Source organism: Lepisma saccharinum, chromosome 11, assembly GCF_977018435.1.
Source record: "Lepisma saccharinum chromosome 11, izLepSacc3.1, whole genome shotgun sequence".
NCBI lineage: Eukaryota > Metazoa > Arthropoda > Insecta > Zygentoma > Lepismatidae > Lepisma > Lepisma saccharinum.
In genome coordinates, this window is record NC_139239.1 from 50,758,404 (window position 1) to 50,881,823 (window position 123,420).

At 38.4% G+C, this 123,420-nt stretch overlaps 4 protein-coding genes across 4 annotated transcripts; 1 reads left to right on the forward strand and 3 right to left on the reverse strand.

Annotated features, from left to right (window-relative positions):
• Nucleotides 1-7,630: 7,630 nt before the first annotated feature.
• Nucleotides 7,631-8,224, reverse strand: LOC145995025 (uncharacterized). The gene has a single exon (XM_083131558.1). The coding sequence runs from the start codon at nt 8,222-8,224 to the stop codon at nt 7,631-7,633; it is 594 nt and encodes a 197-aa protein (XP_082987684.1).
• Nucleotides 8,225-8,662: 438 nt separating this feature from the next.
• On the reverse strand, nt 8,663-9,256 carry LOC145995026 (uncharacterized). The gene has a single exon (XM_083131559.1). The coding sequence runs from the start codon at nt 9,254-9,256 to the stop codon at nt 8,663-8,665; it is 594 nt and encodes a 197-aa protein (XP_082987685.1).
• A 46,086-nt stretch (nt 9,257-55,342) lies between these two features.
• On the forward strand, nt 55,343-91,312 carry LOC145994795 (glutathione S-transferase-like). The gene is made up of 5 exons (XM_083131086.1): nt 55,343-55,449; nt 70,260-70,420; nt 77,834-78,001; nt 82,727-82,869; nt 90,933-91,312. The coding sequence occupies exons 2-5, from the start codon at nt 70,285-70,287 to the stop codon at nt 91,098-91,100; spliced, it is 615 nt and encodes a 204-aa protein (XP_082987212.1). The 5' UTR covers nt 55,343-55,449; nt 70,260-70,284; the 3' UTR covers nt 91,101-91,312.
• A 5,735-nt stretch (nt 91,313-97,047) lies between these two features.
• LOC145995238 (armadillo-like helical domain containing protein 1) lies at nt 97,048-117,245 on the reverse strand. Its single transcript, XM_083131803.1, has 7 exons — nt 117,084-117,245; nt 112,521-112,765; nt 111,152-111,236; nt 106,387-106,509; nt 105,252-105,327; nt 101,595-101,796; nt 97,048-97,462 (listed from the first exon to the last, which is right to left on the reverse strand). The coding sequence occupies exons 1-7, from the start codon at nt 117,229-117,231 to the stop codon at nt 97,112-97,114; spliced, it is 1,230 nt and encodes a 409-aa protein (XP_082987929.1). The 5' UTR covers nt 117,232-117,245; the 3' UTR covers nt 97,048-97,111.
• Nucleotides 117,246-123,420: the final 6,175 nt, after the last annotated feature.

The following is a 123,420-nucleotide window of genomic DNA, read 5'->3' on the forward strand; positions in this document are numbered from 1 at the left end:
TACTCTGTCGTTTGGACTCGGGATCATAGTGGTGGAGCCATGTCTCATCCACTGTCACAAATCTATCACAGAACTGCTTCAGGTCTGCCCCCATCAGCTCCAAACCAGCCCTTGAACATTGAACTCTGCCTTTGTGTTGTTCACGGGATAACATTTTGGGGACCCATCGCGCTGACACTTTTCTGAATCCCAAGTGTTCATGCACAATGGTTTCCACTGAGCCTACAGAGATGTGCATGATGTCTGCTAACTGTTGCACCGTGATTCTTCTGTCAGCCATAATCATGTCATGCACAGCATCAGTGTTTTCTGGGATGGATGCTGTTGTTGGAGGACCAGCACCAGGAGCCTGTTGACAGCTTTCCCTGCTGCAACGGAAATCGCGGCACCAGTTTTTTACCACCTGATAGGTAGGAGCTCCATCACCCAACACACTGACCATGTCCTCATGAATCTCCTTTGGGCTTAGCCCCTTTTCTGGAGGTACTTGATGACAGCTCGTTGTTCGGTTTTCTCCATTTTTCAAACTAATTGCCACCTCTCACACTTAAAACGAGAAAAAACAAATTTACTATAGCACCTACGGTTCTGAAATTTTGCATATAGGCATCTAAGACATTAGGCTACAATATCCCCATCATTCATTGCAATTTATATACTTTAAGTATGCCGGGGACAATAATTATTGAATCACCCTCGTAAAATCAGTGATGGGACACTCGCAAAGAATGCCCACATTCAAGCGAGGATTCAAACACTTGACCCTTGACATCGTAGCACCCCTGCTAACCTGTGAGACTTTATTAATGTGACATTTATTATATTTTGTATTTCAAGTTATTGCTCTAATAATCATTAAGCTTGCAGGAATTTGTATGGAAAGAATAAATAAATACTAAATCAAGGTTTACTATACTCCATGTAATAGTTTTTCTTGTATGTACGCATTGCTTGCATTGTAGAATTATTTATCTTGTAGTTTACGGTTATTACAAGCATAAGAACACAGTTTTTCGTTGACACATTTCAGGAGAACACATGCTCCCTTCATCAGACATTTATTTTTAGTTTGACTAAAGATACATTTATAACAATGGTTAACAATGTATTAAACAAAAAGAATCTGTTATTCAATGGATGTTGTCAATGTTACATTGTTTTAATGTAACAACTTAATTGTGAAAACAAGCAGTCTGTTTTATTTTAATTTTAGATAAAAACATTTTTGATCACATTATTTTTTATTTAAAAATTATGAATCCCAAATATCATCAGGTAATTCAAAGTCATCATTGCTTTCACAAAGTTTCTTGATGTTTTCTGTTACATTAAATGTTAAAGATGGTGGCTTACTCCATTTGTGAAAAAGAAAACTTCGCTGTGGAAAAAAAAAAATAAAAAGGCCAATTTATCACAGTCAAAGATCTGTGACAATAATAATAATAATAATAATAAACATGCGCAATCTGGACACCAGTTATATGGACACTGAAGCACTGATGCATCCAGTGCCAAGGTCAGCGTACAGCTGTGGGTCTAAATGCTGCCAGATGTGTTCCCACTGCCCGACATGCTAGCTACCGCTCCACTGGCAACTCAACCGTGAAAAGCTCTGTAGCAATTTTATCTGTTTTTCTGCATTTCATCTGACATTTCTCTGTGGATCTTGAGGTCGTATTTCATTTGCTGTTCACATTAATTGTATTATGGGTTCCAAATAAACTGCATTATGGTGCTATGTGGCTTTATGTATAGTGAATGAATGGATTACCAGAATCTTAAGTGACCTTGATGTTAAGCTAATTTCAATAATACCCCTAGGTAGAGACTACTATGAATTATAGCTACATTATATTTTTTTCAGCAGTCTACAATGTTACTCTCCTGAATATGGACCACAATGAGGGAGGAAGAAAGATATCTGCATTGAATATCTGTGCCTACTGAAGATGGAGCAGCACTCCAGTATTACAGCTGTTTAGATATTGAATAGCATGACACTATAATTTTATGTAAATTCTGTGAGAATTTCTTGATTTGATTTAATTTTTGTTATTTTGTCACTTTTATGCCACTTTTGGCTAATATTGACGATGAGGATGACTGGTGATATAAAATCAGTGATGGGACACTCGCAAAGAATGCCCACATTCAAGCGAGGATTCAAACACTTGACCCTTGACATCGTAGCACCCCTGCTAACCTGTGAGACTTTATTAATGTGACATTTATTATATTTTGTATTTCAAGTTATTGCTCTAATAATCATTAAGCTTGCAGGAATTTGTATGGAAAGAATAAATAAATACTAAATCAAGGTTTACTATACTCCATGTAATAGTTTTTCTTGTATGTACGCATTGCTTGCATTGTAGAATTATTTATCTTGTAGTTTACGGTTATTACAAGCATAAGAACACAGTTTTTCGTTGACACATTTCAGGAGAACACATGCTCCCTTCATCAGACATTTATTTTTAGTTTGACTAAAGATACAGTTATAACAATGGTTAACAATGTATTAAACAAAAAGAATCTGTTATTCAATGGATGTTGTCAATGTTACATTGTTTTAATGTAACAACTTAATTGTGAAAACAAGCAGTCTGTTTTATTTTAATTTTAGATAAAAACATTTTTGATCACATTATTTTTTATTTAAAAATTATGAATCCCAAATATCATCAGGTAATTCAAAGTCATCATTGCTTTCACAAAGTTTCTTGATGTTTTCTGTTACATTAAATGTTAAAGATGGTGGCTTACTCCATTTGTGAAAAAGAAAACTTCGCTGTGGAAAAAATAATAATAAAAAGGCCAATTTATCACAGTCAAAGATCTGTGACAATAATAATAATAATAATAATAATATTATTATTTGAATTATTATTCCCATGCAGCATGAAGAAAAGCACTACATTCCAAACACATGCATCTTTAAGAGTTAATGCCTTGAAAACAAACACGAATTATTGAAAATAGAATATGAGGGTGCCTATGATTTAAAAGAGAAGAGAGTTGTTTTGTATTTCAGCCACAACAATGTTCAACGAACATATATTTTTTTGTGTGAACAATGAGCATTAACTAAAAAAAGTTCTTGCTTCTTTGTAAGCGGCTAATGTATAGACAATGGCTAGGCCGACAAGAATACAGTCACCAGTCTGCCTTCCCATTGTTTACCGCGGCCCGTTTGAATTTCTGAATTCGAACTACAGTACGCTTAACTATTATGAAATGTTTTGTTGGTGAACAGCGAGACGATGTGAATTATCGTGCATGTGCATAGTAGATTTTGAGAGCGGTATTGGTGCATTTCTTGTAAATCTTTATAGTGTGTGTAAACAATCTAAGGGACCGCAAAGTTCAATTTTGAAATTATTTTGCAAAAAGTCGTGCAGTGACTCTTGCGAGAATTGTGAAAATTCCTTGCCTTGTCACATTGTGTCGGCGTTATTGCAAACATTCATCCCGGTACTGATTTCGCATCCTCTTGTGGACTCTCAAGTGATGTTGAAGAAGTGCATTGTGAATTACCTAGAAGTAAAAAAATGTGTTGAAATGTCTTTAACTTACTTTTGAATGCAAAAATAGACTCAGTGGAATTTAGCAACATGTTTTCTACATCTCATCTCATCATCATCCTGGGTGAGTTCCATAGGTAGAGGCATGCAAATTTCTTTTTGACAATATATGAAATAACAAGCTGTAGTGTTCATTTTTCATGTTTCTGAAAGGTGTGAGGTGCATTTTTCTACCCTGTTTTGTCACGAAATAATGCGAAATGAACCGCAAATTGCGAAATATACTCTTAAACACGAAATTTACCGTTTATATACCGATGCGACACTTTCTGAAGTCTGAAGTATCCTGTGAGTTATGCAATTCACGGAAAATTGATTAATTCTGCTGTAAATATTTGAGAAGCAAAAATGGACCCCTTTACACAGGAATAAAATTAATACTCTGGTAACTACATAAATGTGCCATTAGAAGGGATATGTTTATTTTGTGTAATAAGTGCAGTTTTTAAATCAAATTTAGGATTATATTCACAATTTTAAAACCAAAATGTCATTTTATATAGCACTTTTGATGTGATTATTCACCGCTATAACACCGAAATGTTTATTTTTTTTTACCGCTTTTGAACCTGAAAGAGACTTTTTGTACCGAAATTTTGCTTTTCTATTTACCAAAAATATGTGCCTCTATCCATAGGTAAAGGTAATGTAAATTTCCCCGTGCTTATAGCACTGTTCATGATTCGATCCCGGGGCCCCCAGCATTGCAGCATGCTGTGCTAACCACTCTGCCACGGAGGTCGACTTCCAATATGCCTCCACCGGGTATCGAACCCGGAATCCCTTGCTTACAAGGTGACGACATTACCACTACGCCATCAGGAAGGCCTGGACCACCGCGGCTCCTTGGATGAGTTCCATACTTTGATTACTTCTATTTAGTTTAATATATTTGATGTTATTGTGGATTTTCTTGACACTTAAAATGTGTCACCTATCATATATAACCGTTGACAAGACAATTATTTTGTAACAAAGTTGACATGCTCCTAGAATTTGTTAAAAATAGAATAACTAGAAAGTAATTTTGGTCTATTGCTTTCATATACTGTACCTAGGTATATATTTATGTAGATCTCTACTACTTAATAGGAGTAATTAAACGAGTATTATTATAAGTATTTTTAATTAATTAATTAAAGTATAATAAAACACTGGTAATGTGAATTTGGAGAAAGTTTTAGAAATACCCCCCCCCCCCCCTTCTTGATGAAATCCTGCATACGCTACTGGGGACATGTAGTGCCCTTCCTCCAATTTTTAGAAACAAATACCCGAAAATATGCAAGATATTAAGAACTAATTTTTGGGTAATTTTGAAAAAAACTGGACATTTCTTACTGGACCAGTAATTGCCACACGTGACCAAGTTCTTGTGTTTTAAATATTACATATGAAAGTTAGACAGTGGCGTATATTGGGTTAAAAACCTGTGCTTTCTCACCATTTCATAGTGTTCAAATGGACAAAAATTTGCTGGTGGGGATGTTGGTTTTTTTAAACTCATTTGGGGTGGCAGGTTGAAGAAGTGATGTGACACTGTGATTAAAAATATATACCTCGTAAATAAAATATGGAAATGTACACTGTCAGTAAGGAAAGGATTTCAAGAATTTCATTCTTATTTGCATAAACAAGAAACCCATATTGTGAAATATTATGTAGGCCTGTATATGAGAATAAATAAAACTTCTAACTACCTATTTTCATGATTTGAAGTTCGGGGCCTCCTTGTTGGAACAGTGGTAACGCCCTTGCCTTGAAACTAAAGGGTCCCGGGTTCAATACATAGTGGTTCGGATACTACTTGAACTGTAGGTCCGATCCCCATTAGTTTGTCTGTGCATAAAGTGGACATAAAAGAAACGTCCACAATGATTTGTAGCTAATCGTCAAAATAAAGCTGAATACACAGCTTGTTAATTATGTCCCTCATTTCAGTTCACTACACAACACAGCACATATCATTCACAAAAATACAATCCACTCCCTACCATGACCACTCGATGCGATCTAGACTAGAACTGTTGCTTGTCATTTCTGTAATTTTTTAGATTCACTCATATACCATTCCCGGTCAGCCAACAATTTTCTCCTCCCCACTGTATCTCTAGTTGTTTGAAGGTCAACGACCTCTTTTTCAACTCTTCTGCAAGCGTTCAATGATGTTCTTGTCCCTGCAATATGCCACACTTTCCCATTGCCTGCGATAATTTGGCTTCAAAATTTCCCGTTCCTTGGAATATTACATGCTGGGAAAAATTGGTTTGCAACATTGAGCCAGACTGTCGAAGTTCAGAGGGAATTTCCCAGCCATATGCAACCCTGTTTCCTCTCCTGTAACAGTTTGGCTCCACAATTTCCCATTCTGGGGAAATTACATGCTGGGAAAAATTGGTTTGCAACATTGATTGGGTGATCCTTAAGGTAGCCCTGTCATGATTGCCCATCACCCCCCCTCCCCCCCCCCCCTTGTAGTAGGCAGCCGGCACCAGCCACCTCGTGAATTCAAAGAAAGCAGCAAATATTTCCAACTCCTAAGAAATCAGGTTCATCTTCTTATTGAAATTAAAAATTTTCGGATACATTTTTTTCTGTATTTTGGTCACTGAGTCAGGGCTTTGCACATAGCCTGGAAAATCAATATTTTCAAACAGAGTTTGTTAATACAATGGATTTTTTAAAATTCAATCAGAAGTTTATTCTGAACTATTGAAACCAATGTTAAAAATTATATATAATTTGAATTGTCCTATCTTATATTTGGATAATTCGAAGGCAGAGACAGCTGCAAGGAAAAGAAAGTTTGTTTGCTGGTATGCTTTCTCCACCCTCTCCTCAATAACATGCAATTGCCCACCCCTTATATGTGCACCTGTTCATCTTTAATCCCCAGTAGCCACTGATATGTGAAAGTCTTCTTATCTGCCCCCAGTTGTCAGTTGTGATTAGTCAGGATACATTGTTCACCATGTCGAAGTGTAGCACATTGAACCTGAAGCATTAGTGATGACTTGTTCCATGCAATAAACTAAATTGAAAAATTTGTATACCATGTAAAATAAACAAACAAAATCAGACAGAAATCTCAAACAAAACCGGTAGTTAATGTTGTTACACGTGTGTGTGATTTTGTGTTAATTTGGTGTAAAGGTAACTGCTGACGAGATGGCCTCTGTGGGTTTTTGCTGACGTATTACGGGTTGTTCTACTATTTGGTGCGGGGGAGAGTGCTAGTGCTGCGGCAGGCAGGCAACGTACGAATCAAGTTTGGTGCCGTTTTGTTTTGTTTAAATCATGTTCAGAAAGCAAATGACAGTTTGGTAATCTAATACAATATATTCACAAAGAAAATATTGTATAGTATAGAGCGGAAATATACAACTTGCAACAAGTTCAGTTATAATAAATGGTAGAGTACAAAACTGTTGCCAAACTTACCATGATTAGATCAGTAGTTCTGCAAGGTCATTATCGTGAATAGATTCTCTCGGGCTATCGAACAGGTGAGTTGTGGAAAAGGTTCCAAGCTCTCGAGAGCTAATGTCACTCTCATCTTCAGGGTTGAAGTGCAGATCTGAGCGTCAACCCGGTGTATATACGTTCATGGAGGGAGGATTCCGGTGAAGATGGCGGACCAATGGGGTGGCCTGTCTGGTGCGTGCACGCTTCTGGTTAACTAACACTAACCATGCTGGGTCTAGTTCGAGCCCTGTGTTGCGATTAAGATTATCTTTTTCTTTATGAATGGCTATTGCTAACTTGATGATGCGGTCCCAGTAGTTTGAAGTTTTAGCTATGCTCTCTGTAGTGCTGAAATCTGGTCGATGTCCCTCATTTATTGAATGTTCTGCTAGACCCGACTTTTCAGGATGGAAATACTTGATGTTGCTTTGGTGTTCTTTACAGCGCTGTTCTATTGTCCTACCCATCTGCCCAATGTATGCTTTCCCGCATTTGGAGATAATACGGTAGACTCCTGGTGTTTTGAGTCCTAACTCATCCTTGGGGTAACTCCGGAGAGATTTCCGGTGTAGGCAGGATGGCTATCTTCTGGTCAGCTTTGTCCAGGACCCTGGAGTGTCCTTGATCCCTGATGTGTCCGGATTCCCCGATGTGTCCAGATTCTTTGATGTGCTGGTCTTCTTGGACAGTACTCGTTTTAATGTTTTGTTGATGTGTTCCGAGTACCCGTTCTGTTTGAAAGCCGTGCGAAGATGCTGTATTTCTTTTGATAGATGCTCTGCGTCACTGATGGAGATTGCCCGGTGAAATAAAGTAGAGAGTACTGTAGCTCGTTGAGACGGGAGGTGAAAACTGTTGGCATTGAGATATAGATCTGTATGAGTCTGTTTCCGGTATACATGGTGTTTCAAGGATCCGTCTGGCTTGCGTTTGATGAGAATATCCAGAAACGGCAGGCTGTTTTTCTTCTCAGTCTCCATGGTGAACTTTATATTTGGGTGTTGATTGTTGAGGTGGTCTAAGAATAGCTGAAGTGTTTCTTTACTGTGCAGCCAGACGATGAAGGTGTTGTATCTGTAGAAGGTGGCGGGTTTCAATGGAGCTGTGCGCAGCACTTCATGCTCAAAGTTTTCCATGAAAAAATTAGCTATGGCAGGCGAGAGAGGGGAGCCCATTGCCACACTGTCGGTTTTTTCGTAGTACTGTCCACCATAGCTGAAGTAGATAGAGGTCAGTGTGTGTTTGAACAGACTGATGATTTCTGGTGTGAAGTGGCATTCTAGTAATTGCAGTGAATCTTGAATTGGCACTTTGGTGAAGAGTGACACTACGTCGAAGCTGACTAAGATGTCATCTGGTGATGTTCTGATCTGCTGCAGCGTCTTGATGAATTCCGCGGAGTTTTTTACATGGTGTTCACATTTCCCTATGAGTGGTTGGAGCTGGGCTGTCAGGAATTTGGCGAGTCTATACGTTGGGCATCCAATGGCGCTGACGATCGGTCTTAATGGCACTGCAGTCTTTATGTATTTTGGGGAGTCCGTACAGTCGTGGCGGTATTGTTTCGTCCGGTGTCAATTTGCCCAGAATCAGTTTCGGAAAAGAAGTTTTCTTCAGAAGTGCTCTGGTCTTCCTTTCACCTGCTGCTGTGGGATCTCGGGGAGTTTTCTGTATGTGGAGTCTGCTAGAAGTTCTGAAATTGTCTTGTTGTAGTCTGCAGTCTGGAGAATTACTGATGCGTTCCCTTTGTCTGCTGGTGAAATGATGGGTCTTGGTTGAACGGCCCTTTTTAGGGCCACATATGTTTCTCGACGTATGTCTTGAGCGGTCTCGTCGGGAAGATCTTTTACAGTCTGTTCGAGACTGATAATTATGTCCCCGAGGGGGATACTTCTTGGTGCTGCAGCGAAGTTTAAACCTTTCGAAAGGATAGATATTGTGGCCTCGTCAAATGTCCTGACCGTTAGGTTGACCACGGTCAGGTTTGTGTTCAGGCTGGCTGCTTCTAGATTGCTGAACTTTCTTGTTTGTTTTGCTGTAGTCTGGTTCGTTTGTAGCTCCATACGGGCTCTGGTTATGGAGTCTATCCATTCCCAGTCCATCGGAGATACAGAAGATGCAATTTCCAGGTGGATGCCTAATAGATTCCTGTCGGCGTGCTCTAGTTCCCGGTGTGTGAAGTGTATCCTTTCCCTTATCAGCGCCATGCTGGTGCATCTTAAAATCCTACTGGTAGAGATGTTCTTGATGGGGTATTTTAATATAGCGAAGATCGGGATGATGTTCTTGTCTCTGCATCGAAGTAAGAAAGCTAAGCTTGAGAGTAGTTTAGCTTTCTTGATCCGCAGGTCCTCGAATCTACGGATGTGATGTAGCATTTCCTCCCCGTAGAGGTACTTGAAGTAAGACTTGAAGCGTTCCTGGCGACGAATGATGAATAGATATTCTCGGGCTATCGACCAGGTGAGTTGTGGAAAATGTTCCAAGCTCTCGAGAGCTAACGTCACTCTCATCTTCAGGTTTGAAGTTCAGATCAGAGCATCAACCCGGTCGGTGTATATACGTTCGTGGAGGGGGGATCCCGGTGAAGATGGTGGACCAATCGGGTGGCGTGTCTGTTACATGCGAGCTTCTGGTTAACTAACACTTACCATGCTGGGTCTAGTTCGAGTCCTGTGTCGCGATTAAGATTATGTTTTTCTTCATGAATGGCTATTGCTTCTTTGATGATGCGGTCCCAGTCGTTTGAAGTTTTAGCTATGATTTCTGTATTGCTGAAATGTGGTCGATGTCCGTCGTTTAATTATTGTATGTTCTGCTAGACCCAACTTTTCAGGATGAAAATACTTGATGTTGATTTGGTGTTCTTTACAGTGCTGTTCTATTGTCCTACCCGTTTACCCAAAGTATGCTTTCCCGCATTTGGAGACTCCTGGTGTTTTGAGTCCTAACTCGTCCTTGGGGTTGCGTAGTCTGTTTCTGATCTTCGGAGATGGTTTGTGAATGGTTTTTATGTTATGTTTCTTGAGAATCCGGTTTATAACTCCACAACTCAACTGGTCAATAGCCTGAAAGAATCTATTCATTATTCGTCGCCAGGAAAGTTTCAAGCCTTACTTCAAGGTCATTATCGCCTTCTTCATCATCCTCCTCTTCCTTGCATTCACTTGATGATTCTCCGCTTTCACTATCTTCGGTACCCCCAAAAGAAATAACAATTCTTTCAAGTTCATTTTCTACCAAGCTATCTTTTTCCTAGTATTATTTTTCAAGCCTTTCAACATGCTCACAATATCCCTTCCAAACTTATGTCCTGCAAGATGCAATGCCCGGGGCTGTACAGTCCGGCCAAGGAAGACAAAACTACTTGGAAAGGACGATTCCAAACTTGAGAGGGGAAGCAGGGAGAAGCACTCGCCAAACTACCCTGTGGTATTTTGCTTGCGTAGATTCGCTTGTTGTATTACAGCTTTCTGTGTTGTGTTTGTGATGGCTCTTACAATTCGCAACAAACAGTTTCGAAGTGGAATGAGGAAAATGGGACGTTTTGGCCCCTGTTGCACATTCTACAAAACACACTCGTTATGCTAGAAAATGTCTCAAGCCATTCAGTTACTACATTTATATTTATAATACTATATACAACAATATTATTATTATTATTATTGAATACTATCCTGATTAATGTTGTGTACATTTGTGCTAATTATAATATTTACTAAGAAGATCAATTTAATTAAATGATCTAAAATAAAGCTACTGGTTTACAAACAAGTTTATCTACTAATGTGACGATATGAATACTTTCCTGATATGTTATGTTTGCTGATATAGTATATGACTGGGTTACATAACCCTTACATAATTCGTAAACATCTCTGTATGTATTTTGGTGGCGATGTTACTACGTTGAAACTTCATTGCTGTTTCTACAGCAGACGATTTTCAAGAAACCCGCTTCCTGTTCAAAGCTCCGTCACCCCTATTTAGCCACCGAACGCGTCTGGTTGGCGCATGCGCACTTCCGTCCATGGTTCTGGCTAAGGCAGCCAGACATGTCAGACATTGTCGACAGGAAGCGGGTTCCTTGAAAATCGTCTGCTGTAGAAACAGCAATGAAGTTTCAAAGTAGTAACATCGCCGCCAAAATACATACAGAGATGTTTACGAATTATGTAAGGGTTAGGTAAGCCAGTCATATACTATATCAGCAAACATAACATATCAGGAAAGTATTCATATCGTCACATTAGTAGATAAACTTGTTTGTAAAGCAGTAGCTTTATTTTAGATCATTCAATTAAATTGATCTTCTTAGTAAATATTATAATTAGCACAAATGCAGTGGCGGAGCGTGACCTTTCCAACAGTGTAAGCCTAGCATGGTGAAGGCTTGTGTTTGTTTTTGGGCTGGGTCAGTGATTTAACCACAATCATCAATCCCTCCCCCATTTTTTCAGAACACTTTCCTGAAATTTTTCACAAAACCCTAATTTTGGCACTAAATTTAACCTTACACTCTTTAAAAACGAAGTTACACTAAATCAGATTAAATATTCTGGATAAATCCCTGAGCCTGGTGTTTTCTTTGCTAGGCTGTATATCTCCTACATTTCAACTGATAATTACGTCAGTTTTATTCCTATCACAATGAGTAACGTAACCATAAAAAAATGCAATGTTAGATAAAATGAAGAATAATGATAATAAAGAAAGGAAAACAGAAAGAAACAGAAAAGTGCTGAATACTTTTTACAACCGCTGCATAACCAAGTATCAGCTCGTACCATGAATCACAAAATCGGGGCACTTTATTTTTCGTTTCTGTAACCGTGCCTGTTAGAGAAGTGGTGGGTGGGCCTACCTACATCCACAAGTTTCTTCTTGGCAGCAAAATCTTTGCTGGACAACGGCGTCTTCAACAAGTTCTCCACCCCACCGCACAATCATACTCGTTTTCTTTCATAATGCAGTTGTTGTTGTTCACTATAACACTACAGCAGAGGAATGACAGCCCCCTTTTCAATGGATGGAAGTCGCAAAGAAATACCGCGAGACTTTAACCATGCACACAACACATGAAAGGGGAAACAAAAACAAATCACATCCAAAAGCGGTCACTGCTCAATGCACTGATGTTTCGGACTCAGAGGGGAATATTCCTCTCTTGCCTTAAAATTCCTTTATATTTTGTAAAAAAAAGAAAGACAAAATAAAATATGAAAGAAATGCTCGCTAATTCTGAGGATTTTTCCAGAAATTTCTGTGAAAGGAGATGTAAGTGCTATCTAAGGGTAGTGTAAAAGAAAATCCTGCACCATAAAGACCATAAACAGCCATTTCGTACGTTGTTCGAAGAGTGTTTAAACCACGGACTATGTAATTAATAATTTTTTGTTCACATTTGATATGAGATTTGTAAAACTGGTTCAATATTCAGTTTTAATTAAACATTTTAATTTTTGAAAAAGTTATTGCACTTATTAGCTCAATTACTACCTGCTGAGTTCAAATATAAACGAAAAACAGAAATCTTAATATTTCCAATGTTTGTACTCTCCTACAAGCGAAAAACAGAAACAAGCGTTTGTATATCTAATTTTCCCGTTTCTCGCTCATTTTTGGATGTTTCTCCTTTTTCCCTTTCCTGTTAGTTTTTTGCTTCAGAATTCCCTGTTCCTGGAAAAAACCTCCTTGAAACACCGCTGGCTCAAATTTCCTTTGCAGCCAACCATTCATTCATACCCGACAACGCTGGAGAACCCTCCTCTTGTAGGACCTTGGTCTCGCTCGCGCGTGTTCACGGTTAGCCAGTGAAGCCAACCCAAGCATAATGATGCTAAATCTCGCACAAGTTTCAAAAGTCGTTTGGAAGTTGGGGATATAAATTAAACAAGAGGGCCGCTGTTCGTGGTAGTTGAATTTTCTCAAACTTTTCACGTATGACGTCGAACTCATCCCGTTGGTTGAACCATTTATTTCTTGTTACAAATAAATATTAATAATATGTAGATCGCAGAACAATTTAGTAGTATGTAGCATAATTATGGAGTTTAAACGAGACCATGGATTTCCAGAAGGGGCAAGGGGAGGAAGCTCTTCCTGGAAAATGAATGTCAACCATAAAAGAATATATTTCACACATACCATTTCATTTCAGTCACATCAAATTATGTTAATTATTGTAAGGGCGTTTCAGAAAAATGTTAACTTCAAATTGAATTTGTATCTTTTGAGGAGGCAACTTTATTATGGGGGAAATATACCTAGTTTACCCCCACCCCTGAAAAAAATACTATGCTTAATCCTCCCTGCTGGAAAGAAATACTGCGGACATCCATGAACAACACTTTTTGTAAACATAAGGTTTGCAACGCTGTTGTAAGCCTCTGGCCGGAAGGTTTACACACGTGGGTTTTGGCCCGCTCTTCTCCATCCAGAGAACGGGCCTTGCACCCAGATAGGGTAGGCACTGCTCGTTCGCGGTCAGAAATTTGTAAGGTAAAATTCAGAAGGCTTACAGCTTTCCACAAGCAGAAGGCGGGAGATCCCATGTGCCGCCTGGCGCTGAAGTGTTGCAATCTAACAAACATGATCTCGAACACTGGTGTCGACCCGATTTGAACTTGGAAGTTGTTTACGAATTTTTGCCAGATAATTACATACATTTTACTAGAACTAATGAAGTGTAAGCCTGGCTTACATGGCTTACATGGACGCTCCGCGCCTGCACAAATGTACACAACATTACTCAGGATAGTATTCAATAATAATAATAATATTGTTGTATATAGTATTATAAATATAAATGTAGTAACTGAATGGCTTGTGTGACATTTTCTAGCATAACGAGGGTGTTTTGTAGAATGTGCAACAGGGGCCAAAACGTCCCAATTTTCCTCATGCCACTTCGAAACGGTTTGTTGCGAATTGTAAGAGCCATCACAAACACAACACAGAAAGCGGCAATAAACACAACAAGCAAAATACCACAGGGTAGTTTGGCGAGTGCTTCTCCCTGCTTCCCCTCTCGCGTTTGGAATCGTCCTTTCCAGGTAGTTTCGTCTTCCTTGGCCGGACTAGTAAGTTCTTGTAGTACGGACATGGACAGGGAACTCGTCACATTATGGTCCTGAACATGTTTTTTTAACTTTGGACCATGGTAGTTTTATTGCATTAAGGCGAGGAGATACAATTACGAACCAATTGTGCATTTATTTCAGTATCGCCCGAATGGGCACTGTTACTAAAACAAACCCTGGGTGTATCCAAGAGTATGAATTTCTCTACATTTTGCAAGTGCAAACATTTTGTTATGTTGATTATTAAGCTGGACACGATGTTTGAAAAATATGATGAATAATAATGTTCGGAATCCCATGTATTCCTTATGGGGAATCAACTTCAACATCAAGTTACGGCTAATCAAATGGAAGTTTCGACTTTTCCGCTGGTGAAATTCATCTTCAAACTGCCCTCTTCCCGTTGACATCTCTTTCTATTCCATTGCAAGTTTTATATTCACAAGAGAGTGAATCAAATCATACTCTTATATGATCAATGCTTTTTTCCTTGCCTCCTGGCAGTGTTGCCAAACCTGATGGGCATAAAAGAACTAAATTTCACCTTAAATGGAGTTAAAACTGACTCTCGTGGAGCTATATTTACGATGGCTGGATAAAGTGCCTTCTAAGATAATGTTAGTTGTCAAAGGGGTGGGGCACTGCTATTATCGTTAACTCTGACAATTTATTCTTAGTTTTCAACATCTAGATCCGGCAGCATTGCCCACCTCAATAATCCACCGATGGTGGTATGAAATCGAAAGTAAAGAATTCCCTGACGACAATATTATGTCAATTTCACGTCTAAACATTGCGCTATAAAGAAGTAGCTGGGGAGATAAGAGAGAGAGTGGGGCGACGCAGCCAATATAATAATATCTCGTCACGTGCAAAATGTATAATTATGACGAAAGGTGGTCTATGTGGGTCGGAACCAGATATGGCATCATAGTGGGGCACGGGGGGTGGGCATCCCAGTTCACAGCCGAACGAGTGCACGAAAGATTGATTGATTGATTGATTTAGTTTATTTTACTTCGCGTTTTGTGCCTCTTGGCTAATTTGTGAAGATGGGGATGAGTGATGAAATTGATGAATGGACATTCGCAAACAACCAAGCCTGAGCGGGATTCGAACCCGGGACCCTTGGCGTCGCAGTGCGATGTGCTAACCACTCGGCCACAGGGTCCGGCTAGAGTGCACGAAAGAGCCAGATCTGGCTCCAAGAGAGCTAAGTTGGCACACTGCCATGGACGGAAGGGCTTGGGAAGACTCCCGTGGAAATTGTATCGCATGCCCTTAAGATTGCATGCATATGGTGGCAAACAAAGCACAGTATGGTCATGTTCTCGCAGAATTCTGTCCACACGAAGAGACTTTTCTCGTGGTTTGTTAGCCTGAATTAGGCTGTATAATTCAGCCTTCCTCATAGACTAATCACAAGGAATATTTCTAGCTGAGAGGCATGATATCATGTCAGCTTTCAGGCTATAGCCTGAAGAAACTATCCGACTGCACCGTATGGTAAGATGCATTGTCCATTATGACAACAGATCGAGGTGGAATATTTGGAAGTAATTTTTTGTGTATCCACTCCTCAAAATTAGTACTGTTCATTTGCCCATGGTAATTAATCACCTGTGCTGCAGCCCGCTTTTTATGTAAGGCAAGCGTTCGGAACAAACCCATTCCTACTTCCTGCATGCACAACTATCAAGACGGTGTGCGGAACTCTGATTAGAAATCACACCTGAAATGTCATTTGATTGCCAACATTGTTTCGATATGATATTGCTGTCCACGGCTGTATACAAGTTCACGTTTTTCTTCCCGAAACCTTTTAATGGCTCTGAGGTATTTATTTTGCCAAGTTACAATGTCAGGCCTTTCCATTAACACTCTTCGCTTATTTCTGCATGTCTTCCACTTCAATCCGGCTGTTTTCATTACCCTGCGTAAGGAATCCTTCTTCTATGGAAAATGGATCTTTTGCCTAATAACAGGCAAAAGTTTTTTCACAAGTTGGCACAGCATGGTCCCTCATATATTTCACGAATGGTGTTACTAATAACATTAATGTCGAAATAGTCCACAGTAACGTTTCTGTAAGATGGCCTTTTTCTGTGTTTCCCTGGGGATACAAGTTTCCTCATCGGTGAACATCGTTGCGCTCGTGGGATTCCCTTTGAATTCCCTTTATTGTCCTCTCCGACACACCTGTTGCCGAAGACGCATGTTTTGTGCTTTGATTAATTGGAACCAAATATTGCTTTGCTGCTGATTCCCGGTCACAAAATTCAATCACTTTACTTACGATTTCATGCGCCTCACTGTGTATGGTAGAATCTTTCTTTCTTTCGCTCGCCGTAGCACATCACCCGCCAATTATAAATGATCACTAAACACACAAGAAACCACTTTTACCCACATCTGAAAGACACTCCCTGTTCATGTTTATATGTTTTTGAGCAACACTGACATAACAACGAGACGCACATCGAAACTTGCATTCAGGAAGTTCTTTTTCTCTCCTGTGCACACAGCAGACTCGCTGGGGCAGTAAGAAACTGTTTCTTTCTTCCCATCACCCCCTCACATCCCAAAATAGACCTGACTCCCTCCTTCCCCATCCCTCCGTCTCCCTTCATCCGGGGGCCTACTCCTGAGCATTCACCTTTACTTACTTAAGTAGCTTAATTACTTTCGTGAAGGGAATTGTTTGGGGCTTTCACTATTGAACCGCACACAAAATATGGAACTTTTTACTGTAAGGTCCACTGCATCAATTTTGTTTATGCTTTAGTACAGTAGTTTTGTTTCATGGGTTTTCTTTAATAATGCATGTTTTTGTTAAATCGTATTTTTTTGTGCCCCCTTCGAGTTCGAATTCAAGAGAGTCCACTGTAATAGTAACAATGCATATATTGTTTTGTGATTCGACACTGTCATACCTTCCTATGCATACAAATGAACAAAAAAGACAACTGAAATATCATTTGTAGTTTTGAATAAATATCTCTTTAATTGCAGCAATAACACCACCTTTAACAACTGTTTCCTCCACTCTGACATGTCTTTCCACAGGCGATGGGAAAGGGCCTATATATCATGCATGTACGCAACTATACCCCCTGGATTCAACCTAGCCAACCAATAGCCCTTTCCCCACCTCCCAGAAACTACCCACCCACAATGCAGTAAACACTGGTGAAAGTACATTTGTTTTCCATCGACTGTTTCTGGCTTGTTGGGGAAGATATTTCTGGTGTCAGGATCACTGTGCAGGATGGGAAGGAGGGAACATAGAGTGTTTCTGATTTTGTGCAGGGGGATTGGTGGCAAGTTTCTTGGTGGGAGTGTATGAAGCAGCTCGGGATATTTGTTTGGTAACCAGGGTGGAAGGATATCCACGGTTGGTCAAGGCTTGGTGCAGGCGGAGGTTATAGTTCTGTCGGGAGGTGGGTGAGGTGTTGACCTCTGAGGGCCAGGAAGAATGGGATGGCTTTCTCGGTGTGGAACAGATGGGAGCTGGAGAAGTGTAGGTATTGCACATGGTTGGTAGGCTTGATGTGGATAGAGGTTTCCAGATGTCCTTCCTTCATGTGCACATCCACATCCAGGAAGGTGATTTGGTTGGTGGAGTGGGCCCAAGTGAAATTGATGGAGCTGAAGTGGTTTAGTAGGTCTAGGAAAGTGGTCAGGGAAGGTTCTCCATGTGTCCAGAGCATGAAGATGTCATCGATGAAACGGAGCCAGAGGAGAGATTTGAGGGATTGGGTCTCCAGGAACTCTTTTTCAATTTTGCCCATGAAAAGGTTGGCATAGGACGGGGCCATTCTGGTACCCATGACCCGTTAGGTGATTAGCAGGGCCTATAAAAGGAAGGGAAGGGAGCAGTCGGCCTCAGATGTTTTGGTGCAATACGGCGAGGTAAAGAGGTGTCTTTTCTCTATGGGGCAAAACGAATAATTTTTCTTAATACTATGAATCGGCGGAGACTTTAACTTTCTTTCTTTCATATAATACACACACTTGACCTTTTTTCACATTTAATTCAATAGTACATCTCATGTGGGAAACCAGGTACATATGTACACATACCTTCAGCCACCTTTTTTGGTACTGAGAGTTATATTTTTTTTTACTCGTGGAGCCAGTGGCTACGCGAGTTTACACACACTCTCTTTGGGAAGGGGGGACAAGGTATATCAAAATGTAATTTTGCAATAACGGCCAAGAATTAACTTATGTAAATATAATATGAATAAACCTATATATATCTAAAAGGAAATGGGCGTTAAGTTATAATTTGAAGAATTACGTGTCTATTGCCTATACTAGCATCCACAGAACTTCAGGTACTGCAAGTTTTGAACCTAGGGACAAGGATTCAAAAATGTATGGTTGTGTATGTTGCTGAGAATCAGCTTAAAAGCACAAACTAGACCTTCACAATATATATATATATAGCCAACACACACACACACACACACACATATACAGGGGATGGACAAAATATGGAAACACACACACATACATACATATATGGATAAAAGCAAAAGGGCTAAATAAAAATCAAAGAAGGAGAAAGGAAACACTCACCAGACAGTGAAAAAAATTTGAATTTTCGCTAACTATATTGTAGCATCTTCAGAGTAAGAAGAAAGACGGAACTGGAAGTTGGGGCCCTGCAGAGTTGCCAGGTCCCGATCGAAGAAGAAGCGGTGCATAGAATGGAAAAAACACTGTTTCGTCACCAGGCTCATCGAAAACTGTGAGTGGGTGGGGAAGTTACTCGGTGGCCTTGTTCAGGCCGGGGGGGGGGGGGGGGGGGGTTGCACTCATGGCTGATATATAGACCCTCTCCCATCTTTTGCGAACAGAGGTGTTGGCTGGTTGGTGTAAGAGATGGATGATTGCTACCTGGAAGCAGTCGTTGAAAGGAATATTGTGGTGGTTGGTATGGACGGCGACAGTGAAGTCCAGGTTATGGGTGGAGGAGCGGTGTTTATTGATGCGGAGGTTGAGGGCAGTTGATGTTTCCCTCAGGTAAAAATCACCACAGATGTTGCAGGTGAGGATGTAGATCAGGTTTGAGGCATGGCAGGTCCCTTTGGGGTGGAGGGTAAATTTGCCAGTGGCCGTGTGTACCTGGATGGTGTAAGAGGTAATGAGGATAGGGTAGGTTTTGCACCTAGGGCGGTTGCATTTATGGGCAGGGGGGTGTTGGTTGTGTGGTGAAGGAGTGTTGTGGATCAGGATGTTTTGGAGGTTGGGGGGCTGTTGGAAAACCACTCTGAGCTAAGTCGGGAAATATGTTTTTGGTTTCAGGATCACTGTGGACAATGAAGAGAAGATAGTGTAGTGTGTGCCTGATTTTGTTGAGGTGGGGATGATATTGGGTGATGATTGCAGGTGGGTTGGTGGCAGCAGGTTTCTTGTGGTAGTGGTGTGTAAGGCAGCTCGCGATATTTGTTTGGTGACCAGGATGGAGGGATATCCCCGATTGACCAGGGCTTGGTGTAGGTGGAGGTTATAATTCTGGCGGGAGGTGGGTGAAGTGTTGAGATGCTGTCCCCTGAAGGCCAGGGAGAATGGAATGGCTTTTTTGGTGTGGAACGGGTGGGAACTAGAGAAGTGTAGGTATTGCATGTGGTTGGTGAGTTTTATGTGGACAGAGGTTGTCAGATGTCCACCCTCAATGTGCATGTCCACATCCAAGAAGGTGATCTGGTTGGGGGAGTGCATCCAGGTAACGGAAGTGATTGAGTTGGTCCAGGAAAGCTGATAAGGATGGCTTTCCATGTGTTCAGAGCATGAAGATGTTGTTGATGAAGTGGAGCCAGAGGAGGGGTTGGGTATCCAGAAACTCTTGCTCAAGTTTGCCCATGAAGAGGTTTGCGTAGGCTGGGGTCATTCTGTTACCCGAGGTGTACCTCGGATCTGTAGGAAATGTTGGTTTTCAAAGGTGAAATTGTTACATTTGAGGACAAGGTGGGCTAGTTGGGTCAGGAAGTTGGTGCTGGGTTTGTGAGATTTGGGTCTGCTATTGAGGTAGAATTCTATGGAGCAGAGGCAATGGGAGTGGGGTATGTTGGTGTAGAGGGAAGTGACGTCGATGGTGGCAAGGATGATGTTTGGGGACAATGGTGGAAGGGTGCTGATTTTCTGGAGGAAGTGGTTGGTGTCACGGAGGTTGGAGGGCAGAGCTTTCACAAGAGGCTGTAGATGGAAATCAACAAAGGCTGAGTTATAGCTGGACACAATGGGTCTACCAGGGTTGCCAGGTTTGTGAATTTTGGGCAATAGATAGAAGGTGGGGGTGTGGAGATTGTCAGGAATTAACATGGCTGTGGTAGGAGCTGTCAGGCCTTCAGTGGAACCGCCTGTGTGGATGAAGTCCTGGATTTTGTTGAGGTGTGCGGAGGATAGGTCAACTGTGGTGGGTTTGTAGGTGGAGAGGTCAGCCAGCTGGTGAGTGGCTTCCGCCAGGTAATCTTGAGAGTTCAAGACCACCGTGGTGGACCCCTTGTCAGCTTGATGTTATGGTTGTTGTGGAGATCTAGGAGAGCTTTCTGTTGGGAGGAGTTTAGGTTTGGTTGGTTGTGGAAGTCATTTAAGAATGAGCTGTCAGAGGTGGTGGAAATGATGGCAGTGATGTACCTATCCAAGGGGTGGTTGGTAGGCAGGGTGATCTTGGGAGGAGGGGGGGCTAAACTGCAAGAGGCTTGGGTGGGTTTCATTGGTAGTAGTTTGGAGTGAGGGGTTTTTGGCCCAGAAATGTTGCCATCGGAGGTTGCGAGCAAAGGTGTGTGTGTCAAAAAGCAGGTGGAATTGGTTGGGGGGAGTTTTGGGGAGAAGGTAAGGCCTTTGGATAAAACAGCTATTTCATCAGTGCTAAGTTTATGGCTGGATAAATTGGCACTTGTGTTGCTATCAATAATTTATGTCATGGGGCTGGTAAGAAAGGAAGATGAGGAGAAGCTTGTAGTTTTTATATTAAATAATTTCCAAGGTCAACTAACTTTGCAGATTTAGGCAACACACATGATGCCTTAATAGGGAAGCGAGTATTTCAGGATTTATATGTCCCATTTTTGTTGCCTATGACTACGTTCCTTCCACGCCCCTTTTTACAAAAAGACTATGGATTATTGGGAAGAGACGGATGTGTCCTCTCTGTCCCCATGTTCGATGAGCTGCAATAACTATTTATGTTTATGTGGCAGAAGACTTAATTTGCATTTGCACTATTTCCTATGTTTATCTTGACACTAGTACATACCATATTTCACCGAATAATCGTCGCACCCTGTTTTTTTTAAGTCCAATAATTGGTTTATAACTTTTCATCACATAACTGTCGCATCGGCACGTCAGATAACAAAACCAATGAAAGCGGCACAGAATCTTCGGACACAGAAGATTAAATTTTGTAAGTCTATACTTTGCAACACTGTAGTAAATTTTCTCAAGTGTCATATTTTGACAAAAATGCACAAATCAGTAACAACTAGTGTGATTGATTGATTGAGTTGGTGTTTTAAGTCCACTTTATGCACAGTAAGGCTAATTGGGACTGGTCCTACAGTTTAAAGTGGGATCCAAAGCACTATGTGCCTCCACCGGGAATCGATTCCGGGAATGTGTGTGTATACCTAGGCAAATGTAAATTGAGAAAAAATAGTGGTAAAAATGTCATAACCGGGAAATGGATTTCTTCAAATTTACAGGAGAAAGTACTTACGGAATTGAGTTTGTGTAATTTCGGAAGGTCGTAGAAGTATTTTCTCGCATTTTTCACTGTATTTGGCTGCTAAATCATATATTTTTCTGTAATAATGTCTGTCCGATACACGAAAGCTGTTGCTTGCATTTCCATCCATGTACTTGAACCGGATTTTGCGAGCATCTGATGACATAATCCCTGGCAAGTGTTTCCAAATGCACAGTTTTTTCACTATATTGCTCAACCTAAAGCAACCTAACCTAACCTTACCGTGATGGTTCGTGGGGCTATCGTGAATGGTTTTTGCGGCTATTCGTGGATGGTTATACGATCCAGAATTGTTTTTGGGGCTATGCGGGGATGGTTTTTGGGGCTATTCGTGGATGGTCATACTACCCCAAATTGTTTTTTGGTGCTATGCGGGAATTTTCCGGTTAAGAAGGTTGAAACACTGCTTTGCAGTTTGAAACACAACGCAATACAAGATTTGCCCGCCATTTTGCGTGTTCAGGAAGCGAGAAAAGAACGAACAATTATTACTCGATATGTCGACAATAGATACTAATTTCGTTAAAAAAATAAAGAGAAATCCCTTGTTAAACAATGTTTCGCAATGCAGAATAGGTAAGTACGAATGTAAAAAAGTAGAGAATGAACGAGTTAGACCGATTTCCCGCATATGATAGTTTTACCAAAATAGTTCTAAATTCTCTTCTACCTCGAATATGCATTTTTGTATGATATTTGTTGGTATAATGGATGTGACCGCCGCCCTCAATTTCTGAGGGGCTGTCACTGGTAGTAAATAGTACAGTGGGATCCATGAGTATTGCAGTGCAAATTGCCCATCACCATGTTCGTGCACTTTAAATGACCCAATAAAAGCTTCAAACATTAAAATAAATCTCAATACAAGCTGTTGACAACTTCTGAACCAGCATACATAAAAATCCATAGCTTAAAAACACACAGGATGTAAAAGAAAAATTAATGAAAATAGTCATGGACAATTTGCACGGTAATACTCATGGATCCCACTGTACAAGGCTGCACACTATTGTAGAAATTATGTTCTCATAGTTTCACAGACGTACAACTTCCTAATCTACATATCAAGATACATTTACGAACTGATTTACGGTTTAAGCTTTAAGGAGATCTGAGCGAACCTGACATTTGAAAGTAACGGGTGTCCCACTAGCTTTCGAACCCGAAAAAAACGTTATAATTTCCGAACAAACATACATAGGAAAAACTAAATATGCTGACCAAGGCAGTAATTTATTTTATTAAAAACATAAACTAACGTAACGTTTCAACCTTCTAGCAAGGCAGGGACGGCGACAGGGGTGGGCACGGGTGGGCAAGCGCCCACCCAAAAAATCCTGTGCCCACCCGATTGCCCACCCAATAAAATTCACTAAGTACATATGAGGCGTTGCAGATACGAAGGGCTAACTCAACAAACTTACCTTGTGCGGGAAATGCGTTTCAAGTTGTCAGGCACAGTGCGAACTCCACAAAAACGTGGTAAGAGTAGATCGGAAAGTTTCCTGAATGATTTCCAAAGTTTTTTGTTGAGTTTGCCCCTCGCATCACAACTTGAAACGCATTTTCCTCTAAATATACTTTTGTTGAGTTCGCCCTTCGTATCCGCAACGCCTCATATACTTGGGGATATGAGAATGTTGCAATAAATAAGTGTATTCTGGTGTTCATTACATATATATTTTACTAATGAATATTATCTATACTAGAAATGTTCACATACACATTGCGGCAATTTGAAATCGATACTGATTTTTTTCTCGGTAGGTGGCGCTGCTGTGCAAGCGATTTGGTGCGAATAAGTAACGGGTATCTCACGAACAATCGACGCAGAGCTCGTTGACCTTGAGCGACATTGCCGCTTGTGGCGTTGTTGAATGTGGGCACGTGTCGTGAAAGTATGTCGTGATTTCAACATGGAACAAAGAGCAAACATCAAGTTTTGTGCATTCTTGGGTAAAACTGCTGCGGAAACGTTACACATGTTGTAGCAAGTCTATAGGGACAATTGTTTATCCTGTACACAAGTATTTGAATGGCTCAGGCGTTTCAGTGAAGGACGGGAGCCAATTGAACACGACGAGCATCCAGGTGTAGCAGGGACGGTGAGAACACCAAAATTGGTTGAGAAAGTGAAGACTAAAATTTCAGACAGACTGTTACCGCTTATCTTGAGGTACTGAAACGTTTGATGCAAGGAATAACACGTGTGAGGCCCGAGTATCGAGATGATGGCAGCTGGCGTCTTCTTCATGACAGTGCCCCAAGTCGCAAGACGTGATTGCGAAGAACATTTTGGCCCTAAATCGACTCTGTGTTGTCACATCCTGCCTACTCACCGGATCTGGCTCCGTGTGATTATTTTTTATTTCCTAAACCAAAATCTACACTGAAAGGTTCCTACTCTTATGATGTACCAACAATCAAGATGGGTTTAAAAAGCGTTACACAAAACTAATTCCAGCAATCCTTCCATGCACTGGTAGGCATTGCGCTACGATGTGTGTATGCAGGAGGGTCCTACTTTGAATGATCCAACTTTCTATGAAGACTTGTTTATTTTTTAAAACACCAGTCTCGATTTCAAATTGCCGCACTGTGTATCATCATCCCATAAAAAGCTGTCTTAACTTTGTCATTAGAAAGCAAAAATAATTACTAGAGAACTTGAAACAAAATAAACGGTCATCAATTGAATTCTTCTATGATTACAAGCAGCTAGTAGGCTTAGGAGGCGTAAAATTATGCAGGGTATGGTCAAGATGAGATCAGGATTTAGAGTGACCTTGAGGGCTGCAAGTCTGGGCCTTCTCTGGGGAAACTGCTTGAAAAAGTACTGCATAAAGAAAGAAAGGAGGTACTTCGGATGTGATGAAAAAATGTAGAAATACGTATAACTAACCACCTCATGTAGATTAGCGAAAAGTTTTAACTGAAACTGTGGAGCGGATTAGGGTGGGGTCTTGGCGTTGTAAGCTCCGGGCCTTCACATATATAAATACCGGCCAACATATGATTAAAATAATCTCTAAATAAACAAATAAAAATCCCATCTTGACGTTGCTTCCTCGAGCAACACAATAAATTATTTTTAATTACGTCTACATTGAAATTCCAGAAGTGTCTCTTTCCTTATTTCATTACAATTTTTACATACATGTCATCTTGAAATATCTACGTGGTATACAAACAACAACTTTGTAGCCTATCAGTTACGTAATCATGCGATTTTTCTTGTGATTATATTGCACAGAATTAAAAGAAGAAATGTGTTGGTAGGAAAGCTTCGTTTTGAGGGCGTCAGAGAACTAACAAATCACGATGAGAATGTTTTAAACTGTAGAAGCATCAGAGGTTCAGCCGAAAAGGTCAACAGAATCTGTAGATGCAGATGAAGTAAAGAAAAAAAGGTGTCATGAAGTATCCATTAGAAAATTTTGTTTATTTTTAAATCCACTTTTATGCTCAGATAGACTAATCGGGACTGAACTTACAGTTCAAGGTGGAGTCCGAACCAGTGTGCATTGTGCTTCCACCAAGGGAGGAGGCAGTAGAACTGCCAGAACCTCTTCATTATAAGGCGACAACGTTATGCCATTGGAGAAAAAATATACAGAAAGAACTCACAGGAAACGTGTCATTTTATCACCACAGAAGATGCGTTCATTTAAGATTACTTGTGTTGGTGTTTTTAGTCCACTTTATGCACAGTAAGGCTAATTGGGACTGGACCTACAGTTTAAAGTGGGATCCGAAGCACTATGTGCCTCCACCGGGCATCGAACTCGGGACACCTTGATTACAAGGCGACGACGCTACCACTGCGCCATTGGGGAGGCCACGCGTTCATTTAAGAGGGTGTATTGCCAGAGACAAATGTTTGAGACTTTCGGAAAAGAACGTTATTGTTCACGGAGTTAGCTGCCTTGATCCAAGAATGAGACAATGTGAAATTGAAACTACCACCTCAACTTTCGAAGGGGTATGAACTAATGAAACTCCACTTTTGGACGAGTAAGTTGTTGCTGATTCGACTGATTTGTTCTATGTGAAGTCACTTTTCTGCTAATTTTGGCTAATGACGACAATGAGGTTCAATGGTGATCAAATGAAAGTGACGTATGGGGGGAAACAAATACACGCAGACATTGAAAATACAGCCCCCACAAATTATTATTTTGACTGTGGTTCCAGGCGTCAGAGATTCGTTCACCTGCAAGATTAAAGTTTCCAGGGTATACCGAGCAGGATAGAGGTTGACATTTCGAAAATGTCGCGCCATACGAACCAAGTCATCTGTGAAAAGAGATGAATTACCGGGTATAGTGATCAATTTCGATGAATCCCTTTGTCTAAAATTACATTCTACAAAATGTAAACTATTTGTTACCTCAGTGCATGTGTTCTAATGTAAACTATTTGTTACCTCAGTGCATGTGTTCACCTAACCATACGTGTGTTACTTCTCCCGCATGAGTAAAGAAGACTAACTTCAGAAAACGAACAGCAACTTAGCAAATAATCTCTTCAATTGTTAACAGATTTTTCAATGTTACTTCATTATTACTTTTGGGCGATGTTTTGTCAAAATAGCCTTTCATAAGCCTTGGGATACTTTATGCAGAATGAAGAAAGAATTGTGGCGATGATTAGGAGGAGGAAGAGGGGGAAAGTCCCCCCGCCAGATTTTGCCACTTGTTGCACCCTCACTATTCTACCAAAAAGCAAACTATCCTTGCCCCCAAGTTTTGGCACCCGATCGCCGTTACTGCAAACATACATTCAGATACATTTGTCAGTTGCAATAACCTTGTAAGCCAAGAAAATTGATCATTGACCCCCAAGTTTCAGTCAAAAACTCATATGATGAAAATAAAATGATCAGGAACATGCATTTAAATTACGAGAAAGTAATTTAATTCTTCACAATTATCTACCATCACACTTTCTATCACTGTCGCCGGATATATAAAATTGAGTATGTGCCTTGTATTTTTTGCACTTGAAGGACAAAATGTGATGCAACCGATTCACATTTATTTCACTACATTGACATGAACGAAAGAATGTGATCAGAATGTATGACTGCGCACACACAAACACTTCCTTGAAATAATTGTGTCCATCGGAGACAAAGAAGTGGAACAAGATGCGAGAATAGATTAGAGAAGAAAGAGGAAAGACATCAAACGCACACACGTGTGTGTGTGTGCATGGCAGTTAAGAGAGACATTTCAAGAATGGAACGAGAGAAAGTGAAAGGAAGAAGGAGGTAACAAGCTCAGAAAGATATAAGAAGGCATTAAGGAGTAAAAAAAAGGGAAAAGAAGTGTAGGGAAATCGGGACTGTAAGAGAGGAGGGGATGCATATATATGTCATATAAATATATGGCCTTACATATATACATACATATGTGTCATACAAATATATGGAGTAGTGGGATTTACAATAGGATAAGCACCACTTACAAGTGTAGAAAAGGAGAGGCTATTTGATTGAACAATCCGATTTGCTTACACTTAAAACAATGCCAAGACGGGCCTATACCCCAATTCTTCAGGTGTGATATGCTCTGATTTTTTAAGAATTTTGAAGCCCCTCAGACAGATTTGCCTATACTTAAAACAATAGCAAGTTCCCATATCATCTTATTGTTCACAGTGTATTTTTCTGTCAAAATCCCAGGAATCTTGAATTGATATAAAGCTCATAGCTATTGGGTTCTGAGATCTGAAACCTGGTAAAAAGTGTTATACAACAGCATAAAAAGAGCAAAATTATTTTATATTGTACAAAAACTGAATTTCTCAGTTTCCTTATTTTCTCATGTTTTATAACCCCCCGCTCAATACAATATGAGAAGAGCGGGCAAGCATAATTAATTGCTTGCATGAATTGATATTAATCTATCAAAAGACTAATGTTTTGCTTGCATGTTTTGCCGGCACGCAAGAGATATAATCTACACAGCTAGAAGGGAGCATTAATTTTTCTGTGCGACAGGGGAAAGTGTAACAAAGATTATTGAGATAAAGATACACATTTTCTGTGTGACAGGGGAAAATGTAACAAAGATTATTGAGATAAAGATATATTTTTTCTGACACAGTAGCAATGAACTGCCTTGCATGGTGAAACCAATTCTTATTCTGATAATACGAGCCTAGGCAAGACTTAGAGAATATTATGACAGTTCAAAATCCAATTTTGTCTGTATTAGGGTCTCAGAACCCAGTAAAATATGGATATATTCCATATGGAGAAGTGTTAATATTGCTGCCTTGTAATCAGGGGCTCTGGGTTTGAGTTCTGATAAAATGTGTAAGATTGAAATACATACAACAAAATAATATGCCCACATATGAGATATTCACTGCTAGCTGATATACAGTTGAGGTTTGAAACCTGGCAAAGTGTGTTGTACAACAGCATAATAAGAGCAAATATCTTCTAGAATTGCTCCGTGACACTCTCATTTCTTACATCATAAACATATGATTTTTCACCTACGAGAATAACACTACATATGGTGTCATCAGGTAATGCCTCATGGAATTCACAGATAATTTTAATATTTGTCCTGTCATTAACCACAACTTGTTTTCTTTTTGAAGTGTTGATTACAAACATGGGTCTCTGTGCTTTGAATTCATCTGGTGTGTAATACATGTCAGTATTGCCAGTAGTGACTCTTTTGAAAGCCGAAAATGCCTCATATAATTTGAGGAAATCATCCTTGGACATGTCTAAATTATAATTTTCTCTAGGAAATACCTCATTTCTGCCATTTTTAAGATATATGTTCTTGATGTTGCAGTTATCAAATTTACTTGAATTTTTTTCCTGATTGTTGTGTCTTCCAGTCTGAAACAATACCACTACAAAATCAGGCATGTCATATTGTATACTGGAGAATGAATTTGTAGCATCAAACTCATAATAGGTACCAGATGCGGGCTTCTGTACACATTGATATGTATAAAATTGTAGAGGAATCTGTGGATTTTTTATTATATCTGCTTTGTATTTAAGAGCATGGCTGGCCTCATATTCAACAACTGGGATTCTTAGCTCCATAGTCTGAATAATGCATTTGCCCTCATCAGGTAGGGTATTAGGCAGAGCTTCCCCTGTAGAGTTTATTGCACTGTACCTCATCAAAGCATTATTATCATTTGCAGCTCTTCTAAATGTGATTCTTAAACCACCCTTCCACATAATATCTTTGTAATCCGAGAAGAATCCTGGCAACAGGCACATGGGGAACAGCACTGTGTGGTTCTTAGATAATATTTTATCACCAGCCTCAAATCCACCTATTTTGTAGTAAGAAGCCTCGGTTTTGGATAATTTTAGTGTGGCCAAAGCTGTGGAGGTAATGCCGGGATAATCCACTCTGTTTATAACAACACCATGCTTTCTGACCTCAATTTCAGAGAATAGATGTGGCACAAAATTATCTACCAATCTTATATTTGAATTTGCCGGATAATCTGTACCATCGAGCTTTACAACATCAAATTTGATGTATAAATCTGCTCTGTGGGGGTGTATAACCATCCCCTACATCAAGATCAACCTCAATCTCTGTGTTGGGTTGATTTAAATTTGCAAATGTCCTCCTGTTTGGGGGGAATGATTGTAGCTCATAACTCTCAATATTTTCCATTTTTTTCTCGTATGTATTTTTATTTAAATGTTAATTTCTATGATTGCAGTTGTTGTGGCTCCAGCAAAATCAACTAATTCTTCTTTTTCATTAGTGACCATCAATTCAATGTTATCTATTCTATTATGACACACAGGAAAATATAATGTTGGTGACGGATTGTAGATGATGGGCTCCATAAATTCAGAATTAGGTTTAAATGTTGCAATGATCCCAGTTTGTTTGTGAGTGCCTATGCCATTTGATTTGGTGATCATACCCTCGGCCACATTACAGTGAATATTCAGAGTCTCTATGGCTAAGAATTTAGGTATATTCATAGCAGTGTGTTTGATGCCTGGTTCAAGTTTTGTGTTGTTCTCAAAGCCCAACAGCTCTCCTATAGTACCCAGATCCACTGTTTCTGTGGCAGATACAATCTCTACTCTGTGAATGACAGAATTTTGACTTAACACTATACCTCTGGGTAATTGAGCATTTAGAGTGGACAGATTATACTGCCCTGGAGTGATGACAATTTTTTGATCCCCTACTGCAATTGTGTTGTTGTGGTGTGTAATATTAGGGATTAAGTACATGCCGTAAAATGCTCTGAGAGCTATTGTTTTGGGATACACTATGTCATCATGTAATTTGAGTTTCAATATTGAATTTTGGCTGGTGAGATGGAATACCCCCATGATGTTTTAGATACCACAGGGCTTTTTGAAAATTTTCAATTGATGGTTTATTTATTTGAGACATATATCTAAGAACAGATAAACACAAATGTCCACAATTAACATCTTTGAAGTTTTGAACACGGGCATTATTGTAATAAAGATTAGCTGATTTTAGATATTTTACTAAATTTTCAGGTGGAACACCTCCAAATGAATCAAACACAAATGCCTCATCTTTTAAATATTTAAGATAACAAATCCAGTGAGTGCCCTGATTTTTGTACTTATCCAAATTAACAATGCCACACTCTTTGTTGAGTGGTTGTTCTGGTAAAGAATCAGACATGTACACACCTCTAAAATTTTTGATGCCCAGTGGCTTGATTAAAGCTTCAATATCTTGGTTTGTAAGCGGCTCTTGTTTTTTTTAAACTTATTCATGGCTCTCTTAACACCCTTGCCTTGTTTCTCCATGGCCAGGTTATGGCGCTTCTGCTCATCTAATTCTGCCTTATTTTTCTTAGCATCTATTACTGTTTTTGCTATGGCAGCTGATCCCCCAGCCAAGCTCCCAACAGCCCCGAGAGCAGCTAAGATGGCAGGGATGGTAAATATAAAACCCCCCACATGTGATTTTTTTCTTGATTGCTGTAATTTTTTTAATTGGGGGGTACTAAGCAATAATTTCATACCATGACCCTTTGCAATACAATAATTTTTTTTCTTGCGCTGCTTTTTTGTTAAAAGGATGTCAATAGGCCCAAGAGATTTAAGACCTGCATAAGGTATTTGATACATAACACCCTTGGCCTTCATTGTAGGTTTATTATATACATATTCACAACCCCCACCCCAATTTTTGTTTGGTGTTCATAGCTATGGTGGTCCCCAATGCTGCTATTTTTTCACTCAAAGAAGCATCTTTGCTTACAAATCTACCAAATGCAGCCTCTTCTAATTTCTTGTCTGCAACATGTCTCTTGTCAAGATCAGAATGTGTGTTGTATGCTATGTCATGGTCTCTACAAGCAGCATCTAGGGGATTAACACCAGGATCACCTCTGTTTAATCTATGATCTAGTTTTGTGCCTGGACCACAATACTGATAGCCTGGAATGTGTAGTTCAAATGGCAGCTTGTTTATAATGTCATTAACCAAGCCCCGACCCTCAGAAATATTCCAAAATTTAGGTGGTAGAGTATTAATAATTTTTATAAGATATCCAATCCCCTTAGTGTCATTCACTATAAAATTAGACAATTTTGTGCTTATCATGTCCATAATTCCAACTTTTTCATTGTAAAAATTGTGGTTGCCAGCATTTTCCTCCCCAGCTATCACCAATAACCTATCTACAAGTTTCCTGACATCATCAACCCAGACAAATTCTTTAGGCAGGGTGTTGTATTGTTTGATTCCACTGCCAGTCTTGATCTGTGACCATATGGGCTTGATTAAATTGTTGTATTTTGCCCCACTGCTAGACTTGACTCTTTTTTGTGTGGGATCATTGTTCTGGTATAGAGCATCTGATTTTATTAATATTTCTTTGTAATATTCATAATCTTGATCTGTATAGCTGCCAGGCCTTTTCCTAGTCATCAGTTCCCACAATCCAGGTGTTCCGGGGTACTTAACAAAAGCACCTTTTTCTCCAAGACGAGATTCTGAATATACAATCAGATCATCTCCCATAAATGTTACTCTGAAATTGCCAATTCTATGTATGATGCTACCATCAAGCTCTGTGTCAGCATATAAGCCAAACACCTCATCTTTATTGTCTTTAGGTGTGGTTAAATATTTTTGAGCAAGAAGACCCAATTCAATAGGATCCTGAGTAGCTTCAATTCTTCTAGGAGCAACAGGACTAGGTGTATGAATACTGGAAAGTGGGGTGAATGGATAATCTAATATGTTCCTTGCAGCTACAGGTACAAGCTCTGTGATCAAATTTTGATTTTGCTCTGTAACAGTTTTGATATTTTTACCTAATTCACCAATAGCATCAATTATGGGCTGTTCTGTTTGTTTGTGTTTTTCATAAATTCCCCGGTTCTCTGATTTCCATCCCTTAAATCTTTTTACAAGATAATCTCTTAATTTAAGATCATCAATGATTGGCCTTTTCATGTTTATTTATTTATGTTTCAATGTCTAGAAAATTGTTGATTTTATTTCTGTATTTGCCACTATTGGGTGTTCTTGTCATATCAATTGTGACAAACCCATAACTGTCCTGGTTCCAGCACCTGCTGCAAAACTTGGAAAAATCATTGTAGCTCAAGTCCCCACCTACATATTCATCATGTATGTGTTTGAGGTTGGTATGATCCTGATGAAACACACATATAAAATTGCTGTTGTCTCGGATCAGCTGCTTGGGTATTTTAGAAAAAGTCTGTGCCAGGTAGAAGCAATCAATGTTTTTGTGCCGGCCCTGTGTAAAGAAATTTCTAACCTTGTTTTGATTATCCAGTATAATGTCATCAAACACAACAACAGAATTATCGAGACATTCATGAAGTGGCTTAACATCTGGTTCAAAAGTGGCAATATCCAATCCATCATATAGCTTCATCAGCTGCTGATATTTTAATTGTTCCAAGCTCTTAGAAAAAATATACAAGTGCCTGTTTTTCCAGTCTAACCAGTTGGGTGCCAATAAAAAATTATCAACCATTAGTGTAGTTTTACCACAAGCAGATGGCCCAACAATAAGACATCTAATATTATCAGGCAGCAACTTGCCATTTCTCTTATTCTGTTGTTCAGGTTCTGGCAGCCTTTTTATAACATCCCAGGTGTTCTTATTATTATTTATTTTGCATCGATCCAGCTGTGTTCTGGAAGTTCTAGCCATTTGACAAATAATTTGTTGCCTTTTCTGCGGATAATTTTTTCTATGAGATATGTGTCAGGCTGTTTAGTTTTGCTGAGTTCTTGTTCATAAAACCTGCCTTTGAGAATTTCTCCTCGGTGATCTTTTATTATATATGTGTTAAGAGTCCCGGGCTTAACTTGAACCACTGTAAATAATTCATTGCTCCAGTTTCTTGTAAAGCCTCTCTTGAATAAGTGCTAATATTTGCTGATTCTTACTTGATCACCCACCTTGTATTTGGTCTTTCTTGTTGTTGGCTGGTATTTAGGATAATAAACAGTGCTGATCAATTTTTGCTCATCAGATGAAGTTACTTCAGAGGGTTTCATGTTGATTGTGGAATGGACCGAGTTGTTATATTTATGTAGAAGTTCTGGAAGAATATTAATCCATTTATAATTACCTTGAAGTGTAAATTGTTTATACATAAGATTTTTTAGGGTTCTGTTGAATCTCTCTACACTTGAGGCCTTGAGATCACTGTAACTCGAATAATGTTTTATTGCTTGGCTTTTAATAAATTGTTGGAACACAGAATTATAAAATTCTTTGCCATTATCTGTTTGCAAATAGCGCGGTGATCTTCCACTCTGATTGATGATTGTTCTGATGGCTTCTGTAACACATTTTCCAGTCTTGGATTTGAGTGGCACAGCCCAGGCAAATTTTGAAAATGTGTCTATTACAGTGAGTAGATATTTGTAGCCCTTGTTGATTTTGTCTAAGTTTTTCAGCTGTCCACTTGCCATTTCAATCAAGTCGCTCTGCCATAAATCATCTATGCTTTTTGTGACTACTGGCAGTCTCTTAAAATTATGTCTGGCCTGTCTGTGTAATTCATCAACAATAATTTGTCTAGACATAATATGTAAACAAGAATATTGCAACTATAGGGTGTTCAGCAGCTGATACTGCAGGATTTTCTAAATATAATTTGTCCCCTATTTGTATATGAAATTCCAAAGAGCCATCATCTTCAACATAGGCTGTTTCTAATGTATTGGGATCTGTAAAATCCTCTAATTCTACACTGGTGATTTTCACTTTGTTATCAGCATTTGTTATTGATAAGGTAGGGTAGTGGTGTGCCTGTGGTTGAAGCCAATATTTGATCTTGATTGGTCTCAATGTGCCCCCAACAAAAAATTGGTAATAAAATTGTGCAGGGGACAGCATATATATTTTGCCACCTGGTGTAAATGGAGAATCATATTCTTTGTTGGGGATGCTGTACAATTCAAGAATTACTGAATGTTTTGGATTCTCGATTATGCCTGTTATTTCTTTTTCTGCTGTGAGCAATCTGCTTGTTACAGATTCAAGGTGCTCATTGATGGTCCTAACAACATCATCATGGCCTGGCTTGATTTTTATGTCCACAACAAGTTTTTTGTATTGTTGCACAATCTCTTGTAGCTGGGTGGCAAAAACAGACAGAGCATTTGTTTGATTGGATTCCATGGTCCCTAGCTGTTGCTTGATATTAGCTACAATTTGTTGCAAATTTTCAACAACTGCCAATTTTGAATTTTGAGCAGTAAGATCATGGACCTGTCTTCTGATATCCTCAAACAGGGCATGCAGTTCATTAATATGTTGATTGGTTGGAAGAGTGGCCACTGTCTGAGTGAGATGTTTGATCTCTGCCTGGATATTCTTGATATCTTCTGATTTCAATATGCGATTCACTGCCCTCTTAATATTTTTAAGTTCCTGTGATGTAGGCAAATTTGATACTGTATTTTGTAAAAATTCAAGTGCCGATTTCACATTGTTTAATTCAGAAGCATCAGCCACATTTTGCATAGCATTTTGGAGCAGGGCTATATCTGCCTGAGAGGGTGTTGATTGTTGTAAAATTTCAAGTTTTGTTTGGATATCATCAATCAAGTGATGAAAATGAGATAGCTCAGATTCAGTGTTGAGGTTTTCAAGCTTTGTGATTTGTTGCTGGACACTGACAAGGGTATCTACAATTCCGGGCAATCGGGATTCTTGTACATTTGCCAAATCACTTTGCACTGCTGCTATGGTACCTTCAAGATGGGTTATGGAACTTTGAATTTTTCCAAAATCTTCATATGTTTCAAGTTGCAGCTTAATATTTGCAACACTCTGAGTTATTGCATTCAAAGCATCAGAAGATGGCAAATTGTTCATAAAATTTTCAAGTGTCTCAATTTTTTCTTTAACCTCGGCTATGGCATTGTTCAGAGGGCCCAGATTAGGTATTTGGAGTGACTGAATCTGTTCTTTTAGAGTGGAAATCACTAGATCAAAATCTTCTTGTGATTTTATGCTTTTGACAATTGTTTGGAGCTGTGCCTGGACATTATTTATCTGCTCTTCCAATTGTTGTTTCAATTGCTCAGAGTTGTTAGCCTGGGTCTTAAATTTGGCTTGAAGAGCTGCTACAGCTTCTTCTAAACTTTGAAAATTATCCAATGTGGCCAGGTCAGTATATTTCTGAAGCAGCAATTTGAGTTCAGAATCAATTTTAAGAAGAGGGTCCATGCATTGTGATTGTAAATTTGTAATTTCTAATTGAAGACTGGCATTGAGTGTGGTTTGTAAAGCTTGTAAATCACTTCTTAATTTCTTGACTCTGACATCAAGCATCAGAATCTCATCACTGTGATCTTCATGCCTTGTATGGCCAAATATATCATTAGGCATTTTTGTTTTAGCGGTTATTTATTATTGAATATCTGATTCTTAATTCTATAAAAAAAGGTATAAGCTTGTCATAAGATCCCGGGACCTCAATATATAAGCAGTCACCAGCAGAAACAGTATAAACAGTGCCAGAAATCATGTTTGAGTGCTTAATTCTGTAAATATTTCTCCCTACTGAAATTTTAACATCACCCTCAGGGGTTGTAATAAATTGCAATTGCCCACCTACAGGTAATTGGTAATGATTTAAATTATTGTTAAATATGTACAATATTTTACCTGTTTTATCATCAATATCTGTAAGTATGCTGTTCAGATGAATAATTAATAAGCCACTCAGTTTAGATATTATATCAGGAGAGGGTTGTGGTGTTGGCAGGTCCATAATACCTTGTTTTTTGAACCCAAATAAGTTCATAGGCATGTTTATTTATTTCAAATCATGCTATGTAATTGGGCATTGATTGCCATTTTTCAAATCACAATGACCCCATGGTAGAGTATGTATGCCACATGATAAAATGCATCTCTTATCATCATGTGGGTCCAGAGCCACTTTTCTTACAATATTGCTAGTCAATAAGTGATCCACACTCTGAATTCTGCATTCTGATGTTTTGATTGTGCTACATGATTTGAGGCAATTTTCATAATCTTCAAATTCAAGCTCTTTTTCAACAGTAACTTTGCCAATGCCCTTGGCCTTTTTGGCAACAACACCACTACATGTTTCAAAACTGTACATCTTGGCCCTTAACCCAGCAAATGCCACAATAACATCACCAAGTGTCTCATCTTTTAACTTGCCAGGCACCTTTTTGTTGTGGGGTTGAATCTTTGTATGTTCACTGGTATCAAAATATTCAAGCAATTCAGGCTGTGCTATATCTTGATAAACATCTTCTGTTTTAATATCAAGAACAAAACTATCATGTGTCCATGTACATCAGTTTTACACGATTCTTATAAAAAGGCTTCAACACATCATAATACAATTTTAACATATGTAATTTGGCCAATTCCAATATCACAGCCCCCACATAAATAGGTTTATCAAACTTAATCTTTGTTTTTTTCATGTTGAAAAGTGCCATATTTTCATCATAAATTCTTCTATAATTGAAATTAGGCTTTGCAACCAATTTTTTGCTCAGGCTGGGGTCAGTAATTATTTTAACATCGGTATGTTTTCTGACATTTTCAATAGTTTTGCCATACACAGAATTGACCATCAATTTAAACAAGACCTTATCAAATTGGCTTTTTGCAGATGTTCGAAGCTCTGTGTTTGTATCAATATATTTTTTCAACCATCTTGAGTGCCTGAACCTCAAAACTTTGCCAATTTTGGTCACTTGAACACCATGATGCATCAGGAACTGGAGGTTTTTGTAATATATGACATAGCCCTGTTTTGGCTCCAGTGTCATCATCAATTTCTTCTGTTTAGAGCCAGGTGAGCACTGAACCTCAGGAATTGGGGGCAGATCAGAAAATTTGTTATGTAAATTATCTGGAATTGTCAGATCAACCTCTAAGAAGAGGCCATAGTCACTGTCATCAAAATCCTTAAGATTCTCAATATTAAAATCTTCAACCCATTCAAGCCCTGCATGTGGCAGTTTTTGCATCATGGCATAACCATAGAGGCTATTGGCATCTACATACAGTATATAATTTGATTTCAGTGCTGGATCATAATCAGGAATATATTTGTTATTTGCTCTGGCATATCTCTGAGAGCATTGCACCATGCCTCCTCTTATACATTGCTCCATAAACAGATACATATCTTGATCTTGGATCAGATCCAATTGCTTTTTAGTGTTTAAAAACATTGCAGCCCATGCTAGGCCTGGGGCACTGTAAAAATATATTGGATCCAGTCTATAATTTTGCATAGAAGATTTTCTGAATGCTTGAAGTATATCAGCTAAGAGGGTTACATCAAGTTTCAAATATGCCATGTGATAATCACCAAATGTCTGGCATTTTAAATTGTTCCACATCAATTGGGCATGGTGATAATCATCATCAGTGATTCCAGATCCTCTGATTTTGCTGTAAAACTCTTGTTGTGGTGGCAAAGAACATCATCAAATTTAGAAAAATCTGTAACATAGTCATATGGATATACACCCTTCCGCCTAATTAATTTCAGGTCCTGATTTGGAAACAAAGCACATGTGATTTTGAATTGATCATCAGATAATTGAGTGGCCAGTGTAGCCAGGCTAGCAGATAAAATTCTGTAGGAATCAAGAAATCTTAAGTGGATAGGAACACCATTAACTTTAATTATTTTGCTAATAGCAATATATTTCTCATCATTTTCAGCTAAAATATTTAAATTCTGCTTGTCAAACCCCTCATATCTGATCAGATGATGGAAATCATAATTGGATGCTCCATGGCAAAATATAGGGACAAATTTTGGTCTCTTGATCTTAATATTACAGCTATTACACAGGGCCATTTTGAATTTACCATCTGTATGAGAATGGTGTTTCACCTTGATTTTTGTATCTGAAAATTCAGAATCACATACCGGGCATTTTTCTGCATTGTTGAAATCTTCAATCTGTTTCTCTGTTAAAGGCAACATGGGTTTTGATTTTAATAAGATATTAGATGCTATGTCACGGCACTCATTTTCTATTCTATGTGCAAATTTTTTGATGGCATCTGGTCCCATGTATGAATCTTTTTTACTAACAACACCATCCTGTACAATCACATAATAAAAGCTGGAAGGTTCATGTAACTGGTATGGTGTAATTGAAGATTCTTCAGGATCTGGATTGCAGAATGCAAGAGGTTTGAGATTTGATTCAAAATCACAGACTATATATGCTGGGTGTTCCGACAAGGCTTCAATTTTTTTAAAATTGGCTTTTTCACTTGGATTAGGCATCACCATATGAACAGGTTTATAATTGCCACAGTATTTCAGATGCTCAATTAACTTGTTTTTAGCAATTTCTGCATTCACTTCCCGAACCCCATTCACCATTTTTTGACCATCAAATACACTTAAACATCTTCTGCACAACTTGAATATTGTCTTAGATTTGTCTAATTGTTTTCTGACTAAAGCTTCAAGACTGTGTATCAGAGTGTAATGATATGTGCCATCCCCTTCAATTAAGAGCAGATCAATCGGAATAGCAGATTCATCATCAAATATACTGATTCTGAGAGGTTCTATCAAGCAATTGCCACGGCCAGTAGAACAAATAAAAACATTAATAGATAATTGTTTGCCATTGATATGCCTGGCCTTTTTTTTCAAATTTATCAATATTCTGAACAGATATTGGATATTCGAAACCCTCCATTGCTTCATCAAAATCATGTTCATGTTGTTTATAATAACTTATTCTCTGAGGATTCCTTGAAACTGGAAATAAAGCAGCTAAAATACACCACAAAAAGCATTTCTGATCGGTATTTTCAATATTAACCACGGCTCTTTTGTTTTTAATATTGGCAGGTAATGGCAGATATGTAGATCCTTGTAATGGGCTGAATTCAGAAATATTAACATATAACTTGTGTGGAGATCCGCATAGGCTCCATCCTGACTCTTTTGCAGCAAATTCAGAGTGTTTAATATTCAATTGATCTATCAAACTGCTTATTATTTTGTCTGAATTTGCATTTGAATATACAGGTACAGTTTCTGTTATGTGGGGCTGTGTAAATTTTGTGCCGTTTGGTTTCTTATATTGTGTAAACAATTTGAGGGACAGCTTATAAGAGCCATTTTGTGCATTTAGAATTGCCTGCACATCAGGATTTATACTGTTCAAAAAATTCTTAATGCCACATCTTGGCTCTGATACAAACCGGTAATCTCTTAATTGGCCATTAAAACTGCTATGGATGGGTAGTGCATAGCGTGGCTGCTTTGCAGGTCCAGCATTAACAGGTGCTTCATGCTTTCTTTTCAGACCAGATGTAGATGGTTGTGGGGGCAATGTTGATGACTGTACATAAGAATTACACTTATGCCATTTGTAATATGCCTTGCTTAATATTTTATGGCATCTTGGACACATTTTAGTAGTTTTTCTGCATTTCTTAGAGTCACAAATACGGCAATGCCTAGCCCAATGAGAACTAGATATATTTTTATTACACTGATTGCAATATTTTTGTTTTGGCATTTTTGTTGTTGTTTATTATATAAAATTTCTTGGGGTTCAAATCAAAATTCTATACAAAATATCAGTTGGGTTCAGCAGTTAGTGGCTGAGCTGGTGCTTTTATACCCAAACAACAGCAGTAACTAGGTTTTGGTGATAGTTTTGCTCTATTATGCTGATGTACAACACACTTCACCAGGTTTAAAACCTCATCTCTATATCAACTAAATACAATTCAAAATTGGATTTTGAACTGTGCAATAAATATTCTGTAAGTCTCACTTGTGTTTATATTAACAGAACAAGACAAAACCAGAATTGTATTCAGGATTGCATGTTTTCATACAAAAAAGCCATATTTTTGACAAGTTTATAAACAACAATCACACAGATATAGCTTTTACACACATGGCCGAATCTGTCTGAGGGGGGGGGGGATTCAAGATTCTTGGGATTTTGACAGAAAAATACACTGTGAACAATAAGATGATATGGGAACTTGCTATTGTTTTAAGTATAGGCAAATATGTCTAAGAGGCTTCATCTTTTCTACACTTCTTCAGAGCATATCACACCTGAAGAATTGGGGTATAAGCCTCTTTTGTCTTTGTTTTAAGTATAGGCAAATCTGTCTGAGGGGCTTCACCTTTTCTACACTTGAATTCAAAATTCTTAAAAAATCAGAGCATATCACACCTGAAGAATTGGGGTATAGGCCCCTCTTGGCATTGTTTTAAGTGTAAGCAAATCGGATTGTTCAATCAAATAGCCTCTCCTTTTCTACACTTGTAAGTGGTGCTTATCCTATTGTAAATCCCACTACTATATGGCCTTACATTTATATCTGCCACCCTAATCTATCAATATACAGCTTCTGCCCACCCGGTGAAAAATTTCTGGCGCCGCCCCTGTAGCAAGGTCTTCTTCAGACTCTGTATCAAGTACAAAAGTAACCAGATACAACAGGTACAGGTAACCAGGTACTTGATACAGAGTCTGAAGAAGACCTTGCTAGAAGGTTGAAACGTTACGTTAGTTTATGTTTTTAATAAAATAAATTACTGCCTTGGTCAGCATATTTAGTTTTTCATAATCATGGAAACAAGGCTTAATGGTGTTATACATAGGAAAATGAAATTCACAATACCCGTACCTTGTTTCATGCTGAACACGAGGCAGGGTTGAACATAAACGCACGCGTCAAAACAAAGACGGTAGGTGGCGCCAGGGGAAGTGGTACGTGTGGGTTAGTGTGATGCGCGAGTTCCTGCATCGCGAGGATGGATCGGTACACCGTACCACAACGCGTGTTCATTTTAAAGAAATATTGGATATCGGGATCGTATCAGACCGTTCAACGCGAATTTGGACGCCGTAAAGGACCATTGAAGGTGGGAATTTGGTGTGCAATTTCCCCACAGCGTATCATTGGACCCATCTTCTTTGAAGATACAGTAAACACACAAGTTTACTTACACATCTTCAGTGCATTTTGAATCAGCTGGATGATGAATAACTGCGTCGCGGTTATTTCCAACACGACGAAGCGACATGCTATACTTCCAACGTGTCTATGGCAGAAATTGAGTCCTTTTTTGGTGACAGAAACATCTCCAAAGGATTGTGGCCGCCAAGATCCCCAGATTTGATACCTCCGGATTTCTTTTTATGGGGTTTCCTTGAAGGTTGTGTCTACAGAAACAAACCACGATCACTGCAAGAGTTGCGAAACAACATCGAGAATGCGATTCACGAGATCACACCGGAGACTCTACATCGGACTTTTCACAATATGGAACGCCTGTATAAACATGTCTGGACGTCCAGGGAAGACACTTGCAGCACCTGCTGTGACGATCATGTATTCAGCATGAAACAAGGTACGTGTGTTGTGAATTTCATTTTCGTATGTATGTTTGTTCGGAAATTATAACGTTTTTTTTTTTTCGGGTTCGAAAGCTAGTGGGACACCCTGTAGTTCAGTTGATTGGTTTATTTGGTGTTTTAAGACCAATTTATGCACAGTAATGCTAATCGGGACTGGACCTACAGTTTAAAGTGGGATCCGAACAACTGTGTCTCTCCACCGGGTATCGAACCCGGGACCCCCCTTGATTACAAGGCGAAAGTAGTTCAGATCGTAATAATTTCGGATTACCACCGAGGTATCATGTGAATTACTGTAAAAGCATCGAGCAAATTACCAAATAATTGCCATAAAACAGATAGTGAATTGCGAAGCGGTAAAATTTTAAGAAAATTAATAAATACCTTCAATGCACATCTCACACATTTTTCAAGACGCCGCGCAGCCATGTTGGTGCAGTGTTGTCAAGTATTTTCGCAGAAAATCCACAGAAGCTGCTAAGAAAATTTACCGTTTATTTATTGGTCCTATTTTACTTCGCCTTTCTGACACTTTAGGATAATCGCAAATATGATGAGTGATGAACACCCATTCCAAGACCGGGATTCGAATCTGGAATTTTATTCTTTATCATGACCCTGTCGACTTTGGACCAATGGTGGATTAAAGACGTCATCTCGGAGGGGGCGGACACCCATTTCGGCGTCCCCCTCCGAACTTTTGGCGGCCAACACACTTCCCTCACAAACTACGGTCCTACCATATGTCATAAATTAGCTGATTCCACCAACAAAATATAATACTATTATTAATAAGGTTAATAACTATGTTCCCCCACTGTCGTAACTAAAACGTAAAACGGAGGCACAACCGTCTTTCATGTTTTTGCCCCACCCCTCCCCCTCCGCAACCATGGTATTTGACGGTTACAATTATGAATTGTATGTTTAACTCAGAAAATCCACATCGCATGGTTGATGTTTATTGAAAGAAGTTTGCATTTTACAACAAAACAAGGTTGAATGTGTATTTAACGCATATCGAACAATCAAGATACAAGAAATAAGTAACGATATTAAATTCAGCGTAAAATAATTAATTCAAAAACTAGAACGTTCACTTGCGTGCTTTGGCATGAGCAAAGTGTTTCACAGCGTGTTCAACGTTTAGCCGTTCCGTTTACCTGTGCTCATTGTTCAAAACTTATATATATTTGTTTTTCTTTGCCGAGGAAGTACCATGCGTCCAGTTCCTTGCGGGACCGAGAGATTGGGACAAGTGTGGCGGGCGGCGCTAGGAGATGCTGACATTTTCGACCAGTTAACGTCCCGCTTATTTCTATGGACATAGCTTTAGCATGCAGATATTTATATTAATATTGCAAAACGAGCACCAACGTGTGTTATAAGAGTTGTTCAAAATGAGGTCCACCTACATTCACACATTCCTGACATCGTTTGATGAAATTTTGATTCACACGCAAAAGTTCTTCTTCCGTAATTCTTGCACGTTCTGCCCTTATATTGTCTTTTAGTTCGTCGATACTATGAGTGTTATTTGGGGAGACTCTATGTTTTAAGGTTCCTCCACAAATAATAATTGCACACGCAAGTGTCATACATAAATTCTTTCTTCTAATGTGAACTTTGCGGCTGGCATTTCAATCGCCTCACTTACACGCAACACGCACACACTGCAATTACACAAAGAAGTAGCACGGCAAGTAACCAAAAAAACACACACTTTCACACTACGAAATTAACACGCTCTTGGTTCAAGCTCTGTTCAGGGCACCTGTAGTCGCGAAGCAAAGAACAACTCAAGCTCGGAGCTTTCAGATTGCAAACAATGCTCACGAAAACCATTGACCTTCAACGGTTTAGTCTGCAACGTAATCTTGATACAGTGTTGCACATTCGAAACCTCCAAATGATTCAGAGCGAAGCAAAACGCTTTCGAGGGTAAACTTAAGCGGGACGTTACTTGTCGAAAATGTCGGCATCTCCGCTAGCGCCGCCCGCCACACTTCTCCCGATCTCTCGGCCTCGCAAGGAATAGGACGCACTGTACTATTCCGCAGATAATATTTTGTAGGCTGAAGTTTGGCAAGTGCACGTTCTGCAGAGGCCACAGTTACGGGTGAAGTGAGGAAAATCAAACAAGCCGTAAATAAATCCGGAAAATAAGTTTAATTGTGTTCCAGGATGAAAGTAGTGACGTCGCGAATGGTATCTAGTTTTGTGATGAGAGGCGTGCCAAAAGGGGGTTGATTGGAGTCATAACCTCCGGGGCATCCTCCTTGATTAGAGCCAAATCCTAAGCGTGAGTTTATTTTTTACACCACTTTATGCACAGAAAAGCAAACAGAGACAGACGATCTACAATTTAAAGATGGGTCCGAACCACTATGTGCCTCTACCGGCTGCGTGGCTATACGTTTTAAAAAGAGTTGAATTCATTGTTGACAAGAATTAATTGAAGCTACTGCTGAATAACTTAATAAATATATTGCAAAATCATGTAAGCTAGGAGATTATTGTTGTTTTGATGTCATTATGTAGGTATAAAATAAACACACAGTGTTCATTAACAGCATTATAGTATTTTTAAAATAAGGCTATTATTCTTAGTCATTAAAACCGTAAATATATAACATAGTTATGATTTATATTGGAGGAATGTAGAAAGTAGGGGGAGCCAAAATTCCATTTCGCCCGGGTGAAAATTTTATCTTGAGCCACTCCTGCAAACAAGGTAGCCGATCCAAGGACCACATGCAGAAAATCAGTTGTAATCTATCTAGCATTTGTTTATTTCTAACGACCGACTGACCAAACCAACAAACTCAAGCGAAATCAAGAGAATAAATAAATAAAAAAGATACTAAAGATAATTACAGTGCTCACTCAGTCCACACTACCCTTCTTCATACTTCATAATTTGTCTTTCCCTTCCGCCTTATCTGTCTTATTACTGCCGTCGCTGGCGCGATTTGTACGAGTAGCTAACTTCCCTCCAAATATTCAACAACGTTAAATATTACGTATCTGCTTTCGCTATGTACTGTTTCCCCTTTCATCATGCTCACTTTTGCAATGAAAGAGGAACGAGCTTTTGATAGCGTAACAATTTTGCCACACAGTGGAAAGAGCTGACTGATCCACGTCTCCCCCCTCCCCCCTGCCTGAGCGGGTGGATAATTCTACTATTGTGGAACCACAAGCAAAACAACCTGCGCAGACCCGCGACTCCTGTGCACCGTACTCCCGCGAGGAGGGGAGGGGAAGAGTGGACCATGCTTCCTTATGGCCCGAGCTGAACGGAAGAAGGGAAAGCTGCGTGGGGACTTTTCGTCCAAGGTTTTTTTTCCTTGTGGTCGATATATACAAGGACAGTTTATTTTGGGCAAGCAAAGGCAATGCAAGACATTGTTTAAAGCACGCGTTTCGCTTTCAGTTGTCCTCCCCTCCCTCCTGTCTTCTTCCCTTTCAGTTGTCCTGCCCTCCCTCCTGTCTTCTTCCCTTTCTTCCTTGCCCTTGTCATGCTCGGAACAGGGTGGGCGTAGATACCATAGAAATGTCCCTTTAAAAAAAAAAAAAACGATTTACGGTGATGTGTGTGCTGCCTCTACTCCGCCACACGATCTCGAATGGAATGGGATTGTAACACTGCTGTATCGTGAACACAGCACTAGCAGTGCGAGTTTAGTCCATAATACCGCGATCTAGAAGAGAAAATCCCTCCTCTTTTCTTGCGTGCTGCAAACAGCGGCCAACGAGCACCCGGCGACTTGTGTTCCGAGCGAACGTATCTCAGCGGCAGGCACTGGTAATGCGAAGCCGATGGCGCGATTGGGCTTCGGATCGTTTGATGTTTTAAAGGAGATAGTGTTCAGTGAATAAGTTTAATAAAAAATAACTGCATTGCAGATTTGTTTGGGTATGCACGTGCGAATAGGCAGAAGTCGCTACTGATCGCACGACAAAGAAACGATGTTGTTAAAGGCCTGCAAAGTCTCGATAATATCTTGCGGCGGCCTGCTGCACATACTTTTAATACACCCAACGGCGAAAGAAACAGTAGGCGAATTGTCCACCACCATTTTCATTCGGTCTGAATTACACAATGTGATGACAATGAATTGAAATAATGACGTCAATAAGCAGAGAACAATGCCAGCTTCGAAGCAACATAGTTTCATTCCTTAAAACAACACAGGATGTAGAATAAAAAAGTAATGAAAATAGCGGTGGACAATTTGCTTACCATTATCTTTGCCGTTGACTGTACAAGCCTGTATTACTTAATAAGTGATATATTATTGTTTTCTCCAATGTCATCTTTATTTAACTGCATAACAAAAAGGAAAGGAATATTCATTTTAAATTTTTAAAAAAAGATGGATAGGGGTCCGCGGCCACAAAGCTGGCACCTCAGGTTTTTATAGAACTGTATAAAATACTACAACGTTTGCTGAGCACACCAATCATTCTAAGTTGTTAAACTTTAGTAAAATAAAAACTGTAATAGTCATAAAATGTCACAATGTTTGATGTATTTCATTCAAACTTTGCAAATTTATCAATAACTAAAACAAAAAGTCCAGTGTGAGGGTTGTAGGAGCAGAATGATCGCCCCATGAAGCCTTTAATTCGCCCTTGCAGCAAGCTACTAAGATTGATAGTTGTACAGTCACGGACACTTCTGGGTTGTAATGACCCCATTAAAAGTTAATTAGGTTGTTACAACCCACCCAGGAGTGTCCGTGACTGTAGTTCGCCTATTTTTTTTTTTTCATAATCGCCCTAGTGGCGCTGGGTATATGTCAGTGCTCTCTCTCTCTCTCTCTCTCTCTCTCTCTCTCTCTCTCTCTCTCCCCCTCTTCCCTCCCTGGCTACAACGTTTCTACAGTGACTGCGCATAAAAAAAAATGAGTGAGGAGGCAAAGATGGCGAAAATATTTTCTCGATCCTCTGTGAAGGGGTGGTCGGTCACCTCACGACTCCTTTGATCCACCCTAGTAATATTATTCTAGCCCTTCACCTTAAGTTTATTTCGTACTTATCTTTCGTCTCCCTCCCCACCCTTTGTCATTCTTAACTTTGTTCGCCCATATCTGTCATCTAGCCCTTTTCAATCGTTTCGTCATATCTTTCCTCATTCTTATTTTTATTCGCCCCCTTTCTCTTGTGGCCCCCTTATCATAGGTCCCCTCATATCTTTCGTCGCCTCAATCCTTTGCCATTCTTATCTTTGTTCGCCCCCTGTCTTTCGTCACCTCATATCTCTCGTCATCTCATATCTTTCGTCGCCCCTATCCTCCATCATTGTTATCTTTGTTCGCCCCCTCATATCTTTAGTCATTCTTATCTTTGTTCGCTCCCTTATCATTCTTCGCCTCATATATGTATTTCGTTGCCCACACACTCCGTCATTCTTCTCTTTGTTCACCCCCTTATCATTCGTTGCTCCTATATATCTTCAATCTTGTTTTTCGCTCCATATCTCTCGACGCCCCCTTATCGTTTGCCACGTCCTACCTTTCGTCGCCCCTGTCTTTCGTCATTGTTATCTTTGATCGCTCTATTATCATTCGTCGCCCCTATCTTTCTTCAATCTTATATTTTTCGCCCCCGTCTCTCGTCACCTCCTTATCATTCACCGCGTTCAATTTTTCGTTGCCCCTATCATTCGTCATTCTTATCTTTGTTTGTCCCCTTATCGTTCGTCGCAACTATCTTTCTTCAACCTTATCTCTCGTCGCCTCCTTTGATCGCCCCTCGGACAGTAGGGTGCCCTCTCCGTCACCTTTTATTCCGCTCTTGTATGTTTTTTAATTGACACTATGTGTGTTATATTGCATTCCCACTGTGTAAATTATTTATCAGTACATGAAAAAATAAAATAAGTCCTCGGTGGAAGTCGCCCACGACGCCCGCCCCTTACGCCCCCCTTTAATTCGCCCTTGCTTTGGACATCGTTTCTGAATTTGTTTTAATGTTTTTCTTCTGAAGTTAGTAGATAGTCACTCTAGTTCACCAGTATCACAAAACTATACGATTATATGAATAAATCACTTTTATCCTTTTGCTGTTTTCTTTCTTAATAAAAATCATATTTCAAGCCTATATTTTCGAGCATATGCATACAGAAGCCATATTATTGGAGGAGATGATTCTGATGGAAGGGAAGAGAGTGATATGGAAATGAAATTTTCAAACGTTGTATACCTTTATAGAGTGTGATTTGTTGATTTCAGAAAATAGGACATTCTAGGAATAAATGTTGCGCATCAGGATTTTCATTACCACATTTGCAATTTTCTTGAGTTTTGATATGTATTTCTGCTAGGTGTGCTGCTGTACGCACGTGTCCTGTCCTTAACATATTGATGAATACTATGACCTGCCGTGGGAGTGTGTATAAAAAGAACCATGGGCCTTTAGTTGTAAAGTCTGTTATCCATGTAGGCTATATCAGAGGCGAAGATATAGTACAAGCAATGCAAGCACTGCTTGCATAATTCGAATATCATTTAATGTACTTAATGTTCTAACCGTATTTAGTTTCCATCGCACTCGATTTCGCGAAAAAATGCGGCCGCAAACTCCCCCAGCAGCTCTGTAGCAAGCACCAGCCTCAATGCTTGCAGCCGTTCTGCGGGAAAATAAGGCCTCCGAAGGAGTCACATGGCGAAGCGTGAAATTCTGGTGGAACCCGTCCACAAAGCTTCTACAAAAAGCTGTGCTTTCCGAGCTTGCGTGATTCCCGAAAATAGCCGAGTTCAACCGAAAGCAGAAGGATTCATCCATGGGTACGTTGCCAGCAAAAACTAGTAACAAATATTTGTCTTCATGAACACGTAAACAAGATCGCAAATATAATAATAATTGTTAGTCATAAAATAACTAAAAGAAGTTATTATCACTGTTCTAAATTCCATATATATCATATTATATTACAAATTATTTTAGATTTTGGGAAATGTAAAACGCGTAAAAAAAGTTGACATTGGGAGTTGGGGCAGTGAAATTTCTGCACCCCCGTGAAGAGTTTTCTCAGGGAGGGAGGGAAGATTGGACGGACCTTGGTCCTGCACCCTGCTTCCTGGTCGGTCCAGCTCAAATTACGCCAGAAGTGTTGACCGCTACCAGTGTTTGCAACTGCCAAATTATTTACGCAGTAATTCAAGTGAGCTCTTTCACAAATTTTACAATCAATAAATTGACTGCTTTTGAATAAAACTTGGGGTGAAAATAAAGCTATCTGAGAAAGAACTATCTACTGATATTTGTACATGGCATAGAAGTAAATCGTATACATTCTGCATATTATGAGCACAAGAATATGTTTTAATGATTGATTTGTTGTTTTAAGTCCACTTTATGCACAGTAAGACTAATCGGGACTGGACCTACAGTTTAAAATGGAATCTGAAACACTTGTGCCTCCACCGGGTATCGAACCCGGAACCCCTTGATTACAAGGCGACGACACTACCACTGCGCCATCGGGGAGGCCCGAATATGTTTTAAGTTCTATTATTATGACGCAAGTGGTGTTCCCAGGGTCTTTTTACGGTCCCCATTTTGTCATCTTTTCCTTCCTTTGACGTTTTTTCTTAGATATACTGGGCCAAAAGGGGGTTATGTCTACCATCCACCCCCCCTTCGCCCCGGGCACGCCATTGAATGACACTTTATTACTTAAATATTAATGTACATACTCGTTCTGCTGAAATGATTCTGATTCCTCCGCGTAATTTTTATCTTCAAACTGATATATCTTTCCTTTGTGACGGATAAAATTAAGGAAATAGGTTGGTATCACTTTCTGTTGTTTCAGAGATTTTCAAAGTGATCTTGTGTGGATGCTTGTATTTGCAGTTGTGGAAAGCGCGTGGGATAGTGTGAGTGTTTGTTGCTTCGTATTTTGTGCTGTGAATTTATCGGAATGAACGCGTATTTAGGAACGGTTGATGTGAAGTGCGGGTGTATTATTGAGCAATTGAAAATTGCTTCGTTTAGCTCGAGAGAGATAAGTGTTAAAATGAAAATCGTGGAAGGGGGTCGACCAACACCAAGAGTTTGAAATTTATTGTGGTGAGTACATCGTCTATGCATGTGTTTCTTTGCTTTGAAATGAATTTTTTATTGTTTGTGTTTAACTTTTTATTTAGTGTTTAAGTTACTCCAATGCGGCTTTTAGGGTGCCCAAAAATACTAAATTACATCATGCAGCGTAAAATAAACAAATGATTCCCATTTTTTTTTTATCTAAATCGGTTTGGTCACCGTTTGACCATATTAAATAATAATGAACAAATAAAGGTACTAATAAGTAAGTAAGAAATTCCGTCTCCCTTTAGTCGTATGCGGAAAGTTCGCATATGCAATACGTTTAATACCATATGAATAACGTTACCTGGATTTTTTTTAAAAAGTAAATGTGACGTTTGCGGATCATATGGTTTATTTTTAGTACAGTCACTTTATTACGATATTTTGACAAATCCAGCGACTGGGTAAATGAGGCTATAAACCTTGAATGTTTCCCCTCGGCATGTCGTTGTACTACATGTTTTGTTGTACTGAAACATTGCTTGCCTCCTTCGTAAGACTACGCTTCGCTACTGGGCTATATGTATTACCCACAACCTTAACTTGTTCCTTGCACCATTTTCGAATCTGGAACCTCTGGCCTCGTATCGTGCTTTGATAACAACTTCCCCACGTATGCCGCCACATTGTTGCTCTGGCAAAATGTAACTGAAAAGAAAACAGTTTACAGAGTGGGATCCGAACCAATAGGCTATGTGTCTCCACCAGGTATGAACCCGGGACCCCTTGATTACAAGGCGACGACATTACCGATATGCCACCGAAAAAGATGGAAGTGTAACTTTGGATATTATTACATCGATGTGTTCCAGAGGGTATATGGGCGGACACACTATATTTCGTAATTAACTCCACGGAGCACCGTAGTATACAGTGCTGTAGTCCGAATTCCAAAAGTTTTACCGGGTGTTCGTAAATTTTTGTGAAACGTCATGGGGAGACCATGTGTCCATTAAATATATAGATGAAATCAGTTAACATATACCTTGGTAGTGTTGTTAACACACCGCGCTACGACGCCATGGGTTCCGGGTTCGAATCCCTGCCCTGTGAGTCTGTCCTTTCATCACTCATTCTCATCTTCGAGATTAGCCAAAAGTTGCAAAAAAGCTCAGTAAAATATATAAATCAATCAATGGAAGTTACTTTCCAAATAGCTCTCGTCAAGACAACCGTTAGGAATCGCTGACGTGCAAATTATGTCCGCAAGACCTTTATATTTTGAAAAATTAAAAGGGAACATACAGCTTTAATTTCTAGCAAAACTTCTACACCTAAACAACCAGCATATTAGTATTGAAAATTACGAACTACCGACAAAATTTGGCACTGTGCGTAGAGCATCAAGGTAACACAACTTTTAATGATAACGTTTTTCTTGTTAGTTCAGGCCTTGTTTCGATGCTACGAGCGCTCGAAAAATACACTATCTACCAAAAAGTAATTGGGCACCTATGATGGTGGTTAATTTGGTATCTAATTTGAATCATTTAGTATCTAATTTGATTCGTGTGGCCTTCATGTTGTTCCGTGAGCAACAGAACCACTTGTGAAAGAGATGGCGCGTAGTGCAGAACTATCAGACTTTGATAAGGGCATAATTGTGGGCTGCCACCTAAGTGGGCTGTCTAGCAGGGCCATAGCCGCAAAGTTAAACAGGCCCAAATCAACAATAGCGTTTGTGCTTCGTAAGTGGAAGGTGCATGGTCATTGTGACAATGGTGAATGTTCCGGGCGACCGAAAAAACTGACTATAACGGAGATCGAGGAACCCTAAAACGTGAAATTGACAAAAACAGGACACAGCCGATGGCTACAATCAGACAGGAGTTTACGGCAGTAACAGGTAGGGATGGCCAGATCCTGATCCTGGCGGATCCGAAATCCGGATCCGGTTGGTTCCGGATCCTAAGGATCCGGACCCTAATTTTTTTCGGATCCGGAATTTTCAGATCCGGATCAAGAACTTTCGGATCCGGATCCAAAACTTTTGGATCCGGATCCGGTACTTTTGGATCCGGATACGGAATTTTCGGATCCGGATCCGTCTTGCCATCCCACATGCGCTTCTTTGGAAAGTAAGAATCTGCTTATAACATATTGTTACCTGCTAATATACATATATATATATATATAATATACATACATACACATATATATATAGTGTGTGTGCGCGATTTGTAATTAATTAATATACTTACAAGGGAGGTCTAAGTCTCCCCCTCCGATTTCCATGAAACGTGGCAGGTGTATAGAGCCCCCCCCCCTCAAGTGTCAAGATGAGGAGAAATTGAAGTGGGGATCTGACCCCGAAACCACGTAAATATGGCATAGGAAGAAACAGGGGACATAGGGCCTCTCTATACACCTGTCAAATTTCATGGGAATCGGAGGGGGACACAGGGGTCAGATGACCCCCACGTCAATTTGTCCTCATCTTAAGAATTGAGTGGGTTTTGCCCCCTAAAACAGTTTTTTAGCCGAAACAAAAAAAACACGTATTTCTTCCTTTTGGCCCCTCTATACACCTGCGAAGTTTCATGAAAACCGGAGAGGGACACAGGGGTCAGATCCTTACTTCAATTTGTCCTCATCTTGACATTTGAGGGGATTTTGCCCCCTAAACAGTTTTTAGCTGAAACAAAAAAACACGTATTTCTTCCTTTGGGCCCCTCTATACACCTGCCACGATTCATGGAAATCGGAGGGGAACACAGGGGTCAGATCCCCACTTCAATTTGTCCTCATCTTGACATTAGAGGGGAGGTTACCCCCTAGAACAGATTTTTAGCCGAAACAAAAAAAACAACGTATTTCTTCATTTGGGCCCGTTTATACACACACCTGCTAAGTTTCATGGAAATCGGAGGGGGACACAGGAGTCAGATCCCCACTTCAATTTGTCCTCATCTTGACAATTGAGTGGGTTTTGCCCTGTAAAACAGTTTTTTAGTTGAAACAAAAAGAACATGTATTTCTTCCTTTGGGCCCCTCTATACACCTGCCAAGTTTCATGGAAATCGGAGGGGGACACTTAGATAACCTCCCTTCTTAGTCTTACACTTTGTAATTATATAACACTGCATATATTATAATGTTTTATTTTAATTTGTAAAACTGTAACTAGAACAACTGTATAATTTTTGTATAACGTTTCTATCTTGTTATATGTGTTAAAGGTTTCATCCTGGAATGGAATGTCTAACATTTATGTGTGTTTTCATTTCAAATACATTCGAATAAATACATATTCGTTTCAATGGCATTTAAAAAATCACCTCTCACATTTTATGTTAAACAAGTAAGATTATTTTTGTGCACGAGTGTGTTAGCCGATGCGTAGCAAAGTATTTTAGGAACAACACTTGAAAAAAATTCTTGTAAGACTAACTAATGAAAAATTTCTTTGTAATCGAAGATCATAATACCTTTTAAGGTGTGGTAATATTATAATGGGATTGAGATACGAAACTCTCGGATCCGGATCCGGAATTTTCGGACCCAGATCCAGATCCGAAATTTTCGAATCCGGATCCAGATCCGGAACTTTCGGATCCGGATACAGATCCGAAACTTTCCGACCCGGATCCGGATCCGGAATTTTCTGATCCGGGATCCAGATCCGTAACTTTTGGATCCGGATCCGGATTTTTCGGATCCGGATCCGTTTGGCCATCCCTAGTAACAGGTGCGTCAGTTTCCATTGGAACATTGCGAACAGAGGCCCACCAACTCGGATATTCCGGAAGAGCAACGGCACATAAGCCGCATATCACCAAGGTGAATATAGCTCAGCGTCTCAAGTGGTGTTTGGACCGTCGCAACTGGACACTGGAGCAGTGGAAAGCGGTTCTGTGGAGTGATGAGTCGAGATTCACATTGTTTCGGTCTGATGGACGTGTATGGCTGTGGCGGCTACCCGGGGAACGGCTTCTACCAGTGTATAGTGCCTACCAGGAAATTTGTTGGTGGTGGAGTAATGGTGTGGGGTTATTTCTCGTACTACGGTGTGGGACCACTGCTGGTTGTTCGTAGCACAATGAACTCACAGGCATACTGTACAATACTAGACAATGAAATGCTCCCAACCTTGTGTCGTTTTCACGGAATGGACCCCTGTTACTTCCAGAATGACAATGCTAGGTGCCATGTTTTGGAGGCTACTATACAGTGGTATGCCGACAACAAGGTGCACCGATTGGTCTGGCCTGCACAGAGTCCTCATCTCAATCCCATAGAACACCTTTGGGATGCATTGGACTGGCGGGTGAGGTCTCGGGAGATGCGGCCAAATTCCATTGTCCAACTGAGTGAGATCTTGCAAGAGGAATGGCGACACATTCCAATGGACGTCCTCCAGAAACTAGTCGAGAGCATGCCTGACAGGGTGGCTGCTGTTATAGCAGCAAGAGGTGTCTCCACGAGGTTCTAACAGGGTTCGCACCACCAGACAACCATTTTGTACAGGTACCCAATTGCTTTTTGTAGATAGTGTATATTTTGTCACGTTTGTATACAGCCATACACTTCATTCATTTGTTTCAGTTAGACAGTATGACGATAGCAATGGAAACGCGTTAGCAGAGAAGCTGACGGTGAAATCCTGAAATTAGCCTTTCCGCTCAATTCATGTATTGTTGAATGGTATCTAATGGTCGAAAGCACCTCTTTGACTTTTGAAAACCCATTTTTTTTTGTCAGCCTTTGGCTTACGTTGGTGACAATTTTTTGTTACTTTTATGCATCTTGGGAGAGACAGGCACAGTAATCAAATAATAAACTTACTAGCTAAATACTACAGTGGCGGCGATTGTGAGCCAAAACTGGGAAGGGCAAGGACAGTTTACTTTCACTTGGTAGACAAGGCTTCAGAGACCTTAGTGCGGGGGCAACTGGCCTCCTAATCGCAGTCACTGGATAAATATACAAACTGGCATTCTTAGTATATTTAAACAGTAGTCAAATAACTTGTTTCGTGCAAAGATCGTTGGAATCGCTTAATATTTCTTCCATCCATGTCTACTCATGTTTCGTCCCAACATACCAGTCGCAGTACAAGTAAAGCTTAAAGTGAGAAATCAACGTCCAATTCGATTGCCAATCACTATGCTTAATACCTTTTGACAACAAGAGAATATATTTATGTCTGTCTCTGTGTGTGTGTTTTCTTAAAAAAGGAAAAAGGATGCCTTCAAAAATCACAGCTTAAGAGAAAGATAGAGAAGCAAAACTTACTGGAAGAAAGAAAAGGAGAGAGAGAGAGAGAAGGAACTGAAAGAAATAAGTTTTACTGCATTTTCTAGTAGCAGAAACAGTATTGTATTTTTAACGTCGTTTTGCTTCTAAAGAGCATTGACAAAGCTCTTGGCAACAGTTTGTACTGAGTCATTTTGTAAGACGAGATAAACGCTTTCCTCTATAGATATCACCTTGATAACAAGGTCGCTATAGACTGGTGTTACGTAAGCCATAACAAGGGGGCGTTGTCTGCCAAGTCGGTGGTGTGCTTTCGTCCGCGAAGTACCGATTGGGTAAGTATCTTTTGATTTGCGTTAGGACGCTTCTTTATTAGATTTTTAAAGACCTAAATTTTCCTTGAATAAGGAAGTTTGTTGAAAGATAATGAATATTGTTAAGAAATATAACATGTAGGTTTGATTCACACTTCATGTGGTATTTACGTAGAAAAGGCAACCTACGAACCTATTTCTGTTTGGATTATTTTACGTCGCTTTTCTATGTGTTACGTTAACCGCGACGATGACATGAATGCAGGGGCGGCTTAAGTACCTAGCGGCTGGCGCGTGAAATGCTTACTTCTGATTATTATGTAAGCGTGGCTATTTATTTAAAAAGGAGTTTGATTTCTGTAGACAAAAATTAATTGAAGCTACTGCTGCATAACACAATAAGTAACTTATATTTCGAAATCAAGTAGCAATTGAAGCTAAGAGATTACTGTTGGTATTAGAAACATGCCCACAATAAGCGTGTTCTTTAACGGTAACATTTAAGGTACCGGTATTTAAAAGTAAGGCTATTATTTTCTTTCGTAAAAACAGTAAATATGTAACATACTCGTGCTTTTAATTGAGTGCTGGTGGAAAGCAGGGAGACCAGGGTAGATATAAGGGGGGGGGGGGTACAAACCCCCACCTGGCCCAGGTAAAAATTTCAACTTGAGTCGTCCCTACATGAATAAACAGACATACATCCAGATTTCGAACCCGAGACCTCTGGTTTCGTAGCGCGTTTGGTTAACTATTCCGCGACGGAAACTGGCGTTTCGCCAACCAAATATCAAGTTATGATGGAAGGCGGAGGGACAACGTAAGGTATGGGGTACATAAAAACTGTCAAAGGATTATTCAATAGCATTTGACTGATCTGTTTTACTTGTCTTGTGTGTTGGTGGGGAGGAGGGAGAAGTTCTGTCACCGTGAACACTTAAGGGTAAAGACATGCCGAAGATGCCTCGCGGTCGAGGTCGTGGAGGGCGCACGTACCGAAGAGATCGCGTCCTCGCTGGAAGTTCTCAGTTTGAGGAGAAACATTGCTGTGACGCGTGCTAAATTATTCCGTGCGTGTTTGAGTTTTTTTTACAATTGATTTTGTAAATTCAAGTGTAGTTAAACCATGTACTCCAGTGAGAGTGAAGATAACGATAACCTGACATTTCCATTTGAGTTGCTATTTTCTTCCATCTTCTATTTAAAACGTGCCTATTATGATGTTGTTTATACCTCTTATCCCATATTGCTGCAACATTCCTCACTAGTTCTATTAATATTTCTTTCATGATCAAATTCAACACTGCAGCAAAAACAAACACGTTCGTTCGTTCTACTGATCTTCCCTCTCAAGCATCAGAAACGCACACAATCATCTGCAGACGAAATTCTGAACAACTGAAGATAGTATTCCGTGCAGAGCTTCGTGACCTTGGGAGAACCAATGAGAACACGAGCCACAGCGATGCTTCCGCTTGACATCTATGTAAAAACAAACTTGGTTGTTCATCACCTACGTCACTATTCACCTTCGCGGTCGACTCTAAAAGGTCGCGATGTAACGAATCACACGGAACTGGATATACAGTAGGAACGCTCTAGTTGACGCTGGACTGGCTACTCATTTGCTAGTTTTCACCTCACACGGTACTTGATATACCGTACTTGTCGATAGTCTTTCGTTCCCATAATGGCGGCCGCGCGAGATGTAAACAACGTATCACTTCAAACTTTTAAAATACGATAACTATTCAACCGAGAGGAATATCGCTTCGTATTAAATGGTTTTAGGTAGAGAAGAATGGCGCTGATAAAATACATATTTTACAACGTTTACTATACACGTATGGAAGAATATTTTAGCTTTTTCAATTGTAAACATGCCTTTCGTGCTGTATTCACTCGGAAACCACAGACAAAAAAAGGCTACTTTGCAAACTCACAGATTATCTTCACATGGCCAAACTTTGCTCTGATTGGCTGTTCCACAGAATCTAGTCGAAGAAGTTAGTAGCAATTAGAACATGTCCTATTCCTCAAAACCAGTCAAGCAGTCAGCCAGGCGGCCATGATTTCTACCTAGAAAGTCAGTTCATCGCCAACTAGAGCATTCCAACTAGAAATCCAGTTCCGTGTGATAGGGTCTTTAAACATCGACCGCGAGGCATCTACGGCATGTCTTTACCCGCCAGTCCACTACTTCGCCCATTCGTAATTCTTCAGATATTTTTCTTCCTATTTCAAAATATCTCAAAATCTCCTCTCATTGTGCTCTCTGGAAAATAACTCAAGAAGAAACGTTCGCACACTCAGTGGCTTAATCTGTGCACAGTGGCGTGCCAGGACAGGCCCGTAGCAAGGGGTACCATAAGGGGGCTAAAGCCTAGGTTGCCATTCAAAGCTGTTTTTTCTTTCTTTAGGACAACCAAATTCAGAATATGCGACGGAGAAATTTACACTTGGCAGAGGAAATAGGGGGGGGGGGATACTCGACTCTTGTTCCCATTGAAGATTTTCCAGTGATGAAGTTACCCAGATACTTCCTTTAGGGCGTTACCCCGTGAAGATAGATGTCACGTTTTAGCTCGATATTCGACGTTCCTTGTTCGAGCACGCCACGAAAAGATCTCTACGTGGGTCGTTCAATATATAAGTTTCCGTATGCTGTAAAAAAAAATATATTTATGATACGTTAGAAAACTATACATACATGTGTAGGAGGATCCTTCCTCACTTCTCCACATAAACCCCATAGAGATTCAGGCATTTGTCCCACCGTTGCACCAATTTGTCCATACCCTTTGCAAGAAAATCAGGGCTCTGGCTATTGAGCACTATTCTCACATTCCGCTTCACTTCTTCATCTGTTTCGAAACGGTAACCTTGCAATTCATACTTTTCCATCTTTTTCCGGTGTTAATCACTCGGCGCTAATCGGGGCTGTATGGAGGGTGGGGCAGCCGTTTCCCACCCCAATTCTTCAATTTTGTGTTGTGTTTGCACTGCTGAGTGGGGGCGAGCGTTATCGTCAAGAAGAATGACATCAGCTGACAGGAGACCTGGTCGCTTATGTCGAATTGCGTTTTTCAGTTTATCCAATGTTTGACAGTAACGGTCAGCATTAATTGTTCTTCCTCGTTCCAAAACGTCCATAAGCAGAACGCCCTTAGCATCCATGCTTCTGAACTCCTTATGACGCGAGCCCGCGTTTTCCGAACAAGCATTTACTTTTCGCCCTTGAGAGCATGTACCTTCACGTCCGATAGCGAATCGATTGTTGTTCCTTGTAGACGAAGGATGGCGCTTGTCAACCATGTGCTTCTTTTAAATGGCAATGCTTTATACAATTTTTATAGCACAGGGAAACATATATTGAACGTCCCTAGTAACATACATAATTTTGGATTATGAGGTTTTTATTTTTTTACATTACAGACATTCTCAACTTGGCCCGAAATGTTTTTCTCTGTGATCCCTTTCCGAAGAATTTCATGAAATTGTTGCGATTCGCCGACTTTTATGAATCTTTAAATAGGCAATAACACATATTTTAAATTAAATTTTTGTTATTAGCGTCGCTATTCTTCCACTTTTGGCTAATCGCGACGATGAGGATAAGTGATGATATGATGAAGGGACACTCACAAATGACAACCATGACCAAACCGGGATTCGAACCCGGGACCCATGGCAATGTAACGTGCTCTACCCACTCCGCCACCGAGGCCGGGTATATTGCTTAAATTTTATTGAGTTTTTCATTGTTTCCTCATTTCAAAATGTGTACCATGTAAATATCATAATCCATGGCGTAAGACGAAAATTTAGTAGGATGCACATAAAATGTCAGTGCTTGGTAGTGCGGGGGAAGGCGAGGGCGCCAAACCCCAATCCTGTCTGGGGAGCTAAAATATCTAGCTACGCGGCTGTCCCAGATTTTGGAAAGGGGGTGTCACGCATACTTTTATTTTAGTAGTAGTCAGACGTCAAATTTGCCACCTTTTCCTGTTTCTTGGGGGGGGGGGATACGGTCAAAGGGGAATTACGACCCCCACCAAATCTGTTTTTGAGCCCGCCAATGTGCACAAGCACTAAATAGTGGAATGTCACGTCATGATGAAAGTACACTTAAACAAGTCCGAGAACGCTAGTCCATCATTTCTCAACCTATGGGGCGCAAGCCACTACTGGGTCCCGAGGGAACGTTTAGTGGGTCGTGAAGTCGGGTTCGAAAATTTATTTACTGTGTCTTAAAATCCTAAGAGTAAAACTAAGAGAAAAACTGTGTGATATCAGCTGTGGTTCCAGCATTAAAATAAATTTCTAGATTCAGACTAACAAAGTTTTGGATATATTTAAGAGGTGAGTATCCTGAACTTTCGGATAAGGCATTAAAGTTGCTTATGCCGTTCTCCACCTCATATTTGTGTAAAAAGGGATTATCATTTCTGAATTTAAGTGAAAAGCAAATATAAATAGACTTGACATGCACTCAGATTTACGACTTAACCACCATCGAACCCAACATATCCATCAATTTCAGCATGTGTGTTTAGTTAGATGTTAAACTAGAGTAAATTAGTATTTTAAATTACATATTTACGTTTCTAGAATGAAGTATGTGTAATTTGTTTAAGCAAGCGTAAAAAAGCGTTTCTTAAAGTATTCGATGTGACCAAAAATATGATTTTAAACTGGGTGCACACCCCTACAAGTAATTCTGCCGCCCATGCTCATGGGTCCCATGAAGTGTACTATCCTTCAAGGTGGGTCACGGACTGGAAAAAGTTGAGAACTACTGCGCAGGTCCCTTCAGGAAATGAAATGCAAATTAAATTAACGTTTCCACTTCCTCCAGTTTTTTTTTCAAAGTTACTGGAAAGAGACGACATGGGGCACCGAAAGGGGGGTCATGGGAGTCGGAACCTTCCCCCCTTGGGCTTTATTTTTCGAAATGAAAATGGGGCATTACAATTAATTCACTCGATTTTCTTAATCAGAATTGCATTCAAAAAGTTTTTCGGCAGTTAAACGCCATTTAAAAGTTTTCTGAATACACCTATGAGCAGATTATGGAGGAAGATAGAGGCATGGGTGTAGCCAGATATGTTTCTAGTGATGGTCAGGCCATTGACAAAACTTGAATAGTGGAAATAATAATAATAGTAATAATGGTTATGGTTATTATACATTGGTAACTACAGGGGCCCAAAAGGCAACTGAGACATTGAACATGTGTAACTTTTGTACAAAAAGCTATAGACATGAAACTTACAATGAGTATTAAATTTGTCTGTGTGCTATTCACCATATAAATTGCAGCTACATATTGAAATATTGTTGCTATTTTTTTTCAATAAGCACACACATTTTTCTACAGTACTGTTCTTTTATCATATAGTTCAAGGCTTCAAACTGCACATACGTATGGAGCATGAAAGTACCATCTCGTCAGGCGCGGCTCGTGCATAATTTTGTTGGGGGTTCACCAAAATTATGCAAAGTGGACTTATCTAAATCTTTTGAGACACTACACGCTTTGGTTCGTAGAGATAGTACTGAGAAAATTATCAAATTTTGGCCGGTAGATTACTGACAAAGTTAATTTGCTCTATGTTCAAATAACAGTGACAGCACCAAGGAGTGTGTGTGTAGGGGGCGATCATTTTAATTTAAGATTTTCGTATGGTATTGTATTTAATCTCAGAATTCAGAAAATATTCTCGCCTCAATTTTGCCTCTTCCACTCTTGCCAACACTTTTCTGGTCCCACCACTGTCAAATATACTATATTATTGGAACTGGATCCTGACCCTACAGTTAAACATACAAATCTCTGCCTGCTAAAATGAGCATCTATCAGTAATCGAACCCAAGACCCCTCGATTACAAGATAATTCTTACATAACTATTCGAAAGTATATCGCTAAATCAAAGCTATTCGATACTATTCTATGCAATATGTTTCTTTCTTGCGATGAACAGAATTAAACAAGAATCAAAGCGCACAATAAATATTAAAACAAAATATATTGTTCACCTACTTGCATTACTGTCCATGTTTGTAGAGAAAGTCCATTCTCCTCTCCTTTCTTCTTGCAAATTTATCAATAACAGCCTCGTTGAAGTCTTGGATGCTACCGATGAACTCCTTTTCTATCGAAAGCATGGCCAAAGCTGTTAACCTCTCTTCTGTCATTGTGCTCCGGAGAAAAGTCTTCACACGTTTAAGGGTGGAGAAACAGCGTTCAGCCTCTGCGGTTGTCATAGGAATGGTCACTAATATTCTTAATAACTTAATACACTGACTGAAAGTTGTATATAAATTGTTCCTCATCATGAACTGTAGTAGTGCTAAAGCTCCCGACACCTCCCGAAAGTCTTGACGCATGTAAAGGATTTCCAGTTCTGTTCGAATTTTGTTTTCTTCAATAAAGGGGTAAGCCTCTAGAGTTTTTTGAAGGAACACGTGTGGAAATTTCTTTTCGTAACTGGCAAATTGATCTGAGAGAAAAAGATTTGCTGCAAGAAGATGGTTGGTAAACTGAAAGCGTTCCTTTGTGTGACTGATTATAACGTCGCAAACTTCTTTTGCAGCAACACTCTTTGATATGTTCGATTCCCGACACCTTCGCTTTTAGTCCAGGAAAATTAGAAAAAAGAATGGAAAAAATTCCAACAGAGATAAAAATTGGTAGATATCACCAGTATGGTATTTCGAACAACATACTAAAAGTCCCCGACAATCCGAGTTGTGCTCTGGCCGCCATATTGGAAAATGGCAGATGAACGGTGACGTTTGATCATAATTGCTTTATTAACTAAAAATGGTGAAGGTTGAGCCGAAAATGTGTTCAGATATAAATTAAAGAAAATAAAATTTCCAATAACTGTAATAAGATAATTTTTTGTGATTTAACCAACCATTTCACCGTTAATAATATATGTAATTTCTTTACATGTGCTGCCCGTTGTGGAACTTGGATGTAACGTATGTGATCATCGGAAAACAAACTGAATAACCTTTTTGGCAAGGCAACACTGGATATAACCCAATATTGTATTATTTGTGAACAAACGTTGAGTGAAGGTGACACTGTGGTTGTGATAAAAGGCTTAAATGCTATAAAGAGCAGCAGTTTACGTCGAAAAGATGGAATATTTGTGAAATTGGAAAATGAGACGAATGTGAGGTTACATATTAAGTGCCGTAAAGACTATACTCGTGTAATCGTTCACCACAAAATTCAATACTCCTTTGATCAGCAGTGCATATATTTGACTTCAAATGTGATTGCTTGTTTTGCAGTGTAGTTTGTAATATTTAAAGCAGAAACGAAAAGAAACGTGAACAGACGATCCTTAACATTCAAGGATAAAATCATTGAAGCTGCCATCAAGAGGAATGATGATTGGGGAAGGACTGTGCTTGATCGAATTCATACCGTTATTGATCTAGTTCAGTTGAGGCTAGGTATCACCATCCTTGTTTCACTAAATTTTACACATCCTCACCTATATCGGGTAAACGTGGTAGGCCTGAAGATGAGTGTATTTCTATAGAATTTCTGTAGTTATGCTGCTACCTTGATAATGATAACGACGAATGTCAGTACTCGATGAATTAACTTATGATGAAGATGAAGGAATATCTTCCACAAGATACTGATGTCTCAGAAAAAAACTCTTAAGAAACATCTATGTGATCACTATGGAGAAGACATGATAATAATAACACGTAAAGGGCAAACCACTACAGTATGTTTCCGTGATACAGGATATAAAATATTATCGAAAAGTTGGTACACACAGAAAGAAGAAGATCCAAAGAATGAAAGACTTAGAATTGTTAGAACTGCTGTCGCAATAATTCGGGAAGATATACGATCTGAAACATATGCCAAAGATATGTATCCAAATCCACATTAATGCTTGAAGACAGCTGATGATATGGTTCCAGAGACATTAAGGGTCTTTACAGAGGGTGTGATTATGAAACGAATAAAAGGAAATGAAGACTCCATCAAAATAAAATGTGTGTGTATTGAGCATGCTATTATATCAGCAGTAAGACCACGGTCATTCAATTCAATGATTCAGATTGGACTTGCAGTTCATCTACATAGACATTTTGGTTCAAGAAATCTTATTGATATGTTATGAAGCATGGGTTTATGTGCATCCTACAATGAAGCCGTATTGTATCTTAGTTCTGCAATGTTAAGTGATGAGGAAATTGTTGCTGACAAGGAATTATTGAATCAGTTTGTTTTTGATAATGCAGACGTCAATGTTCGGACCTTGGATGGACTAGGAACTTTCCATAATATGGGGAGCATTATGTGCACTACTCCTGCAAGATCTGTTCATCCCAGAAAAGAAATTGTTCGATTGAAGAAGCAACCACCAGAATGTTACCTTGCCAAATTTGGTAATGTTCCTTTACGCACATACGTTGTGCCTGCTGTCCGTGGCCTGCAGAAAATCAAGATTAAAGAAATTGAATTCACCAAACAGGTAGCACCATCAGTGCATGTTGCATCACTTCTTGATTTTGTATAGATGTGTGGAAATCACCTTACCCTGTCACCAAGTCCAAGTTGGAGTGGTTATATGGAGGTAGCAAGGAATATCACATTTCTGAAATAAGTATATTACCATTTATAAAGCTGCTACCGACAAGTCCAGATGCCATATACTCATCCCTTATGTTCGCAGTTGAAGAATGCATGAAACATGGTCAAAAGACATGGACCAACCTCTATATCTGAAAACCTCTGAAATTGTTGCGGCTTCTCTAGACAACGGAGATATGTCGTCAATTGTCCTTCGTCTAGGTGTATTCCACATGCTTATGTCGTACATGGGAGCGATAGGATATGTGCTGAGGGGAACCGGATTGGAAGAAGCTTGATCAGTAATATATATTATTCGTTACAAGTCACGAAATAAAAGTATAAAACTTCAATCAACACCAGGCAAATTTGATTAGAAAATAATGGGAAAAGTTTCCACAGAGATAAATTTATTTCTTACATTATTGGATTATATTGGTTAAATTTATTTTTTACATCATTAGATAGGTTGGTTAAATCACAAAAATTTATCTTATTACAGTTATTGGAAATTTTATTTTCTTTAATTTATGTATGAACACATTTTCGGCTCAACCTTCATCATTTTTAGTTAATAAAGCAATTATGATCAAACGTCACCGTTCATCCGCCATTTTCCAATATGGCGGCCAAAGCACAACTCGGATTGTCGGGGACTTTTAGTATGTTGTTTGAAATACCATACTGGTGATATCTACCAATTTTTATCTCTGTTGGAATTTTTTCCATTCTTTTATGACATTTTGCCTACTTTTACTGGACTATTTGCTGATTGTGAAAATACCTGGGATGATTCTTCAATTCTCTTAATATGTACGTCTCTTACTTTCTCAATTGCCAATTCGAACCCCAGCATTGCATCTTTAAGCTGTATAGGATCTATATTTCGGTTCTGTAATTGCTCATATAATATATCGACATGAGGCATTATGAGGTAGAATACTGACAACCAAAACTGAAAAGTTTCATTTTCTAGTTTTAAGCGAAGACCTCTTGCCTGAGCTATGGTGGAAGTTTGACGAGTAGTTCTTTCAATTTTCTCAAGACACTCAATTAAAGATTCCTTGTTTTCTTGTACAACCTGGACTGTTCTAGATTTAAAGTTCCATCTTGTATTTGAAACACGGGGTACTTTTTTCCCAACAATTTCGTTTAAAACTGCAGTTCTTTGTGAGGAATGTGAGAAAAAAGTGGGAATTTCGCTCAGATCAGCAAAAAACACTCGTACATCTGTATTTTGGCTGGTTGCTTGTGCCAAAATTAAATTTAAAACATGAGCATAACAATGTATGTAATGCGCGTATTGAAAATCTTCCCTGAGTAAAGTCTGAACACCTGAGTGGCGACCACTCATGACATTCGCACCATCATAACTTTGCGAAATAACTTTATTCGGGTCCCCAACGATTTGCATTAAAGCTTCTCTGAGGCATGCCGATAGAGCTGTAGCATCATGGTCAGGGGGAGTGAAAAAGCCCCAAAACCGTTCGACTGGGTTTCCATTGGGCAAAACATACCTCAGAACAAGAACCAATTGAAAAATTGATGAAATGTCTGTTGTTTCATCAGCAATTACCGATACGAAGTCTGCACTGGCTATTTAATCTTTTATCTTTTCGTGGCAAATTTCAAGCATGCACGATAGCAAATCATTTTGAATGTCCTTTGACGTGCCCTTAAAAACAGTTGCTTTTGATAAGTGGTCCCTGAGGGCAACGTCAAGTTCAGAACTGAAATCAACGAGGCCACGAAAAACTCCAGGATTTTGTGGCTCACTTTTTTCATCATGCCCCCTGAGCGCTAATTCAAACACCCCACAAAATTTTACACAGTCAACTATTTTTGACAGAATGTACCTGTTTTTACGAACCTGATCATTATGTCTCTGAATATTAAGTCTGTACGCGTTGTCGAGTTGCTGTCGTATGTCTTGCTTCCCCAGAAGATTGAGCTCTAACTCAGAATTCATGTGAGTCTTGGAAATTTCGTGTTTCTTGATTTTTTGGGACAAGTGACAGAGGTCAACAACTCCTGTTTTCGTCCATGATACTTCGCCACCCACACTAAATAATAAACAAGGGAAACAGAATAACCTGTTAGTTTCACTGCACCCACAAATCCATTCATTTCTTGAATATACATCCATGTTAAATTTCCTTATGATTTCCTTGTCCTTACTTTTCGATCGCTGGGTAATGTCCAAGGGGGGCGTCGGCCGACCAACACGCTTTACCTCCAGTTTCCTTTCAAGGGACAGTGACGAAAATTTTGTTTCCGTTAGGCTTTTCACCGTATCATTAGCCATTTGAATAAACTTATTTCTAACTTCTCACACAGCAACAACTACACTCCTTCCAATACACAATCCACCCACTCCACTCAACGTATCACCACGCCAAATATATTTCAATCACCAGCCACGCACTTCAAAACAAACTAACAAGTATGGAGACAATGACACGTAACAAAGTCAATCGCGCGCGTCCCCTCGAACACCCTCTCTTTCTAGAGTATAACTGATCGCACGAAACTCAAACAACTTTTTGGTCGTCTTCTGACGTAAGTGCGAAATACCTTCATTGTTGGGTTAGGCTTGAATAAATAGTAAATACTACATTTTTGGTCAGGCACGGTAAAGCCCCGAAAATTGCAGTGTATATATTCTAAGACAACTAAACCTAAAAAGCCTAACATGTCAACGGAAGCATTTAGTCTGACGTAAGAAGACCAAAAGGTTGTTTAAGTCTTGTCCGATAAGCGACCCCTCGCCCTCGCGCTATTTTTGACTTTTCGGCTCCTTCCACCTGAAGTGTTTCCATCTTAAAGAAGATTTGATTTGATTTGATTTGATTTAGTTTATTTTACTTCGCGTTTTGTGCCTCTTGGCTAATTTGCGAAGATGGGGATGAGTGATGAAATGATGAAATTGATGAATGGACATTCACAAACAACCAAGCCCGACCGGGATTCGAACCCGGGACCCTTGGCGTCGCCATCTTAAAGAAGAAAAAAAAAAAAAAAAGAAAACTCTGAATGTGTAGGCAAGTTGTTTTCTATCATATTTATCTTATTTGTCCCATCATCTTTACCTCTACATTTATATTACACCCTCTTCATTAATCTAATAAGTATTGTAAAATATAAATAATACAAAGAGAATGCCAAATGAATTCAAATTGAAACACACAATGCAACACTTAAAGAGAGAAGAGCGTGGTTCACTCCAGCTCGCTGGTGATCCTACGAACTGCGCATGTCCGTTTTGACGAGACGACCCTCCTCCAATCTCAGACTGCATGTATTTTCGCCATATGTACGCGTTGAGCTTCTGCTAGCCGTCCTAAGCTTTTAGCATGGTAGGGGTTGCCTTGCGGAGGTTCAGCGGAGACTTTGCACGAAACGGAACTAGAGAGGAGCTGAGTGGCTCTGGCCCGCGGTTTCTCCTTCTCACCAACAGAATTTGCCAATCTACGCTTATGAATATCTCAGTTATTGTTTATTTTGTATATTACTGGGGGTTCACTGCACATTTGCGCTATACAGATAACCGCACCTGCATCTCGTGCATCTTGTTAAAATAAATTAATGAATGACTCACTCTCTCCCTTTTTTAAGTTTTGGTCTCAGTGTTCGGAATCTCATGAATGCAGAATATTAATTGTCCACAGATGGATATGTCACAAGTTTCGTCAACCATAATAGCAAAATATTCCCGACTTTTAATATCTGCCACCACAGAGTGCAAAACAGATCTCCCTAATATATCAATGATCTCGTTCTGAATGTCATGTGAGAGCCATTTGTGGTCCGCCATCCACTACTCTAGTTTATGCACATCGTCTTTTGAAACTCTTTTTAGTAAAAATTTTAATAATACTCATAATTACATACTTAGTATATAGTAATAAGTCATGTGTTTTGCCCCCCAAAGTTGATGGTTTAGCGGTCTCAGCCCCCAAAGTTGATGGTCTAGAACATTTCAAATGTGTATTTAAAGTTAAGCAAAATAATACATTAGATCCTCTTAAGCAAAATTATTTGGGGAGCTCTGCCCCCACATCGTTAACATGGGGGGGGAGGGGGCTCGAGCCCCATGGAGTTGGCGCCTATGATATCTATATCTTCAAAACTGCAAGGTTGATAACGTTGTCTCCATTCCATTCCAAGCATTAAAATGCTGCACTTTGTATTACTTAGTGTGAGCAAGAAAGTAATACTCACCTTCACCAACAAACAGCTGGCACGTATAAATGAACAATAGATTTTATTTGCATCCAAGGATTACAGTTTTGTAGAACAGAGGTACATCAGTAGCATACAACATATCAGAACATTACAAACCCTAGACAAATAGACTTGGAGAACATTTGTAGCTTAACTGGATAATACATCATCATTGAAAAACATGGACTCAATTCTTTGTCTCACATTCTCCTCTGATATATGCGATCAGCCATCTTGCTCAAATTGGCGATTCCAAAACAAATGCTTTTTCTCGTTGGAGGTTCAGTGTTGAAATCACGATGAAATGCACACTGTACAGCAGTTGCAGACTCAGTTTTAATGAACCCACGAAAGCAAAAGATCTTGTGCTGCATAGTAGCCATTCTGCTCTCAAGTGACGACGTTGCTGCTAGGCGAGCACTCTAATAGTGGTATTTGAAACTTTAGGACCTCTTTCAAATGTTTTTTTAGATTATTCATATATAGCTATATGGAATTGGGTCCATATTTTTAAATCATGCTATATATATATACACACACACTGAGTGCTCACTGAATTGTGACCACCCCTTCAAACAACAAGGAATGTCCCAGCAACTGCTCTGATCACATGACCACCCCAACTGGAAATATCGTGGTTAATGTATAGACACAAGGCTACATGTTAGTCAAACAGCATATGTTAAAATGGGAGGTGGTCAGGATTTAGTGTTGTTTCAAAAAGGCATGATTGTGGGTGCCTGAGCATCAGGTGTGTCAATAACCTAGACAGCGGATGTGCCCATTCCAGTGTAGTGAAGGTGTACAGTGTGTGGCAAGAGAACGGGGGCAATGATCACCAAGAGGCAGAATTGCAAGGGCTTACGGAAGATGACATCACGGGGAGTGTGTTGAGTCAAATGGCTCATGACAGCTGAACGCACCATCAGCGTCTGGTAATTACGGGACCAATACAACAGTGGATGCACAACACCCATATTCCATGCACACTGGCCTGCATGAAGTTCTGCAGCAGGAGACCCACTCACCACCAACTCCTCATGAAGCATCAGCACTGACTTTGTATCACTCGGGCGCACGAGCATGCTGATTGGACCATGGAAGATTGGAAAAGGGCATGTTGGTTTCGATGAATCACGGTGTGGATGGACTGCCGTGTGACATCTGTTGTGTATCGAGAGGTGTTGGGGGACCACTTATACTCCACAACGCAACACTTTTACCCACACGGGGATGGCATTTTTCAGGATGGTAATGCATGGTGCCACCGAGGTAGGACTGTACTTGCTTGGCTGGAGGAACATTCCACAGAGATGCAGCACATGAATTGGCCCCCTAACTCCACCGATCTTAATCCCATAGAGCATCTGTGGGATGTTGTGGAAAGAGCTCTTCGAACCATGCATCCTGCACAGACATCAGTTGTCTCGTTATGGGATGCCATCAGGAATATATGGAGACATATCAGCACCTCGTGGTATCCATGCCACATCATGTCCAGGCTGCCCCCCGAGCCAAAGGTGGACCAACAAAGTATTAGGTAGGTGGTAACAATTCAATGAGCACTCAGTGTGTATTAATAATAATAACAATATAAGGCATCTGCCTGAATTGTATGTATGAGTTTCAATTTTGAAGTTTTTACAGTACTTGACCTGTAGATTCAGCAAATATTGTCTCTTCTATGGAAAAAAGGCAGGTTCAGGACTGATCTAATTTTATGCTCAAAGGTTTTCAAATTTCGTTCGTCCATTTTTTGTGTGGTATTTAAGGGTCCATTAGACATGACTAAAAATATCCCCATCCTTATCTCCTTTCTTTCTGATGCTCACTGCTTATGGGTGCAGCGAGATCCACAAGTATTGATTGGTGAATTGTATAGCATAAATCATGAGGCTATGCTTAAAAACTGGATAACTCTATCCAGTTACCAATTGGTAAATCATAGAATTTTGCAAGTAATAATAGTGCTTTTTTAAAAATTATTTTCAGCATCTATACACTCAAGGAAATAGACATGGCACCTCAATACAAACTGACATACTTTGACTGCAAAGCATTGGGGGAACCAATCAGATACATTCTTTCTTATGGAGGAGTGGAATATGAAGATATCAGATTCCCTGATGAAAAGTGGCCTCAAATAAAGCCAAGTAAGTCAGAAATGTGGTTCTGCTTCTGCTGTTGTTATTTTGAGTCTATAAACTTTATACAAAACTTTTTATTTTTGTATTTTGGAGTTGAATATATTTTTCATCAAGAATAATGAGTTCATTTGACTTTTCCAATGATTTAATTCTACAAATGTTATAGCTTCTGATTCTTGGAACAAGAAGATGCAGGGACGTCGGAACTTATTCAAGAGTGGGGGTGGGGGGGGGGGGGCAAGTCTTTCCAATTTACCAACCGATTTTTACAATCTCTTTCTCCTCTATATATATATACTCTATGTGATCAAAAGTATCCGGACACACCGCGAACGTGTGTTTATCATAGAGGGCGACACAGTACTGCCATATACCGTGTGGAACACATAGTCAGCGAACTCAGTAGTCTGCAGACAGTGTGAGACAGCAGTATGGGATGGTCTGAGGAACTCATGGACTTTCAACGTGGTAAGGTGGTTGGGTATCACTTGTGTAGGAAGTCTGTGTGTGAGATTTCCACCCTCCCAAACATCCCTGTCCACTGTTTCAAATATTATAGTGAAGGGATGTGTACAACCCAAAAGCGTGCAGGTCAACCGCCCATGTTGACCTCCAGAGACCATCGAGTGTTGAAGAGGGTCGTACAGCATTATCGTCAATCATCCATCGCCACCATCACACAGGAATTCCGAACTGCATCAGGATCTACTCCAAGCACCGTTACTGTTTGGCGCAAGGTGCGGCAACTTGGTTTCCATGGCCGAGCAGCTGCCCATAAGTCAAACATCACACAGACAAATGCCAAACGCCGCTTCATGTGGTGCAAGGAGCGTCGAAACTAGACCATAGAACAGTGGAAAACCGTTGTGTGGAGTGATGAATCACAGTACACAATGTGGCGAATGCCTGGTGAACGACATCTACCAGCCTGTATAGTGCCGACAGTGAAATTCGGAGGTGGCGGAGTTACAGTGTGGTCATGTTTCTCCTGGAGGGGGCTTGGCCCCCTTGTTGCTTTACATGGCAATGTCACGGCACAAGCTTACGTTGACATTTTAACAGCTTTCATGCTGCCTACCGTTGAAGACCAGTTCGGGGATGACCATTGTGTCTTTCAACACGACCGAGCACCCGTCCATATTGCAGGGCTTGTGGGGGAGTGGTTTGACGACAACAACGTCCCACTAATGGACTGGCCTGCGCAGAGTCCTAATTTGAATCCCATACAACATCTCTGGGATGTTTTGGAATGCCGACTTCGTGCTAGACCACACCGATCCACATCACTACCTCTTCTCATTTTGGCGCTCTGCGAGGAATGGGCTGCCATTCCTCAGGAAACCTTCCGGCACCTGATTGAAAGTATGCCTGTGAGAGTGAAGGCTGTCATCAAGACTCAGGGTGGGAAAAAACTGTATTGACTGCCAGTGTTCCCGATTGAGGGTTGCCCAAACTTGTACTTTATTTTCAGGTGGTTGTCCGGATACTTCTGATCACATAGAGTATATATGGGGTGGGGAGAGTACATATGCATACATACATACATAAATAGGCAATGTGTATTACATATTCACATACTTACATTATTACATAATTATATACACATATTTATGTATGTAAACATATGTAATATATATATATATATAATTATTAATATATATGATATTGTCATTTATTTTTATATGGCTATTTATTAGGTATGCGTTTCTGACAAACCACAATAAATAATTTAACCCACTATTCGATCCTCTGTTGATTTTTAATGTAGTTTATTTTTACATTTAGCTAAACCGGGAGATGAGGGGAGCATAAATAAATCTCTCCTTCCGCAGGTACTATAACTGTGTCAAGAAAGTGTCCATGTTGATCATACATTTTTGTAGCAAGGGGTAGGCTGTAGAGAAAGAAATAGCATTCGCCCCTAAAACATCTTACTTTTTTTTTGTCATGCCGACCTCCGTGACGTAGTGGTTATCGCAGCATGCTACGAAGCCTGGGGTCCCGGGTTTGAATCCCAGGCTGGGCATAGGTATTATTTGAATGTCCTTTCATCAATTTCATTGTATCATCACCCAATCTCATCTTCCCGATTAGCCAAAAGTGGCAGAAAAGTGAAGTAAAATAAACTAAATCAATCGATCAATAAATAAATTATTTCTTTTAATCACAAAGTGTGTGAAGACCTCAACTGTCATAATTTGAGATAAAATTAGGAGTTCCGATGAAATTTTCTGTCCTATTAAAGAAAACCGAAAAACATAGGTAAATATTGCGTGTGGTACTGTTAGAAAAATAAATAAAACAACAAAAATTTGATTCGAAGTCGATATTATACACAGGGGCTCAACGAAGCTGGATCTATGGGGTAGATTTTCGTAACGAACAGTTACAGGAGTGACACTGTGGTGTTTCTTCACACATGGAAATGCTGTATGCGTAAATTGATGGAAATATATGCACTCAAAAATCTGTTCTCGTCGTGAAGGTGCTATGATAACGATCTAAAAATATGAAATTAATCACTATCAAACTCTGTATATTTTCAACTATCTCTGGTAGTTGCATTATTCCCAGACACATTTCGCTTTCATAGCTCATATACTTACATCACTTCTCCAATTTATCCACACAAAATAGTATAAAATATTAACAATATTTTAGCTATCAAACACATTGCTTAGTGTGAAAAAATAAATTGCACCAGAAGGTAGTGTTTTTCATCCCTCTCAACTTCACATGTCTTGACAAATCAATAACTCTTCGGTCAGATGTTTGAGATTTGAAATAAATTTTTCATGAGAATCATATGGAAGGTGGAGGGAGCGATTAGCCCCTCCCCCATTCCAACTGAGATTAAAGAAGGATATCATGCCTTGTCGACATCTAAAGCAAAATCACCCTCTCGAAGTAAAATTAAATTACCCATGAACATAAGAATAAATGATGATACTTCTAAAACTAAGCGATCAGTCAGCCATGTCTAGACACGACGTTCAAACCTAACAGTAAAGCTTAAACGAACATAGCAGGCGAGAACTAAAAAAAAAAGTGGTAATTCGTTCTTCTCTTCCGACAACTTAAGTGCTTGATATGATGTCTTATATGTAAAGAAAGAAAGAAAGAAAAAGAAATGACAAGATTGTTTTATATCCGAATTTTCTATTTCTCATTACTATAGGTTGGAATATAAACAAAATAATACAGTTCAAAGTTTGTAGCACTAAAAACCGAGAGCTCGAAGAAGGGTTGATATATGGAGAGGGTACTTCGTCTCGTCCTTATCTGTCCCTCAACACAGAAAACAAATTAGTCAATAAAATGCAAGGAGAGAAGTACAACTTATCAGTCTATTGCTTCTATATCAGGTGACTGACTTCAGACAGTGATCTTCCGACGTGACGTTTCCTGTACATTCGGCCATTCAAAATGCAGCCGTTCTCTGGACCACCTGATCAAATGGGAAGGGGGCAAGGATGACTGGAATTTCCAAGAATATGCTATGTACTACGTCTGAGGTGGGCACTCTTTCTCATACGGACAATGACCTTGCCTGCGGGGGTTCCTAACGAGGGATTATTTCCACAAAGACTGAAGTAGGGGTCAGGATATTTGCAAATGAATCTTGATCCGAATCCGCTCTGTTCCGGAATGACTCGACTCGTTGGCTACTGTGTTGGCGAAGTGAATGCAGCTTCCTGACCTACGTCGTCTCTTGCTTCAGCTTGGAATGTTGGTTTATGTCGAGAAACTGAACACGAATAATTAAAAAAAAAAGTTGGGGTATTCAATTTCTCATTGCTGTATATTTCAAAATAGACTAACCACTTCCCTCTGAAGCTAGTTGAGAGGCGTCATGAGCATCTTCCGCCGAGAGCCTAATTTTATCTTTCTCATATTTTTAAAAATAATTTGCACAGTTGGAATGAAAAGCCAACTTCCTGGAGCAGCGGTGCTCTAGTCTGACTGCCATGCAAGAGACCCGAGTTTGATTCCTAGGGTGGGAATTTTTCCGGTCTTGTTTCTGCATAAAGTGGCTCCGAGGCTTGCCCAACCTCAAATCAACCGGTACCTATGGACAACCCTGTGCGGGGGGAGGGGGCGGGAGCCGACCGGGGCTGATCACATCACCTCCAAAATGGCAGAGACCCCCTAAATGTGCCTATGGCACGTGCTATATGCACGGGGAATGAAATGAAACATTATAACCTTTTAAGATGCATACAAGGATGCATTAAACATCGCAATTTCCAGATAACTTTCAAAATTTTCAGAGACGCGTTGGTCTGGGGAACCCTGGCTTGACTACGACTGTGGCCCCGGATGCTGAAAGATAAGTAATTTCAAGAGAATTTATTGCCAAAATTGCTGCAAGAGCAGATTGGGGCAGGTTCAACTTTCACTTGAGGATCTTGTGGTGTTGTGTGTGGATCTCATTCACAGGGGGTGGGGGCAGCTAATTCAAATTTCTCGATATTGATAAATAGTTTGCTCAGCTAGATTGAATAATAGCAAATACTGTGACATTTAACGACACACATGGTAGGTCTGTAGCTAAGGGATATAGGAGCTGAATTTTGTGAGAAGGGGTTGAGGTGGGGGGCAAAAGATCGAAACACTGGAAAGAACTTTAGGCAAATGGTAGAGATAATTGAGGACAGAAATATATTTTTTCTATGTTGGGAAGAGGGCACCGTAAAGTTGTTATTCCGCCACTGAGAGAAAAAGCAGCGATATGATCGAGACAGTACCGGTCAGTCTGTCGTCTTGTCTGGAAGGAGAGGTTAATGACCTTGTTCTCGGTCTTGTCGCCAGTTGTAAATGCTAATCTTGTACTGGGTCTCGTCTTAAAGTGTAAATACCCATTCTGTTTGATTCTCATAGATTTCACAGAGATCTGTCTCATTCTTGGTCTCATTTCGACAATTCTTGGAGGATCTAGTCTCATCTTATCATTATTGTTAAAATGTCATCTCGAATATTTTCCACCTTGAATTTTAACTTGAAAGGCTCAAGCTCCATGTGCCCCCCCTTATTCGGAGCCTTTGCCATGTAGTTGTAGATGGAAAAGAAGTGATTTAAAATTAAACTGTCCTCTGCTCCCTCATCTCCCACTCCTTTCCCACCGGAAAAACCTAAGTTGGAAAAAATATAGTCTCATATTTAGCATGCGATGGGGGGGGGGGGGCAAGAAGACTATATTGCCCCCCCTCGATGATGAGTGGCAGGGCAAGTTGCCCCCCTGCCCCAGTTCCGATGTCCCTGAGAAGAATCATACATTTTGTGAAGAATTGTTCCCCAAATAGTATCCTTAAGAATGAACATTCCGTCACTTGAACTTGGTTTACATAGTAAGTAAAACAGGAGGGAGAGTTTCTCAACTGCACTCTTCCACGGCAAGTACTTATTACAGACATTCCACCCCTCTCCAACAAAAACAGAGCAATTAAATGCACTCTTTTCGATTTACAAAAAAAAAAAAGCTTACTACAGCAGTTGTGTATAGCAGATACATAGTATAGGGGTTATTCACCAGATGTTTACATTTCTGTGCTTCCTTGGCGTGGGCGGGGATTGTACTTCCGGTTTTGAAAATAATAACATGGAGTTCAAAGATGTAAAGGCAGGGTCTTAAGAAAAGGAGACAATCGTTGTGTGGCTCTTGGTTTCAACATGAGATAGGTAACAAATAATTGTTCTCAGGTATCTATGCATCGTTTTCAGACAGACCCGATATGGAAAAGTCAGTGGATTCAGGCAGTAAAGCAAAAATATTGGACACAAACACGAGGAAGTAGGCTCCGCAGTTGGTACTACATCAAATCAAATGAAAATATTTTACATGTTTCGAAAATTATAATTGTCTAACACTCATTTGTTGACTAAATTTAAAAATTGTAATTGTTTATAATCATGTTATAATGCATTTGCCTTTTAGTTGTAATTAAACTGTCTCTTCATGGGCATCGGGAGGGGGTGTTGAACGGATCCATCGACTGGTCCCCTCCCCCTGGATATTGACACTGTTCATTTCAAGTTATAAAAAAGTAGAAAGTGTGTTGTTTTTATTGTTAATAACAGAAATAAAGCTCACTTGGTTAGTATTCAAACAGAATAATCAATATAAAAAATGGATTAGATAAAAAAAAAATGAGTGAAAAATACAGAAACCAGGTCATATTTTCATATTCTACCACTTAATCCAAAAATAAATGGTTTCACAGTTTTCAGAATTCGAAAAATTATAATTTTAAATGAGGTCATACAATATAAACTTTATGAGTAATTTTTTCTAACTTCTAAAATCCTTTCTTGAACGAGACTTGCAAAAGTTATTAACAAAATACAATAACTGTGCATTTCAGTATAGTAACTATAAAATGTAAAAAGAATTAATGGAAAATAGTTGTGCTGGATATTTACTCTGCTTGTTGATCGAATAGCATGTTAATAATAAACAACAACAATAATAATAAATTTAAAATAAAATTTATTTAATTAGGTTATATTGTTAGTGTTTTATAACAATTATAACAATAGTAATTATTACTTTTATTTCTTTTACTGTTGTAATCTAAGTATTTCAATGTTTATAATTAATGTAAGCTTCATTTCAACCTGCATAAGTCTTATCAAAAACGAAACTGTTGGTAGAAGATCAACACTTGGAAAATATCAATATTGTCTGTATTCCACTTGTTCACATTGGGAACTTGGCCAAACTGGAAGTTCCATCCCCGCCTTCGACAATCGAAGTGTCAGATCGATTTTTCTTTTGTTTACCCAGGAACATCTACCATACTATTATAGTTAATATTAATAGTGAGTTTTTATTTTGGGAAAATATGGCAAATGTTCCTTCGTAAACTGCAATTTCACAATGTAAGTATTATTGAAATTAATATTCCACTGCTGGTCCCTGTGGCAGAGTGGTTAGCACATTGCACTATGACGCCAGGGATCCCAGGTTAATTTTCCACCCTGGGCATGGATGTTTGTTAGTGTCCATTCATCAATTTCATCATATCGCATCCCCATCTTCTCAAATTAGGCAAAAGTGGCACAAAAAGTGAAGTAAAATAAAACAAATCAATCATCAATCATTCTTCCACTGTCAAGCAATTATCTGAGAAGTCAAAATAATAACAAGAAAAGCTATTTGAAGTGATAACCACTGATGATATGGACGTAAAAAGATCTTATATCTAAAAGTGGTTGTTCTTATTTTCCTATTTTGCATTGTTTTTCTGCCACTTCTGACTAACTGTGACGATAGGGATAAAAAAAAAATCACAAAAACTTGGTGGCGAGATCATGAAAAGCATGCCAAGGTGATATAACACTGGTTGTGCATAAAAATTGAACATTTTGATTAATGACCTATGAGAAATTTCTAACATGTATATATTTTTTACTTATTAGCTGCTCCATTTGGGAAACTGCCTATGCTGGAAGTTGATGGGAAACAGGTTGGCCAGTCCACTGCAATTTGCCGCTATTTGGCCAAGAAAGTCAATCTGACACCTAAGGATGACTGGGCACAATTGGAATGTGATGCCATGGTGGACACCTTAACTGATATTCGAATACGTAAGAACATAAATTTAATTACTTGGGTGATGAACATAATTTTAAAGTTTGTGCAGACATAAGGGGAAGATGGATGATCATGATTTGAAAATGAAAAATTTGTTTCATCAAATATGCACATTGCTCCTATTCTCCAGGTAATGAAATATAGTTGAGATGTAATTAAAACAAGTCATGGTCGTTTTTTTTTTTCCCCTAATAAACATTTGATAATGTGTTACTATTATCGAAGGTTAATAATGACATGTATTTTTTTTATTCTTTGTTATTGGATTGTAATACTAAATGAAATCACTGTGTATAAATTGTTTGACCCTGCAGTATGCATTTTTCTTCACTCTTACTTTCCTGCTATAATTTCACTTTAGGCTCAGATAGGCTAATCAGAAGTGCACCACAATGATGTGCAATGTGTCTTCACTAGGGATCTGTTCTACTGTCAACGTCAAAAATATTGAAGACTCTGTTTACATGTATGTAAAATTAAACTCCATGGGAGGAAAAAAAGTAAAACATACCTTATTGGATAGCCAGATGTATCTGCTTTTTATATACGAGGATGTATCAAAAAGTTTCGAGACTAGTTCTGTAACATGTCAATAGATCACAGCGCAAGGCTGTACGCACGCTTCGAGAGTGGAAGAACATCACTGGAAAACGGCATGCTGACGGAGTTCTTGGCAGACTTGGACGCGGTGTTGCAACACGGCGCATGTTCAAATCACACGTGAGGATTGCCTGCACTGTTCCGTATGACACACCAACAATGGCAGCAATGTTGTGGATTGTTCTCCAATGATCCTCATGCACAACTTGCCGAATGGTTTCGACATTTTTGGGTGTTGTGCTCGTTGAAGGTCGTCCTGATATCTCGTCGTCTTCCAGTGATGTTCTTCCACTTGTGAAGCACGCGCACCACTCAAAACACCTCGCACGACTCATTGCAGCATCGCCGTACACTTGCCGAATCATGTCAAGCTTCTCAGTGGAGGATTTGCCCAGTTTCACACAGAATTTCATGTTCACTCGTTGTTCTAACTAGCTGTCCATGATGAAATCGCAGACGTGGTAACGCACGTGGTCAGAAGAGCACCAGCTGCACAGCTCACGATGTACACAGGACGATGTCTCTTGGCACAACTGACTTATGAAGGTTGGTGCTCCCTGTGCGTGCAGCCTTGCGCTGCCATCTGTTGATTTGTTACAGAACTAGTCTCGAAACTTTTTGATACGTCCTCATAAAAGCAAGACAAAGCAATTTTAACTCTATTCAGACAAAAATGTTCCTAAAAAAATTGTCTTCTAGTATTTTTTTAGGGAATTCAATTGTGTGTAACATCTTGTAAACCTGTAATAAAAATATATTTTTTGCAATTGAAGCTTGTTTATGTGCAAATGTGTAGGTAATATCCAACGTTGCTACCATTTGTGGAATGGCAACAATTAATGCTTAATTACAATGTTGCAATCTCGATAATGGTCAGCCCAATGGCGATGCAATGCATAACCAAATGATGACCATGGAATAAAAATAAGATTTCTATCTCTTTTCACATTGTACTAATTGAAAACAACAGACAAAATTGTTTTTCCTGGCAACCAGCCAGTGATCAGAACGCTACATTTTAAAAGTAGCTTCGCTACAGCTACCGCTACTTGTCCAAAAATGTAGCTTCGCTACAGCTACAACTACATTTACCAAAAAGTAGCTCGCTACGCTACTCTTGTGCGCTACTTGCTACTTCGCTACTTTTGCGCTACTGCATAAGAAAAAAAACTTGAAACAAGCACATGGATATTCAAAATAAGCCCCTAGTATGATAATTGTACTTACTGGAAAATACGATCGTAGATCGTTATATGAGCGTAATTCGTTAGATGTTTGCTCTAACTTTGCGGATAGCTGGGAGGTGCTTCTTTGGTATAGTTAAATGAGCGACAGGTGGAGATATGCTTTATGTACGTTTTCTGTTGGGAATGTTTCCCTGAAGGCACAGTGGAAATTTTGTCACCTTGTAATTAAAGGGGCCCCAGGTTAGATACCTGGAGGAGGCACTAGTGGTTCAGATCCAGTCTGGATTAGCTTGTCTCTGTGCATAGGCTATAGTGGACTCAAAACAAAAACTAGGAAAGACACCTAGTAGGGAGGATGGATTCTCCTGCTCCTCCATTCCCCACACTGCTCATCATTATCATTCACCATTCTTCCTCATTCTCACAATTAGCCAAAAGTGGCAGAAAGCGACTCAAGATAAGATAATAACAAAATAAACCATTCATCCTCATTGCCATGATTAGCAAAAGGTACAGAAAAGCGACGTAAAAGTAGAAGAATTGCATACATTTGGAAACTGTATATTAACTAAAGAAAATTATCATTTCTGCAGAAAAGTCAATATCTCGTACATACTTTTTACAATATCATAGAATATATTGAGGAAAGTGGTGTGCAAACTCGAGTGTTGCAAACGTATTGCAATTTTAAAATTTCTGGAAAATATTATATCGAAAATAATTGTAATTCCAGAAAGTGTATTTCTATCATTCTTGTAACAATAATTTTTTGCTGGTGAGATCCTATATGCTAACAATGATTTATGCAGAACCATTGATTGCTGGCACTATTGCTTTGTCATTTGTAGTGGAGACTGGATCGCTCATTTTTGCACTGCAAGTTGTGTTTTACACAGAGATTAATGATATTTACCTGCCTCTTACACCATGGATATCAACAGGATTTGTTCCCGAGGTGGCGCAAATGAGGTCTTTCTTTTAGGGCCGCCGCAAACGAGGCATGTTTCTCCCCAAAATAGCGATGCAGCTAAAAAAATGTAGCCGTTAGCCAGAATATATTCATATACGAGTATGCCAGTTCAGTTTAGTTATCTGGATATTAGATTTATTCTATACTAATGAAATATATTATGCAGATACCTATAATCTGCGATATCAAGATATTTATAATCTAGATTATACGTATTTCCATGTAATAGACTGTCTTTATGAACCTCCTCCAAAAGTAAGAGTTATTGTCGATTTTTTTTAACGCTGTGGTCACTTTCAAAAGTTTCCTCATAATGCAGAGAAGAAATGTAGCTGTAGCGAAATTTTCGCTACAACTACAGGAATTTTGTAGCTTCGCTACAGCTACACCTACAATTTTCAAAATGTAGCACTGCTACAGCTACCGCTACAAATTTTGTAGCTAGCTACAGTAGCGACGCTACAAGTAGCATGCTACTTCTGACCACTGCAACCAGCTTGTGCATTTTTCACCTCCTTGTTTTGAGTTCACATGGAACAAGTGCACTTTGTTGCCACACGTCTCTGCATATCCTTCAAACTCCATATCCATCCAGCAGCTTTGACACGAAAAGTGAGTTGAAAGTTTTGGTTGCTAAGCAAATTGTTGCACCCAGGGAAGCATTGTTGACATGCTGTAACTAACTTGTGTCCTCCTCCGTGGCCATGTGGTTTAAGGATTGTGATTTGGACCCCGACTGCAGGATGGCATGGGTATAAGTCCACCTGGGTTCAGTCTCTGGGTTTTCAGCCTGTGTATAGGACCGGTGGCAACCCACAATCGTGAGGAAATTGGGTAGCTACGAGTGAGTAGCATAATCCGGTCTCGGAAATCTCCTATAACGGCTGAGGGTTCAATGTGCCAACCCCATGTCATCCCATACTTCCATTTTTGAAGTATGTAGTAAAGATCTGCATTTGAATCTTTCCACGGAGGTGCAAAAATAATTAGACTTTAAGGATGCAAAATCTTGATATTATATCTACAGTTGATTTTGAACTGTGGGGTGTTAAGTTACCTATTCTTGCAAAATAGAAGAAAGAACTACACTTTTTAGCGAAAGTTTCATTATAATAAGAAAATGGAGTGAAGAATATTTTTCAATTAATGCTTATAAAAACATAGATACTTGAAGCTTTCCGGTGAGGTATATTTGATGTTTTTTTCTACCATGGAGTACAATTTTACAAGCATGCGAAGCAAGGGTTCAATATTTTTGATGTGGATAGTAGTCCCCTTTGATTACAAAGCATTAAGTCATCATGGAGGCCTGCAGCTTTCCTCAAAATTGTGTCCTATTAATACAACTATATTTCTTTATTCAACTGGGAAACTTGCACATGGTCAAATAGGATTCATGGTAAAATATGCTGTTTCCATTTGACCCTTTAATATCCTTTCCAGTAGGGAACATTTTTCTTATTCTCTCACTTCCATATTTAAAGATATATTTGACTATGTTTTATCCAAATTAATTGTATGTGTAAAGAAGAAATATAACAAATGCATACTTAATATATCTACCTACCTATCCTAGTCATTTTGTAGGAAGAATTCAACTTGCACATAGGCTAACTCAAAATTTATGTATTTAATATTTTCTTATTCTTGTCCTTGAGCCATTGCAAAGAATATTTCAATAAATGTGCAAAGCCCATATAATTTTGAGCATTGTACTATATAGCTGAAATGCAAATATGCAGTAGTAATTGGAGGAAGCAGCTATCTGCGGAGGAAAGCACCATTTTCTTTTAAGATTTACATAATACTTTTGATATTTACAATATAAGGTTACATTTGTAGTGATGAAAACAATAAGAGATACATGACAACATGAAGAAGTTTTATGTGGTTTTCGATAGATTTACATGATTCTATATTTGTTGATCTTCAGCACTTTTACAATGAAAATGTTGTTGCAGAATTGGTACAATATGTATATGAGCCTGATGAGGAGAAGAAGAAACAGCTAGGAGAAACACTGAAGAATGAAACACTACCATTTTACCTGTCAAGATTTGATGAGGTCATAAAGAAGAATGGAGGATATCTTGTGGGTGGAGCTGTAAGTAACTGAGTATTCTCTTTTAAAGAAACAAAGATTTCTTCATTAACCTTTAGTGGCTAGACAGTCAAAATTTCGGTCTGATTTTATTTACCAATACCAGCTGTTACTTTTCCGGCATTTTGATAGTTCACGGGGTCTCCAAAAATGCCACATGGCACTTTCGTAGTGTAATTATCCTGGAAGTGATGCAAAATTCTAAGTTTCCATTGCTTTTGTACCAATATTATGTTAAAAAACTTTATTTTGTGATTACATAACAGGTATTTTTAATATTCTGATGTAATTTTTGAATATTTTAAAGCAAAACTCTGATAACTTGATGCTTTTAATTGGAGTGGAATACTCCCACTAATATTAATTAATACTTTAAAAACTTTCAATTGTTACAATTTTTAAATATTGGCATCGGTGGGAATCTGTAAAGGCATCAGTTCGATGTGTTAGTAGTATTGGTTCAGCCAAAGAAATTATGAATATTTTAAAGCAAAATTTTGGTAGTTCAAATGGAAAATTTATCCATCAAAATTTCCACATTCTGAACTACTCTGAATTGCCACAACTTTCAAGTATTGATATTGATATCAATTCAGCCTTAATATAAAGAGTACAATTATTTGTTATTCTCTCTTTCTCTCCATTTCCGTAAGCCAATTCAGGGTGGCCATTCTAAGACCATGATAAAATTCCAGTATAATTCCCGGTTTTCAAGGTAAACTTTCAAAAAATTCAAGGGTACAAGCAGATGTTTTCTCTATTTCAACCTTATGTATTACTGTCCCTCACCACCCACACACAAACACACAAAAAAATATATTAACAATATAAAGGGGTCTATGCGATTCCAATGTATCCAAAAATTCTAATTCAATTCAATAAAAGGGTGTGTGTGTGTATACACACACACACACACACACACATATTTAAAATATTTAATTTAAGGCACGGAGTTTAAATTTGCTATTTCACATGAGTACTCAGACTCAAAATACATCTACAAACACAAGTCACAAATATTACGGGATACACTAATGTATGAAAACATGTTAATTGTATAAGAATTTCAAACTCAAATTTACCTAATCAACTTCAATCTTGCAACAATCTTCCATCTGTCAGATAGATTGTTCTGCAAAGAACACTAATAAGGTTAATGGGTTGAGAGAATACTGTTTCATTTTCCACAATGCTTTTTCTTCCTTCCTTGATAAAAATAAAAGCTAAACTGCAAAAAAAACCACGGAATTTATAAATATGTATAAATTCAATGAGATTTGTATTAATAGAAGTTGCAATTTTTCACGTCTACAGAGAAAAATTCATGCAGAATTCCTGGAATTCCCAGTGAGTAGCCACCCTGCAATTGCAGTTTGAAACAGAAAACAAACTTTTTTTATTGCAGAAAAAATACCAGTATGCTGTAGCATATGAGAAACAGTGCATAAACAGCATCCCCACCTAGTGGTTGCAGGACCTTGTAGTTGGTGGTGAGGCTTGCGTGCTTCCAGGCTACACCGGCGGTAGCAGAGCTAGCTACCGGTAGGGTCTCCCATGCCAGGCAGGCTGGGGGGGGGGGGGGGGAGAAGTCAGACTAAGAAGCAACCGATCGGCCCTCCAGGATTGCTGGGGGAAGACTGTGCTGCCTTGTACAGAGGGGTTTCGTTACCCAAAGGCTAGGAGAGGGAAACTCTGATGTAAAATCAGGGATATGATGGACTCTGAAGCTATAAAAAGCAACCATCCTATAGTCGTTTTCACGTTCAGAAGACACAACGGCGCTTATGGAGAAACCGCACAGTGTTGCCAATACAGCGCTAGCTCATGTCGCCGGGAAATGATGACCTTCCTTCACAATGAAGGTGTTACATATTTTGTATATATAATGATAATTATATGTAATTATTAATATTAATATTATACTGTGAACGTTACAGTTACCCTTTTTACTATGATCCATTGCGATCACTACACACGCGAGTGTAATGCACGAATATGACACTTCAGAAATCACTTAAAAAAGTAAAAATCACTGAGAGCTCACACAACTGAAAACACTTTTTCGAGAGAGGGAAAAAGTCTAAACAGACCAAAGCAGATCTCTCACTCAAGTAAGGGGAACCTGGCACATGGGTTAGATTCAAGTTGCAACCCAAACAAACAAATGAGTTATGGCCCACGTGAACTGATAAGACGTGAATGACTCAAGCAAGGCATGTCATATTTCTATCTTGAAGCCCCATATTTTGTCACGTGTTGCAAAGCCTTTCAAAGGTTAATATGGTGTCTATGAATTTATGTGTACATTGGAAACTGAAAGGTGATCTTCATTTCAGTATTAATGTCGACAGTAATGTAAACAAAAACAACGTGTATTTGCGACAGCACTAATGTTGCTCACAACAGCAGCATTGGAAATAATTGTCAATTATTAAATTTAAGTAATTTCAATTCTATTATAACAAACTGCATGAAGTTCATATTTTTACTGAATGGAAATAAAATAACAACTCGAAAACTTGATGGTGATTAGCCGGAATGCTGCGGTGAGTCAGCTCAAGATGGCCAGACAACGTCTCCTTACTTCGTGCACGATTCAGGTTAAAAAGAAACTCCAAATGCATGGAAGTAATATTTCTGGGAACCTTTGAGTGGTTATAAAAAAAAATTCATTATTTTCTCCACAACTTTGTCGCTGGAAGTTTTTACTTGGAATTAAAGAACAAAAAATGGCCAGTGACGACATTTTCTACTGCACGAATATAAAAAAATATCCACATACTTTATTTGAATATTTTTTAATGCAAATATGCTTTAAAGTATTGATAAATTCTGAGTACCACCGTCACCTATGACAATTAAAAAACAGTGTCAATTTTTTTAATAATGAATGCTTCAATTTTACGGCATGTTTCAACGTTAGGAATGAAAACAATGTAAAAATTGTGTTTTCATAGAAAATTTGAGTTTTTCATTTGTCTAAAATTATGTAAGCAAGTTACCAGTTTTTTGTGTTCACCATCGTATTCTCTACAAAATTTCCTGCAAAACTGCAGGTACCGATTTTACTTAAGCTAAATTTGTAAATCCAGAAATTTCACAACAGCGTGCTCGTATTTCCCATAAGAAAAGCATTGCCCATAAGAGCCCATTGTGTCTTCTGAACGTGAAAACGACTTTAGGTGACGGAAACCCCAAAATCAAAGACCTGGTCCTCCATGTTGGGGATTGGGCTGACAACCCCACCCGATAAAATGCACATTGTTTCGAAACCCCAACGATGGAAGCAATCGAAGACGAAACAAGTGCAGAAAAATGGACTACGAATTTAGTACATGGAACACTCGAACTCTCCTGAAAGCTGGAGCATTGAAGACACTCACAAAGCAACTGCTAGCTTACAGAGCGAAGATAGCTGCCATTCAAGAGACAAGATGGAGTGGCAAAGAGGAAATCTGGGACACAAGATCACACACAATATTTAGTAGTGGCAAATCAAAAGACCAGAAAGAAGGTGGTGTGGCCTTTATAGTGGATGCATGAATAAGAAACAATATCTTGAAATTTACCCCAGAGGATAGCAGGTTAGCCTCTCTAAGAGTGAAAACAAAACTGTACAACATCACAATTATAAATGCCTATGCTCCAACTGAGGACAAGGATGAAATGACAAAAGACCAGTTTTACTATAAGCTTGAACAACTCTATGACTCTATACCATCTAATGATGCAAAAATGATTATGGGCGACCTAAATGGACAAATAGACATGGAAGAAGCTTACCAAGGCACAATTGGTTTACACAGTCTACCATGGCCGTATTTAGAGGGGGGATTTCTAGGGTTCAACACCCCCCCCCTTCCCGGCCCGAAATATCTGACATGTTGGATTATTGGAAGTTCAGAAACCCAAATCTGTAACTCATTTTCAAAATTGTTTTCAAAGTATCACAAAAATACAAGGAGACAATCTTGAAACGATCGAGATAGAATTTTCATACATTTGCAATTCTGAAACTTCAGTGAAACAGGATTTATTCTCGGAATCGCAGCCCACTTGCGAGCCCTCCATTTTCACTTCTGCTGTCCTCTTTCCAGTGTTGTTCCTGCATCAGAAGGAATATAGACTGAAAATTCCCTTATCATTGTCCCAAAATTCCCTTTCCAACTTTTAAATTCCCTGTCCGATAAACCTTTACTCTGCCGAGGGGGTCGTCAGAAAGTAACCCCGGTTTCGCCGAGGCCTTTTGGGGCAAATTTTAAATTCGTACACTTATTTGACAAAAATGTTATAACTCGTACACTATTTGACCAATCTACTTTGGGTAACTTTTGTTTTGCAGCTAAAACATCAGAGCATGCAACTGTGCATAAATCAAAATGCCAAAGCCAATAAGAGGGGTTGGGTGGACCGTGGTCCCCAACTTTCAATGAAAAAAATCATAAAAATGGGGAGTTTGTTTCACATATTTGATAATGTAATGCACCCAGGAACATGAAATGACTTTCATTCGGTTGAGAAAGGACCATTCTTCCCAAAACAGCGAGGGAAGAGGGGACAAACTCCCCATTTTTATGACATGAGTCACCCAACCTCTTTTATTGGCTTTGGCATTTTGATTTCTGCACAGTTACATGCCCTGATGTTTTAGCTGCAGAACAAAAGTTACCCGAAGTAGATTGGTCAAATAGTCTATAAATTATAACATTTTTTGTGAAATAAGTGTATGAATTTAAAATTCGTGCCAGTTTCCATACTTAACTTTGGAGCCGGGGAGGAGGGGGGTGCATCTACATGACGTGCCAAAGTTTCGTTTAACCCACTGTAAGTGTTTCCAACCTAAGAGAAAAGTATTAAGATAATAAACAAACAGGAATTCTATAATCAGTTGCATGGTCGATTTTTGAACCAAATTACGAGTAGCACCTTATATTCGATGGTTGAAAAATCGACCAAAATACGAGTAAAGGTAAAGTCAAAAATCCCCCTTGATAGGAGTTCAAACCTAGGATCTCCAGTTTCGTAGCATGTTACGTTCACGATTGAGGTTAAAATCCATGCACCAGGCTAAGTTTTTAAAGAGAATATCTGGTTCCACATTTTCCAAAATTCCAAAAATTAAGTTTTAAGGTCATACAACAAAAACTTGGACTAAAATTTGCATTTACCTTTTAGAGCTTTTTCTTGAAGGTATCTTAAAATTTAATAACAAAGTATAATAATTGTGCATTTCAGTACACACTGAATGAAACGTAAAAAAGAAAACCCCTTGTGCTGGATATTTACTCATCTGCTGGATTGAGTTAGCACCCTCAAGGATATAACAATAATAATAATTATTATTATTTTGGAATAAAATTGTTTCATTATTATATTTGAATTATTATCGTATAATTATTGTTAATTCTATTATTCAAATTTCTGGCGACGTCCATGGGAACAATTATGAATGAACTCCCTCCCCCCCCAAAAAATGTCCTGCCTACGGCCATGCAGTCTACATAAAGAATGCAATGACAATGGACAAAGGCTTATAGACTTTGGAACAAGTAAGAATATGGTAATAAGCTCTACACTCTTTCCACACAAGAAAATATATAAACAGACGTGAATGTCACCAGATGGATCAACACTGAATCAAATAGATCATGTACTAATAGAAAAAAGATGGGCATTAAACATAATAGATGTAAGAACATACAGAGGTGCCATTTGTGGCTCAGACCATTTCTTAATTAAAGCCACCCTTAGATGCTGTATAAAGAAAGCGAGAGAAGATGGTGTTTTCAAAGCTCAAAAACTGAGAATTGATAAACTTCAGATCATCATTATCAGCCAAACTACAGAGCGAAGAAGATCACCCTACAGAAGACACAGAGGATAAATGGGAGTCAATGAAGAATAAGGTCAAGGCAGTAGCTAAGGAAGTTCTTGGAACAGGCATTAGGAAGAACAAAAAATAATCGTTGAATTGAGAAATAAAGCATGCCATGCATATTTGAGTCGTCCAACAAGAAGGAAAAAGCAAGAACTAGATAGATGGAATAAAGAGGTACACACAATATGCCGGAAAAAGAAAAGTAAATATATAACAGATAAAATAATTAATATTGGAGAACAATTTAAGTCCAACAATACATATATGGTATGTAAAGAAGTAAGATTTAAAAACAGAACAAACTGTTGTAAAGATAAGGATGGGCCACTTCTGGGAGATAAGGAAACAATCAAACATAGATGGAAAGAGTATTTCTCTAGACTACTAAATTCAACACAGTCAGTGAATGCCCACAAAGAAACTAGCAGAAAAAGAATTGGCAGAAAAAATGAAGAACCAGTGAACCCCCCTATAAGGCAAGAATTTGAAAAAAGTCTTAAAAGCCCAAAGAAACAATAAAGCTCCAGGAATATATGACATACCAGAAGAGCTATGGAAAAATGGAAGGATCAAACTCAGAGACACACTGTTTCAATTGATAACAGAAGTATGGAATCGAGAAGAAATGCCTAAGGACTGGCAGAGAAGCATATTTTGTCCAATATACCAAAAGGGGGACAAATTGGAATGTAAGAATTGTAGGGGTATTTCACTCTTATGCACACCATATAAAATATTCACATCAATAATAAGAAGCTGATTGGAACCATATGCAGAAACAATCATAGGAGAATACCAGGCTGGTTTTAGGAAAGGCTGCTCCACCATTGACCAGATATTTACAGTAAAACAAATATTGGAGAAGTGTTGGGAAGGAAACATAGATAGATATATGATAGGCCATATCATGAGAGAATTCAGATTAACAGAGAAGTTAGTCAGAGTGGTAGAACTGGCACTGTGCCTCTGTACACATCCAAGCAGAATTGTGAGACTTCTTTGAAGTAAAGCAAGGACTGAAGCAAGGAGATGGATTGGCCCCACTCAACGAATTGATACCAGAGGCACTCTACAATACAAATCTACACAAATAGTTGGATATGCAAACAATATTAACATCATGGGTAGATCGGTAAGAAGAGTAAAGGAAGTCCTGAAGGACCTGAATGAGGAAGGCAAGAAAGTTGGACTAAAAATAAACGAGAATAAGACAAAGATATTAATCCAGTCAAGGAAAAGAAGAAACTGTGAACAGAACATGGTAATAGAAAAAGTTAACATCGAAATGATCAACAACTTCTCATACCTAGGTACAAACCTGAATGATAAAAATGAAGAAATAGCATAAATACAAGCACGTATTCAAACAGCAAATAAGGCCTACTTCTCAATGTTACTTTTAATCAGATGTAGAGATGTCAATTGGAGAGCTCGAGTGATGTTATGCAAAACACTCACTTGTAGTATTGTAGTATATGGATGTGAAGCATGGACTCTTACGAAACGAGCTGCTAACAAACTAGGCTCATTTGAGCATAAAATCCTCCGAAAGATCTTTGGCCCTATTCAGTCACAAGGAGTGTGGAGAATTAGATATAACGAGGAAATTTACAAACTTTATAAGGAAGTACCTCTCTCCATATACGTAAGAATAAAAAGACTAAACAGGGCTAGCCATGTAGCTAGAATGGATGAGCACCGGATCCCAAAGAAGATGCTAAGAGGAAACATGGGAGGAAGAAGACTGCAAGAAGACCAAGGATCAGATGGGAGGATAGTATCCAGAAGGACGCAGACTCCATCCTTCACATCAGAAACTGGAGAAGAGCAGCCCAAGACAGGACGTTCTGGAGGAAGAAAGTTGGGGAGGTAACAGCATACAGCAGATGAACAACATTTCTGTAACTATGATAGAAAAAAATATGTTACATTTTCCACGGAAGTATCTAGATTGCTATGACCTAGAAAACAAGCAATTCTTAAGCATAGGGCAGACATGCCGTTTTTATCTACCTGTGATAGTTGTCAGTGCATGTTGTGTACTGTGACTTCATTACAGTTTAGTTTCCAAGGTTCACTACCACGTAATAATTGTAAGATGCAAAATTTATTATCAGTTTTTTACTTTGCCAGTCTAGTAAAATTGTTTGTGTCCAACAGGTCTTAACTTTTTTTCTTATTGTTGCAGCTAACATGGGCAGATCTATATTTCACAGCAACTTTTGAAATGTTTCAAGCCAAGTTTGGAAAGGATGTTGCAAAGCCATACCCTAGCCTGTCTGCTCTACTTCAAAAGGTCCAAAGTATTCCTGCCATCAAAACTTGGTTACAAAAGAGGCCTGATCAAGACTGGTGATTTACAATAAAAGAAAGAAAGAAAATATGGTTATTTTCAAGTTTTCTTTTAAACAATTGTTCAATTTGCTCAATAGTTTTTACAAATTTAAATAAATTGATATCACAGTCATTCATACAATAGACTGAGACTGATTTGAATATACAAGTAGTAGTATATCAATTGTTCATACAATGCATCAATTTTGAAATAAATCATTTTTATTTGCTTTAGTTGTGCATTATTAATATTCTCTTTATCATGAACTTACTGGTGGTACATTAAAGTAGGCATCATTAATTTTGAATGAGCCACAGTAGTCCAGTTGGTAGGGTGTCTGCCTTCCACATGGCAGGCCTGGGTTCGATTCCCAGGGTGGATGATTTCAGGTGGAATTTTTTCCAGCAATGTCCTTGCATGCAGGGCTCTGGGGTTCATCCAGCCTCTAATAAATGGGTACCTAGTGGGATTAAAGCAGCCAGAGCATGGTGTTGACCACATCACCTCTACAAATGGCAGAGATTGTGAATGGACGAGACCTTACTTCCACATCCCCTTATGCCGTCATGGCATGTTGCAATGTGCAGAGAGCACCCTCTACCTTTTTTACCATTAATTTTGAAGACAGTGTACACATAATCCTGAGTAAAACAAACTGCTGACAAGGCAAAATGTTTCCACCCTCTAACATGATCTTCTTCAGACAAAGATTCACAATAAATTCCTCATTTAAAAATAATAATATAATAATTGTAAATCTTTGTCTGAAGAAGAACCTGTTAGAGGGTGGACACACATTACCATAATCCTGAACTTGAAAATGCTATTGATATTTTCAAGAATCATTGACTCTCGGTCATCCCGTCCTCGGTGCCGCCCTATCAAAACCAATGTTACTTACATGAATTATCTATGGAAATTGATGTTGATTTCGAAAATTGTTATTAGCTATTAAAGGAAATAAACTACAAAAAATGAGAGAAAGTATCTGAGAATAACAAACTTAGACTTGAAGCAAATGCACCAAGACACTATTCTAATAATAATAATAATAATAACTTTGTCATGTAATGAAAGAATTAAAAAAAGAAGCTCACTGTTCACAAAATTTTCAAAGTATTTTTCTAAACAAATTGAAATTGTACAACTTGTTTGGACTAAGAAAGGAACTATTTGTTCCAAAATTCTTACTCTCAAAATCTTAATGACTCGCAGAAAAAACAATGAATGTATGAAACACAACTAAAAGAAACTTCCAAAATATTTTTGAAATGTTCAAATCTCTACATTTGTCTCCTGCTTTTACAATATCTACATAAAAATAACACTGACTCAAATAAAAGGAACTGAAGGTTGGCAATTTTAAATATCTTTATTTTGACAACTGTGACACTTTTTATGGGTACTGCAATGGTTACTGCATACAAATAATTTGCATTCAAAACATCGTACAATCGTTTTTTTGTTCTTTTTCCCTCCACATTCATGGTTGGACAGACATAATTTAGGGTAGAAAACGTTCCCATACGTGGTTTGCTGCCTAAGGGGGACTGATCACACTTCAGAGGCATGTAAGCAATTGAAATCAAGCCAGAAAAAAGGCATGCATGCCTTTGGTATTGGATTTTTGTTGTTTTACAGTACATTTCTCCCATCAACAGTGACAAAGCATCAACAATGGATTGTTTGCCCATATAGACTAATAAAAGCACGAAAAAGCGGTGTCTATAAAAATGACTTGCTGCAATATAACAACCTTTAACCTTTTAAGTTCAATTGGTCGAAAATTTTGATCGTCACATGTAAACTAGGGATGGCTCAAAAAATCCGGAATCTGGATTCCGGAAAATTTAAAATCCAGATTCGGAAAATATACTATCTGGATTTTGGAAAAATCTGGATTTCGGAGGGAATCCAGATTTCAAACAAAATCCAGATTTCGGAGTGAGAAGAATTACGGAGGCAAGACAGGTTCTGGAAGGATAACTGATTACAGAGGAAAAATGGATTTTGATCCATATTTTCAATAATTGTCTCATGAATTTGACAATATACTCTAATCTACCAACCCAATGTCAGACTGTCTTCCACATAGTACACCCTGGACTGCATTTATCAGACTAACGAGACTATGGCACCTGGACTCACAGCCAGTACCATCCTACGTGGAGCTTTTTTGTGGTTTTGTGATCTGCTCATGTGTGTTTGTGATTGTCCCTTCGTCTGCTTCATCTTATCACAATTCACACTCATCTTTGCGATTAGCCAAAAGTGGAAGAAAAGCGAAGTTAAATACAACAAATAAATCAAATCAATTAATATAATATTTTGTTCAACTAATAAAGTATGGGCTATGATAAATTTCTTCTTAATTTAAAGGGATCCTTTAAATCCATTAACTTTCAATGGAATCATTACAACCCAGAAGTGTCCATGACTGTACAAAGCAAAGTACATACTGAGCAATTGAAGGGCATCAGGGAACGGACACATAAATGAGAGAAGTAGGGAGGCTATATCAAGATTCACACAGGAAAGATAAGATTGATTGAGTTGGTGTTTTAAGTTCACTTTATGCACAGTAAGGCTGATCGGGACTGGACCTACAGTTTAAAGTGTGATCCGACAGGAAAGATAGGAATGATAGCCAAGAGGCTTTACAACAGGTTACGACATCGGTTACTTTCGCTACTTTTTCTAGTCTGGAAGGGATAGAGAGAATTTTAATCAGAAGATTTGGTGAATGGATTACTCGTGCACACAGATGTGTCTTTTAAAACACAGAGAGGGGGGACGTAGTTAATACAAGCAGAGAAAAATGGTGGAAGGGAAAAATAAGACGTACAATAGCAATGAGAAAAGTTGAAAGAAATACAAAGGAATTCGGGAGAGGGCGAGGGAATATCTGTGTGAAACTCAAACTTTATATCTGTCAACCCTAATTTATCAGTATTTGGCTCCTGCCCAGCCGGTCAAAATTTCCTGGTGCCACGCATGAAAGAAGCTGACTGCGCTTAGTAATATAGTAGATTTCCCTTCATTTATGAAATGATTGCACTACTTTATGTTGTCATTTTTGACATAAAATAATTGGTACAGATTTACAAAAAGTTGGTACATGAGATCAGTTCTGCAACAATCAGATTGCAATCTGAATATTTTTTTGTACGTATGATACGAGAGCAGCAGCAGCACCAGTACTAATCATGTACGTGTGCTGAGGGGGCACGGAATGAAATTTTGGGGGTGTGATGTTGAAAATAAAGAAAACATGCATTCCTTAGCCATTACATCAAATACCAATAAACATTTAATAGGCTTTTATGAAATTATGTCAATGAAACTGAAGACTACTAGTGACTTGTTTCAGTTTTGTTTGTTGTGGCCACTAAGCTCATGTTTTGTAATTTTAAACGAACAAAGCTTGTTTATGCAGGCCAATGAACATATACTGTGTCTTAAAAAATAAAAATAAATTTTTAACAAAAAAAAATAATAATGGTGGAAGAAAGACAACAGCCACTTATAATTGTAGAGACCTCCCCCCCCCCCCCCTAATAGAGGAAAGCAAATGCGGGTTCTCTTTCAGATTACGATTAATGTCTGTTGCCTACAATAACAGCAGTGTTACTCCAATGTGACGACAAAGTTTTAGTAAGTCATACATAACATAACATGGCAGATGCAGATGAAAATTAAGGGGTGCTGAAAAACCCCTTCGCACCTTCTTCCCCACACCACCCATTTGTGAGAGCACAAATAAATATATGACATTTTGTGTTGTATACGATTTCATTGTTTGAGCTCCAAAGCATGTAATCTCAGGAAGCAGATGCAAATAATTATATTCTTTCGGCGTCAGAAAGTGCTTGCGCATTAAACTGAAGCCCGAACTTGATCTATCAAAATGTCACTCTTGTGCAACTGCTACGACAGATAAGGAGCCTTCGAGCAATGTGGACATGTTTGGCCGAAACAAAGAACTGTTGTACAATACTACTGCAACAACACTGATCAATTTGATTTTCAGTTAGCCTACTATTCCTCTTTCTCAGTTTGGGATTAGCTGCAAACATATTCAGTAGACTTACAGTTACGCAGAATTAACTTGAGAGACATAGCTGCTCTGTGAGTGATGCAACTGCACTCGAATTGGCTAGAGTGGGGGACTTCCTGCTGTAACGGGCCAACGGAAACTCTAATGTTTGGGCATGCGAAATGTTACCAACTGTTGAAAGGACTCACGTGCAGTGACTGGTGAAGCAAGCGAAGTGGAGACTCCAAGGAAGATGACCTCGGGTGTTTTCAAATTACGGATTAAAGGTAAAGAATAAACTGTTTATCCAGTTATTGTGTAAGATAGAATACATGCCCTCTTAATGCAGTGATATTTCCGTTACACAATGTAATTATTTTTCAAATCTCCCATCTCCCGTTGTCAGCTGATTGCCCGTGATTCGCGTGAGACTCAAGCAACTTAAACATTTAAAATAAGCGTGAGCCATGATGGATCAAAATCGAAATCCGGATTTCATTCAAAATTCGAATTCCCTCCGAAATCCGAATTTCTCCAAAAATTCCAGGGGAAAGGTGGGGGTGGGGAGGCAAAGGCCCAAAGTTCAAAATTTTCCATAATTAGGCAAAATTTCTGAACACCGAACCCTGTAATTTCCTTTTTTTTTATTCTTCTTTTTTTTCAAAGTTGCGGCACGTGCTTTACAAATCCTCACAGACTGGTCTTTGTCATGCTTCCCTCCAGATTTGGTCCATCCAGCATTCATAGGACTGACGCTAGGAGCAAAATTTTGGACATTGTCCCGAAGCTGGCAACACTGCTGCTTTATATATTATTTTTTACTCGTCCTCCTCTGTGGTTGTGCGGTCTAAGGTGCTGTGCTTTGGGGTCCGACTGCGAGACAGCATGGATTTTAAATCCATATGGGTTCAGTCTCTGGGTTTACGATCTGTATAGGACTGGTGGCAACCCACCATCGTGAGGAAATTGGGGAGCTACGAGTGAGTAGTGTAACCCAGTCTCTGATATCTTCTATAACAGCTGGGGGTTTGACATGCTGACTCCACGTCACCCCATTACCGGTTGAAGAACTCCACACCTGTAGGTAGGACTGCAGGAGGGAGACAGCAGTCGAGAGATAGGCCAAGACCCTTGCAGGCTGTAAAGTCATGGGTTATTGTTATTATTATTATTTTTTACTCAAGAAATATCATTCTGATTTCAATGAAACTTTGCACGGTTGTAAGAATGTACCACCACTACATATTACATTTTTGTCACTCACTTTGGTCTATCGAGGGGGCACATGGGCTCCCGTATGTCAATTTAAAAAAAGAAATCAACTTTTTTCTTCTTCATCTTCTTCCCTTAACACTAATTATTGGGAGATACTATGTGCAAATTTTACCTCCGCTAAGAGCCCGGTCTTTAGGAATGAAATCAAAACCAACTCCATCTGTCTAAGACAATTAGTTCTCGAGTTACAATTTTTTTTGTAATTTGCAGCAAGATTGAAAAGTGCACGCTTGAAATGGAATACATGCAAGTGAGGGGTCCGGCATCTAAAAGTTAATTTTGAAATTCCGTTTACATAAAGATGCTCCTCAAAAAAGGACCACTTTTTGAGAGTCTACATCCGCAGCAGGTAATGGGTTAATGAAGGGACACTCACAAACAATGCTGGGAATTGAACCTGGGAACTTGGGTGGCAAGATCTAACTACCTACCTAGCCTATGTCCTGTCCTCTATTAATTCTGGAAAGATAACATTTTAGAAAAAATGGCATCAGCTTTTTCGTGTCATGTGCCCCAGATTCAAATCCTCGTTAAGTTGTTATTCTTTGACTGATTTCCATCCCCTAGTGCAAAGAGCTAATATATTTCTTATAGTAAAATGCAGTATAAGAATTTACGAATTTTTAATATTTGTAGATACAAAATTCTCCCATGACATTAACAAATGAGGAATTATAGATCATCATTACGACAATAAAAAAATAGTATATTTGTTTTTCTCTCAAAGCTGACTTTCTTCCTCCTCTGAGGACTTTGTTTCTTCCGATCGTTCATCTGGTTCCTTGACAACTGCAACGCCCCTCTGATCTTCATTTTCTTCATCCTCAGATAGTGAAATCTCATCGGCTTCTGAAAACAAGCCACTTCCCTTCCTCACCAGTACAGACCCTTTCCTCACTTGTGACTGTTCAAATATCCCAACACTTCTACTTGGAGCAGATTTAGCTGGGGTTTCGTCATCAGATTCTTCTGACTCTGCATAAATGTCTTCACCAAGTTTTTCCCTTGCCCAGTCACGAAACTTCTTAGCTAAGACAGGCGACAAGGTATTGGCTGTTTCCACAGGGTCAATCTATCAACAAAATATGAAATAACTTTAATGCAACACAAGATACTGTCTTGCCTCTTACAACAGTACATTTTATTAATTGTTAAACATGTACAAACTTCTCAATGTTCTTAAAAGTTTACATAACCACTGTCGTATATTACAAAATAATAACAATAAATGTCACTTTTGAAGTAGTTTTAATTCTTGTAGTGACAATTAATCCTGGTTTCCCAGAACTATTCACTAGTGAACTTTTTCATATCTGTATCTTGCGTACCAATAGCAAATGCAACTATTTCGTTTACATAAAACATTTACACAAGCCATCTTAGGACAAAGGTCAATTCTTTACAGATCACAAACCCTCTACAACTCATTAAATGAATCTGCAGGCTTCCATCTCTCCAAACAAAATTTCAAGACTGTGTGCATCAAGCATTTGAATAGTTAACACTGGTTTTATTGTCACTGCTATTGTTGTTATTATTATTTTGTTATATGTGTATATGCATGTGTATTTCATTTCATTTTCAATATCTGATATAAAAATGGATTTATTCTGTATTCAGAATTTCTCGAATAAATAAATTTAAAAATTAAAAAAGCTTATTCTACCAAGGTGTGAATGTGTGTTCATACACATACACACATGTAACTTTGTAAGATAGGCTTGAAAAGAGTTCCGAGGAACCAGGAAGAAACATCACTACAAGAATAAATCAAGTTTAGCAGCACATTGATTATTGTATAACAGATATTTCACAAACTTCTTATTTGCCTAATTAATTAATTACCTTTCTTGGAACAAATTCACCAAAGTATGTAATATACAGCACAAGTAGTTTCCCCTATGCCTAATCTATGGGTCTGAAGGCAGAAGTTGGTTTGGTAACACAAACTGTAGTGTCATTATAAAAAGTGAGGATGAATCCTACATTAAATCTTTCAAAAACAAAATATTCGTTATAATTCCATATTGCAGCAGAAATACTGTATTTATGCATGCATAATGTGCACCCTGGTTCTTGATGGGTGAAAAGTAACAAACAATTATATCTCGTACATAATGTGCAGTACAATTCAGATTCAAGACATGACTTTCTTAAGCCAGTCTCTCACGGCAGTTACGTAGGTCCTCACTTCGCCACCCACCTCCGACTTGAAACTACCATAAGATTTTTCACGTCTTCAGTTCGCGAAGGCAGCAAAAGGGGTCTCACATGATCCTTAAAATCACATCTTTAAAAATGGCGACTGCACAAACACGGTATACCACTTCGCAAGTTTAGATGCTAATAACTGCTGAAGATTTGGGAAAATAATGTTTTCTCTTAAAAGAATAAGATAATAACATTGGCACTGTTGAAAAATGTAGCACATGTAACCCGTGGCAGTGAATGTGAGTGTATAACATATGTTACTTCAAATTGATATACGTACACACTAGCATAAAGTTGCATTACCCGTATATTACGATAGAAGTTGTATATTCTAATGAAACCTTTCTCGTACGGTTTTGAAATATATCTTCCAATACCAACTAGTCAATTAAATTACACAAACTTCACAACATTCAAAGTTAGAAAATTGTGGTGTTTACATTAAGTTACCATATTAATTTATATTTCATTGATACTTTTTTGCTCCTAAAATACTTATTGAAATTTACTTTGAAGTCCATGAAGAACTAATTACAATTCATAACTTATATATGATTACAACACTAGCAGATTAATTTACTGTGATGCTACACACAGCACAGTCTATTTGTTACAGCCAGCCAACAAACCAGAGAGTACATATATACGTATGTGGCTGTACAGTGTTTAGTTTACTTCAAAATAAAATAGTATTCGCATCTGTTGTAAAAGTAAAATAACAGTATCTCAGTAGGAAATGTAGACATACGAACTATTTATTTAAAACAATAAAATATTCAACCCATTCATTAAGGCTGGCTTTAGACGAAAGCATTTCCTTTAGCATTTTTGCTAGCATAAATGCTACGAAAAAGCTTCCAAAAATCTTATAGCAGATTGTACTTTACACGCAACGCAAGCATTTCATGTAACTTTTCGGCTAGCTTTTGCGATTACAATGTATAACATATACAGCATGAAAGGCACGTCGAGTTACACCATCTATGTTGAGCGCACGGTGGTTTCATTTGAAACAACTAAAGTATTCTTTCATACGTGTACAGTAAACGTTGTAAAGTATGTATTTAAGCTGCGCCATTGTTTTGTACCTAATAATGTTTTACACGAAACATTATTCCTCTCGGTTGAATAGTTATCGGCTTTTAAAATTGTGAAGTGATACATTGTTTACATCTCATGCGGCCACCATTACAACTACACATGTGACCTAGAGGTCGCTTCTGATTGGTTATGTTTCCTACTTCAGCTGCCAATATGCTCCTCAATTCTGATTGGTAGTTCTATGATATTAACGATGGATTTAGAGACAGTTTCTAATTCTGTCGGGAACTGAATAAGAGAAAGCTCTCACGCGATCGTTAAGTAACGAAGCTAGAAGTCGATGGCGAAGTGAGGACGTACCTAACTGCCGTGTGAGACTGGCTTTAGTTGTAGGTTGTAAAGCTGTAGCTATGTTGATCAAGAGTGAATGACACTATAGCTATTCAATGAGCACCTGTTGCTAGGTGGACCATGAGGAGAATATCGTCTAGTGTATACAATGAGTCACCAATACATGGCACCTCCCCCTCTTCCTCCACTGCGTTTAGAATCCCAAAGCTTTCACTTCTGCAACCACCTTGTTTATTCTGTAGTAGAAGAAAGCGAGATCAAAATTATGTTATGGATTTGGAGCACTCAGAAAGTTATTTCCTATTCTTTCTCGCCCAACCAATACCGCTGATATACATCCCGTGTGATGGGAGGTGCATGCTCGAATGGTGCAGTCAGTGGTACTTTTTTCTGTGTTGCAAAATGTTATAAAGTGAAAAATCATGGGAAATAGCAATTTCACTTTTTACAGTGTTTTTAAAAAAATATTAGTACTAAAGAAATCCAACCTGGTAATTTGTATTTGTGCCTGTTGATGTACACATGTTGTACGCAGTAACATAGTAAAAAAAAACATGTGCGGTTTTAATGTTGGCTGTCCGAAGTGCATAATACGCACCAGTTTCTCAGGGGGGATTTGGAAGAAATTGCACATTATAGTATATAGTTTATTTTTTAATTAGGGGCCGTTTTGCGCTCACGTTGGCAACACTGCGTGCTTGGTTTTTTACGCATGTGTGTTAGTTACAGACATGCCTTGCATGTAAACAGACGCCATTTGCACATTGTGAAACGCTTGGTATGGTTGTGGTGGACAATGGAAGTGGTGCAGGTGAAATATGATCAGTGATAAGGTTTTTGACCACGAAAAATGTGAAAGCGGCAGACATTTATCGCCAGTTACAATCCAAGGTATGGCGCCACACATCATCCTCCACATAGGTGAAGTTCAAGCAAGCGACCTCCACCAAGAAACTCATGCTCACCGTCTTCTGGGACAGGTTTGGGGTGCTTCTGATTGAGTTTCTGCCGAATGGACAAACAGTTAATGCAGCCGTGTATTGCAACACACTCAAGAAACTTTGCCGAGCAATACAGAATAAACGACGAGGAATGCTGTCTTCTGGTATCATGTTGCTGCATGACAATGCACGACCACACACTGCAGCTGCCACACAGTCGCTCATTGACTCATTTGACTGGGAGCGGATAGACCACCCTACATACAGTTCGGATCTTGCCCCTAGCAATTATCACCTATTCCTCCACTTGAAGACTTACCTCGCTGGGAAGCGATTCAACAGTGCTGATGAAGCCAAACAGACCGTGGCGGATTGGCTGTCTGACCTGGCGGCAGATTTCTTTGATGAGGCTCTACAAAAGATCTTGGCAGTGGCTCGTAAGTGATTGCACAAGCATCCCAAAGACTCTTCTTCTTTAAGTATTGAGACACTAGGTCAGACTTCAAAATATAAGTAGATGAGCAATGGGTCTAGGTTACAAAGGCAGCAAACTTGTACAACCATGCATGCAGAATTCTTCTAGACAGTAAATAAAAACAAATTAAGGTTTCCATCCAACTCTCCCTCATGTAAAAACAAAATAAAAGCTAGTTGTCTCACCACAAGTCTGTTGTATACAGATGGGGACAACAGGTCCCGCAGCTCTTCTCTAATTTCTAAGGACATATGTGCAAGACTCTTGAGAACCAAGGCTGAACGGCGCTGACTCTCTGGCACAAGGGTCGTTCCCATCGCCAACACAAGCCGTGGGAAGATACCAAAACTTTGTAGCTTGGGTAAAATACTTTCATCTAACAGACGTCTGGAAAGTATGATAAAGAAACATATATTTGTAATAAAAGATGGATTGCTCTGAACATTTTATTATATTACAACATAACATTATGCAGGGTGGAAAAAATCCAAATTTTCTTGCTAAGAATGATATTTTCAGGATATGACATAATTACTTATTTTAGATTAGTCTTAAGATATGTGTCAATTTTCCAGTTCAAAATCTTCTGACACACATGTGTTCATGATTACAAGGTGATTCAACAGAAGAGAAGTTACTTTTATACTTCTTTCCATTGTGTGAATATTGTTTTATTTTATTGTTTTTAATGTACAAAAGGCACATTCTTTCTTGTTGCAAATAATAATAATAATATACTTCTTGTTAGTATCATCATGCCTAATGGAGATGAAAGAAGAAACTAGTATACTGAACTCCATGTTTTGGATGAATATGATCCAAGATGGTTGATTGCTCATTTGTGACCAAATATAAACATAAAGAAATAAATAATTAACTATCTTGGATCAGATTCATCCAAAACATGGAGTTCGGTGTACTGGTTTCTCTCATCTCTATTAGTGATGGGCATTAGTCGACTAATTTAGTCGATTAGTCAATTACTGAAACCATAAAAAAAAAAAAATCGACTAATGAAAATTAGTTGACTAATATTAATCGAATTAGTCGAACAACTAATATTAATCGAATTACTCATTTGACTAACTTCAGTCAAACCATCCGTTCTACATTTCCGACTGATTCAGTTGAAACCGAACACGACTTATTCAGATTCCAAATGAACCATTGACTACTGAAGTAGTGGCCAGAGGATGCAGGAGGGCATTTCTTGGAATGGTCCATCACATGCTACCACGCCACAGAAAAGGAAGGTGTCCCTACTGTGACATCTCTCCCTACCTCCAGGGGGTGATGGCTGTGGTCATTCATGTCGCTATTTTTGTTTGCCGTACTTTCTCGAGGGATATGCATTCAGACTTCGAGAGTTTCTTGGAACTTACAGGCAAATGACCATCCCTATGTAAGCACAAAAACAGTAAGCACCAAGTGTGAACGGCATGTGTAAGAGACTGTTTGCTACTTTGGGTATCTGTCGGTGAGTTGAATTTCTTAGTTACTTTGAATATATTGAAGAGAGATGCAGAGCCGAAACTGTAAAAGTTATGCTTTTCCATCTCTCCACTTCTAACCCACGATTCGACCATTCACTGACAATGCCGCATTCCATAGAGAATAGCTTCATTGTTTCAAGCTGCATACCGCTGTGTATGTAACTCCAGCCTCGTTTCCTGTAGGGGATTTTCCGCTCAGGATAGAGGCTTTGTCCTTTCATCGAGAAGTAAGAACAAAGGTTATGGAATGAGTATAAAACATCCTGCAAGGTCAAACTCACACTCGGTTGGCATTAAAAATTTGTAAGGTATAAGTGAGTGCGGGATTGTAATCATATAACTTAAGGTGCGAGACATCTCAGTAGGTTGCACCTCGAACTTAAGGGCACTAAATGGACTAATAACATCTTGGTCGGATCTAAGTAAGTGTGGAGAGAAATCAGCTCTGTCTCATCTTCTATCTTCTCCTTGACAAATAAGGCAATTCAACATTATAAAATGAAACCTCTCGCATTGCATAATTACATCCCTTGTGACTCTAAGATTCCCTAGTTATAAATTGAGTCACACTTCATGGTGGATGTGTGGAACACTTCATAGTGTAAATGCAGGAAACTCCCGCAATTTTTTTTTTTTTTTACATCTGACTTTAGACCCTACCACCATGCCCCTGTTGAGGATGCAAACATACTATGCTAAAATGTCAACCCCCCAACAAACATTTCATAGCGGAGATACGATTACCGCTTAGGTTACCAAAATTTTAATCCCTCCCCCGCCACTTTGTTAAAAGGTTTAAAATAATACCCCACATTTCATAGTTTGCCTATAAATTTTAGTCCCCCAACCACCACTTCATGATGGAAATGTGGAAATTAGTGTAACTGTTGTACCCTCCCGTACATAATACTAAAATTTTATGTCCCTCTCTATACGACTTTTTAGTTTTAATTAGCAAAACCACCCACCACTTCATGGTGCTCACAAAATGCTGAAACTAGGGTAAACAGTCTGAAGTTTGTTTAGCGCAAGTGTTTTCCTTAGTATTAAAACCCCCCCCTTATTTTCTTTCTTTTTCTCCTTTGTGTTTTGAAATTGAAAATGAAAGAAATCAATGCGCATGAATAGTTCGCTACTCAATTTACATGACGACCTAGACCAATCCCTAGATCTAAATAACTAACTAACTCTCTAGCCTTCTTAAACCCGAAGGTTCATGGCTGCAGCAACACAGGCCTTCCATCTGTCCCTATCTTGAGCAAGATCTACATACTCTCCAATCCCTAGATCAAATATTAGAATTAGCTTCTGCTTTCACTGAACCCCCACCCAACCCACAGCCCTGCCCAGAATGTAAGATATTAACCACTCATCAGTCATACACGAACATAGTCTGTTTTTAATGATTCTTGTGACACTCATTGTGCATGCTCACTGCCATTGTTAGTGTACTGAACCTTATTCTTAACAGTTTGTCTGCTTCACTAACCTTGTATTAATGTGAACAGTACATCCACACTTCGAAACCGATTCTGAAGGCATAAGAGGTGGTGTTTCATTTCAACCCTATCACCGCAATCATCCACAGGTAGGCAGAAGAACTGTACATAATAACTATAACTAAAAAATTATTAACAAGTCAATCACAAGAAACTATGCATGAAGATATATATATAATTGGTAGCTATAAAATTTTGTCCCCCCCAAAAATTCCCATGATGCAGGTGCATCATGAATTCCCCCTGTAGGCACGCCTGTTCTGAAGAAGGATAGAATGAGTCTGAAATGTTGGTCTGCATACATAAAAAAACAACGTACAGTGGTTAAAAGTCGAACAATTCATCATGAGCTAACCACCACTGATCAATTACAAAGAAGGACCAAATATGTTAGGTAATGCATGGAAAGAAATTGGCCACCAAATGGATAATGAGTTGTATACTTTTTATCATGCTTTACTTTATTTATATCATAAACAACCTGCTATTCATTATTCAAGTTTTTTGGGAATCAATGCATTTTTGCAAAAGTATGTGGTATTATTACGTATGCGAATCCAATTGTGCATCGTGGAAATACGAAACTTCATGTACATAATACTTAAACCGTGTTTACCACATCCACCATGAATTTACTTGGTATTGTTTACATCGTATCTAAAAATATCCACTTGTCAGTTACACGCAGAGAGGTAATCCATTCTAATTCACTTACAGTAATTTTTTCTGCAGTTTTTGATCGCAATAAAAAAACTGCTCAGAAAAATGAGCCATAAATGAATTAGAATGAATTGTAGTTTGTACACAGTACTGACCAAAAATGGGCCGTACATTTCCTTTAAATACTCACCCCAACAAAAATATGGCATCAGCCTGAGCCTTGTATATTATGGGAATTTCTACATCCAGTTCACTCAGGTCAGGTTCTGCAAGGACAAAGAAATTGGCAACATGAATGCCAATTTTATAAAATAGAAATTTGCAAAATTAGTGTGTTAAAACATGCTGTCAACATGATAATTTTTTTGTGTAGTAAATCTGACAGATACATTTGTTATAATTCTTTGAATTTTTAATAAAACCAATTATCTTTCTTGGTAGGTTAAAAATAGAATCTAAAAACAACCTCAGAAGATAAAAGAACATGATGTAAAACACCTGAGTGTCCACCTTCAGAGATTCTACATATTCCTTTAGAAAATGAATCTGAAAGAAATATAATGAGATTAAGTCTACGGTGGTTGAATTAATCAATGTTGCATATTTGGACAGTTAATTAACCATGACAGGTGGTGTCTGTGGCTTCCGTTAAAGGTTCCATTCTTACAATGCCCTGGAAATGCCACAAGTCAAGTCAAGTTGGTTTAGGAGGTGGTAGACATTACTAATTTACTGGATTTCTGCAAACAATTTATACTTACAAATGTGTGGAGTGAGGAAGGAGATGAAGTTAACTATTTTGTTCCATACTTTCTGTATCATTCCTTTAAAAACACATTCATAAAGATTTGTACTCAATAATAAATATATAAAACCTGATGATGGATCAATATGAATTTTTTTACAATATTGATTTACTAATTTAAAATTTACCAATTTTCCAAACCAATATAGAATTGTAAATGTTCTGTGAAAATCATGAATGGATGATTAACTTCCTTAACTAGCATATTTAATCAGTAGGTGCATGCATATTTATTTTTTGACGAAAACACAAAATGTGAAATAACACAATGTAATGTTAATTTTTCATTTTCTTGAAAGGTCCGAGATGTATTTTGCTATCATGTTTCTTCACAAAATGAACTGCAAAATGCAAAATAAAGAATCAAACACAAAATGTAGGGTTTATTTACTGACACGACACCTTCTGGGGTCTCATTTATCCAGTGAGTTATGCATATCAAGGAAAAGAGATTCATGAAAGTGAACATATCCTTTTGTTACTCTGCATCGAAATACACAACGTGTAATCAACAACTGACCTGTAATATATAAGGGTGCTTTATCCTCAGATTCAAGTTTAGGTGGTATTGAGAGTTGAACTAAGCGTTGAAGCATCTGTTCCTGATGTGGTGAAGATTTAATAATTTTCATAAGCTCCAAACCTAAAAAGTAGAGAGAAAACAGTGAACAGTGGTGATGGCATTCGATGCACTGACCATGGATAACCCAATGAAAAAGCTGCTTTGCTGGCCATGGCCCTTAAGGGCTGCTCCACTATAACTAACTAACTCCCTAGCCTTCTTAAACCCGAAGGTTCATGGCTGCAGCAACACAGGCCTTCCATCTTTCCCTATCTTGAGCAAGTTCTATATACTCTTTTCCATCCCTACCAATTTCCCTTAGGTCCATCTCAACGTTGTCCCTCCATCTTCGTCTTGGCCTTCCTACAGGTCTCTTACCATTAGGTTTCCCAACAAGAATCCTGTAAACTCCTCTTTCCTCTCCCATTCGTGCCACATGGCCTGCCCACCTAAGTCTTCTTGATTTAATTATTCTAATAATATCTGGATATGAATACAAATTATGTAGTTCTAAATTATATAACCTTCTCCACTCACCTGTCTCCTCATCCCTTTTAGGTCCAAAGATTTTCCTAAGGATCTTATTTTCAAATACTCTCAATTTATGTTCCTCTTTCAATGTAAGGGACCAAGTTTCACATCCATATAATACTACAGGCAAAATTACTGTTTTGTATATTTTAACTTTTAGTTTCTTACATATTAAACGAGAAGACAAAAGTTTATGAAGAGAGAAGTAACATGCATTTCCTGAATTAAGCCTACTTTTTATTTCCTCTTTAATACAATTTTCATTTGTTAATATTACTCCTAAGTATTTGAATTTCGAAACTGGTTCAAACGAGTTGTTATCAATAATTAGATTTTGATTATTACCTAACACTTGGTTTCGGCCTGTAAGCATATATTTAGTTTTCTCTTTGTTAACTTCCAAACCTATCTCTTTAGCAGTTTTGAAAAATACTTTAGCATTATTCTTAATTGTATTCATATCATCTCCCAGTAAGTCTACATCATCTGCATATGCTAACAACTGAGTCACACCATTTAATTTTAGTCCTTCTTTAGTTTCTTTTACCTTCCTAACAGCATATTCTAAGGCAAAATTAAAGAGCAAAGGAGATAATGCATCTCCTTGTTTTAACCCATCATGAATTGTAAATTTGTCAGACATATTAATACCCACACGAATTTTACTTTCTGTTTCACTGGTGCATATTTTTATCATACTAACAAGCTTCTTAGGTATTCCAAACTCTACTAATATATTATATAATTTATCTCTTTTGACCGAATCATATGCTTTTTTGAAATCAATGAATAGCTGATGGACATTTTGATTATATTCCCACTTTTTTTCAAGTGTCTGTCTGATGTGAAAAATTTGATCTGTAGTTGATCTGTTACGTTTAAATCCACATTGATAATCTCCTATAATTTCATTAGCATATGGGGTTAGTCTTGTTAAAAGAATGTTAGATAATATTTTATATGTTGTTGAGAGTAGAGAAATTCCACGGTAATTATTGCAGTTCATTTTATCACCTTTTTTAAACACAGGAACAATTATGGATTCTTTCCACTGTTGAGGGATTTCTTCTTTATTCCATATTAAACAAATTAATTTATGAATTTGACATATTAATGAATTTCCACCATATTTAATTAACTCAGCTGGTATTAAATCAATGCCAGGTGCTTTGTTATTCTTTAGCCTTTTAATAGCATCCTTAACTTCAATCAAGTTAGGTTCTGGAACTAAATGTTCTGCTGTGTGGACTTCATTTACTTCTGATTTATCTCCTATATGGACATTTAAAAGGTCATTAAAGTAGTTCTTCCATCTATTTAGAATATCGCTTGGGTCAGCTAGAAAATCACCATCTTTATCTTTTATCAAGTTTACTTTAGGTTGCCACCCCTTTCTAAACTCATTTACACCTTTATATAAATCTCTGATATTTTTATTTTTGCTGTTTGTTTCAATTTCGTTAATTTTGCTTTTCAAATAATCTCTTTTTTTACTTCTAAACGTGCGGTTAACTTCTCGCTTTATTCTATTATAATTGTTTAGATTTGTATCATCAGAGTTATTTAACCACCTAAGTCTAGCCTGATTTCTTATTTCTATTAGATTATGACATTCATTATCAAACCATGGCTTACTTTTTCTCGGTTTATGGTATCCTATACTTTCTTTAGCTGCTGATTCTATTGCATTACGTATGGGCTCCCAATTCTTATTTACGTCTGCTTCATTTATATTTTCATAATCATTTAAATCCTGCAAAACATCAAATCTATTTGACAGTTTAATTTGGTAATCTTTCTTAATTCTTTCATCAGTAAACTTTCCTGTAACAAATTTTATAACTTTTAGATTTTGTTGCTTATGATTTATCACTGAGAGTCTTTCTCTTAATTTAGCAATTACTAAATAATGGTCACTGGCACAGTCAGCACCTCTATGTGTACGAACGTCAATTATACTAGTATGCCTTCTCTTATCAATGAGAATATGATCTATCTGATTATGAGTTTTACCATCTGGAGAAGACCAGGTATATTTATGTATATCTTTATGTTTAAAAGTGGTACTTTTCACAATTAAATTCTTTGAGGTTGCAAAAGTAATCAATCTTATACCATTATCATTACTTAATTCATGAAGACTTTCTTTACCAATCGTGGGTTTAAAGCTGCTCCACTATAAGTTTATTATTTATTAGTTTTAGCAGGGATGGACCAATACAAAACTCTGTGCGTTGAGGGCAACATCACTTGAACCTTTGCGAATGCACTCACATTTTTTGCAGAATTAATCGCCAAAGCAAGAATTTTTTAAAAATACAATGTGAATTATGTAATCATTTTTATTATGTTAACATCAATGTTCGTTTACATTCAGCATAATCTTTCTCACTTCTGAATGTAAACCTTCAATAGGCTCTACAAGCAGTAACAACAATAAATAGCACCACTTCTATGTAATCTATTGTCAGCAAGTGTTGCTTTGGCAAGTTGCAGAATATGTAGAGACTGATTCGCTGACCTCTTTGATATTTGCAGACCTCCTCTCCACAGATATGATAGGAAAAAGTTAAAACTGAAGCCATATGGGTTATAATAACAAACATTATCCCAATCTAAAACAAAATGACAAACATTTCGTAATCTAAGGAATTCATTACCTCTTCAATTAATGAATATGGCATGCAACATGTCAGTTTAGTCTGTTTGTTGAACATACCTAGTAAAAGCTTTTTCCAGGCTGAAGGTAGAAATGGCTAATGAATTGTGGCAGTTTGTTGTGAAGTGTCTGTTGCCACTTTGGAGTGAAATATCCTTACAATATCCCTAAAATTTAAATTAAATTCCTTAGAACTCCATGAATATAGCTTTGAAACTACAAAGAAAATAAGTTCAATATGCAAGTACTTTTTTGGAGGAATTTATGTTGTAATGATTACAACATTAAGTGTTATTTCTTCTGTAGTAAAAGAGTCATGGAAATATGTATTTCATAATAATTATTCTCAAAATAAAAACTGAAAGTACACCACATACTCTATGTGATCAAATGTATCTGGACACCCACCTGAAAATGAAGTAAAAGTTTGGGCTGCCCTCCATCGGGAACACAGGCAGTCAATAAGATATTGGCCCACCCTTAGCCTTGATGACAGCCTTGACTCTCCCAGGCATACTTTCAATCAGGTGGTGGAAAGTTTCCTGGGGAATGGCAGCCCATTCCTCGCGGAATGCTGAAATGAGAAGAGGCATCGATGTGGATCGGTGTAGTCTAGCACGAAGTCTGCATTCCAAAACATCCCAGAGATGTATTATGGAATTTAAACAGGACTCTACGCAGGCCAGTCCATTAGTGGGACGTTGTTGTCATCAAACAACTCCCCCTACAAGCCCTGCAGTATGGACGGGTACTCGGTTGTGTTGAAAGACACAATGGTCATCCCCGAACTGGTCTTCGACGGTAGGCAGCATGAAAGCTGTTAAAATGTCAATGTAGGCTTGTGCCGTGATATTGCCATGTAAAGCAACAAGGGGGTCAAGCCCCCTCCAGGAGAAACATGTAACCCTGCCACCCCCAAATTTCACTGTCGGCACTACACAGGCTGGTAGATGTCATTCACCAGGCATTCGCCACACCCCCACTCTACAATCGGATCGCCACATTGTGTACCATGATTCATCACTTTACACAACGGTTTTCCACTGTTCTATGGTCCAGTTTCAACACTCCTTGTACCATGCGAGGCGGTGTTTGGCATTTGCTGTGTGATGTTTGGCTTATGGGCAGCTGCTCGGCCATGGAAACCAAGTTGCCGCATGGCGATGGATGATTGAAGATTACGCTGTACGACCCTCTTCAACACTCGAAAGTCTCTGGAGGTCAGCTTTTGGGTTGTACACATCCCTTCACGTTTCCACTTCACTATAACATCAGAAACAGTAGACCTAGGGATGTTTAGGAGGGTGGAAATCTCGTGCACAGATTTCTTACACAAGTGGCACCCAACCACGTCTGTGAGTTCCTCAGATCGTCTCATACTGATGTCTCGTGCTGTCTGCAGACTACTGAGATCGCTGACCATTTGCTCCATGCCTTAGATGGCAGTACTATGTCGTCCTCTATGATAAACATATGTTTTGCGGTGTGTCCGGATACTTTTGATCACATAGAATATGTCAAGATATTACTCACCTTCATACAACAATGCTAGTCTTTTGGTTCCCAGGACAGTCAAAAGTGGTTCAATGATGTGTTTTGCCATGTCGAGATTTTGTGGCTGCAAATACAATTGAAAATTATGAATTGCATTCATAGTAACACTAAAAATAATATTAAATTAGAAACTCATATTTAACTCTTGTATGGTTTTAAAATATATATATATAAAATTGAGCCAGAAAATACATTTCATTGCCTATTTAAAATAAAGCTCATTCTTTCATATTAAAATTGGTGACATTTAACAAACTGTTCTTTGTATCACAATTTTCAATGCAGTTGAAAGAGAAACCAGTACTATGAATCAAGGGCACAGTTGGATTTTTTTTTTCAAGTGGGACTCAACCTTCTATAAAAAATAAGTGTTGGAAAATCGTTAGCAGAAAAATAGTGAAATATCAACTTGTAATGCTGTTATTATGCATATCAATTTTGACTGCCACATGTTTAAAATACTTTTGATCTAACCGTTAATACAACACAATACATTTTCAATTGTAGTCTTTGGGTGAGGCGAAAGTCCAGCACCACCCTTTTGATGTGAAAATGGCTTAGCGGAGGATGATGAAACTTCGGATAAGGGGAAAGGGGGTGGGAAAACACCAGATGGGGCTAGTATGCATCATAGCAGCCATCTGGCAGATCATTTAAGATTTGTTTTTTCTCAGAAATAAGAATATACAGTTATTTTTCCCCCTAACTTTATTTGGTGAGGATATTTTGACAGTTGAAGTTCACATTTGGCGTAATGTAATGGGTTGTTATTTATTTGTTCCAGAAATTGTACCTGGGAGTTTCTCTTAATCGTTTCAAATCCCATATACTTATACACCTTTGTACATCAATAACTTAACTACTTCTGATACAGTGTAAAACTGCTGATAATATATAAATATAAATTTTTGAAGCATTATGTTTTTTTCTTCAATTCAATGTTTAATTTTTTCATGCTGGAAATGGTAGTGTGTTTCCATCAAATAATGATGTGCACTGAAATCTTAGCATGTACTGTAAATTGGACTTTATCCATTGTCCAGTGTTTCTCCTTTCAAATATTAACTAATGATTAACACTTCATTTTGAGACCGCATCTCTTCTCTCATCTTTAGGAGAGGTGGCAAAACACAGTATTGGATAGTTAAAAGTAAAAGCAGTAAACAATGGATGAAGTCCAATTAACGTTTGCATTCTAATGAAGAACAATTGTCAATAACATTCAGAGATGTATGCAGAAAACTGTTAATTAATGGAGGATCAAATGTTAGAATATTGGTATTGATCTTAGATTCCGTGTTTGACCAATTCTCAATATTTAAAAATTATTTTACATGTTGGAACTTACCAGTAATTTTCGTAAAATTTTACAAGTCAAAAGTTGTGCCCTAGAGTTGATTGATGTCAGCAAAATAGCCAGTGCTTGCAAGATTTGAGACTGAAAATCTGGATTTCCAACTGTCAATTCATCCAGGTTTTCTCTTGCCCTTTCAAAGAAGTACATTATTTCATAGTTTTCATCCTCCAGCTCCTCGTCATCTTTTCCTGGTTTCATTCCCATTTCTGCAGCACTTTCACAAATGATCTTGATAGCTAAAACAATAAAAAGAGTAATATTATATATATAACATCTGCCAATATACCTTATAATTGGAATCTTAAAATGCCCCACAATTGCCCACGTAACCACATCATTAAATTTTAATAGGGGAAAGTACTTACATATTTTATTGCAGTGTTGCTTGTTGCTATCTTCACATTCTGACCAAATAATATTAGTATTCAGCAGTAACATGTAAATATGGCAGTAGATCTATGATCGATAATGATGGAGAGTGGTAAGAATGGCAAGAGGAAAACATTAGATTTTGATTCAGTGCATCTCAAAAAACAGGAAAGTTTACTACTGTATCTTTACCTTCCTGTAATGTATGAATCTCACAGATAACCCTGTTGTCTTGTAATCAAGAGGCCCTGGTTTAGTTCCCAGTGGAGGCATATTGCACAATGATTGTGAATCCGATTTATACTGTAAGTTCAGACCCACTTCCGTCTATTTGAGCATAAAGTTTACATAAAACAAACTTGTCCTGTACTACATCTAAAACTAATTTATTTAACCCTTAGACTTTTTACCATCTTCTATACATGTGATCATAGGCCTACTGTCATATTAATGTACTCCCAAATGAAGATTAATATTAATTGGTTGAAACATCCCGATAGTTAAAACTCAGTATCTTATTTATGAAATAATATACACTAAATAATTTTGACACATTAATAGAAATTAAATGCTAGACTAGTACTACTGGTCACATGAATAGCTGGCATTGAATCGGTACTCCAAAGATTTACCAGCTGACCCTGTCAGAAGGATATATTTTCCAGAATTATCACACTGATACTGTTTGACCAGCGATCGGAGAGCTCCAGTTGGTAAAGTGCAAAGAAAAAGGGAAAGGCAGGTGGGAGAATGCCTTTCACGGTTGCACATTGAACAGTGTTACCAATCTGCAAGGATGCTTATCCACCAGAACGTAACTAATGAAAACTGAGGGACATGCACAGAAGTAAAGGATTGTGATAAGGACTTTTTTAAAAAAAATTTTTATCACAACCGTTTGTCCTTCAGAGAAGTGGCTTCGTGAACTCCCCCAATTTACAAATGGACTCGACTACTTCGGTCATGCCCAGAAAACTTAAGAGCTCTCTGATCGCTGGTCAAACAGTATATTCGTAAATACTTTGTACTTGAAATCTATTAACTTGGACTTTCCTTGCCTATGGCAGCGGTGTCAATATTGCTACTGATTCCCACTGATCTGAACAATACGTTTTAAAGTTGTTCCAAATATTTATAATTCATAACAATTATATAACATATTAGTCTACTAGAATTGTCCTTAAAAAAATCCCTAGATTCAAGTGAAATACTCAGAGTACCAAAAAATGCTTTCACATAATAGGAAAAACAAGTGTGGTGGAGAAGTGATGAAAATTTTGTAGTCCAAAAAGAAATCTCTAAGCATCAGCAAGGGCTTCCTTCTATGGTCAGGGTGTCACCATGTAACTCCGACAAATATGTGCAGCATGTAGAGGATATCATGACAAACTATTCTTGGTAAGATTATGATTTTTAAGGCCTCGCTTTGAAGATATCAGAAATTGAAAAAAAAAAAAATTCTATGCAGGCATGCAGAACATATTCATGGTTCCACTGTTATTTATTTTCTGTCAAATAACATACTAAAAGTGAAAATATGCTACAGAGACATGACATGAAAGACACTGGCAGGGTGCATTTGTTGATTTTAACTGCCATGCTTTTGCATTACATAAGGGTTTTGTATATTTTGTCTAGATGTCTTCACACTCTATAAGTCTTGCCTTGAGCAGACCCCCATGGCAGATTAGTTAGCACATCGTGCTACTACGCCAGGGGTCCTGGGTTCGAATCCCAGCCTGGGCATGGATGTTTGTGAATATCCATTCATCAATTTCATCATGTCATCGCTCATCCCCATCTTCGCAAATTTGCCAAAACTGGCACAAAAAGTACAGTAAAATAAAGCAAATCAATCAATCAATTTTGCCTTGATTGGTCTCACAGTCTGTTGAAAGCAGACAAAAAATTTTGTTGTTTTCTGAAATGTTACTGCGTTTTATTTTATTTTTTAATTCTTTTAAGATTTAATAGTTCTTGAAGAAACACATATTTATGTCAGTGGCAACCATGGATCTGTGATGCATGGCTGCATACAAACAGTATAGAAAAGAAGTTTTCGAAGGCTAATAGCGTTCAAAAGAGGTCTTAATGAGCAAAACATTATTGAGAAAAGTTGTTCGTCCTGATGTCCTCTACATACTTCGAAATTTGTGAAAGTTTTCATTCTAGGTTCTAGTTCTCAGATATCAGCAAGTATCTCGCCAGCAGGGCTTCCTTCTATAACTAAACAGGTTTGTGAAATTCTTAACGGTGCTTGGAATGCAGACACACTATATATGGGTATGGGAACATACATACTTGATCATTATTTTGAATACCTCATGTCCTGCCTGTGCACTACAAAAATCTTATACTTGCACATTTGTTAGACATTTTGATAGGTGCATCAATAAATCTTAATGCTCTGTGTTAAGGTAAATGAAACTCTTGTTCTTTACAATCTAATTCAAAGCAAGAAAACTGACACGAAAAACGACCTTGGTGTAACAGACCTTGTCAGGTGGCCTTTTGCTGACTTACTCCATTTCTGATTTTTCCTGATTTTATATGTTGAAGACTGCTCACTCTTCTATATTTCTGAATAGTTAGCACCAAGGTGGATTGATTTAAATCAGGTGATTTATTTTTTAAAAAAATCAATTATTTATATCACTTTAAAGAAATAGTTTATAGAATAATGTACCATGTGGTTAGTTACCCCACTCAGAGCCCTCTGTAGCCTGTTTGAGGCATCGTAGAACTCTGAAATTTGGTGAATGCAGACCATGGGAAAGAGGATGGCGATAAAAAAAAAGTTCAATTTTCCGCCACCAAGTTGAAATGTGGCACTGTAATAATGAATATTGAAAAACATAAGTCAGGTGTATAAATCTTTATTGTTGGTTTCTGCCAGTACAGCAGTGTTCAATATGCGTGCCAGCAATATTACTACCGTTCTGATAAAACAACTTCACCAGCAATGCACGTTCTTTCTTATTTAATTTCATGGTGATCACTTCCGAACTTTTGCTCAGCACTCACATTAAGTGATTTAGCTGAGTTATTAATTAAAAGACATTTGTTAGTGGCTGGAAGTTGCGAGAAAATAATCTCTCGTTTATTGCAAGATTGCAAGGTAAAGGCAAATCCATAACCAATTGGAGCAGTTTACATCATTATTACAACCCATCATGGAAGTACAATGCCACATTTCAACCTGGTGGCGGAAAATTGAACTACTGTATTTATTTTTTATCGCCATCCTCTTCCCCATGGTCCGAATAGTGGATTCACCAAATTTCAGAGTTCTACGATGCCTCAAACAGGATACAGAGGGCTCTGAGTTGGATAACTTTAATTCTGGCCACACGGTACATAAGGATTTTGTAAATATCAGAATCACTTTTGGTGAAAGCACATTAATCTCATAATCATTTAATGATGTTTATTAGGCTCTAAGAAAGGAAAAGAAACTAAACAAAATATATGTACTGTAAGGGTAAAGTTCATACCAAAGGAAATGTAATATGTAAACAGTAAACACTTACATTTCTCTTGATTTAAAATTTAATAATTTTTATAGGCAAAAATAGCAAACATTTTGTGTAGAATAACATACAAAATACTAATCATATTAAACCCTGAATAGTCATTATCATTAAACTGTAAATAAACGTAGCAGCTGATATTTTGCAAACTATCATTTAAAAAATTACCAAAATTCAGCTAGAGACACTACAAAAAGTATTTTAAGTTGCAATTATATAGTACATCCAGAATGTTTTATTTTCACTGGAAGAAAAGTTACGGAGATTATCATAGTTTCATTAACACACTCAACAAACATTTCCATTGTAGGTTGATATATACAATATTAGAAACAGAAAAATGTATATTTACATGTAATTTTTTATTTGCTTTAATCAAACATTTTACAGGGTGTGTGACGTGGTCATTAGCAAACACCACAGGTGGTTTAGCAGAAAAGGTCTTTCTATAAAAAAATATATATCTGTATGTATGGTATCAGAAACCATACATGCAATTTTAACTTTCTTTTAAAAAAATCAAAATAATAGATTTAAATTTTTAAAAAATCATCAAAAATAATTTTTTTAAATAAAAAACATGATTTTTATCCAACCAACACTATTGCCTTTCTTGCAAGCACTCCCAGGCTTTTGTTGCTCCATGGTTACTTACCAAAGGTTTCACAAATGGCCTCTTTGTAACGGCGACCTTTCCTTGCCATATGAGTCATCAGGTTGAGAGCTTCAGCTTTTTCGACACGATTACATGATGGTCGCTGCAGAACATCAAGCACGGATACCAGGACTCCATTCTCTATCATTTCAGACACATACCTCGACCTAGAAAGAGGAGAAAATATACATGCATAGCCTCCCATTTGTGACTGTCTTCTACATTCACAAATAACCAATATTTACTTTATTTCTATTGCGTACAAGTTTATAAATTTAACAGGGAACTATTGAGATTAAGAACGCTGTATCATTGTCGATATTTGTTTTAAGTTGTTGATTCCGATTCGTTTTTGTTATATATATGTAAGAAGATTGAATTAAAAATGTCTTGTGTTAAAAATCGAAAAATGAGTTTATATCAAATGTTATAAAGTGAAATAATATTTTGGAAGTTGAGTTGTGTTGCTTAAATCTTGCAATGTAAGTATAATAACATTATGAAACCCAGTTGAGCGCTGAGGACTTGCAATTTAATTCTAAAATTGTGTTAGTCTGCTCATCCTTCGCGTACAATATATATTCAGTGTGAAGTATCGTTGCAAGAAATTGGTGGCCAGTGTGCGGGAATTTGGTTACACTGAAGAATTATAAATTTTAGACTTATTAGTGTCCCTTCCTTTGTGTACTTCATATTTTCGTTCTATTGTCGTGAATACAAATTAGTGCAATGACAACGAAGAATGTTCCTATCGTGCCATTACCTACGGGTACTTCAGATTTTAATGCTCAATTATTGGTCATGTTTCGGGAATTGAAGGAATCGAATGACAGCGTAAGGCAAAAGTTGTCTGAGCTTGAAAAATCTCAGAAAGAGCAGTTGTCATCTCAGAAAGAGCAGTTGTCAGAGCTTGAGAAATCTCAGAGAGAGCAGTTGAGAGAGCAGTTGTCAGAGCTGGAGAAATCTCAGAGAGAGCAGTTGAAAGAGCAGTTGTCAGAGCATGAGAAATCTCAGAAAGAGCAGTTTGCAGAACTTGAAGACAGAACGGTGAAGTGTATGGAAAATATGAACAACACTGTTAAGGAGTTGGGCAACTCACTCCGGATGGAGATTGGGCAGGTTGCTGAAGCTTGCAAAACAGCAAATGATCAAATTAAGGAACAAGTTAAAGTGTTGGATGAAAATTTCCAACAGTTGAATATATCTGGTGAAGCGAATACCAACAGCATTCGTAAGTTAAAAGATAGTGTTGCTGGATTGGGTTTGCAGGTAAACGAGCAGTGGAATGTTATCAGCCAGATTAGGGAAAGTAATAATGAAGGTTTAATTCAACGTGTTGAGATCTGTGAAGCACGATTAAGTGATGTAACAGCTAAACTGCTGATGACTAATATTTCAACAATCCATAAAGCTGCAGGGAACAATGGCAACATTACTGAAATATCACGTAATCCAGAGCATCCTGTACCTTTATCCTTGTCATCTTCCAGTGCTTCAGAAGATGAATCTTTTCCATTGCATATGTCAGGAAAACGCAAATCTACAGGAAATCCTAAATCTAATTTGTCAGCTCCTACTTCACCAGTTAATGTGCGAAATTCTCGATTAAAGAAGCCTCATAAAACTTCACATGTTAGTTATGTTGATCCAGCAAATAATGCTTCACAATCTAGCAATATAGACTCTGATATGTCTGAGGTAAACAAAACTAGATATAATTCGCAAGGAACTTCTGGCAAACGATTTAAACCTAATTACAACACGAAGCATCATAAGCACGCTACTATCATTGATTCTGATACAAATAAACAATCTACTTCTAAGGAACAACCACGAAAGTATCTACGATTGAATGACTTGAATATGTTGCCTAAATTTTCTGGAAATCCAGAGAAATCTAGCCCAAGGAAGTTTATTAAAACCTTAACTTCACATTTGGATTTGCTTCAGATTCCAAACGTTCAGAGATTGGAATGTATTCGGAATTGTTTTCAAGGACCAGCCGAGGGATGGTACAATACGCACGTGGATTCCTTTATGACATACAAACATTTTGTACATGAGTTTCTGAACCAGTACACTTCATACTCATTGACGCAGGCTCAGTTGTCCGAATTGAGGAACAGAAAGTATGATCAAAATAGCGGTATGAGCATGGAGGCGTTTGCCACACGTACTTATTCAACATATTACAATTTGGTAGAAAGTCCTAAAGATGCAGAAGTCATAGACATTTTGATTAATCAGTTTCCATCGATTACGGCACAGACGATATTAGGTGCTGGCTTAACGAAGGTTGACGACGTTATTAATTTACTGAAGAGACTGGATTTGATAAAGACCAGATCTAGTAAGAAGTGTGATTTGCCTAGTGATTTTGAAGGGAGAACATCCAGGTTTACTAAGGATTCAAATGCGTCAGATTTCAGAGATAAACAAAGGTACAAAGTTCAGACAGTTAACACGCAACCAAGAAACAGCGAGCAAAATCCTAATCAAAGGAATAATGGACAGTTCTCTCGCAACAATAGAGATTCTAATTCTGGTTCTACATCCGGTGGTAACTCGTATAATAGAGGGCAAAATGTAAATGACAATTCTGATCGGCGTCAGGACTTTACATTCAGAAGAAGGGATCAAAATAATTATGGCAATCAACAGTTCTTTAGAAGAAACTTAAATGCAAATAACAGAAGTTATAACAATACCCAATTTCGACGAGACAGTGCGAGACCACAGAATGATAGACGTTCTAATACAAGGCAAGAATATCTACAAACGAGGTCCAATTCAGATCCTAATGTGGCTTGTTTTCCTAATTCACCGAACAATAGTACAGTTTTCGACAATAATGTAAATTTATGTTCTAATTGTCGTCAGCCCTGTGAACGACCATTCGTTTCCCCTAACAGTAATGTCACTTCAAGTAGTAGACTGAATGAAAACGCAGTGTCATTTGACCCAAGGGAGAGACAATTAAATCAAAGTATGTTGTCAGGAATGGAAGCATAATTCAAAACTGCTGTGAATCATCTCAATTAAATTTATAAGTTACTATGTAATGTTTGTATATGGCATTATGCAAATTATGAATCTTTCCAGTTGAGTGTTAAGAAAATTTTAACCTTGTACACAAAAGGTGATACATTACAGAATGTTTAATGTTTTAACTGTTATGAGGGAAAGAAATGACAGTTATTGACAGCGTTTGAAATATAATTAATTGAAGTTAATAATGTTATTGTAGAAATGAAAGATGAATTAATTTCACTGCGATCTGTAGAATGATGTGTGAAGTCAGTCATGATAGTTATGAAATGTGTTACTTTCAGGAGTAATAGTATTTATTAGTAAGCTTGTCGTATGTATATCTAAATATTATGCAGGGATCAGGCATGGTTTAACCAAATCAAGGTTAATGAAAATATATATAGGGATCAAATAATGACAATTTGAGGCAAGTTGTTTATTGAATGTGTAATGTTTCAATAATGAATGTACTGAAGAGTTTTGTAATGACTCAGCATTTTGTATATTATTTATAGTAAGTAGTTTAGCCAACAAGGAGATTGGGTTCCGCAAGGCTACTACTAATTATTGTTTCACGTATGTGTGAATTATATATGCCTCATAATTTGACCCATAATTTTTATGTCTTGAGAAAACTCCTTGTGATCTGCACACTTTAGATAACATTAGTTTTTCTTGTATGTACGCACTGCTTGCATGATAGAATTATTTTCCTGTAGTTTACGGTTATTACAAGCATAAGAAAACAGTTTTTTCTTTGTGACGTTTCAGAAAGAAATCTTTAGTCAAAATGAAAATAAATGTCTGATGAAAGGAGCGTGTGTTCTCCTGAAACGTCACAAAGAAAAAACTGTTTTCTTATGCTTGTAATAACCGTAAACTACAGGAAAATAATTTAGATAACATACAGGGTGATCATAAAATGTTTGATCCCTCGAGTAGTTTTCTATACAGAGTGGGGGGACTATGTGACTGTCTTCTACATTCACAAATAACCAATATTTACTTTATTTCTATTGCGTACAAGTTTATAAATTTAACAGGGAACTATTGAGATTAAGAACGCTGTATCATTGTCGATATTTGTTTTAAGTTGTTGATTCCGATTCGTTTTTGTTATATATATGTAAGAAGATTGAATTAAAAATGTCGTGTGTTAAAAATCGAAAAATGAGTTTATATCAAATGTTATAAAGTGAAATAATATTTTGGAAGTTGAGTTGTGTTGCTTAAATCTTGCAATGTAAGTATAATAACATTATGAAACCCAGTTGAGCGCTGAGGACTTGCAATTTAATTCTAAAATTGTGTTAGTCTGCTCATCCTTCGCGTACAATATATATTCAGTGTGAAGTATCGTTGCAATATTTGCAGTCAGAATTGTTCACACATTTTGTGTATGAGGATTATGCAGAAATCAACCTCTGATCCACTGGTTAAATACAACAAAAGAAAAGGGGGTAAACTTCAGTACACCTTCATTACATATATCTCACTGACTTGATGACCAACTTTCAATCTCGCCACTGAAGTTCCCAGGTTCAAATCCCACCCTGGGCATGGGTGTTCTTTGTGAGCATGTCTTCAACTAATCATCAGTCATCCTCATCATTGCAACTAACCTTAAGTGATGTTAAAGCAGAAAAGTTATGCTAAATAACAATCAAATCAATTACGTATATCTTACATACCATATTCAGGAAACACTTGACACAGAAGCTTTTATATGACCCTTATCATGGTAAGTTCTGACAACCTACTCATCAGTTCCTCATTGTCATTCAAATGTCCTTCACTATCAATACAGATCCTCTATGATACTAAATGCAGTGTGTCTTTCAACTTGCAATAATCATATCACAGATTGATAGACTGTCTGTTTTAAGTTTAGACTGATGTTTAAATTACACTATTCTGATCAAAAATTCAATTTGCTAGAGATTAACCTGACTGCAGTAGGAATGGCTCTAGAGATATAAAAGTTTTCACTCAAAGTCAGGTCCAAGTTCCAGCCAGCCTAGTAATACATAGGGTGACCAGACGTCCTCTTTTATCCGGACATGTCCTCCTTTTTAGGTGTCTGTCCGGCATCCGGGCAGATTTTTTAGAAATCGGTAAATGTCCTCCTATTTTGGAAAGAGTATGGCATCGAACATAGCAAATGTGCTGCATAGAGAATGCTTCCACACATAACTATCATCACATCATTTGGGGTGCGTTAAGTATTCGAGCAATGATCACCTACCTAGCATCTGGGAGCCAAACACGATCACTTTCCCGACTGAGTCATTAGTAGGGTGCGGATTTATAGGCACTAAAAACCTCTCAAATAGGCACGAAAATGATGAACATAGGCACTTAAAAAGGTATTATATACTACAAAATGCACGAAAATAGACACCCTAAAATTTGAAAAATAAAATATATTAAAATGGGTAATGAATGTGAACTTATTTCAATTTTCTTTTTACAGTATACAGTTATACTGTATTAGCACTTCAGTTTATACATAAAAGTGCGCTAATGATTAACGAACTATTAATACTCTTTTGATCGAAATTCACATTTTGGGGAATCGTCAGTTAAAGTAATTCTCACAAAAAGAGCTTGTGCTAATGACTGTGCGGATTTGAACAAACGATGAAAAAATAATTTGCATCATTGTGAAAAAAAAATGTAAACAGCGTTCCAATCGAGAGCCTCAAATCTGGCGAATACCAGATAACATCAATAAAGCCTTCTTCAATGTAGGGAAAGCCAAAGGCACGTAATAAAAACCTGAAGTATGCAAAATTTGCAGAATAGCAATTTTTTGCCACGATTAAGCGAAATAGGTACTAACCCTCGAAATAGTCAATTATAGGCACTCTAAAAAATGTGTTTTTGGACTAGAAACACCATGAAACAAACTTCAAACCTTAAAGGCTGTGTTTTACTACAAATAAATAAAATAGGCAAAATTCCACACCCTAGTCATTAGTATTATTCTAACTTGTTGCTTCGCCCTTTGAGACTGCAGGAATGCACGTAGTCTGTAAAAGCAAAGTGCTCCCCTGTGCTTTGCACAACGCCATGAAGACGTATAGGGGGTGTGGAGTTAGGGCCCCACACTTCCTTGATCGCGGCCGAAGATGGGGGTGATGTGATCAGTACCAAGCCCCTGGCTGCCTTTACCCCCCTGTTTCTTCCAGGTACCCACTTGATACAACACTGGGTGAGCATCAGAGCCGCTTGAACAGGTAGAAAAAATCCCGGATCTCCCCTGCCGGAGATCGAACCTCTCTTGCATGATAGCCAGACACCAGGG

What these genes read in the sequence shown, in the direction of transcription:
- LOC145995025 (XM_083131558.1), bottom strand. Translation starts at nt 8,224, where the DNA reads ATGGGCTCCCCTCTCTCGCCTGCCATAGCTAATTTTTTCATGGAAAAC.
- LOC145995026 (XM_083131559.1), bottom strand. Translation starts at nt 9,256, where the DNA reads ATGGCGCTGATAAGGGAAAGGATACACTTCACACACCGGGAACTAGAG.
- LOC145994795 (XM_083131086.1), top strand. Translation starts at nt 70,285, where the DNA reads ATGGCACCTCAATACAAACTGACATACTTTGACTGCAAAGCATTGGGG. An exon ending in CTTAACTGATATTCGAATAC is followed by an intron (nt 78,002 to 82,726) that starts GTAAGAACATAA and finishes ATGTTGTTGCAG; the next exon opens with AATTGGTACAATATGTATAT. An exon ending in GATATCTTGTGGGTGGAGCT is followed by an intron (nt 82,870 to 90,932) that starts GTAAGTAACTGA and finishes TTATTGTTGCAG; the next exon opens with CTAACATGGGCAGATCTATA.
- LOC145995238 (XM_083131803.1), bottom strand. Translation starts at nt 117,231, where the DNA reads ATGATAGAGAATGGAGTCCTGGTATCCGTGCTTGATGTTCTGCAGCGA. An exon ending in GGCCATTTGTGAAACCTTTG is followed by an intron (nt 112,766 to 117,083) that starts GTAAGTAACCAT and finishes TTATTGTTTTAG; the next exon opens with CTATCAAGATCATTTGTGAA. An exon ending in CTGTATACAACAGACTTGTG is followed by an intron (nt 97,463 to 101,594) that starts GTGAGACAACTA and finishes TTTTGTTGATAG; the next exon opens with ATTGACCCTGTGGAAACAGC.